The sequence below is a fragment of the Grampus griseus genome, assembly GCF_964374135.1.
Source record: "Grampus griseus genome assembly, chromosome: 21".
Classification (NCBI taxonomy): Eukaryota; Metazoa; Chordata; class Mammalia; order Artiodactyla; family Delphinidae; genus Grampus; species Grampus griseus.
In genome coordinates, this window is record NC_139015.1 from 30,584,675 (window position 1) to 30,728,853 (window position 144,179).

Sequence of the window (144,179 nt, forward strand, 5' to 3'; positions counted from 1 at the left end):
TAAACCCAAGTTTTTTTTGTTTCTTTGGTTTGATTTTTTCCAGAAACATTTGTGATAGCCACATTAAAAGGAAATGCTATAAACTGCTATTTATATATGTCTCATTTACACGGACTCTGTTTCACATGGGTCAAAGAAAGTCATGAACAAGGAAACAGAGAGAAAAAGAGCAATACAATATGTGAAGAAGGAAATAATTGCTCTTTTCTCTATTTTTATCTACAGAGGAGGAGAACTCCCAACAGTCCTCTATGCGTTTCCAACAGGTGTCCCACACACATGTTCAGAACAAACTCCTTCTTTACTCCCCTCCGCTTCATGGCTCCAAAACCAAGCTGCTTCTCAGCTGCTGTACAACACGCCGTTAGTAAAAGCTGTCATTATCCACTGTGTCAGAAATGTTTGTCTTTGTAGTTCTCTTTTATTCTAACCCAAATACATTTATCCAGTCACCACTTCAACCAAGTCTACCCCTGTTAGGTCTCTGAAAACTGTGTTGTTCTTTCCGTCTTAACGAATCCTGCCCTCATCACACTTTTCCTGTGCATTCCATTTCACTAGTCTCCAGTTCTGACTGAATCTGACTGAATTTTCTCCTAATTTATCCCTGTGAATTTTGTAAAAAGCACACCATAACTTGCTAAATCCCTCCCTTACCACGTCAAAAATACTTCAACTACGTTCCATTCATCTATGAGGAAATGTAACCTTTTAATCGTGGCATATCAGACACCGGTCCTGGCTCAAAGTTACCTAGGCAGATTTTCTCCTTCAACATCCATACATTTTAAAATAAAATTTTAAATATATTAAGAGCACAAATTTAGACACAGAGAGGTCTGGCTTTACATGGTAGCCTAGCTATCTTCCTGCTGTATAGAAATGAACAACATTTAAGTACTTCTTCTTACACTCTACAGCCAAACTCTCAATTCATTCTGTTGGTTCACCTTCAAAATTTATTCCTAAGACCATCTTTACTATCCCTGGTCTGAGGTAACATCCCTTCTCTCCTGGATTAGTCCTGACATTTTTTTTTCCATTGTATCATTCATGTGCTTGAAAAGCTCCTGCCCAGGTATATGCATGGGCTGCTCTGCCAGCTCTATGCCTGTCTAAGACAGACTGGGTTTACAGCTGGAACGGTAAAGCTCTCTCTTTACCTGTGGGAAAGCCTGAATATCTGGTTTCACTTTTTGCTGAGATAAGGGCAGTGGGATTTATGATGGGCTTTTTAAAATTTAAAATAAGGAACCTTGAGAGCTTGTGCCTGAGGCGTCTCTCCGACCCACAGTGCTTGCCTGCACCCTCTCTTGCTGTACTGTATCCTTTGCATTTAGATAGAAGCCTTCTGTGAGCTGACGGTGATGTCAGGTGACTCCTTTCAAATATCTAAACTAGGTCATTATTTGTGCCTCCTCCAATTCCTTGCTGACACATCACTTGCTCCCTAGGGCCTACTCAGTCAGCCACATTTAAAGTTGCCACCCAGTTCCTCCTTCAGTGTCAACTGCCCAGTTAGCCTCACTTCTCTCATCTTCCCCATAAAGAATCACCTTTCAGTACCAACTTATAAAATATGTTTATCGGACGAATGTGTCCAATTCTTGAGGCAAGACCTTAATATAACCATAAAGTACTGGTGGCAGGAGATGACTGTGAAAAATAGAAAAAAGTGTAAAAGAAAGCAAGATATTGCATTTACGAATTAAGACTTGGAGAAAGCCGGGGAGATGCGTGCTCACTGTACCGCTCTAGGAGAAAATGACTGAAGTTGTGTGGAGGTGAGAAGTTCAGGTGAAGACACCCAGCATGATGAAGGAACTATGACGGAGAACATGAGAAGAAGACAGCCGAGGGCCAGAATCTTCACCTAAGATGCGGGCCTTTAGTAAAGAGATCAGAGAAGAGGAAGAGGGTGGTCTAGGCAGAAATAAGACTACTTTACATTGAGGACAGGAGTCATAAATGATTTGCTTGGTGGCCGATAAGGAAACAGAGACCCACTGACTTTTTTCTCCATCAAAGTCAGATGTGGCAGGTAAGTAAAGAGATGATCTCGGGATCTCACACTTAGATGAGTTTTTGATTGTTTTCGTTTACTTCCAGGGATAAGTCTAATATGTCAAATATCACGATTTCTTTACACATGAGTTAGAAATTTGAACGACATATACAGAAGCCTCCTTTATCCCAACTGACGGTAAAGAATTGTTCTTCTGCCTTGGAGGGTGAGTGCATTTAGCGTTTGCCTGGCATCCTCTAGGTCCTCAATAAGTGTAAATTCCATTCCCCATCACCAGTCTTGTATCAGAAAATATGTGGCAAAATTGCAGAGTTCTTAAGAGCTTCAACCTTAGTGTCTGGTTGTCAAACTCAAACTCAAAAAACTCACTAAAATTCTACACATGTGCGGAATTATTTACATTCTTTATGTCTGTTTCCTTATTTCTAAAATAAGGAGAACACAATGTTCTGTGGCAGCCTGGATGGGAGGAGAGCTTGGGGGAGAATGGATACATGTACATGTATGGCTGAGTTGCTTTGTTGTGCACCTGAAACTATCACAACATTGTTCGTCAGCTATACTCCAATACAAAATAAAAAAGTTTAAAAGAAATAAAATAAGGAGAACAATAAACGGGGAGTTAGTGAGGAATAAATACAGGTGTTGGGAGAAAACTTGTGTAAACCTCTCATTTAGAACGTTAAATCTACCAATCAAATGCATGATTGCACATAAATATTTTAAGAAAATATTAAAAATCCCTTTGAAGTCATTTCTTTTTACAAAGATATTGGTTAATAAATCTGTGGCTAATGTGAGTTAACGTTAAATGTTTCTAGATAAGTATAAAATAAAATTAACATCAAATGCTTTGTTTTAGTCTTTGTTTTAGTATATGATAGCAACAAATAGAAATCAAAATGATGAAATACGGGAATAATATCTTCCTTATACTGAGGTACTGTTAAAAATATTGTTTTAAGTATTTAATGAATTATATCATTTTGTCAATAGTTTGATTCTTTTACTTCACCTTTCATTGTAAGACTGGTTGCTGTTACTGTTCCTACTGCTGTCTTCTGATAGAGACCTGTTTAAAGAAACAGAATTATTTTTAAGGTTAGGAAACACTGTAATCTTAAAGTCAAGAAAAGTAATAAAGCTAGATTTGTCCTAATTACTCAATTAATATGTACCAATATCCACTTTGCTTTCTATATGCCACTCAGGGATAATATATTGTAGTGCTTGTTTTTTTTTCTAAGGTTAGCCTAACTTTTAAATATGTTAAGCATTTTTAAAATTTCAAACTAAAAATCCATCTATTACTTTTCTCTATTTTGTCTACATGGAAGACTGGATGAAATATTAAAATATCTATGATAATGCTTCTCCAATTTAAACAGATAATTTACATGTAAATTCTTAAACTATCATAACTTCAGTTATATGATTTCTGTCAAATACCTACATGAATACTTATTATTTCACTTCTGTTAATGAGGTCCTTAATGAGGCCTCTCTATTAGCTATGCTTAGTTACACTTTGTGGTATTTATACAGCCTCCATTTGTTCTTTGGCTCCTATACACAGCTCCTGTTGAAGAGGAATGTCATGGTGTAAAGGTTCCTACTAAATGGCTACAATTCTTTGTTCACAGATGATAAAATCAGGTTTGAACACCTAACTCAGGATTATAAATCCAGACAGAACACTGGCTGAAATGAGATACACCTGCACAGTTATTTCCTTCTGTCTCTTGAGAAAATGAACTAACAGGCACTGGTTTTGGCAGATTACTGGGATTTTTACTTGAAAATGAAACTAGAAAGAGTTGAGATAGGTACTCTGGGCCATGTGTAAGCAGAGCAGTCATCTTGGAGAGAATGGACATGGACAAGAAGGGATGATGTCAACCGTAAAGGCTTTGGGTGATGGAGACAATGGCCTGGCTCATAACCATCCAGTTCCTTACCACCCTTTTGTGTTTCAGCTCTACATCATTTCTTGCCCTTGCAGCCCTGAAACCATCTACTGCTGCTCTAAAATTTAGGCTGTCACGAGCAGACTTTGTTCTTTATGATCAGTGGTACCTTACTCTAGCATCTCTTCCCAAAGTCAGGTCGAGTTCTTGCAACTATTCAGATTTGTCCAAGATGTCTTAAGTAAGAGCACAGGAAGACATGCCAGATATCATTCAATTAAGTCAGTTTATAACAGTTGAATGATTGATGAATCATGCAGAAGACTACCCTGAATTACCTGGTCGCTGCTATCTTGTTCATAAATAAGATTAACTAACTTGGGAAGTAGAGGTGTTGACTGAAATTTTATATCATTATTTTGTCTCTGGCTACACAAATGAGAAACAAAAATGATTTCCTTTAAAATGAAGAAATGAGACCCACCTCCTTACCCTTGCTTCTGCATTCTCATTTTCCTAAATATTCACTAAGAAAATTGTGGCTTGTATTGTTGTTACAGTAAAGAAAGAAGCAGTATGAAAGTGAAGTAAGTCAGACAGAGAAAGACAAAGTGTGATCCCACTTATATGAGGAATCTACAAAAAAAACCACCCTTACAGATACAGAGAACAGATTGGTGGTTGCCAGAAAAACGGGATGAGGGGGCGGTGAGCAAAATGGATAAGAGGGTCAAAAGGTACAAACTTCCAGTTGTAAAAAAAACAAGTCATGGGGATATAATGTACAGCATGGCGACTATAGTTAAAATAAGGAATTACACTCTTGAAACTTGCTAAAAGAGTAGATCTTGAAAGTCCTCATCAGGGGAAAACCAAATTTTTGTTACCTATGCATGGTGACAAATATTAACTAGACTCATTGTGGTGACCATTTTGTAATATATACAAATATCAAAGCATTATGACATAAACATGAAACCAATATGTCATATGTTAATTATACCTCATTAAAAAAAAGACCTAATCAAGCTCTGCTCTACAAAAAAAAAACAAGAAAAACAAAACAAAAAAAAAAACGGAAAAGCTGCTCAAGTGCCTTAATTCTAATTTTAGAAACACATGAGTGATATTGATTATGTGTAAAATGGGCAGTATCCTATGTGTGTTCTCTCCCTCATTCTTTGCCATCTTATATTTTCTCAGTTTCCCCGTATTCTATACTTCCCTGTCTCTATTAATCTTCACCTTCCTCATTCTATGCTGCCCTCTCTCTATTAATCTTCACATTCCTCATATTCTATGCTTCCCTGTCTCTATTAATCTTCACCTTCTTTATTCTATGCTGTTCTGTCTCTATTAATCTTCTTGGCACAAGTGAATGTCAGTGCAAGGAAACAGGGTTGCTTGGGAAGTAGACAGACCTTCTAAAGCAGTTACAGCCAACATGGCTTGCTATTCGAAAGGTACTGAGGATTTACTGAGTTACTTCAGTTGTTCCTGGGCCTATAGAAACACGAAACTTACCCACCTGCCTGAAATCTGCAAAAAATTTGGTATGTTTCTGAACATTTACCCAATCCATCCAAGAGTCCTACTTATAATATTCTGAATAATATTTGAATTTTCTCCTAAATCATTTTAAATATTAAAGATAATGAGTTTACTCACCCTTCACTTACTGTGCCCTCTCTGTCCCAAAATATCTTCGTTTTATTCCATTTAAGAGCAATGATGGGAATTAAAATGAGGAAAGGCAGGAAAACGTAGAAACTGATCACAAGGCCGTTTTTTCGAGAAGCACCACGTCGTTTTACCAACATGTCTGTACTTTTACCTGAAAACATAAGAGTACCTTTTAACTTTTTCAGAAATGGTATTCAAAGCATATTAATAATTTGAATTATAAAACTTTGGAATTCAAATAATATAATCATAGAGTTAATAAACTTAAATTTAAATGTGTTTTCCAATATTCTGTGACTATGCCCCAAAGTGCATTATATATTTCTGTCAAATATATATATATATAATTTATTTTTAACCTTTGTATGTATATTTAATATTTATTTATGTGCTACTTTCTAATGTATTTTATTCTATCATATTCCCGTCTATGAACTGCTACTTAGAACACATTAGATTGATATTTTCATCTAATAGGTTCTTCCATTTTAAATATAGAGCAAAAAAAGAAAAGAACTATTTTAAAAATTATTTATGGAAAATTATTGATATAACTGAGGCTAATTAAAAAAACAATAGTAGACTAGGTTAATTTACATAATAGATGTATAAAGTGATATTGTTTTAATTTTGACTGTACTAATTAGAAAAATAGATATTCCTCTTGGCATTATAAAGACATTACATAAAACTAGAAAACTAAATCTATGGAAACTTGGCCCAGTTAAGCAAAAGAAATAAACCAGACAATTAAAATACAAAAAACTATATCAAGCAATCAGAATTACCACCAAAGCAACTATCGGGGATATTAAGTGTAAATGAATTTAATGCCCCCTCAAAAAGACAAAAGGATCCGTGATGTTGAAACACACACACAGTCCAATTATATGTTGATTAGAAGTAATTTACCTTAAAGTGATTTAGGAAGTTTTATGTATTATAAGAAATAAATTAGCAAATATATGCAAAAATACTGAAACTAATCAAACATGCAGCAGTCTCATGCTATGGTAGAACTCAACACTTTATAGCTCTCCTTTCCTGGCCTCACCCATCAGAAAAGGTCCATTCTCCTTTAATCCATCTTTACTAAAATTATCATGTTGCAAGTGGAGCTTCCTTCTCATGTGGTTAATTACTCCAAAGACTGATTAAAGAGATCACTATTAGATTACCTGGGAGATATCCATTACTCTAAGGAAGAAAGATGGGGAGCTTCTACTTGTGGGCATGATGAAATTTTTCCATTAAATGTGTCAAATAATAAAAATATGAAACAGGATAAGACATGAAGGAAATGGTTTCTGGAAGTCAACAGGAAACACAGAACTAAAATATCTGAAGAAAAGAAAACATGATGTTGATTTTATGGAAATACAATTCTACCTATGGATAATTTGCTGATCTCAGAACAGAGAATTGGAGTCCTAAGCAAAGTACATCATTCCTATGGAGCAGAAGACAGAGCTCACAGCAGAAGAAATGGTGGGAACCTGAAGGGTGCAGCATTGAACAGAAAGTTGCTCTGAAATTAAGGATTCCAGAACTGTTAAGGGGATCCTTGCAGGTGTCCTTGGCAGAAGGATAAGGAATATATATGAGTATATATACATACATAGTATGAGACAATCTGAAGCTAATTAGACAGCAGCTTTTACTGGGGTGAGAGTGGAAAAGAGATACCAGAGTTTGAGCAGTAGTGGTAAAAAGAGCACCAAGAAGATCCCAATTTCTCCACATCCTCACTGGTACTTGTTGCCTGTGTTTTTTATTATAATAGCTATCCTAATGAGTGTGAAGTAGTATCTCGTGGTTTTGGTTTGCATTTTCCTAAGATGTTGAACATCTTTTCATGGGCTTTTTGGCCATTGGTATATCTTCTATGGAGGTGTGTTTATTTAAATCCCTTCCCTTTATTTATTTATTTATTTATTTATTTAGGCTGCATTGGGTCTTCATTGCTGCACGCGGGCTTTCTCTAGTTGCGGCGAGTGGGGGCTACTCTTCGTTGTGGTGCGTGGGCTTCTCATTGCAGTTGCTTCTCTTGTTGTGGAGCACAGGCTCTAGGCGCGCGGGCTTCAGTAGTTGTGGCTCAGGGGCTCTAGAGCGAAGGCTCAGTAGTTGTGGCGCACGGGCTTAGTTGCTCCACGGCATGTGGGATCTTCCTGGACCAGGGCTCAAACCTATGTCCCCTGCACTGGCAGGCAGATTCTTAAGCACTGCACCACCAGTGAAGTCCCTAAATCCCTTCCCATTTTTAATTGGGTTATTTGTCTTTTTATTATGGACTTGTAAGTGTTCTATATATATTCTGGATACAAGTCCCCTATGAGATATAATATTTACAAATATATTCTCCCACTCTGTAGTTTGTCCTTCACTGTCTTGGTTGTTATCATTTGCAGCCCAAAAGTTATCAATTTTGATGAAATTCAATCAGTCTATTGTTTCTTTCCTCACTTGTGCTTTGGTGTCTTCGATAACACAGCCTATGCCAAGGTCACAAAGATTTACTAATATGTGTTCTGAGTGTTTTATAACCTTAGCACTTACATTTAGATCTATGATCCAATTTCAGTTAATTTTTGTGAACCTTGTGATGCAGTAATCTAACTTCGTTTGCATGTGGATATCTACTTGTCCCAACACCATTGTTTTAGAAGACCATCCTTTGTCCTTTGAATTGTTTTGACATCTTTGTCAAAAATCCATGACTGTTAGCATGAAGCTTTATTTCTGGACTCTCTCTTCTATTGAACTAAATATCTATCCTTATTCTTGGGAGAGTACTACACTGTCTTGATTATTTAGCTTTGTAATATGCTTTGGAATTGTGTTTTCAGTTTCAAGTTTTCTTGAAAACTATGTTTTCAAGACTGTTTTTACTATTCTGTGTTGCTTGAATTTCTGTAAGACCTTAAGATCAACTTTTCAGTTTCTGCAAAAGAGACAGCTTGGGTTTGTTAAGGATTGTGTTGAATTTGTAGATCAATTTTGAGAGTATCTGGAGTAATAACAATATTGAGTCTTCCAGTACATTAACAGGAGATGTCTTTACATTTATGTAGATCATTCTTTCAATAATGTAGTTTTAGCTTTCAGTGTATATCTTACACTTCTTTCCATAAAATTATATCTAAACTTTGTATTATTTTTGGTGATGTCATAAAATGGAATTTTTGCCTGACAATTTTGCTTTACTGTGGTAAAATACTCAACACATGAAATTTATTACTTTAAATATTTTTGAGTGTACAGTCAATGGCATTAAGTACATTCACATCTTTGTGCATCTATTATTACCATCAAACTCTAGAACGTTTTCATCCTCCCAAACTGAAACTCAATCCTTTAAACATCGATTTACCAGTCCCCCTTCCTCCAGCCCCAGGCAACTACCTTTCTACTTTGTCCCTATGAATTGACTACTGTAGGTACCTCATAAAAGCACAGTCATCCAATACTTGTCCTCTTGTGACTGGCTAATTTTAGTTAGCATAAGGTTGTCAAGTTCCATCCATATTGTACCATGTGTCAGAATTTCATTCCTTTTTAAAGCTAAATAATTTTCCATTGTATGTATATACCACCATATGGGTATACTGTTGATGGACGTTTGAGTGTTTTCACCTTTCGGCTATTGTGAATAACGCTGCTAAGAACATGGATGTCCAAATATCTGTGAGTCCATGCTTTCAGTGCTTTGGGGTATATACCTAGATGTGTAAATTCAGGATAATATGGTAATTCTATGTTTAATTTTATGAGGAACCACCATACCATTTTCCACACGGGCTGCAGCACTTCTACATTTCCACCAGCAGTGCACAGGAGTTCCAATTTCTCCACATTCTCATCAGAACTTGATATCTTCTGAAATTTTTAAATAATAGCCATCCCAATAGGTTTGGATTAGTGTCTAGTTGGAGTTTCGACCTGCAATTCCCTCACAATTAGTGACGTTGAGCAACTTCGCATGTGCTTATTGTCCATCTGTGTATATTTTTGAAGAAATGTCTATTCAGGTCTTTTGCCATTTTTAATGGGATTTTATGTTTCTTTGTAGCTGAGTTGTAGGAATATTTTACATATTCTACATATTAATTTTCATCAGATATATGATTTGTGAACATTTTCTCTTATTCTGTGGGTTAGCTTTTTCCTTTATCAATAGTGTCCTTTGATGCACAACAGTTTTTAATTATAAAATTCTAATTTATCTACTTTTTTCTTCTGTTGCCTGTGCTTTCAGTGTCATATTCAATAAATCATTTCTAAATCTAATGTTATGAATATTGCCCCTTTTGTTTTCTTCTAAGGATTTTATAGTTTTAGCTCTTGACATTTAAATCCTTGATTCATTTGGAGTTAATTTTTTTTAAGGTGTAAGTAAGGGTCCAACTTCATTCTTTTGCATATTGATATCCAGTTATCCCAAAATTATTTGTTGAAAAGACCATCCTTTCTCCCCTTGAGTGGTCATGGCATCCTAACTGAAAATCATTAGACTGCATATGTGAGAGTTTATTTCTGGACTCCCTATTTTTTCCATTGGCAAATTTCAGTTTTCTAATTTTGTTGCCCAAGTAATATATCAACTTTCAGGAAGGTACAAAAGAGCCCCTCCAGGGCTCTTGTTTTTAAACTTTATAATGGTGGTGTTGATATTGATCATCCAAATGAAATCTCATACTACAAGTCATCAGAGTGGACGATGCTATCATAATTTTCCTCCAACTGAAGAATCAATGAATGAACAGAATATTTCTAGTAACAGAAAGGAAATATGATATTCTCATCCAGTTAATCATACTTCAGCATGTAATATTTTGTCACAAATACCTAGAATATTCTGTATTGTAAAGAAGATCTAGGATAGTATCTTTTCACCTTTTATTACATTTGGGCATGAACATTTACTTGATATGATTCACAAGTGGACAAATATACATGCAAAGTTGATTGAAAGGAGTTAGATGATGTAGCAGTGATAAACAGTGATTAATCATTTTAATTGGTGTTTATAAATATAAAATTAAAATATGTTCTATTATAGTACAACATTATTTACAGTAGCTCTAAAGAAAGTGAAATAACAAATATGAAATAATAAAATGTACAGTATCTGGTGAAAATTACAAAATTACGATGAAGGAAATTAAAGAAGACATATAAGTGGAAAGAAATACTGTGTTCATACACTGGAAGATTCAATAGTAAATAATAAAAATGTGAAACTTCCTAAATTGATCCATACGTTTAACACAATTTGCATCAAAATCACGGCAAAATTTTTTTGTAAACATAGACAAGCTTAATGTATATGGAAAAGAGAAACCTTAAAATAGCCAAAACCATTTTGAAAAAGAAGAATGAAATGGGAAGACTCACTGTTCCTGCTGTTCAAGATTACCCTATAACTACAATAGTCAAAACAGTGTAGTATTGGTGGAGGGAATGACACACAGATCAGTGGAACAGAATAGAGATCTGAGAAATACATCAACACAAAAATGTCCAATTAATTTTTTTTTTTTCGGTACGCGGGCGTGCAGGCTCAGCGGCCATGGTTCACGGGCCCAGCCACTCCGCAGCATGTGGGATCTTCCCAGACCGGGGCACGAACCTGTGTCCCCTGCATCGGCAGGCGGACTCTCAACCACTGTGCCAGCAGGGAAGCCCTGTCCAATTAATTTTTAACAAAGATGCAAAATCAACACAGTGGACAACAGACAGCTTTTTCAAAGAATTGTGCTAGAACAATTTGACACCCATAAATCGGAAAATTAATCTCCTCCCTTCATAAAAAGTAATCAAAATGGATCATGGACTTAAATATAAAACATAAAACTATACCTTTTACAGGTATCATAGCAAAAAATTTCAAGACTTAAGACTGACAAAGAATTCACATACTTGACACCAAAAGCATAGATCCAAAAAGGAAAAAAAGAAGAGCTTATCAAAATAAGAATTGGAAAAAAAAACCTTTTGGTCTGAGAAAAAAACACTTGGAGAGAATATGTTCAAATCACAAATCCCACAAAATAGATGTTTGTGTGAAAACTCAACATTTAATAAACAATACAATTAACAAATGGGAAAAAGATATGAACAGACTTTTCACTGAAGTGGATATGCAGGTGCCAAATAAACACATTAAAGATATTCAATTATCATTATCCATTAGGGAAGTACAAATTAAAAGCACAATGAGATATTAAAACACACCAATAGAATGGCAAAAAAAAAAATTGGTATCTTCAAATGTTGGCAAGGCTGCAAAAAACCCATTCATTTATCACTGGCGGGGATGTCAAACAGTATATAGCCACTCTGCAAAAAGCTTGGCAGTTGCTTTAAAAATTATAAATGGCTTACCATAGACACAGCAGTTTCACTCTCGGCCATGCTTCCCAGAGAATTAAACATTTATCTTCATGCAGAATCTTCCACACAAATATTCATTGCAGATCTATTCATAATAACTAAAACTTGCCATCCACACAATGTCCTTCAATGGGTGAATAATTAAACAAAATATGCTACAGACATACAAAGGAATACTAGTCATCAATACAAAGGAATGAAGTGAGAGGAAAAGACACCCTCAAAAAGATACAAACTACATGGTTCCATTTATATGACATTCATGAAATAACATAATTAGAAAGATGAAGAGCAGTTTAGTGGTTGCCAAAAGTTCGGAAAGGGGAAAGAGGGAATGAGTGTAGCTATATAAAGGAGTAACAATATCAGGGGCCATGTAGTGATGATGCAGTTCTATATCTTGATTGTGATGGTGGGTACCCAAACTTGAACATGTGGTGAAACTGCATAGAACTAAATATATGCACATGTGAATGCATACACACACGTATACACAGATAAGTGTATGTATACTGGTGAAATGTGAATAAGGTCTGTGTATTTCATCAATGTCCATTTCCTGGTTTTGCTATTCTACTGTAGTACTGAAACATGTTAACACTGACTGAAGCTGAGTAAAGTATTCGTAAGACTGCCCTCTAAATTTTTTTGCAACCCTTTATGAGTGTATAATTATTTCAACATAATAAACTAACTAAAAATAACAGTGGGATATCATTACACATCTAAAGCTGGCCAAAAAAAAAAATCAAACAAAACCAACAAAAACGACAATACCAAATGCTTGTGAAGTGTGGATCATCTGTGCAGAGTAACTGGGACTCTCACAGATGAATGGAGGGAAGGAAAATGGTAAACCCACTTTGGAAAATAGTTTGGCTGTTTCTTAAAAAATTAAAAATACACTCATTAAAAAAAATACACTGAGTAAACGATCCAGCTATCTCACTTACAGGTATTATAGTGAGAACTTATATATAGACAAAAGTGCCTAGGTATTTACTCATCAAAAAGTGAGAACTTAAATACAGACGAAAGCCTATGTGCACGTTTACAGCAGCGTCATTCAAAATTGCCAAAATCTAGAAATGACCCAAATACCCTACAATGTGTGAATGGATAAACAAACTATATAGTTCATCTTTTCAATAGGAAGCTACTTAACAGTAATAAAGAATGAACTATTAAAACATATGCCAATGAGAATGAATCTCAAATGCATGTATGCTGTTCAGAACATTCTGGAAAAGGCAAATCTATAGTGACAGAGACCAGGTCACTGGTTGCAAGGAACTGGCAGTGGGAGATGAATACAAAGGGCAGCAGCCAGAGGGAGGATCTGAGGCGATGGACCTGTTGTGCATCATGACTGTGGTGGTTGGAACGGAATACATACATTTTTCAATACTCACAGAACTATATACCACAGAGTGAAGGCTACTGTGTGAACATTTTTTAAAAAGCAAAATATTCTTAATAAAAAAAAAATATTAAAAAAGAGACAATGACTAATAATTTTTTCAAAATTTCCAGAAATACACGAACCTATATATTCAAGAATCTCGCCAAACCAAGCAAGATAAATTCAAAGAAATACACATCTTGGTAAACCACTACGGAAAATCAAAGATATAAAGTAAGTCCGCAACTCAGACAAGGAATGAAGGAAGCATTATATTATTGGGATGAATAATAAGAATGACAGCTGCATTCTCATCACAAAACGGAAGCCAGGATACAATGGGATTACATCTTTAAATTGCTGAAAGAAGCAATTCTACTTCTAGTGAAAATACCGTTCACAAATTAAGACATTATGAAAACATTTCACAGACAAAAGCTGAGACAATTGATCACTACAAGGTACACACAAAAAGAAATACAAAAGAGAGTTTTACAGGTTGAAAGGAAATGAACCCACACAGAAATTTGAGTGTGCTGGAGGAACTGAAAAGCCCTAGAAAATGGTAAATAGGTTGGGATAAATGTAAATATTTACATTAAAATTCTTTAACATTTCATTGGCTATTTTAAGGCAAATACAATGCTCTATTGTCAGGTTTACAACATATACATAAATAAAATAAATAAAAACAGAGGCACAAAACAGAAGCACAAATGATGGAAAGACCTTAATGGAATTACAGTGTTCTGAGAGTTTCACATTGTGAAGTTTAGAAAAATCAAACATGCTACAGTTGTTCACGAATGTTCACCAAATAAATTAAAAAAAGTTTTGTGCCATCTACTATCCATATACTTTGGATGTGGAAGACTTTATTATCTTTACCTTTCAGTAGTAGAGTTAAAACTTGAAAGAGGCAACTCTGCTATGAACTAGCACATCACAACAGTTAACATCCTTGGAATATACAGACTACATAATAAAACTATCACCTATTCTATCATTTAACTATACCTATCTAGAAAACTCTGTTGTACAAATAGAAAAGTTCTGGAAACCATTGTTAAAATTAAGAGAAGATCTGTTAAAGTGTTCATGTCTAGATTTGAATTTAAACCGTATACAAAATTTTGATTGACAATATGATCTAGAGCTGCACTGCCTAATTTAGTAGCTACTAATCACAAGTGACTATTTAAATTTATATTAAATAAAGTGAAATAAGATGGAAACTTTAGTTCCTTGGTTGCACTACCCACATGCTAGGTGCTCAACAGCCACACAGACCGTGGAGGTGTATACTATTCCTCTAAGTGCAGACGGCTATGTTGGAGTACCGTGATCTGGATACTAACCTGACGTAAGCCAAAACCCGTCATTGATACTTCCTCCTGGTGATGAAGGCATTGGTTCACATTGTGGAGGGGCATATCCAGCATCACAGTGACAGTTATGGAGAGTAGTGCAAACCTAAAGCCAAAACCAAATTTTAAAAGTGCGTTTGATGTATAAGATAGAAATTAAACACATTATTTGCTATTTTTAGTCAATGTAAATTATTAAAGTACTATAATTTAGTATATTATAGGTAGTTTTTTATATTAATGTGGAAAGCAATTCTTAAATTAAAAATTAATATAATATGTTCATGCAATATCTTTTCAAATGTCCCATAGATTGTCTCTTATTTATCTCTTGTACTTTTAAATAAAAGTATATGATATTCTGATACAACTGAAATGTCTTATTCTAGAAAGGCATAGGAATTATGAAGCTAGAAATTATAAAATAGTGGAAGTTTAAATATACTATGAATTGTGCTAGTTCAAAAAAATTAGCCATGATAAGAGCCAATTTTTACCAAAAAAAAAAAAAAAAAGGGGGAAAAACAAAAGGGAGAAGTATTCTTAATCAGACATAGATAGCAAAATTTATTTGGCCAGAAATAGGAAGGCTAGAAAATATCTATAAATGTGATCTGGTGGGTGAACTGAAAGAAGGGCCAGAAACATTATAGAGAATCTAGAAATAGGTTCGTGAAAAACTTAACAAGAAATTAATTAAAATTAAATAAGAGAGGAAAGAAACAGAAAAGAAACTGTAAATAATAGGACATGTAAGTGATCTGGGAGAGAAAAAATTTTTAAAAGACACACAGGTCACATTTCTCCTGGATTACTATATAAAATAGGAAGCATCAGTATGGCAGGAGACACTAGCCACACAGTTAAAGCCAAAGACATGCTTGGAAAAACTTACAAAGTTTACAAAATTTCTATAACCTGGTAGATAATTTCACAATGGATGGACAAATAGAAATACAAATGGAAAATGTGACCATATATACTTAAGGATTGTATAATTAATTACTGAAGAAATGCAAGTTAACAATGGATTTAGCATGTTTGAAGAGATTCAAAAGACAGAGAAACTAGTCTGACCAGAATATAAGGAAATATGCTTTTTTTTTTTTTTTTGCGGTACGCGGGCCTCTCACTGTTGTGGCCTCTCCCGTTGCGGAGCACAGGCTCCGGACGCGCAGGCTCAGCGGCCATGGCTCACGGGCCCAGCCTCTCCGCGGCATGTGGGATCCTCCCGGACCGGGGCACGAACCCGTGTCCCCTGCATCGGCAGGCGGACTCTCAACCACTGCGCCACCAGGGAAGCCCGGAAATATGCATTTTTATACGTGACAGGTGAGACCGAAAACTGGTATAATATTTCTTGAAGACAATATAATATTAACGAAAATTTAAACGGTACATATATTTGGCTCATCAGATTTCACTGCTAACAATTTAAGAAGTCAGATAAATGTGCAAAGGTGAAGGTACAACAGTGTCCACTGTACCATTAGTTACAATAGTTAAGTAAAAATTTAACATTATCTGAAAGTCCATCAGTGGATAACTTTTCAAATATAGTAAGGAAGAGACCTGCAGGGAAACACATTGAAGATGTTCAAGGATGAAGCAGATCATAATGAACAAGAAAGTCTGCTCCCATAAAAATATGAGATTATAAGTAATATGTATAATATATATTGTGTGAGTTTAAATATTTATCAGTACACATACACTCAATTATAAGCAATATTTTTATGTATGTATAAATGTATATGTGTAATCCTTAATGAGCTCATTTCCAAAATTTCATAATCTTAATCTAACATTATGATAATAGATTGTTTCATATTGAATTTTAGTACAACGTTCAAAGCAAATTATTTGCTCATGAAGCCTATATGCTCTGACTGAACACATAAATCACATACATACGTATGAATAATGCAGTCTGCTTTTCTTATTCGATTTCAATTTTCCAAATACATTTCTACATCCCAAATAATTTTAAGCATTATTATACTGAAAAATGTTATTGACGTGAATCAAAATAACTATACTTAGAAACAGAATAACCATTATACATACCCCATGTCCATTGCACTTTATTTTGGAGATACAAGTTGCGTCTGAGCTGATGGTGACGTCTGTGCAAGATCCTCTGTTACAAAACTAAAATGTGAAAACAACCACCAACGACAAAAAGTTTTAAATTTAAAGTCAAGAATTGAACAATTGTACTTGGTATGAAAATTAGATGCACAAGATATATATACCTCAGTTGAATCTGGAATTCAGATCTGCTCATTCTAATAAAAGAACTTGGAGTCAAATGGTGTGTTGTTACCTTGTCAAATATCGTATTTTGAGAATCAGAAACCATTTTTTCCCTTGAGGGAGCAGAACTGTGCATTTACCGATATTAATTGGCATAAGTACAAAAACAGCCAACTTGTATTGACTGTTGGTAATGAGCTAGGATCTGTCTTTGCACTTTCTATGTATTTTTATAATATATACTCATATTGACCCTGTGAAGGAGATATTTGCATCCTCATTTTATATTTGATGAGAATTAAATGTATACTTTTAAGGTCACACCACCACTGACTGACAGAGCCAATATTCAGTACAAGAACTACTTTACTCACAGAGCCCAATACCAGTGTTCCTGTCATTTTTACATTTTTTTCCCAACTTTAATGACCATATCTCTTATCTTTTGCATTAGGAAAGGTGACCTTGAGAAATTTATTTAATCTTCTTTACCTCAGTTTATCCATCTTAGAATTTGGAATAATAATTATAACTATTGCAAGGTTATGAAGGTGAAATAGCTTGTTACGGATAAAGGAACAAAAGCGGTGTTTGGCACACAGTAAATGCTCACTAAATATAGGATATTATCTTATTTATTTATTTATTTAACCTGATTTCTATGTAGACTCTATGTTAATATTTGTCTATCCAAATTTCAATTTAATTTGACTATCTTCGGGAGAATCTACTATCTGATAGATTTTCTTAAGTATCTGGTAGAATACCCCTTATCTGATGAATAGTCTAAAAATATCATTATTTTCTATCACCATTGCTAATTAAGGAAAGAACAAATATCAGCTTGTTCACTAACTGAAAGTGCTCTGATAAAGCCAGCAAGGATAACAAAATGTTGGACAAACCAGAATTACCTGTCCACAAAACTATTTTCATTCTAGTGTTCTTAACATTGTCATTGAGGTAATACCAGTCATACTTCCCTGGCTTGTTTTTAGGAGAAAAATAAGCCAGGAAAAGTTAAGAACCATGCTTCTGATATAATTTCTTTCAACTAAACAGATCGATTTCTAGCTGGCTCTTTTGTAATGACAGGAAAAGCAAAAGATACTATGAAAATACTTAGCCTTGGTCAGTGGTTGGGACAGTGTTTTGAATATTAACTAACACATAAGATTTCCCTCTTTAAAAAAGTAATAGTGTTCTAGAAGAAATCACATCACAGTTCAAAAAAAATCCTTGATATAACTAAAAAATTATTTCCTGAGGAGAAAATCTTGGGTTATGTGAGCATGTTTTCATACAGTTCTGTGCATAAGAATGGGTAAGGAAAAGACAGTTAATTTCATTTATTCAGTCATTGATTAGCTTAACTGTTTTTTGGACAATTACATGCCCCAGACATTTTCTTCAAGTTTGAAATGATTATGTTAAGAAGATATGCTTAATATCCCTCACCTACTTATATGAGCTACAATCAGTTTGATAAACTCCTGTTCTGTCTTCTAAATAAACAATTCAAAGACGTCTTCTATCACAACCAATATTGAGCAAACTTGCATTGCTGGAATAATGCCTATCTTCATGTAATATATTATTCACTTAATATATTACAGTATTAAATTTAGGAGTATAACATTTATAATTTTTATTATAATTGACAAGGAAGACATACTCTTCTTTATTTTGATAGATAAGAAATAAAATCTCTTTTTCTCTCTTTTCTTATCTATCAATTGATAGACTGATTTTTACAAAGGACCCACATTTGATGAGAATGTGGTAAAGAAGCCTTTACTATCTAACCTCTCTGAAAACAACTGAACACTGTAGAATAACAAATGAACATAAAGTATATCCTTGATGACTTTTTAAAATAACCAGAGAATGATTCCAATTCAAATTCACAGACAATAGCCTCAAATTCACAGACTTGGCACTCACAATAGCCCCCCTTTTCCCAATAAATGAGAGTAAAGGAAAATCAGAAAGAGACAATTAGAAGAGGAGAGAGTAAAGGACTTCCTGGGATTTTGAAATAAAATGAAGGTCACTGTTGGGTGACATGAAGTGAGAAAGCAACCACAGGGAACACAGTGGCGAAGGGGAGAGCCTAGCTGATCAGCCTTACACTGCTTTAGAGGAGCTGCAGCCTCAGAGTCCTAAGGAAAAACAGGAAGAAGAGCTGAAAGGGCAAGATGGGAAAGGGTGGCTAAAATGTGGAACTATCAATGGAAGTCTGCGCCCAAAACCACAGAGCTAGTTAGCTCTCAGTATCCGCTACTCACCTCCCCACTTCTCTCAGTTACAGAACACAGTCAACACAACACTTTATCCCAAGGGAGACAATTTAGAAGAGTATTTTGTTTCATAAAGCAATTGAATTAATGGTGACTACAGAATTCGGGCTTGTCCAGTGGTCTGTCCTCCAGAATTGGCACTATCCGATTAAACGACTGGAAGTACCACGGCCTAAAAGCCAGCTTCCAAAACAGAGACTGTCATATTATTAGAGCGGGGTGGGGGGTGGGGGGACAGAGGCCAAATGGCAGGACACCATACATCTTGTAAACAGCGGGAGCCCACAGTCAGACAAAAGAAAAGCAGAAACCTCCAGACAGACAGGAAACCACACATTTTGGGGGTGAGAAATGTCCTGGAAGCAGACAAAGAAAGGTGGGAAAAAGCAGGAATCTCTGGCATCTCAATGCAACCTGTTGTCATTAGGCCCTCATTACAGTAAAATTACCTTGCAGATAAGAAGTTCCCATCATGCACTGACTCCATGACACTTCCAATCAAGGCTAAATAAGGACAAAAATCCTTCCTACCCTCGGGAAGGTGGAGCTGGGATAAAAATCAGGGAATTTTGACCCTAAACCCCTCCTTCCCCAGTGAGAATTCCACCCCTTCATTTCTACGCCCCACATAACTGACTTGCCATAAAACTCAGGGCAGCTACTCACCTGAGCCTGCCCGCTCTCCCCTTGAGCGCATACTATTGCTTACATAAATCCTTGCTTTGCTTTCTTGACTTCCCTATCTTGTCTCTGAATTCTTCCTGTGATGAGACAAGAACCTACTCCCTGGTAACAATGTGACAAACTTCAATTGCATAGAGAGAGCTGCCAATTAGAATTTTTATTAAAAGTGGTGTGAGATAGGGCTTCCCTGGTGGCGCAGTGGTTAAGAGTCCGCCTGCCAATGCAGGGGACCCGGGTTCGTGCCCCGGTCCGGGAAGATCCCACATGCCGCGGAGCGGCTGGGCCCGTGAGCCATGGCCGCTGAGCCTGCGCGTCCGGAGCCTGTGCTCCGCAACGGGAGAGGCCACAGCAGTGAGAGGCCCGCGTACCGCAAAAAAAAAAAAAAAAAAAAATGCTGTGGGATCAAAAAGTCACTGCCAGTTTAAAGCTCCTCCAGACCAAGCAGGAAAAGTCAAAGTCTTTGTTTTTCCTTCCCTTCCCTTTCTTTCCCGTCCTCCGTCTTTCTCTTTCCTTTTCCTTCCATGGGGACATTGCCCAGTTGGGCATGGGCTAATGACTGGACTTTCCCAGGCAGAGAATCTTGCAGGAGAAATGGATAAACTGTAATGCTTTTAGTGGTCAAACAGGGCTGGTGTGAGAAAGCAGAGGTCTTTTAAATAAATGACTCATTTTTCAACAGGACATTTGCTGAATTTAAATGTTATGTGGGATGATAGAAGGCTAGTTACCTAGCGTAGCAATTTTCTATTAGTATTTGTATGTGTAGTGCCCATATGGTTTTATTCCAAATGTTAGTGTAATTGTGTTTATGCAGTATATAAGATGCTGCTTCACTCTCACTAATTCTAAGATTAGTTTTCTTTGTCGTTAGTTTTCAGGAATTTTATTATGCTGTATCTTACTGGATTTCACTGAGTTCATTCTATATCATGCACTTGCAGCTTCTTGCATCTGTGGTTTATGCCTTCTGAAAACCTTCCAGGCATTATTTCCTCAAATACTTTTCCATCCTTAAGTTCTTTCTCTTATTCTTCTAGGATATTAGAATGGCTATTATCATAAAGACAAGGAATAATAAGTGTTGGCTTAGAACTGGAGTAAAGAGAACACTTGTTCCTGTTTGTGGGAATGTAAATTGGTGTAGCCACTATGAAAAACAGTATAGAGGTTTGTCAAAAAGTTAAAAATGGAACTACCACCTGACCCAGCAATTCCACTTGTAGGTATTTATCTGAAGAAAATGGAAACACTAACTCAAAAATATATCTGCATCTTAATGTTCATTTAAGCATTACTTATAATAGCCAAGATGCAGAAGCAACTAAAGTGTCCACCAGTGGATGAATAAAGAAAATATAGTATATATACAAAAATATAGTATATATACACAATGGAATATTTTTCTGCCATAAAAAAATGAAATCTTGCTAGCTGTGACAGCCTGTATGGACCTTGAGGGCGTTATGCTAAATGAAGTAAGTCAGACAGAGAAATATAAATACTGTATAATCTGACTTTTATGTGGAATCCTAAGAAGAATAAAAACAATACAACCCAAGCTCACAGATACAGAGTACAGATTGGTGGTTGCCAGGGGTGGGATTTGGGAGGTTAGGCACAAACTTCAAGTTATAAAAATAAATAAGTCATGGGGATGTATGGTACAGTATGGTAATTACAGTTACTAATACTGTTCTCTGTATTTGAAACTTGGTAAGACAGTAAATCTTAAATTTCTCATCATAAGAAAAAAATTATAGCTACATATGGTGACATATTAATTAGACTTGTGGTGACCATTTTGAAATATATACAAGTATGAATCATTATGATGTACATGTGAAGCTAGTATAATGTTATATTTCAATAATATAGAAAAATATAGTAACAAATAGTAATAAATTTCAAAAATAGACAAAAAGATGTGATAATATATTTGAATTCTTACACATTTCTAAATCACTTTCCAGAAAGTATGTGCAAATTTATACTTGGTTTAGGATGATAATAAGTTGTGCTTCTCACCATCAATTATTATTTTCAATTCCTAACTGACTGGACGAACACGACTGTTGGATATTCATTTTTATTTCACCAACTTAGAAGCTCCCTGATCTCAGTGTTCCAAGTTTCTCCAGAGTTCAATCTCCAGCCACGCGACTCTCCTTAGTGGAAGTTGTGAGTAGAACTAAAATTTCCGTCCCTCTAATCAGTTGGTCTTTCTGGTAACCAGCACGATCCTGAAGCCATCTAGATGCCCCACCCTGTTACTCCATTAGCATAAATTCGGTTTGATCAGAAGGGGCTCATTATGAATAACAACAAAAAAATTCTTATCAATCAGGAAATTCCAAGGGGTTTAGGATCTTTGTGCCAGAAACCAGGGGCAAAGAAAATTATTTTTTTGGTGTTATGCCACATATAGAAGCCATTAGAGTGCTTTTTTTCTAATTAATGAATGATTAAATTAGTTAATAAATTTATTTATTTACTTTGCTATAGTTTAGTAAACATTTTGGCACTTTGTTTTTGTTTACAGTGATATTATTTTCCAAGTGTACCTTTTTTTTTAACTTGTTTTTTGATTTATTTACATGAATATATGTTGCATTACTATTAAAATCTTAAAAGACAAACATTTTGAAAATCTGAAACAAATTAAATACAATGAAAGAAGCTTATGGAGCTAAATCCATTTGTTTACAAATGACTGGTTATTGTTTAGCAATTTAGATTTTTGAACCATTTCCATTGTGAAATACGGTACTCACACGGAAAAATTGCAAGCTAAAAGTGGAAAGCTCAATGGTTTTAACAAAAATTCATTTACTCAACCCTCACTGAAAAAACAAAAGGACCTCTGCTATTACCCAAGATGGCATCCTCCCAGTTCCTCCTTAATCAGTCTTTTCCCTCCTTCTAAAAATAATTACTATCTAAATTATATGGTACTCCATTTCTTTCTTTCCTTTACATATTTAGATCTAAAACATGTATACATAGGCAGTTTTTAACTTCTTTATTGGCGTATAATTGCTTTACAATGGTGTGTTAGTTTCTGCTATATAACAAAGTGAATCAGCTATACATATACATATATCCCCATATATCCTCCCTCTTGCGTCTCCCTCCCAAGCTCCCTATCCCATGTCTCTAGGTGGTCACAAAGCACCTAGATGATCTCCCTGTGCTATGCAGCTGCTTCCTACTACCTATCTATTTCACATTTGGTAGTGTATATATGTCCACGCCACTCGCTCACTTCGTCCCAGCTTACCCTCCCCGTGTCCTCAAGTCCATTCTCTACATCTGCGTCTTTATTCCTGTCCTGCCCCTAGGGTCCTCGGAACCTTTTTTTTTTTTTTTTTTTTTAGATTCCATATATATGTGTTAGCATACAGCATTCTTTTTTCTCTTTCTGACTTACTTCACTCTGTATGACAAACTCAAGGTCCATCCACCTCACTACAAATAACTCAATTTTGTTTCTTTTTATGGCTGAGTACTATTCCATTGTGTACGTGTGCCACATCTTCTTTATCCATTCATCTTTTGATGGATGCTTAGGTTGCTTCCATGTCCTGGCTATTGTAAATAGAGCTGCAGTGAACACTGTGGTACATGACTCTTTTGGAATTATGGTTTTCTCAAGGTATATGCCCAGTAGTGGGATTGCTGGGTGGTATGGTAGTTCTATTTTTAGTTTTTTAAGGAACCTCCATACTGTTCTCCATAGTGGCTGTATCAATTTACATTCCCACCAACAGTGCAAGAAGGTTCCCTTTTCTCTACACCCTCTCCAGCATTTATTGTTTGTAGACATTTTTTTTTTTTTTTTTTTTTTTTGCGGTACACAGGCCTCTCACTGCTGTGGCCTCTCCCGTTGCGGAGCACAGGCTCCAGACACGCAGGCTCAGTGGCCATGGCTCATGGGCCCAGCCGCTCCGCGGCAATGTGGAATCCTCCCAGACCGGGGCACGAACCCGCATCCCCTGCATCGGCAGGCGGACTCTCAACCACTGTGCCACCAGGGAAGCCCTGTTTGTAGACTTTTTGATGATGGCCATTCTGACTGGTGTGAGGTGATACCTCATTGTAGCTTTGATTTGCATTTCTCTAATGATTAGTGATGTTGAGCATCCTTTCATGTGTTTGTTGACAATCTGTATATCTTCTTTGGAGAAATGTCTATTTAGGTCTTCTGCCCATTTTTGGATTGGGTTGTTTTTTTGATATTGAGCTGCATGAGCTGCTTGTATATTTTGGAGATTAATCCTTTGTCAATTGCTTCATTTGCAAATATTTTCTCCCATTCGGAGGGTTGTCTTTTCGTCTTGTTTATGGTCTCCTTTGCTGGGCAAAAGCTTTTAAGTTTCATTAGATCCCATTTGTTTATTTTTGTTTTTATTTCCATTTCTCTAGGAGGTGGGTCAAAAAGGATCTTGCTGTGATTTATGTCATAGAGTGTTCTATGTTTTCCTCTAAGAGTTCTATAGTGTCTGGCCTTACATTTAAGTCTTTAATCCATTTTGAGTTTATTTTTGTGTATGGTGTTAGGGAGTGTTCTAATTTCATTCTTCTGCATGTAGCTGTCCAGTTTTCCCAGCACCACTCATTGAAGAGGCTGTCTTTTCTCCATTGTATATTCTTGCCTCCTTTGTCAAAAATAAGGTGACCATATGCGAGTGGGTTTATCTCTGGGCTTTATATCCTGTTCCATTGATCTATATTTCTGTTTTTGTGGCACTTAATTTTAAATGGTCTTCAAAGGGATGACATATTACTTTATAATGTAGTCAGCACCAGTATGTTACTTTGTGATTACTTCATTATTTTTATGTGAGAATATCTCTTCCCATTCTGAGATAAGTTTACTATTCACTTCCATTTTTCTCTTATTTTTTCTTTTCTTAAAATATTATACCTCCATTTAAATTATTTAAATTTAAATGTGAGATAATTGTGTACTGTTTTACATTAGTCAACTAACTTTTCAATGGTACTAGTTTAAAATCATCTATTATGTTTCTTCAAATGTTTAACAAAAAGAAAAACAAACAAAGCTTAAACTCTGTTTTATTCTTGTGTCTTGAGAAAGGGCAAATTGTTAACAAGTATATTGTGCTTTTGGAAAAAGAATTAGGGAAGTAGGCTAATGAGCAAATCAATATTTTAGTTTTATTACAATCAAATTAATTCTCTTTGTTGTTCTTATTATTCAGGATTTTCTGACCTGCTTTTGGGGTGTATTATTTGATTCTTTTCTCTTCCTTGTTTTACACAAATTATTGCAGAACAGATGCTGGCCTAACAAAGAGGTTAAGTAAGATACTCAAGTGTGAGTACACAACTTTAAATATCTACAGTAAAATTCATAATGAAAAATGACAAAAAGTAAAGCAAGTGTTCCTTTGATCAATAGAAATTTTGACCTTTAAGGCTTAAGATCATGATGCAGTAACCAAAATTGGTAACAATTACAAATTAAAAATCTTAAGTGCCCTCTCTCTCTCTCTCATACACAAACACACATACACAGACACTAAGACGCTCACACACCACATATAGAATCACAAAGAATTTGTGTTTACCTTATTTGGACCACACATAGTGCCACTCTTTACATAGGTATAATCATCTCGGAAGGTTATTGGTGTCGAATTTCTTAGATGTGCACTTAGACACACAATGCCTCCAAGGAAAGTATATTGAGTATCAAAATTTTTAAATGGCACTACTTCTGTACGTGTCCAGAGACAAACTAACTTTCCACAATAGATATCCCTGTAATATAACACAGAAAAAATTACCCATATGTCACTTAGCGACACAATATATTGTTTAAATAACAGTTCAAAACATGAGGATAATTCACAATGTTATTCAGAGCATAACACCAAAGCTATTCAGAACATACACCATCTTACTGGTGTGAGGTGATACCTCACTGTAGTTTCGATCTGCATTTCTCTAATGATTAGTGATGTTGAGCATCCTTTCATGTGTTTGTTGGCAGTCTGTATATCTTCTTTGGAGAAATGTCTGTTTAGGTCTTCTGCCCATTTTTGGATTGGGTTGTTTGTTTTTTTGATATTGAGCTGCATGAGCTGCTTGTAAATTTTGGAGATTAATCCTTTGTCAGTTGCTTCATTTGCAAATATTTCCTCCCATTCAGAGGATTCTCTTTTTGTCTTGTTTTCCTTTGCTGTGGAAAAGCTTTTAAGTTTCATTAGGTCCCATTTGTTTATTTTTGTTTTATTTCCATTTCTCTAGGAGGTGGGTCAAAAAGGATCTTGCTGTGATTTATGTCACAGAGTGTTCTGCCTATAATTTCCTCTAAGAGTTTTATAGTGCCTGGCCTTACATTTAGGTCTTTAATCCATTTTGAGTTTATTTTTGTGTATGATGTTAGGGAGTGTTCTAATGTCATTCTTTTACATGTAGCTGTCCAGTTTTTCCAGCACCACTTATTGAAGAGGCTGTCTTTTCTCCATTGTATATTCTTGCCTCCTTTATCAAAAATAAGGTGACGATATCACCTCACACCAGTCAAAGTGGCCATCTGCAAAAAATCTACAAACAATAAATGCTGGAGAGGGTGTGGAGAAAAGGGAACCCTCTTGCACTGTTGGTGGGAATGTAAATTGATACAGCCACTATGGAGAACAGTATGGAGGTTCCTTAAAAAACTAAAAATAGAACTACCATACCACCCAGCAATCCCACTATGGGGCATATACCCTGAGAAAACCATAATTCCAAAAGAGTCATGTACCAAAATGTTCATTGCAGCTCTATTTACAATAGCCAGGACATGGAAGCAACCTAAGTATCCATCAACAGATGAATGGATAAAGAAGATGTGGCACATACATACAATGGAATATTACTCAGCCATACAAAGAAATGAAACTGAGTTATTTGTAGTGAGGTGGATGGACCTAGGGTCTGTCATACAGAGTGAAGTAAGTCAGAAAGAGAAAAACAAATACTGCATGCTAACACATATATATGGAATCTAAAAAAAAAAAAATGGTTCTGAAGACCCTAGGGGCAGGACAGGAATAAAGATGCAGATGTAGAGAATGGACTTGAGGACACGGAGAGGTGAAAGGGTAAGCTGTGACAAAGTGAGCGAGTGGCATGGACATATATACACTACCAAATGTAAAATAGATAGCTAGTGGGAAGCAGCTGCATAGCACAGGGAGTTCAGCTCGGTGCTTTGTCACCACCTAAAGGGGTGGGATAGGGAGGATGGGAGGGAGACGCAAGAGGGAGGATATATGGGGATATATGTATATGTATAGCTGATTCATTTTGTTTTAAAGCAGAAACTAACACACCATTGTAAAGCAATTATACTCCAATAAAGATGTTAAAAGAAATTTTAAAAAAGAACATACACCATCTTACGAAGTGCACCATATAAATTTATCTTTATATACTATATTCATCTCTCATTTGTATTAAGTGATTCTTTGCAGTACACACACATACACACCCAGTGCATTTGGAAAATGTATATTTTTCTAAATACGCACCGATAATTACAAAAACGACCATAACAGTTTCCAAAGTCATCTGTATGCATATTCACTTCTTGTGAACATAGAGCAGAAGCCCCCTTCGAAACTGAAAATATAAATAAAGTTTTTAATTACCCATCTTAAAAAAAAAATTAAAAGCATGGTAAATTTATACAAAGGCATTGAGACAACGAAGCCCAGGCAGTGTCAGCTACTATAAATATTTGGTGCCATCTACTGGCTACGTATGAAGGAGAAACACTTAACTAAAAACTACCTACTCGAGAATAAAATTGTTATGATCGTCCAGAAACGATTAAGAAGTAAAACAATCATTTGCTCACTTATCTGTAATTCTAGTAGTCTACTCCATTTCCACCAATCACCTGAAACTTGACTAATATCCTATTCTTTTTGTCTCGTACTCACTAGATCTACTTTACCTCCTGACATAGGTCAAAGATGCTTTGTTTTGCAGTTTTATCTCCAAATTTAGATTTAAGCAATAATTATTATTATGGCTATAGGGTGCATTACTGACATAAGAAACAAATATAGCTTAAATATAAACCTCAGAAGAAAATACAACCATTACATTTTCCAAACAACTCCGCACACTGTTTATCTGTATCTTGGCATACTCCTTGATAGCAAAAGGCAGTCTTATTATTGCACAGTTCTAAATCAGCAGATTTCATATCAGGTACACAAAACTCAGCTATCCCATTGCAAAATTCTGGAAAATCACACATATCTGTGCTTTTCCTACATACATGTCCTCTTTCAGCTATCTGTGAGACAAAGAAAACCAAATATTTGTTTTTAAAGTAGTAAAACAAAATATACAAATTTAAATAGGAGGATTGTATTTGTAACTATCATTTCCATTATTAATACATTTGTAAGTATTTAAAGTTAAATTATGAATTTACTTAAAAGTTCTGCTGGAATAGATCAGAAAGAAGCCAAATGTCCATCAATGGATAAACAAATTGTCCTATGGACAATGGAATACGTTCAGCCACATAAAGGAATAGAGTCCTGGTTTATGCTACAAGGTGACTGAAACTTCAGAACACTGTATTTAGTGAAGAAAACCAGACACAAAGGTCACACATTGTATGGTTCTACCTATATGAAATGTCCAGAGTAGGTAAATCCCTAGAGGCAGAATGCAGATGGCTGGTTGCCAGGGACTGAGGGGAAGGGAGAAAGGAAGGCAAGTGCGTAATGGGTCGGGGTCTCCTGTTCGGATGAGGAACCTGCTATGGACCCAGGTCGAGGTGGTTGCACAACATTGTGAACGCACTAAATGCTACTGAATTGTTCACTTGAAAACGGTTAATTCTTTATCGTGTGATTTGCACTTCAATTTAAAACAATGGCTCTGGTGAAAGTTCTCATAGTTAAAATGCTCTGGTTATCCTGAATACTTACTTCAAGATAAATAGAAAATATTTGATATAAAACTACGTGTATTTGTTTTCCAGCTTTTGATTCTTGGGGACTAGTTAGTTGCACTCCTGAGATGTTTTAACTAACTCAGATGCCAGTCTTTGCCATGTTTCTAAAATGTTTCTTAATGGAAATCTTTATCCTTTTTGCATTTCAAGTAATTTTCCTTTCAGGACTAACTCCACTTCCACCATGAGGAGTTTACAGCTGACATGAAACTGCTGCTGACGCAGGATGATAATCGGAACCCTTCTCCCTAGACACAGTGGTGGGAATTTAACTTAGAACGTAGTGGTGGGTCGGGGTTTCTGCCTCTACCAGGGGTGGAGATGGATGTTGGGAAACAGAGGACCCCTCTGCTCTTCTGAAACATCACACACTATGGACTAGAAAAGCCAGGAACTTCAATGAGCTATCTGTACTGCCTACAGGAAAAGCGTGTTTGAGAACTGCCGGCAAAAAGGCAAGGATATCCAACAGATGTAGAATAAGAATCCTGTTGCTCCTGTTCCAAACAAAGATTCACCTGAGCACAAAGCTAGACTCAGCCTTACTTAAGCTTCATAAGTGTTTGATATTCTTTGCTTGGCTGTTGATCAAGATACAACTGACCCATAATAACTGGTGTTATGCAGTACCAATCACAGTTTCTTAAATTTCATATAGGAATGTCCGGGTACTGGCTAAAAACACATTAATCACTGTTACGTGTCAAAAAACAGCTGGTTAAACTATTGGTCTTCCATGTCTTTGCACTTGGACTTGTGTCCGTCTAAAATGAAAATTTATAAGAAAAAAACTGGATCAGATCACTAAATTGCAGACAAAAGTCAGTGGAAACTAGCTTAACTGGAAGTGGACACAGAAGAAAATAGAAAGCCGTTTAAGCTTATGGCCACCTGTAAGAGAGCAGAGTGTAAGGCACATGTCAGCCTTTAAATGACAGCAAAAGCCAAATTCTATGCTATAATACATAATAAAATTAATGTGAACTAACATAGGACATTTAGCTGTTACCCTGAAGCCCTCCCTAGTAACTTATACTATGAATTTTCATTCGACCAAATGTAGCAATTACCTCTGTTGTAAAGAATTATCCTTTGAGATGTAGGCAGAGGGCAATGGACTGTTTAGAAAAGTCTGACTGCTCAGTTCCAGTGATTTGGAGACAAAGACTAAGATGAGAGCTCTGGTGAAGGAAAAGGCAGCAAGGTTTATTGCTAAGAAGTGGAAACCCTAGGCTGGCCTCTACATTCATGTGCCTTGAAACAAATGACCATTGACTTTAAAAACTAGCCCACCGGGTGAAAAAGAACGCGCATAGAGCAAAGTAAAATGATGTCAGGAGAGATTTCATGGACAAAGAAAAAACAAACTTGGCAGCAAAAGCTCTCATTACTCAGTCTTTATGTTTGTCATAGACCCCTGAAAGTGACACAAAAAAGGTGAGTCGCTAAGATGTAGCAATCCCTAGAAAAGAGATTTTACCCTGCCTCCTATCAGGTGTGGCTATGAAGGAAAGTTGAATGGAAAACTTCCCAAGGGAAGTCAAGGGTTCAGTCAGTCACTTCCAGGGTCTTGCCAAAGCTAATCTTCACTATTAGATATGCTACATATTGCTGACTATTTTATATGGATTCCTTTTCTGCTACTTTCAGAATGAGGCGTTTTTATTTTTATTGTCTGTTTATTCAAATATTGCATGTCAAGTGTGTGTTGGGTGGCTTATTCATAATTTTGTCATAAGTCGTTCAATCATGAAGAGCTACATTCAGGCACGACCAAGAGGAACTCACAGCACCCAAATTATCTGGAATTGTTATTAAATGCAATAAGAGGATGGGTCTTGAGCAGAAATTGAAACAATACAGTAAGAGGCAGCACTACGAAAGAGGTTGAAAAAGATCTAAGGACCTTCTCTCAGTTCTGAAATTAACTGTGTATGAATCGAGTACATAAAGTAATATAATTTGAAACATGAGTAAAAATAAGAGCGGAAAACAAAAGCTACAAAATGCACCCACAAGAACACAAAAATTTCATGAAAGAAAATAAGGCAATATTTTGAAAACTTACCTGACAAGTTTTTCTGTCACAGCATGGTCCTGTACCACACTCTGCATCTCCAATCAGAACATGTTACAGCATCACAGCATTTTTTATGAGAGCATTGCTAAAAAGCAAATGCAATCAATTTAAATAAAAGGAATTTTCAATCAAATAAATCATTTTATTTATTGTCATAATATACTAAAGTATGTCTCTAAGTTAATTACAATCACAGTATAATTTTTACTTCTGTATCTATTTTTAACACCACTTAATATATATATCTGAACATAATATATTTTGATATAGAAAAAAAGATGGCAATGAAATTATTCACAATTCCATGCTCAAGAATTTGAACTGTTAAAAATGTAATGCAATTTATTTCAATCGTTGTGTTCATAAATATAGGAATTGTAAATTTTGAGACTTTTTTTCACTTACTACATCATAAGTAGTTACCCATCTTATCAAGTCTCTTCAAGATATCATTCTGTGAATATACAATAATTTTTGGATGTGACAAAATAGAGGTTTCTAAATTACAACAGCATATTATGTTGTAAATGACATTTCAAATAAATTTTTTGTCATTTTTTTAGCTCTAAGATTGTATATGAAAGATTGATTCTAGAAGTTATTAGGTCAAAGAATTTAAAAATATTAAAGGCTCTTCATAATATACACTATTTCCTTCTTTCTATATAGTTATCTATTCAGTGTAAGAGTGATGTTAAACAAGACTGATAATATTTTTAAATAAGTAAAGCTGTGACAAAGTGAGAGAGTGGCATGGACATACACTACCAAACGTAAAATAGATAGCTAGTGAGAAGCAGCCACATAGCACAGGGAGATCAGCTCAGTGCTTTGTGACCACCTAGAGGGGTGGGAGGGAGGGAGACACAAGAGGGAAGAGATATGGGAACATATGTGTATGTATAACTGATTCACTTTGTTATAAAGCAGAAACTAACACACCATTGTAAAGCAATTATACTCCAATAAAGATGTAAAAAAAAAAAAGACTCTTCTTGGCCTATCGAAATAAAAATTTAAAAAAATAATAAAATAAGTAAAGTGTATAGGCACAAATTACTAAGTGTTTATATCTGTTTCAATTTTATTAGTTTTATTATTAATGTGCTGAACATTTTACATATCTGCACAATCTGATTTATACTTTTATGCATACTTTTTGTTGAAGCAATCTTCTGTTTATTTCCTTTATTTGTAAGCACTTGCATATTAATGATGTTAACTCCTAGCCACTAATATACTTTACAGTGTTTTATAATTTGTCATGACAATTTATTTCTATTTTGGCAGTTTTTTAAAAAAAAATTTTGTTATTATGATATTGTGAAATCTGACAACTGCCAACTTTCTTTGGGATTTGTTCTAAAAGTTTATGTATAAAACTTTCCTCCACCCTAACCCCAGTAAGTATGTGAAGGTACAGTGTGTGTGTAAAAGTTTTGTTATATATATACATATATGTGTGTATATGTATTTTTATTTGACATTAAATATTTTGAATAGTATATTGTAAGTAACTATAATAATGTATCTTTTCCCTCAAAATTAAATTATCAGTTGTGTTTATAGAATAATAATTTATTCCTGATATTTTATTATACCTGGATACTCATATAATGTCCTATATAAAATTAAATATAATGTCTTCAATTACATCAGTTGCATATTATTAAAGTATATCCCAAATTCTATTACTATATAACACCTTGTAATATTTACAGGAATCAGATGATATTTTTTCTTTTTTAATTTTCATGTTTCATTATTAAGAAGAATGTGTTATGCTTCACAATATAAATATTTTAATGAAAACTATCAAGAGAATTTAGTGAAGATGGAAGATTAAACACATAGTAGACATTAACATTGGGGAAAATAAAACAAAAATCAATGACGTGAAAGGGAAATCTCTAACACCTAGAATCAAAGAGAAAGCCTACTACAGTGCAAAACATATCTGGACAATACTCAATGTATAATGGAAACCTAGACTAAATACAAGGCTTAGAAATTGGCCTTTTATGACATGTAGTTTAAAAATGGAATTCCATCATGGGACTGGAAGCGAGGACTTTGTAACATAGGTAACTGTGGTTTATCATTGAGAAATTTGAGAAATCAAAGAACATTCTTTTACTCCTAGCTGTCCAAACATTTTATCAAATGTTTCTTCAATATTTAATATCTTGTAATTTTTATCTCTCTGTTACTTTAATGATATATGTTGAAAAATACTGAAACATTTCTCTATTTCTGGAATAAACACCATAAGCATACTCTTTTTCAGATATTTATTGGTTATTTGATAATTTTGACTTAGGCATTTTGCAGGTATTTTCCAAAATATAAACCAGTCATTCAAAGTAATGCTAAGCTGACTACAGGAGGAATCAACAACTTTCATTATTTAATTTTATTTCTATATACTTGCAAAATGCACTGAAAATTGAATTTTTTAAAAAAAATATGCAATTTACAATAATATTAAAAAACATGAACTACTTAGGGTTAAATTTAAGTAATTACAGACACCTAAATAAATGGAACAATATACCTTGTTCATAGTTTGAAAATCACATTATGTATACTATTCAATTCTCCATAAATTCATCTTTAGATTTTTAAAAAAATTTCAAGAGTTTTTTTTTTTAGGGGGTGGGTAGAAATGGAAAAGTTGACTTAAAATTTTACATAGAAATATAAAGACCTAAAATAGCCAAATCTATCTTGAGAAAGAAGAAACTAAACATGAAGATACATTTTACCTGATTTTGTGCATTAGGATAAGGAGACTTGGTACTGGATAGATACGTAGATTATTGGAACACAAAGTATGTCATGAATGGTTTTTCAGTAAATGTACCAAGGTAATTCAATGGGGGAAGGACAGTCTCTTCAACAATTGAATACCTTGAGAAAAATATACCTTGATCCTTAACTTGCAAAGTGCTACAAATTACTCAAAATGGATCATACACATAAAAACTAAAATTTGTAGACTTCTAGAAGAACATTTACAAGGAAGCTTCAGAAATTTAGGATAGATAGGCTACAAGTAGCATAATATATCAAAGAAGAAAATTATAAACTGGACTTCATCAAATTAAAAACTTTGACTCTTTGAAAGATGTCATTAAGAAAACACAAAGCTAAGCCACATACTGGGAGAAAACCTGGCAAAGGCTTGTGTATAGTTTATATTAAGAATTCCTGTAAGTATATAATAAAAAGACAAACAACCCCATTAAACTTTGTAAAATAGTTGAACAGACATTTTAAAAAGGAAACATATGAATGCCCAATAATCACATGAAATACTGTCCCATATAATTAGTCATCAGGAAAATACAAACTAAAACTGCAATGAGATACCAGCACAAACTGAAATGACTAAAATGAAAAAGACTGGCAGTAACAAAAGTGGTGAGGATTCAGAACAACCGCCACTGTTATACATAGATGGATGGAATGCACAATATTACAACCATTTTGGAAAGCATTTTGACACTTTGTTATAAACTTAATAGTACAATGAATGTGTTGTGACAGAAATTAGAAGTTTAGATATTTATGGGATTGGCTTGGATGAGGTAAGGGAAAACTGTCTGTGGTAATGTAAACGTTCTACGTATTTTCCACATTTAATCAGGTATAGCATCACTCAAATTCAAAAACTCAGCAAGTCAGAAAGAAAATATAAATAAGTATAATGAAGGCCACCTAGACACATCATGAGTCTCTGTGCAGACAAGAAAAGACAAGGTCACAATGCCTTTGTGGATATAAAGGCAGATAGGTCGCATGGATCATCTGGCCAGGTATGATATGCAGAAGCAGACTTGTTCAGTAAAGTCTTCAGTGACAGTGAGGGCAAATGGTTTTTGACCACTGTTGTTGAGACTCCTGAAAGGTTCCATCAGTGGGAACTGATGGTCTTGCGACACGAAACAAAGTTTATTAGGCTTGCTGTTCACCCACCTATACTTTCAAGAAAATAAAAACTATTTCCCTTCTGCTGGTGGCCATAACTATAGATAGAAAAGTCCTGGTGATCAAGACCGGTTTAGTCACTCCAAAATTTACTGAGATATGTTCTTACAATGAGTAAGAAAAGAAAGAAATTAGAGATGTGCGTAGGCAAAAGCCTGATGAAGTCATAAAGTCTCATCCAAATAGCATATTATGGATCGATGTAAGTTCTGCTGGATATGAAGGCTTCAAAGTCACACAGCCACTTTCAGAACCAACCTCATGCTCTAAGCACCACTGGTCAATGAACACACTGTCTAATGACATGGATGTGGAGAAAGAGAATGTAAAGACCTATCGGGGCTTACTGCAGTAGGTCTTGTTAAAAGATAACCTGAGGCATATTAAAACTTTTAAGAGTTTATTTGAGCAAAAACTGATTCAAAATGGGCAGCATCCAATTTAACAGTTAGAAAGAAGCTCCACGGGACTTCCCTGGTGGTCCAGTGGTTAAGACTCTGCACTTCCACTGCAGGGGGCACGGGTTTGATCCCTGGTCAGGGGACTAAGATCCTGCATGCCACACGGCATGGCCAGAAAAGAAAAAAAAAGTAAAAAAAAAAAAAAAAAAGAAAGAAACGCTTAAGAGCTGTAAAATATGGAAGACTTTTATAGGCAGAAGGGAGTGGGAACAAGGAAGTTATACTGGCAAAAAGGTGGGCTGATTATTGCAAAGTTACTTTCCTTTAGGGGATGGCAGGGGTCTATCAGGCAGATTACCTAACTAGTGCTGGCCAGATGATTCCTGATTGACTGGTTTAAGATTCCATTTCTGGAAGAGCCAAAAGTGTAGTTAAGGTAAATCTCTCAGTTTGGTGATGTGAGGTTTAGCATAAGGGACTCCATTTGGGGCCTGGTGTCTTGTTTTCGTTTTTGTTTGTTTTTAATTCATTAATTAATTTATTTATTTGTGCTGTGTTGGGTCTTCGTTTCTGTGCGAGGGCTTTCTCTAGTTGCGGCAAGTGGGGGCCACTCTTCATCGCGGTGTGCGGGCCTCTCACTGTCGCGGTCTCTCTTGTTGTGGAGCACAGGCTCCAGACGCGCAGGCTCAGTAGTTGTGGCTCACGGGCCCAGTTGCTCCGCGGCATGTGGGATCTTCCCAGACCAGGGCTCGAGCCCGTGTCCCCTGCATTGGCAGGCAGATTCTCAACCGCTGTGCCACCAGGGATGACCCTGTTTCTTTTAACAGTCTTTACAGCTATAATAAAACAGTGGCCTATCCAAGATGAATTCTCATTTTCCAATACATACCCTTGAAATCCAGTGGGGCAAGCTACCTCTTCCCTTAGGTCCACTGTGACTCCATCTTGGATTTTAAATGAAGACTTGAGAGTGCCCAGATAATGAAATAGTGACCCAAATCAAATTAATCAGTTCATCCACACAGTGCAAACAGGCTATCAGAGACAACTGAACATACTCTTGTATCGCAGGAATAATCTTTGAAAAACTATTTAGGAACTGGGCAATAAACTACCCAGAATGGACACCTTGGCAAAAGCTAAATGTAATTTCCTGCAGGCCAAGGGACAGAAAAATCAATGGTTCAAGTCTGAGTCCTATGTTCATGTAGACATGGATATTAGGCCAGAGAGAATCTAATGCGGAAATTGTTTGTCTGCCCTTCGGAGAGAGTCTCTCTCACTACTGGGCTACAGAATAGCCATGGTACCCTAAGGTTTGGGCTGTGAGCAGGAATTATTCCTGGACACCATGTATTGACTATTGGCAGACTATCCTGTCTGACGTGATACCATTTGATTGGCATTCACCCCAAATGTTTGGTACCCACTCTGTACACAGATCTTAACCTCCTTCAACAATAAACAGGATAAGAATAAAGGGTTTCATCCACATGAAATGAAAGCCATATACACTGGTCAAGATGGATTGGAGAAGTGATGGTAACCAAGTTGTCAAGCCTTTCATCTATCCTGAGCACAGGCCATTATAGTACCAGGAAGTCCCCAGGGGTGAGATTGAAAGAATATTCTTACTAGATTTGGAAATGCTCTCAAATCACATACATTTCTGGTGGGTTCTTTAGGGCTAACACATACCCAAACAGTCATAAATAACAGATTTATGCTGAATAGATGATGGGGATAGATATTCTACAAAAATGTAACAGTTCTCTTGATTTTAAGGGACGCTCTCAATGTGGAAATGCTACGATTAAGACAGTGGAAGTAGGGATGAGTATATGACTAGAAGCCACATAGCTATCCTGGCCTATCTAGATTGTTATTGTGAAGCGGCACAAGATACAGTGGTAAGGAGAGGGGGAGAAAGGAATAGGAAGGGGAAAGGGAGCTGGTCAGAAGATCACTGTCTTGATCAAGGAGACAGCATATGCAAGGATACTCAAGAAAATCTGTCATCTTTTAACAGCCCTGCCTGGCCAGTAAAAGGTGGCTTATATAAGCTAAACATGGCAGTGGCTCCAATAGCAATGGCAGTTCCAGGTATGATGCAGTTACAGACCGAAGGCACTTGGTGTGTGGTGGTGGAAATTGTAGTAAAATCTTTCTTCAGTATCTCACTAGACCCAAAAGATCAAAATCAGCTTGCAAGTTTAGATACTGAAAACAATTTATAACACATCTATGTGTTCTGAGACACTTGGAATCCACTTATAATCCAAGACTGGGCTCCAAAACAAGACCTAGTGTTTCCAGCACTTGGGACCGAGGAAGACAGGCAAATGTGTCTTTTCTACCAGTTACAGTCAAGTGAGAAAAGGAAATCCAGGGCACACAGCCCAGGGCAATGGACATGGCCAGTCCTCACAAATACAGCATGTTAGCCCCTAATCTCCTCTCGAGGGTATTGTTTGACATTGACTGCAATAGACACCTTTCCAGATATGACACAGCAATTCCTCTGCACAGCAGACATGAATCATACTAATCAAGTACTCCTAAATGGATGATATTTACACATCTAGTCAGACAATGGTGCCACCTTGAAAGCCAAGGATACTCAGTACTGTGCGATTAGCTGGGGCAGGCCATGGACGTTCTATGGTCCACATCACGCACAAGCAGCTACAAGTAACTTTAGAGCCAGTTACATTTTCTGCAAATGTGTATGTCTGAGCTTATTAAACAATGAACTACCCTGGCCATTAGTTTGTTTTACGCCTTTTATATATTTTTGTTCTTTTGTTAGTCTTTATCATTGGATAAATTTGTTCTCAGGTCTCAGACGTGATGTATGTTGGTGATAAACTAAGAACTGCCTATATTCCTAAAGCGTTTCAAGGTTGTAAAATGTTGCAAACGAGAAAAAAAAAAGTACTGTCTGGCTAGAGGAAGTCACAGGTAATTAGAGTCTTATATTAAAGTACTGAGGTTTAAACGGAAGTGGAAACCATTGTTCCAGAGTGATTAACAAATCAACAATAATTAAAATAATTTTTGCCACTACTGGCCTTTAGCATATAGCACTAGATACTGCTAGTACTTTTCACTAGCAGTAAAAACTTCCATTCTGGGAAGCTGACGAAGTTCATTTCAATTTCATTAGGCAAGACTTAGAGCACCACTTTACTCTCCTCCCCACAATAATATGTCATCTCAGGATTATACCAAATCTGAAATATTATTATACCAGTGTGAAATATTATTGAATGTATAGGTATTCTGTCAAAATCATAACACTTTTAGAATGGTCTGCAACTGAGAAAATTTGCATCCCATGCTATTTAAGCATATATGACTAAAGACAGACTCTACAATCCAAATAATCCATCTATACTGACTTACAAAACAAGCAGTTACATTTCAATGGGGGTAGGTGGAGCTCAGCCAGAAGAATCATTGAAAGCTGTCCAGGATAAAAGGGAAAAAAACCCCGGCCACTGGGCACTGCAACTGATTAGGACCCCCTGTAACCGCAGGCATCTCTGATCACTTACACAGCTGATTTCATCCAATGGCCCTAAATTTCCTGATATCCACTGGCTCCTGGAATTTGGAACTAATGAACTTTATCCCATGGTTCAGTGAAGAACTTTTCCCGGGAAAGTTCCACTATAAACAGATTGGCCTCCGACACTGGTAAAGTCCACAAACAGGAAGCTGTACACCCATAAGAAACAGAAATAGCCCACCTACTCCTTTACCTAAACTACTAGGTCACTGAAGGTCCTCTCTGTAAGACTTGTCTCATGCCGAAAAAACTTAGTTTACTGAAGAATCAGCATACATCCTAGCCTTCCAGCATATTGGTGATAAATTCCTGATAATTCATACAAGTGAATGCGAATGAAATGACAGACAAATGTGTAAAAGACATGAAAAGACCATTCAACCATAGGAAAACCCAAAGTAAGTAAGATATCCTCAAAGTTATATATACATGTATACCTCATGACACAGCACCTTCACTTGTCGGTACACATACACCCTAGTGAAATGCAGGCACATGTGCAGCAGGAAACATGTGCAAGAAAATTCATAAATAAATGAGTCTTTACAGTCATAAATTGAAATAAACTTAAGTTTTCATTTCACAAATAATGCATAAATAAACTGAAATTTTCATAAACTCAATACTAAAAGCAATGAAAACAATTGGAATATAGCTACATTCAAAAGTTGATGGATGTTCCAAGTACAATACTGGGTGAAAGACCAAGTTACAAATGACACAAATCATATGATTGCCAATTATATAATAGTAGAACACAGTTAATCAAACTATATTGTATAAAGATGGGAAAATAGGAGGTAAAACTAAAACTATGATGACAAGAAAGTACTGAAATGATACCTTTAAATTCTAAATGATGATTGGGAAAAGGAGGCATATTGAGAGTGGACACACAAAGAAATTCTTTGGCAGAGGTAAGGGTTGTTTTGACCTTAGTGCAAAGTATTCAGGTGCTTGTTAAGTATCTATGTATTACACTCTTCATCCATATTTCCTGTATATATTTCATATATATTATATATCACAGTGAAATAATGGAATGGTATAAATATTTACTGCTAAACAAAAGTGGGCAGAGTTTACTATAGAGAGAACTGTACTAAAATATATTTTAAAGAAAATTATAATTAAATGGGAGATTATTTCTGAAAGAAACTTCGACATACAAAAACACTGATAAAAAGGAATGGAGGGCTTCCCTCGTGGCGCAGTGGTTGGGAGTCCGCCTGCCGATGCAGGGGACATGGGTTCATGCCCCGGTCTGGGAGGATCCCACGTGCCGCGGAGCGGCTGGGCCCGTGAGCCATGGCCGCTGGGCCTGCGCGTCCGGAGCCTGTGCTCCGTAACGGGAGAGGCCGCAACGGTGAGAGGCCCGCGTACCGCAAAAGAAAAAGAAAAAAAAAAAAAAAAAAAAGGAATGGAAGGTAAAATAAAGCAACTATTTTCTGAATAAATTCTTCATAGTACTTTCTAATGTAAAGAAATGAAATATTTTACAAGAGTATTTTACAAGAAAGTTAATTGGGTTGTAAACACTGTGATCTGGGAAGAAGGTGGCCCAGATAGATGTTTACCATTAAACATCTATGGTAAAAATACAAAGATAATCACTAAAGGAAAATAAACAGTACATATAGACTAAATCACTAAAAGAAATACTGGAAGAAAGGAAAACAAACAGATTCAACAAAAATTCAGTTAAGAACAAATGTGGCAAATTGAATATAGAAAATATAAAAATTTTGAGACAACTAAAATTATAAAAATATGCAATCTAGAGGAGCATAAGAAAATTAAATGTAATGAGGTATCCTGGAAAAGATCCTGGGACAGAAAAATGCCATTAGGTAAAAACAAAGGAAATCTGAATAAACTATGGACTTTAGTTAATTTAAAAATATGTAAAAGTATTAATCACAATAATATTTGAGTTAATCTTATAAATCAAGGACAGACTGAATAATAAATTAAAACCTAAGGTAAATACTGAACCTAATAGTAAAGAAAACCTAAATGAGAATAGAGAAATATCAGGGAAATACTGATTTAAGGAAGCTAGTGTGTGCATAGATATAGACATAAAATATGTATACAGATATACAGATATATACCAGACCAAATAGACATTAAAACAGAAATCAACATTAGAAATAAAGAGATTCAGTATTTGAAGGTAAAGTATTAAATTTCTAGGAAGGTGCAACAATTGTAAATAAATTTACACCATATAAAAGAAATACAAAATATATAAAATATGAATTGAGTAAATGATAATGAGAATTAGGCAAATCCAACTGTATAGTTGGAGATATCAATATTATTTCTCGAGTGCTGAGAGTTCAGGCAAACAAAATTAGTAAAAATATACAGAAGATTTGAGTCATTCACTTAAAAATTATAATGCAATCAGATTATACAGATTTTAGCTCCTAACAATTAGAGCTTACATCTCAGCAAGCAAATATGAAACATTAAAATAATCATCGCACGAGTATATGAAGGCAACAACAACAAAATGCAATGATTAGCTATCTTACCAAGCACAAATGAAAAACAAGAAGACAAATAGCAAACAGCTAAATATAACAACAAACCAAGGATTGTGATTAACCCAATTCTGCGAAACGAAGTTAAAATAAATGAGGCTCTATACATGCAAGAACTGGAAGTAGGAGACAAGGAGGTAAACAACAGCATACATTTAATAACTCAGTGATCCAATTCAGGCACTTTGGAGGAATTCAGGGATGATTTAGGTGATAATTATACTACTGTTGGAACTGATGTTTATGATACAGAAAGGTGGGTAATGTTTACACAACAAGGAAAATCTACTTCTTTAACCACACTGCACTTACCCCAAACATAAATTCTTCAAATGTTTCAAATTCAGGATGAGCCAGTTATCATATGCCTTGTATCTCCCCATCTTAGCTATTTGATAAAATGGTGCAACATTAAAAAAAAAAGCTCTCCCACTTATATCACAACTATATTTATAAGACTACATGAGGAACACAGAAACAAATCTTTAGATAAGCTATTAATGTTTCTCACCAACCTCTGGCCCACCACAATCACATTGCTCTGGCGGTTCCAAAACTCCATTGCCACAAACTGAAACTCTTCCTTGTGGAACCACTTTTGAAACTGTTCGATTCTGAAGACATTCAAATTCAGGCTGTGAAGCTGTATGTTTGAATTCATCCATGCTGCAACTGCTGAAAAACTTTACACCACGGGAACGTCTGAAATTAAATTATATTCCTCAGTTAAAAGGAATAAAATCAGTATCAAAGTAATACTCCTTCAATAATGTACTATGAATTCTGTACTACTTCATTTAGAGAATAGCCAAAACGGGAGACTGCTTTATTTTTAATACAATTAGTAATGCAAGAATAAGTTCATTTCTATTATAATTCAATATAACAGACATCTAATAATTATAATAATATAAATAATAATAAAATATAATAATTATTATATTGGGTATTATTAAATTATATTATATTATTATATTATATATTATTATACAATTATTATAATTATGATGGTGTTGTCAATAATAATGAAAATAGTAAATAGTAAGACATACTTAAACAGAGCTTTTTGTGTGCCAAGCACTATTTTGTTTAATATATTCTAAATCATGTAACCTTAACATCCTCTACTTAAGAAAATGAAACATACTAGGAATAATATGGAAAAATGAAGGAATAAACAATGGTGGACTGTGTTAATTAAAAGTCAGAATTATTTGTACTTTGGTAACAAAATTAATTAATTAAAATATCTCAACACTGAGTATATAGAATGTATAAACCCTAGATTCTTTTTATTTTGATATTTTTATATTTCTAAGTGCACTGTTTAATGGGCTTTTGTTTAAATTTGTAACAATCTCTATGAGATTAGAGAAATGATACAAAAGTACGAAAACCAAATTTTGTTTCCTGAAATGGTTGAGTAAGTTGCCAACGGGAGATCCTGACTACTCTAAATATTTTAATGTATAACTCTTACACAGTAATGAATTCTCTGAAATCACACCTTCAATATCAGGAAATAATGATACGGTGCTAAAATCTAATCCTCACATCACATTCAAATTTCCCCTTCATCACAGTATTGGCACTTTATAGCAAAAGGATCCAGTTCAAAATCAACCACTGCATTTAGTTCTCATGTCTCCTTAGCTTAGTTGATTACAGTTTTTGTTGAATTTCATGACAGTGAAACGTTTTATAATTACAGGCTGATTATTTGGTAAAATGTCCCTCAATTTGGGTTTATGAAATGTTTCCCCATAGTTAGACTGAGGTTATGCATCTTGGCAACCTCATCACAGAAGTGTTGCTGACTGTCTGCTCCATTGCATCCTAACAGACAGCACATGATTTCAACTTGTTATATTTTTGGTAAAAGTCACTTTGATCAGTTGATTAAGGTGTGTCTGCCAGTCTTCACTCTAACATTTCTTTCCTTTCTTATCACTTAATAATTATTTGAAGAGAAGTTTTATGTAAAATCTCAGTTCTAATCACATTTTCAATTCATTCATGTATTTACATGAATATGGAATCATATCTTCCTATTACACTCAGTGGGTTATAATCCATTACAAACATTACAAATGACTTTCAAATTGTCCCAGATTTGCCTATGGGGAGCCCCTTTCAAACTGCTTTGTGTCCCTGTGACAAATCTCCATAATTCTTTGAACGCCTCCTTATACTCTGACACAAATGTTCCAGGCTTGTTTGCTTTTGTCTGTCGTAGCCCTGGAATCAGGTATATGATGTCTCCAACTTTGTTCTTCTTTCTCAAGATTGCTATGGCTATTCAGGGTCTTTTGCTATCAAGAACTGCCTGTTTGTTATAGCTCCAGGAAACCCAGGAGCACAAGCTCCCCTGCCACTAGGGCTACATGATCAACAGGTGTCTCCAGGCAGCAGCCACAAAAAATAGTGCACCAGGCACCTGTAGAAGCTCCTCTATGGAAGACACTGGCACTCTAGGGTACAGCAGATAGAGAGTCCAGTGATAGCACTCGCCTTCTGCGGTCTCTGGAAAGGATCACAGTCAGTTGTTGGATTTGTGTTTAACTAGAAACCTGATTCTCATGCAGCAGTTATGAAGGTAAGCTAAAAGACTTCTTTCACAGAAAGACTGCAATTCTGGTTCTAGGGTCTGTTTGCTGTGCCATGCAGGTGGCAACCAGCTGAAACACTTTCTCTGTGGGTTACCGTCCTGGGGTACCCACACGCATAAGTCCTGCTGGCCACCGAGCCAGGTGGTCTACACATGTTCCCTGGCAGCAGCAACAAAATTCAGGGCGCCAGACAAGGTTGTAAGGTCCTTTCTGAGAGACGCTGAGGAGCTGGAGCAAGGAAGGGGGAGGGTGAACAGTTATGCCCACTGGCCTCTGCTTGTTGAGAGAATCACCGTTGGCCCCAAGATGTGAGCCAAACAGTCAGCATGCCCTTCAGGCAGAAGCTCCTGGACAAGTAAATGGGCCACTTTCACAGAAAATCTGGGGTGTGTTTCAGTCTGCTACCCGTGCAGTGCCCTGGCGTGACAGCTCGCCATGAACTACCTCTCCAATCGTTACTGTTACAGTCACAGGGGACCCAGGAACGCAAGTCCCTCTGGGCACCAGAGCTGGGCCATCAGGGGGTGTCTCCTGGGCAGCAGCCACAGAAACTAAAGCAGCAGAAGCCTGTACAAACTCCCCTCCTGGAGATACTGGTTCTCTGGAACATGGCAGATGGAGGCCTTGAAGATAGTTCCCATCCTCCAAGGCCTCTGAAAAAGATTACAGTGTGACTTTAGACATGGGTTTCATTAGAAGCCTGCCCCTCAGGCCACAGCTATGAAGATAAGCTAATAGGCCTCTTTCACAGAAAGATTGGGTTCCTAGGACTGTGGCCTCTCGCTGCGACCTGGGGGTCGTAGCTGTTTAAGAAAACTTTTTCCATTGTTTACAGTTTTGTGGGACCTGTGAGCTTAAACCCAGCTGGCCACCAGAGCCCAGTGATCTAGAGGTGGCAACCTGTGGGTGGCAACCGCAAAAACTGGGGTGCCAGGGGACGGTGCAAGCTCCTTTACAGGAGAATCCAGCAAGCTGTAGCGAGGTAGAGGGAGAACACAAAGGTGGCATCCACCAGCCTCCATCCCCAGAGAGTACCTTAGCAGGCTTCTAGATGTGTGTTCAATTAGAGGCCTGACCTTCCAGCCAACACGTTAATATGAGAAAATAAGCCTCTTTGGCATAAAGACTGGGTGCCTCTCAATAGGCCACAGAGGTGGCAAGTGAGTTCAAAAGTTTTAAGATCTCTTTCTTGGTTCACTATAGCCTTATTTGGCTCACATGTGCAAGTCCAATTGTCTTTCACAGCTAGATGTTTGGGGGTTCATCTCTCAGTTGCAGGTCTTACCGGTTAGGGTGTCCAATAAGCGTTCAAATCCTTCACCCCTCAGAGAGAATCTCTAGGTTTGAGTTCCCTCCCAATTGTGGGTCACCTTGCTGGGGGTAGGAATTATGGTGAGATTTGTTCTTAGCCTTTCCTACCCTCTTCGATGTCGTTTCTTCTCGTTTGCCCTCTGTGTAGGTGTCTTTTGTGTGTGTGTGTGTGTGTGTGTGTGTGTAGGTGTCTTGAGCATGCTTTCTGGTTTTTTCTGAGGAAATTGTTCCATGCGTAGCCATAGAGTTGGCTTGTCTGAGGGTGGACAGAAGTTCAAGTTCTTCCTAACTCACCATCTTGAACCAGAACCTCTATAAATAATTCTTGACATCTCTCTTCCTCTCAGTCTTATGAAACTGCTGTAGATTATTATGAGAATCACTATTTACCAAATACTGTTGCCAAAGTGCTCCAGGTCTCTGCTCAAAACCTGCCAACATGCACATTTATCAGGAGTTAACATAAATCTTTAAGGCAAAGGGTCCAGAGATAAGAAAGGAAGCTACAAACAAACAAAACAGATGGAACCAGCTGGGACCAAGATGGCGAGGAATCTGACCTCCAACAGACCCTGAATCTCATTATACACTGATTTTACTATATTAGTTTATTAAATGACACACCTACCAGTGCCTATAAATGGCCACTAAGGAACAAAAAGGATTAATAAAAGGGGGCTCCCCACTCCCTCAAAATAGCCCTGCCTCTGCCCTTGTAGACTAATGCATATGCCTCCGCATCAGCCTCACTCTTCCAGCCTTTGTCCTTACTCTTTAAAAGTAAATCCCTCTCACCACCTGGGTGAGAAGTTGATCTGTGAACTGAGTTCCTGCTTCTCCATTCCTTGCCCACTGAGGAGAGCTCGTGCTGTGTCCATGGATCTCAGCTTCGGTTTCGTTACTCTGTTTCTTGAATAAAACAAAAAAAGAACTCTCCCCTGCCCAGGCAGAGAGCCTAGGGTCTATAGGACTTAATTCAGTAACAATATTACTATATTGCTGTTCTTTCTGATATATTTAACATTCATGTTACAAAATATATTATATTATCCATACTGCATAAATCAATTAAAATGTGTTTTTTAAAATTTATCATAAAATCCCAATTTCCACATCATGATTGCTTGCTCAGGCTCTTTCCTACATTTCCTGTTACCTCCTGGACTTCTTCCTCTGACTCATGGTTCCTTGGCCTCTTTGTATTTTACTTTCCTTTTTTGTTTTTTTAAATGTCTATGCCTTTAACATTCTTCCTTATAGTTTCAGCCATTTCTTTTGTTTCTTTGTTTTATCCCTCCCCCAAGCCCTTTTTTCCAGTCTTTTGAGCTCTTAAAATTTTTTGCTATCCAAGTATCACTTCACTTGCTTTCCCTGAAAAGTTTTCAACAAGTTCTTCACATGACTAGATTTATTTCTTCTCTTTCAGGTCCTAACATAAGTTTTGCCTCATAGAAAACGTCCTAGACCACTTTATCAGAAAGTTTCTCCTCCCCATGTATTCCCTATTTATTTCCCTCCTGGCACTTATCATAAGCTGTTTAAATCTTGTTTATTCTTATTTCAACTGTTTAAGTTTCTGCCCTGATGGACTAATATAAGGTATATAGCTTTTTTCTATCTCACTAATCATTTTTATGACAAACACAATACTTGTGACACAGTACATACTTTAAAATTTTTTTGATAGAATGAATGAATTTCACCTCAAGGTTCTAGCACTCCACACAAAGTCATCATCAATGACTCGATACTATAGCACTGAATATAGAACTATGAAGCACATTTGCTACAATATCCAATACTCATTCCCCTTAATAAGCTTTAAAATAACTTGTATGTATTTAATAAAAATATTCTTATTCAAGTTATACTGAGAGAAATTATTCATCAAGAAATGTAAGAAACACCTCCCAAAAGAAGACAAAGATTTGATAAAAATAACATCTTACATTGCTTCAGGATTCATTATGCATGTAGTTCCTGGACAGTAACAACTGTAGATGTCATTATCATATGTTAATCCCAGGTTAATTCCAAGCAACTGTGCCAAAACAACTGAAAATGCCTCTAAGGTTATCATCTTTGGATACTAAATAGAAATGAAAAACAGAATGGTTGCTTAAGTTATTTTTTCAACCCTTGGTCTTTTCATGTAATTGTGGCCATATTACCTAAATGCAAATACTAATTTAATAAACTAGTATACCAAAGATCTTAAGATTTTCTTAAGAGCATTTTACAAAGTTAAATTTTGTTATTCTTTTTGAGTAATAGTACTTTCAACCCAAATGGCATTGACAAATAACAAAATAAGATTAATCATATGTTTTCATGACACATTACTGGTTTAATTCTAATAAACTTAAAAAAATATTTCGAGAAGATTAATCATTGTTTCAGTAACTATATCACTTTTAATGTTAACACTGAAAAATACACAGATTCTTAAGGGTTTAACTGACAATCAGTTTTGATGTCAAAAATAGTTTTAGGAGAGAAAATCAAATATTTTTTTTCTAAAGGCAGAATACTTGTATTAAAAAACTAAAACTTCAGAAGTAGTGATACTTCTGATATAAGTGATACACACAAAGCCCTGGTTGGTAATCAATGATGTTTTTAACTATCTCCATAGTTTTGCCTTTTCCAGAATGTCATAGAGTTGGAATAATACTTTGTGTGGCCCTTTAAAATTGGCTTCTTTCACTAACCACTTTACTTTTAAAATTCCTCCACATCTTTTAATTGCATGATGGCTAATTTTTAAAATACTGAATAATATTCCGTTTTATGGATTAACTCCAGTTTCTCTATCCATTCACCGATTAACAGACATCTTGTGTGATTTCAATTTTTGGCAATTATAAATAAAGTCGCTATACATAATCATGTCTGAGGAGTCTGTGGATGTAAGTTTCCAACTAATTTTTGTAAATGGTATAGAGGACAGCTGCTGGATCATATGGTAAGGCAATATTGAAGTTTATAATAAATTGCCAAATTGTCTATCACAATGGCTGTACCATTTTGTATTCCCATCAACATGAATGCGACTACCTGTTGCTGCAAATCCTCACGATATTTGGTATCATTAGTTCTGCATGCAAGTACAAAGCTGAATAAGAATGGTAGGTTACATTCTTGCCTTGTTCCGAATCTTAGTAGGAAGCATTTCATTTCTAAACATTAAGTTTGATGTAAGCTGTATTGTTTTTGTAGACAGTCTTTCTGAAGTTGAGGAAGTTGCTTCTATTGCCACTTTGGTGAGTTTAATCATAAATTGTGTTGGAATTGTCAAATGTGTTTTCTGCATCTATCGATATAATCAAATATTTTCCATTTTAGCTTATTGATAGGATCAATTAAATTAATTGATTTTTACATGATTATCCAGCCCTAAATATCTGAAAAATTCCAGATATAAATATCAATAGAGAGATATAAAATATTATAAAAAGAAATTCTGTGGTAAAGTAAAATCAATAAACAAACATTTACTGGAGGTCTTCAAAAGTAGACTTGGTCAGGCAGAAGAAAAATCACAAGTGAAGACAGGTCATTTGAAATCACTTTTTCATGGGAGCAAAAACCAAAAACAAAATGTAGAAAAAGAGACGAGCTTATGGACTCTAACAAATAGAGCAATACATGCATTATGGGTGCCTCAGAAAGAGAAGAGAGAAAAGAAAGGGACAGAGGGCTTATTTGAGGAAATCACTGACACAAACTTTATAAATCTGAGGACATGCAGATTCAAGAAAATCAATGACCCCTAACTAGGAAAATCAAGAGACCTACGGAGAAACGTAATGTAGTAAAACCACTATAAGTCAAAGACAAAGGGATGAATCTTGAAATCAACAAGAGAAAATGAATTGTCAGTTATCAGGGAGGTCTCAAGGTTATTATCGGATTTCTTAGCTGAAACATTACAGCCCAGAGGTATTGGGAAAAATACATTCAAAGTGCTGAAAGAAAGAATCTGTCAATCAACAATACTGTATCCAGTAAAACTGTCCTTCAAAAAATAATGAAGACTTTTCCAGGAAAGCTGTGGGGGTTTATTACCAACTGACCTGATGTATAAGAAATGAGAAAGGGTGGTCTTCAAGGTTAAAAGGAAGGATGCTCGATAGCAACATAAGGCCAAAAGAAAACTATAAAATCCTCTAATGAAGGTCAGTACATGGATAAACATACTAGCTTATATCTTCATAATTTTGGTGCACATATGCACTTTTAACTCCTGTATAAAATTTAAATGGCAGAACTAATATCTATGCAATAACATAAAGAGAAGGATAGAACTGTAAAGGAATAGAGTATATGTATGTAATTGAAGTGAAGTTGTTATCAGTTTTTCAGTTTAAAATTATAAAATTGAGATATTCTTAGTAATTGCATAACTAACCATAACCAAAATATCTACAATATACACAAAAGGAAAAGACAAGGGAACCAATGCATTTCACAATTTAAAAAATCACTGTAACACAAAGTAAGGCAGAAAGAGAAGATGAAAGGGACAAAAAGCTACAGGATATAAAGAAAAAAATTAACAAAACGGCAAAAGCTCTTCCTATTAGTAATTAATTTAAATGTAAATGAATTAAACTCCTCAATTAAAAGACATGTATAGGCTAAATAGATTAAAAAACAGGATTCAACTATGTCACTTTAGATCTGAAGACTTACACAGGTTGAAAGGTTATGGATGAAAAAGATATTCCATGCAAATAGTAACCAAAAGAGGGCTGGGCATGGCCATACTAATATCAAACAAAATATACTTTAAATTCAAGACTGTTAAAAGAGACCAGGAAGAACATTTCATAATGATAAAAGGGTCACTTCACCAAGAAGATACATCATTTAATATTTATGCACCAAACATTACAGCACTAAATATACGAAGCACCTCTTGACCAAATTGAAAGGCTAAATGGACAGCAACATAATAAACTTTAATACTTCACTTTGAATAGTGGACAGAACAATCTGACAAAAGATATTATGTAAATAATGGACAACAGGATAGACTGACTGGTCTTAACTGACATGTGGAACATCCCATCCAACAACAGCAGAACACATGTTCTTCTCAAGTGCACACAGAAATGTCTCTAAGGTAGACCACTTGTTAGGCTACAGAACAAGTCTGTCAACTTTAAAATATTGAATTTATACAAAGCATATTTTTCTGATGCTGATGGAATGAAACTACAAATTAGTAAGAAAAGTAGAACTTGAAAATCTGCAAATTTGTGGGACTCCAACAACACACCATTAAACACCAATGATTCCAAAGAAGAAATCACAAAGCAAAGTTACAAAATATGCTGAGAAAAAAGAAAATGAAAATACAATATATCCAAACTTATGGGATCCAGTAAAAGCTCTGTTAAGAGGGAAGTTTATGGCAGTAAACAAATACATTAAAAAAGAAGAAATATCTCAAATGAAAAAACATGAGTTTACACATCAGAGAACTAGAAAAATAGGAACAAACTGAACTCAGAAAGATAGAAACTCAGACAGAAAGAAAGAAATAATAAAGTTCAAAGCAGGGATAAATAGAATTAGAGAAGAGAAAAAAAAACGTAACAAAAAGTTAATTCTTTGAAAACATCAGCATAATTGGCAAACTCTTAGCTAGATTAACTGAGAAAATAAGAGATAAGGCTCACATGACTAAAATAAAAAACAAAAAAGCATACACAAGTCAATACCCTTTTTATGATTAAAATCCTCAACAAACTAGGAATGTAAGAAAACAACCTCGGGACTTCCCTGGTGGCACAGCGGTTAAGAATCAAGCCCTGGTCTGGGAAGATTCCACATGCCACGGAACAAATAAGTCCATTTGCCACAACTACTGAGCCTGCGCTCTGGAGCCCATGAGCCACAACTACTGAGCCTGTGTGTCACAACTGCTGAAGCCCATGCACCTAGAGCCCATACTCCACAACAAAAGAAGCCACTGCAACGAGAAGCCCGCAAACCACAATGAAGTGTAACCCCTGCTCGCTGCAACTAGAGAAGCCTGCGTGCAGCAACAAAGACCCAATGCAGCCAAAAATAAATAAATAAATTAATTAATTAAAAAAAAAGAAAACAACTTCCACATAACACAGAGCATGGAGAAAAGAACATAACTAACATTACACTCAATGATGAAGTCCTGAATGTTTTTCTTCTAATATTATGAGCAAGGTAGGGTACTCACTCTTGCCACATCTGTTTAATATAGTATAGGAAGATCAAACCAGAGCAATTAAGCAATAAAATAAATGAAAGGCTTCTATCTTGAAAAGAAGAAAGTAAAATTATTTCCATTTGCAGATGATATGGTCCCATATGTAGAAATCCACAAATATTCCACATAAAAGAAACTGTGAGAACTAATAAATGAATTCAGCAAAGTTGCAGGATACAAAATCAGCACAATTGATTGTTCCTATACATTAATAATGAATAATCTGAAAAAATATAACAAAATGATTTCAGTTACAATAACATTAAAAAGAGCAAAACACTTAGGATTGAACCTATCTAATGAGATGAAATACCTGCACATAGACACTGCAAAACATGGCTGAAAGTAAGTACAGAAGACACAAATAAGTGGAAAGACATTCCATGATCATGGACTGAAAGGCTTAACATTGTTAAGATGTCATTACCACCCAAAGCAATCTGTAGATTCAATGAAATCCCTACACAATCCCAATAGCATTTGGGGGGCAAGAATAGAAACAAATAATCTCAAAATTCATATGGAATCTCAAGGGACGTGAATATACATAAATTTTTTGAAAAAGAAGAACAAAGTTGGAAGACTCAGATTTCCTGATTTTAAAACATATTACAAAGCTCTAGTAATCATAAGAGTGTGGTATTGGCATAAAGATATATAAATTGAATACAATAGAGAGCCTATAAATAAAACATCATGTATATGGTCAAATGACCTATGACAAGGGTGCCAAGACCACAAAATGGGGAAAAGGACAGTTTCTTCAACAAGAATACTCAATGGAGAAAAGACTGTCTCTTCAAGAAATGGTGATGGGAAAATTAAGTATCCACATACAAAAGAAAGAGTAGGACCCTTATATTACACCATATACAAAAATTAACTCAAAATGGTATAAAGATCTAAATGTAAGACAGCAAACTGTGAAACTCCTGGAGGAAAACATGGGGAAAAACTTCACAATATTGGGTTTGACGAAGATTTTGTGGATATGATGCAAAAATCACTGACCTCAGGGGCAGAAATAGACAAACAGGACTAAGCCAAACTTAAACCTTTGTTCTTCAAAAGGCACAATCAACAGAATGTAAAGGCAGTCTACAGAAGGGAAGAAAATATTTGCCAATCATTCATCTGATAAGGGGTTAATATTCAAAGTATAAGAACTCCTATATTATCAAAGATTAGCAAACTGAATTCAACAATGCATTAAAAAAATCATACACCATGATCAAGTAGGATTTATCCCAGGGGTGAAAGGATGGTTCAGTATCCACACATCAATCCATGTGATACACCACTTTAAAAATTTCAAAAAGAAAAATGATACAATCCTCTCAACAGAGGCAGAAAAAGCCTTTGACAAAATTCAACATCCATTTATGATAAAAACTCACCACAAAGTGGGTATACAGGGACCATACCTCAACATAATAAAGGCCATATATGACATGCCCACAGCTCAGTTGTGAAAATCTGGAAGTATTTCCTTTAAGATCAGGAATGGGATAAGGATGCCCACTCTTACTATGTTTACTCAACATAGTATTGAAAGTCCTTCCCACAGCAATCAGACAAGAAAAAGAAATTTAAAAATCCATTTTTGAAGAGAAGAAGTAAAATGGTCACACTGTTTGCAGATGACATGATACTATATAGACAGAATCCTGAAGACAGACCCCCAAAATTACTAGAGGTTACCAATGAACATGCTTAAGTTGCCAGATAAAAATTAATTTACAGAACTATGTTGCATTTCTATAAACTAACAACAAACTATCTGAAAGAGAAATTAAGAAAAACATCCCATTTACAATCACATCACAAAGATTAAAATATCTATGAATAAATCTAGCTAAGGAGAAAAAAGACCTATCCTTGGAAAACCGTGACACTGATGAAAGAAACTGAATACAGCTCAAATAGATGAAATTATATACTGTATTTAAAGATTTGAAGAATGAATATTGTTAAAATAACCATATAGCACAAGACAGTACAGATGCACTGCAATTCCTATCAAAATACCAATGGCATTTTTTACAGAACCAGAGTAAACAATTCCAAAATGATTATGGAAACACAAGAGCCTGAATAGCCAAAACAATCTTAAGAAAGAAGAAAGTTAGAGGTACCACACTGCCTGATTTTAAACTTTACTACAAAGCTAAAGTAATCAAAACAGTATGGTACTGGGACAAAAACAGACCCATAGTTCACTGGCATAGAATAGGAGAGCTCAGAAATGAACCCACAATTATATGGGCAATTAATCTCTGGTAAAGGAGGCAAGAATATATCATAGGGAAAAGACAGCATCTTCAAGAAATAATGTTGGGAAAACTGGACAGCTACATGCAAACGAATCAAACTGGACTACTCTCTTACATCCTGCACAAAAATAAATTCAAAACAGTTTAAAGACTTGAATGTAACACCTGAAAACACAAAACTTCTGGAAGAACACACAGGCAATAAGCTCTTTGACATCTTAGTAACTTTTTGTATCTGTCTCCTTTGACAAGAAAAACAAAAGGGAAAAATAAACAAATTAGACTACATCACACTTAAAAAGCTTCTGCAGAGTAAAGAAAACTATTAACCAAATTAACAGGACACCTACTGAATGGGAGGAGATCATTGCAAATGATATAGCTGATTAGGGGTTAATATTAAAATTACACAAAGAACACACACAACTCAACACTGAAAAAGCCAACCCAATTAAAATATGAGCAGAGGATCTGAATAGACATTTTTCCAGAGAAGACATACATATGGCCAACAGGCACATGAAAACATTCCTAAACATCACTAATCATCAGGGAAATGCAAATCAAAACCGGAATGAGATATCATCTCACACGTGAGAGAACTGCCATTATCAAATAAAAACAACCCACAACTATTGTTGAGGATGTGGAGAAAAGGGAATTCTTGTGCACTCCTTGTGGGAATGTCAGTTCATGCTGCCACTATGGAAAACAGTACAGAGATTCCTCAAAAAATTAAAAATAAAATTACCATATGATTCAACAATTCCACTCCTTGGTATTCACCATAAGAAAACAAAAGCACTAAAGGAAAAAAATATATGCACCCCTATGTTCATTGCAGCATTATTTATGATAGTCAAGGTATGGAAGCAACCTAAGTGTCCATCAATAAAAGAATGGATAAAGAATAAATATATGTATACACACACACACACACACACACACACACACACACACACTGGAATACTACACAGCCATAATAAAGGACATCTTGCCATTTGAGACAACATGGATGGACCTAGAGCATATAACAGTAAGTATAACATGTCAGACAGAGAAACACAAATACTGTACAATTTAACTTATATGTGGAATCTAAAAACAAATGAAAAAGCATAACAAAGCAGAAACAGGGACTTCCCTGGTGGCACAGTGGATAAGACCCTGGGCTCCCAATGCAAGGGGCCCGGTTCAATCTCTGGTCAGGGAACTAGATATCACATGCATGCTGCAACTAAGAGTTCGAATGCCACAACTAAGGAGCCTGTGTGCCGCAACTAAGGAGCTGACAAGCTGCAACTAAGGACCCCGGGGGCTACAACTAAGGAGCCTGCCTGCTGCAACCTAATAACTAAATATTTTTTAAGAAAAGAATTATTATTAAAAAAATTGCTGAAACAGAGTTACAGATACAGAGGACAAACAGGTGGCAGCCAGAGTGGAGGGGTTTGGGTAAGGAAAGAAAAAGGTGAAATAGATTAAGAGATACAACTTCCAACTGCAAAATAAATGAGTCATGGGCACAAAATGTAGTTTGGGGAATACAGTCAATAACTATGTAATATCTTTGTATGCTAACATGTCATTTCTAGAGTTATTGTGGTGATCATTTTGAAGTGTATAGAAATATCGAATTACTATGTTGTGTTAAGGAAACTAACATAGTGTTGTAGGTCAATTATAATTCAAAACAAACAAATAAACTCATACAAAAGAGACTAGATTTGTGGGTACTGGGAGCGGGGGTTGAGAGGAGGGGGAACTGGATGAAGGCAATGCAAAGTTACAAAAAAAAAAGGAACTCCTATAGCTCAACAACAAGAAAATCAAATAATCCAATTAAAAAATGGGCTAAGGTCTTGAATAAATATTTCTCCAGAGATGATATACAAAACACCAAAAAGCATATGAATAGATGCTCAGTATCACTAGTGATCATAAAAATACAGTCAAGGGGCTTCCCTGGTGGCGCAGTGATTGGGAGTCTGCTTGCCGATGCAGGGGACATGGGTTTGTGCCCTGGTGTGGGAGGATCCCACGTGCCACGGAGCGGCTGGGCCCATGAGCCATGGCCACTGAGCCTGCGCGTCCGGAGCCTGTGCTCTGCAATGGGAGAGGCCCGCATACCACAAAAAAAAAAAAAAAAAAAATACAGTCAAAACCACAATGTGATATCACCTCATACCTATTACGATAGCTAACAACAACAAAAAAAACAACTGTTAGTGAGGATGTAATGAATAAAATATATTCTGTGAAATGCTGGTGGGATTATAAAATGGTGCAACCACTATCGACATCAGTATAATGATTCCTCATAATATTAAAACAGAAATACCATATGATCCAGCAAACCCACTTCTGGGTAAATGTACAAAGTAACTGAACTCTATCTCAGAGGGATATCTGCACTCCCATCTCCCATGTAAAGTGCAGCATTATTCATAATAGCCAAGATATGGAACCAGACTAAGCGGTCACTGACATATGAATGCATAAAGAGAATGTTTCTATATATGGATAAATGTATACTATGATAGGATTTATATATATAATTCATATAAATATATGTATATAAATATGAAATATCATTCAGCAATACATAGAATGAAATCCCACCATTTCAAAAATATGGATGAACCTGGATGTATTATTTTAAGAGAAATAAGCCAGACACAGAGAGACAAATACTGTATGATCCACCTTATATGTGGGATCTAAAAATATCATACTCACAGAAGCAGGCAGTAGAATGGTGCTTGCCACAGGGTAGAGGTGTGGAATATGGGGCCTCGTTGGTCAAAGGGTACAGACTTTCATTTAAGCAAGGTGAAAGTTCTAAACATCTGTTTCACAACAATGTAAATAGACAACACTACTGCACAGTGCACTTATAATTGTTAAGATGGTCAATTTTATGGGATATGTATTTTACCACAATAAAGAAAACGTTTAAAAATGATAACACTTGAGGATTAAAGTAAAAAATAAAGCACTATAGGGCTTCCCTGGTGGCGCAGTGGTTGAGAGTCCGCCTGCCGATGCAGGGGACACTGGTTCGTGCCCCGGTCCGGGAAGATCCCACATGCTGCGGAGCGGCTGGGCCCGTGAGCCATGGCCACTGAGCCTGCGCGTCTGGAGCCTGTGCTCCGCCATGGGAGAGGCCACAACAGTGAGAGACCTGTGTACCGCAAAAAAATTAAAAATAAAAAAATAAAGCACTATAAAAAATATTAATTTAATAAAATGGTAGATATACTATATGTACTTCTGTTCCTTGAAGTGGATATTAAATTTCAAACTGTGATATAGTTACTAGAGAGATGGGAATAAAATGCATACCAGAGCAATTCCTGCAGCAAACTTTGGATCGCATGCCATTCCATGATATGTTGCTCCCACATAATTAGGATGGTCCCTATAACTAAATAATAAAATTTTTCTTGTGGATAAACGCACTTTAAATTTTTAAAAACTTAATGATCTTTTAAGAATTGGATTCCTCAATAATGCTGCTGCTTTCTTTTAGACGTGAATATTATGTATCATGTCTAATGCTTTCAATCATGTTGTATTTGGGTAATCTCCCACAGTGCCTACAAAATTAAGTTCTAAAGGCAACTTTAGCATCGTATGATACACAGCTTAAAATCCAGCAGTGCCTAATCCTTCCAGAAATTAATCACCACTGTTGTCAACACTGGATGGATATAATGCAAAGACATAAAAGTCAGGGTAGATTACTGCCATGATTTGCAGGTTGTAAAACCTTAGACTGCGTGAAAAGTGTTGGATTGGACAGAATGAGAAAGACAATATGCAGCACAGTCACTAGGAAAAAGAGAGATGGGATATATTCTGTCCTCACACATTTCAGTCCTTAGTTAATGCTGCTCCTCCACCCCCAAGCCTGACCTTAAATTCCACAGAGACACCCAGAGATTCATAAATATATTCCATATTGCTTAAGATCTTCAGAATCGTGTTTCTGTTTTTTCCATCGAAAATAATCAAACTAGTAAAATAAAAATCTATATAAAGACTCGTGACAGTTACAGTGCAAGCAGTTAAACAGCTACACTTTAGGTCAGGATAGAAATACCATTAGGTCACCACATTACCATACTTATGTTTTCCAGTGTAACCAGCTTTACATGCAATTATTGCATTCTGTTAACTAATGTATGCTTTATTTAATGTTAAAATGCTGGTTTCAATTATCTACCTCTGAGAAAATCTTTAAAATCATAGAGGCCCTATGTTTTCCCGAGGCTTTACATATTATCAGTTCTTTAAATTTCCATAGGTAAGCAGCCCACTCTGAGGATAATGGCCTACAATGCTTTCGTGTCTTACATTTTATTAGATTTTTATAGCTTGCATTTTGCCAACAGTACCCACATAATCTATTTTTGAGATGTCTTGTCATCATAAATAATAAATTTTGTATATAATTTTCATGGTTAACTTACAAGTAATTTGATAAACTTTATACCAATGAAAATAAATCACTTACATTAATAAGTATGGCATATCATGGGACCTTTGAAGTAAAAATTTTTCTCTCCATGACACAAATCTTTGTAGAACTTCATTAGCATCCCCATTAGTTGAAATCTTATTTTGATCTGACCAGAGCTCCAGAGAAGTTAATGTAACCAACACTTTAAGCTGAGAATACATCTGAAAACAGAAGATACATGATATATGGTTTTAGGTAATCATAAATGTAACACTATATCTCTCTATGTAATGTTAATATATTCAATTTACTAATTTTTAGAGATGAAATCCATCGGTGGAAGAAACTAGTTGGTAGGACTATATAGTTTATAAAAGTGCATATGCTATTTATTCAAACAATGCTACTGTATTAATATGAATGTTTCTTATTTAAATATGAAACATAAATACAGTGTTGATGAGACTAAAGATACGGACAACTTTCTCAGATGCAAGTGCCACTTCAGAGCCCATATAATCATACTGAAAGGCAAATTTTGTTTTTTAATCACTAATAAAAATGAATAAACTACCACGTTTCAATAGGTATAAAAATGTTAAAATAATGCAGTGCTCAAGTGAAAGGACAAAAGCAGAATTAAGACTTATCACATGCTTAGTAAGTTCTAGATTTAAGCCTAGGGACATTACATATTAAAATGTGATGGTGATGAGTATCTTCTTCTTTATGCATGTAGTTATTTAGGATCAAAAGTTAAGGTTCCAAGACTGCATAACTAATAAGGGTAAGAACCAGGACTCAAATCTCTAACTAAACTCCTAAGTCTTTTTTGCCTGCTCAACTGTGTTGCCATCTTTTGTCTTCATTCCCATAAGACAACATGACTGTATATCCTGGAGAAAAACATGTACTTTCTAAACACAGAGCTCTGAGCACTACATAGTGAACAATTTCAAGAACATGTCTTCATTCAAGGGAAAAAAATCACGACATTTTTCACTGAAACATTTCTAATGTTGTGTGTACACGTATTTCTAAGCTTACTTATAATTAATGGTAGAGCAACTATATATATACATATATATATATATACACACACACATATATAATTTAACAAATTTAGATATAGAAAATTACAATCATAGTGAGGGATTTTTACATAGTTCTCATAATCGTTAATAGCTCAAGCTGACAAATTTACAACAAGCAGCAAATTTACAGCAAAAATATTAAAGGTTTTAAAAACTCAAGCAAGCTTTGATATAATATGCATATATACAAGCTTATATAAAAAATGAGAGGGATATTTTTAAAGTATACCTGAAAGTTTTATATAAATTGACTCATATTAGGCCATAAAACGTCGGAATATAAAACACAGTATCACTTAGCTCACATCATCCAACCACAATGCAATCAAGTGAACTTGATTGTAAACTTGATAAAAAGTATTTCAATGATGTTATTTTTACTTAGATGGATAACTTGATTGTGGATATATATGATCTTATTCTATGTAAATGCACACTGAAAAAAAGCTACAAATGCAATTTACAACTTACTTTCACATGGAGACAGCACAAGTAACAAAGGGAAATAGTATTAATAAATCTGAGTAGAGAGAATATAGCTGTTCTTTGTATTATTCCTATTCCTGTTTCCAAATACAATATTTAAAAACAGAGATAAAATAAAGATACTTTCAGATGAACAAAAACTGAATTCAAATGAATTACTACAGGTTAAACAGAAATATCAGAAAAACCAACCTGTGAGAAGGAGAAGAAATGTAGAGTTTGGAAATAGTAAATATGAAATATGTTTTTCCTTTCCTTAATTTCTTTAAACAACAATTGGATATTTAATGTAAAATAATTTATTTTGTGGTTGATTACACAAGAAGAAATAAGACAGACTACAATAATATCACAAGGGGTTACACAGGATTTTACTGATGAAACATGTTTACATTTAAAAAAATATATTATTGAAGTGTAGTTGATGTACAATATTATATAAGGTACAGATGTACATAACAGTGACTCACGATTTTTAAAGGTTATACTTCACTTATAGTTGTTATAAAATATTGGCTATATTCCCTGTGTTGTGCAATATATCCTTGTAGCTTATTTGCTTTATACATAATGGTGGATACCTCTGAATCCCTACCTCTATTGTGCCGCTCCCTATTCCCTTTTCTCAATGGTAACCACTACTTTATTCTCTATATCTCTGAGTCTGTTACATTTTTTTTATATTCCTAGTTTCCTTTATTTTTTAGATACCACATATAAATGGTATCATACATATTTGTCTTTCTCCCGGTGACTTATTTCACTTAGCATAACAGAGCCTCCAAGTTTATCCATCCTGTTGCAAATGGCAAAATTTCATCACTTTTTATGGCTGAGTAGTATTCCATTGTGTGTGTGTGTGTGTGTGTGTGTGTGTGTGCGTGTGTGTATCACATCTTTATCCATTCATATGTTGATGGGTATTTAGGTAGCTTCCATACCTTGGTTATTGTAAATAATGCTGCTATGAACACTGGGGTGCATGTATGTTTCCAATTAGTATTTTCATTTTTTTCAAATATATACCCAGGAGTATAATTGCTGCATCATATGTTAGTTCTATTTTTAATTTTTTGAGGAACTGCCATACTGTTTTCTACAGTGGTTACATCAATTTACATTCCCTCTAACAGGTGTACAAGGGTTCCTTTTTAACCACATTTGTTACTTGTGGCCTTTTTGATGATAGCCATTCTGATAGGTGTGAGGTGACATCTCATTGTGGTTTTGATTTGCATTTCTCTGATAATCAGTGATGTTGAGTATCTTTTCATGTGCCTGTTGGCCATCTGCAGGTCTTCTTGGGGAAAAATGTCTATCCAGTTCTTTTACCCATTTTTTTTTTTAATCGGGTTGTTTTTTGATATTGAGTTGTATGAGCTATTTATATATTTTGGATGTTAACCCTTTATCAGTCATATAATTTGCAACTATTTTCTCCCATTCAGTAGGTTCACTTTACATTTGTTTATGGTTTCCTTTGGTGGGCAAAAGCTTTTAACTTTAATTAGGGACCATTTGTTTATTTTTTTCTTTTGTTTTCTTTGCCCAAGGAGACAGATGAAAAAAACCAAAACAAAACAAAACAAAAAAACATTGCTATGATTTACGACAAAGAGTTTTCTGCCTATATTTTCTTCTAGGAGTATTATGCTCTCCTGCCTTACATGAAGTCTTTAATCCATTGTGAGTTTATTTTTCTATATTGTGTGAGAAAATGTTCTAATTTCAGTCTTTTACATGTAGCTGTCCTGTTTTCCCAGCACCACTTATTGAAAAGACTGTTTTTTTTCTCCATTGTATATTCTTGCCTCTTTTGTTGTAGATTAATTGACCATAAGTGCATGAGTTTATTTCTGGGCTCTTTATTCTCTTCCAGTGATCTATGTGTCTGTTTTTGTTCCTGTATCATACTATTTTGATTACTGCAGATTTGTGGTATAGTCTACAGTCAGGAAGTGTGATGCCTCTCTCTGTTCTTCTTCCTCAGCACTGCTTTGGCTATTCGCAGTCTTTTTTGTTTCCATACAAACTTTAGAATTATTTTTTCTAGTTTTGTGAAAAATGCCATTGGTATTTTGATAGGGATTACATTGAATCTGTAGATTGCCTTGGATAGTATGGTCATTTTAACAATAGTAATTCCTCCCATCTATGGAAACAGTGTATGTTTCCATCTGTTTGTGTACAGGTCTTTCACCTCCTCAGTTAGATTTATTCCTAGGGAGTATTCTTTTACATGTAGTGGTAAAATGAGATAGTTTTCTTAATTTTTCCTTCTGATAGTTCACTGTTAGTCTATAGAAATGCAACTGATTTCTGTATATTAATTTTGCATCCAGAAACCTTATGAAATACATTGATGAGCTCTCCTAGTTTTTGGCGGTGTCTTTAGGATTTTCTATGCATAGTATCATGTCATCTGCAAACAGTGACTATTTTACTCCTTCCTATCCAAGTTGGATTGATTTGATTTCTTTTTCTTGCCTGATTGCTGCGGCAAGGACTTCTAATACTATGTGGAATAAAAGTTGTGAGCAAGGACATGTTTGTCTTGTTCCTGATCTTAGAGGAAGTGCTTTCAGCTTTTCACCATGAAGTATGATGTTAGCTGTGGGTTTGTGCTAATATGAGCTCTATTATGTTGAGGTATGTTCCCTCTATGCCCCCTTTCTGGAGAGTTTTTCTCATAAATGGAGGTTGTATTTTGTCAAAAGCTTTTTCTGCATCTATTGAGATGAACATCTGTTTTTTTATGTGGCTGTTGGCTATCTGTAGGTGTAACACACTGATTTTTTGGTGGATATTGAAAAATCCTTGCATCCCTGGGATAAATTCCACTTAATCATGGTGTATGACCCTTTTAATGCCTTGTTGGTTTGCTAATATTTTGTTGAGGACTTTTGCATCTATGTCCATCAGTGGTATTGGCCTGTAATTTTCCTTTTTTGTGATATCTTTGTCTGGTTTTCATACCAGGGTGATGCTGTTCTCGCAGAATAAGTTCAGAAGGGTTCCTTCCTCTCCAATTTTGTGGAATCATTTGAGCAGGATAGATGCTAACTCTTCTCTTAACTGTTTGGCAGAATTCACCTGTGAAGCCATCTGGTCCTGGACTTTTGTTTGCTGGGAGTTTAAAAATTACTGATTCAAATTCATTACTGGCAATTGTTCTGTTCTTATTTTCTATTTCTTCCTGGTTCAGTCTTAGGAGATTGAACATTTTTAAGAATTTGTCCATGTCTTCTAGGTTGTACATTTTATTGGCATACAGTTGTTCACTGTAGTCTCTTATGATCTTTTGTATTTCTGTGGTGTCAGTTGTAACTTCTCTTTCATTTCTGATTGTACTGATATGGGCCCTCTCTCCTTTTCCTTGATGAGTCTGCCTAAAGTTTTATCAATTTTGTTTATCTTTTCAAAGATTCAGCTCTTAGTTTCATTGGTCTTTTCTATTGTTCTTTTATACCTATTTCATTTATTTCTCTTCTGTTCTCCTTATGCTTTCTTTCCTTCTACTAATTTTGAGTTTTATTTGTTCTTCTTTTACTAATTCCCTTGGCTGTAAGGTTAGGTTGTTTGAGATTTTTCATGTTTTCTGAGACAAGCTAGTGTCTCTATAAACCTCTCTCTCAGAATTGCTTTTGCTGTGTCTCAGATTTTTGGATCACTGTGTTTTGCTTTTCATTTGTCTCCAGGAAGTTTTTATTTCCTCTTTGGTTCTACAGTGACCCATTGGTTGTTTAGTAGCATATTGTGTAGCCTCCATGTGTCTGGGGGTCTTTTGCAGTAGTTTTCTTGTAGTTCATTTCTAGTCTCATAGCATTGTGGTCAGAAAAGATGCTTGATATGAATTCAATTTTCTCAGATTTACCGAGGCTTGTTTTATAGTCTAGCATGTGGTCTATCCTGTACAATGTGCCATGTGCAGCTGAAAAGAATGTGCGTCCTGCAGCTTTTGGATGGAATGATCAATATATCCATTTGGTCAAATGTGTCACTTAAGGCCTTTTATTCCTTACGGATTTTCTGTCTGGATGATCTGTTCACTGATGCAAGTGGGGCACTAAATTGCCTACTGTTATTGTGTTACTGTCAATTTCTCCCTTTATGTCCATTGATATTTGCTTTACAGATTGAGGTGTTCCTATGCTGGGTGCATGTATATGTACAATCGATATATCTTCTTTTTGGATTGATGCCTTGATCATTATGTAGTGTCCTTCTTTGTCTCTTGTAACAGTCTCTTTTTAAAAACTATTTTGTCAGATATAAGTATGTCTAACCTGTCTTTCTTTTGATTTCCTTTTGCATGGAATACCTTTTTCCATCCCCTCCCTTTCAGTCTGTGTGTCTTTAGATCTGGAGTGACAGTCTTGCAGGCCATACGGGTCTTGTTTTTGTATCCATTCAACCACTCTATTTCTTTTTTTATTGGAGCGTTTAGTCCATTTACATTTAAAGTAATTATTGATATGTGTGTTCTGATTTCCATTTTGCTAATTGTTTTGGACTTGTTTTTAGTAAGTCTTTTTTGTTCCTTTCTTCTTCTTTTGTTCCCTTTTCATATGATTTGAAGACTATCTTTAGTGTTATGTTTGGATTCCTTTTACTTTTGTGTATGTGTATCTAGTATAGGTTTTTGGTTTGCAGTTACTGTGAGGTTTTTATAAAGATATAGATATATAGATATGAATGACGGTTTTAAGTTGCTGATCTCTTAATTTCAAACACATTTTAACAACCATGCATGAATACTCTCCTCCCCTCACAATCACTGTTTTTAATATCTTATTTTACATCTAATTGCATTATGTATCTCCTTATTCCTTATTCTGGATATAGGTGATTTTGTTAAAAGACATAAGTCTTTTAACTTTCCTTCCAGCTTTGCATGTGAGATGATATCCTAATTTTACTGTATGTTTGCTTTTACTAATGAGCTTTTTTCTTTCATAATTTTTATGTTTCCAGTTTCTGGACCTGGCTTTTTTCTTAAGCAAAATTGTTTTGACATTTCTTGTAACACTGGTTTTGTGTTGCTGAACTCTTTTAGGTTTTGCTTGTCTGTATAGATTTGGATCCCTGTATCAAATTTGAATGAGAGCCTTGCTGCATACTGTATTCTTGGTTGTAGGTTTTTCACTTTCAACACATTAAATATATTGTGCCACTCCCTTCTGGACTGCAGAATTACTGCTGTAAAGTCAGCCGATAGCCTTATGGGAATTCCTTTTTATGTTATTTGTTGTTTTCCTTTTCCTGCTTCCAATATTCTCTTTTCATCTTTAATTTTTGTCATTTTTATTACGATATGTTTTGGTATGTTCATCTTTGGGTTAATCCTATATGGACTTTCTGGGCTTCCTGGATCTGGATATCTGTTTCATTTCCCATGTGAGGGAAGTTTTCAGCTATTATGTTTTCAAATATGTTTTCAGTTCCTTTCTCTCTCTCTCTTCTCCTTCTGGGACCCCTAAAATGCAAGTATTAGTGTGCTTGACGTTGTCCCAGAGGTCTCTTAAACAGTCCTCATTTCCTTTCATTCTTTTTCCTGTTCCACATCTGTAATTTCCATTACTCTGTCTTCCAGCTCATTGATCCATTCTTCTGTATCATTTAGTCTACTATTGATTACTTCTAGTGTATTTTTCATTTCTGCTATTGTATTCTTCATCTATGTTTGGTCATTCTTTATATTTTCTAACTCTTTGCTTAAAATTTCTAACATTGCTCTTGCTCTGTGCATCCATTCTTCTGCCAAGTTCTTTGATCATCTTTACGAGCACTACCATGACCTCTTTCTCAAGTAGGTTGCCTGTCTCCACTTCACTTAGATCTTCTTGTGGGCTTTGATCTTGTTCCTTCATCTGGAACGTGTTCCTCTGTAGCCTCATTTTGCCTAAGTTAGTATTTGTATGTTTATGTACCTGATAAGTTGGTTGTGTTTCCTAATGCGAGAGTGGCCTTTTGCAGGAGACCTCCTGTGTGTTCCAGCAGCATTCTCCACTCTCTTCACCTGTGGTATAGACTCAGGTGGTTCCCCAATGTGGGCTGTGTGGGTCTTCCTGTTGTGGCAGGCTGACTATGTGGGAAGTCTGGTGGGTTTGCTTGGCCCCTGGTTCAGGTGGTTGCCAGTGCTGCCTCAGGCACAGGCTGCCAGCTGCTGGTTGTCAGGACCAGGTCATAAGGCAGCTGACTGTGAAACTCCAGGGGGCTCTGGGGATAGTACTGGCTCGCTGCTGTATGGAGTCAAGGTCCAGAAGACTCCAGGGCTGTAGCCCTCCCACTGGTGGGTGAAGCCAAGTCCTGGTGTTCCTGCCAGTCTACTGGTAGGCAGAGCTGGGTCCTGGAGTCTGGTTGCAGGGCCCAGGGGTCCCAGAGCTAGTGTCATATCATTATTTCCTGTTAATACTTTTATAAAAACTATTTAAAGATCTGAATATTTCCTTTTATGCCAAAAATCTAGAACATCATGAAACTCATTGAGAGACTTATACAAAATTACTAGTGATAACGGACAAAGCAAGTTTTTTCGTTAACTTGCTGCCTGCCCATAAGTTTTTGCTAAAACTAATTGTATAAACAAAAAGTTCCATAATCAAATATGTTCCTATGAATTATTCTTCCTATTTTTTAAAAATGGAATTTCCAACAGAGAACCCAAGCAATTACACAGCATAAAATAATCTTATAAAAGATAATATTTAATAAAAGGATCTTCAATTGAGTAATAAATGAAATAGCTTATTTTAAAATGGAAATTGATTTAAGAAAGAGTTTCACCACAATTTTGGGTGGATCCAGAAGTATATGCAACTAGTGATAATCCAATAGATTACAGTGCAATACAATCCTCCCTTATATATGAAGTTTTACATTCTTTCTATTAAAAATTGGTATTGATTCCCCCATGCCAATGGAAAGGCAATTGACAACATTTTTTATGTACTGCTATACTGAGATACAGATTTTGAACAGTGACGTATATCTGTATTGCAAATAAAGATTCTTTTACATATCCCCTTTCAATTTAAATACAAAAAAGATACAATGAAATATATCAATAATGCATACCAAGGCTTTATCCATAATGACTTGTATTTTCAGAACTCTTTTCAACAGCACACCAGAATTTTTCTGCAAAACAGAGAACATGAATTAAATAAAACATTTAATAATTTTTACATTGTTTGTAATTATCATGTACATTATATAATTATATACATACAGACACACACACACATACAGAGTTATAGATAGATATACAGACAGAAAGATAGAGAGATATAGGTAGATAGATAGTTAGGTGGTAGATACATATACAAATACATAAAGCTATAGATATTAGAGAAATAAGAGGATTGATGCCCACTGAGTAAATAAGCTGGTGAGATTCTGTATGAAAATTTTAGGAACAAATCAGAAGCTTTCACCTTATATTCTTGAGAATTAGAATCCTCAAAAAAGTTACTGAAATGAGGGAGAATCCTTGTTCCTTCCTCTGAAAACCTTCCTCTTGGTCCCTCACCCCAACCTTCAAGCTAAACAAATTCCCATCAACTTTCCCCCTAACGTTACCTCTATTTTATCATCATTTTTGTACTTGTAATTATTTATATTAACTTTATTGTGGCCTACCCTCAATAAAATGCATCTATTTTAAGAATAAAGTTACATGAACTGGTAGCAATATTTACACCCATGCAACCATTTCCATCACTAAAATAAATAATGTTTCCATCACCCTCTTCCAAGTTAATAGCCTACAAGTCTCAAGGCAACCAGTGATCTGCTTTCTCTCACCATAGGTTACAATAACTTACCCTAGAATTTCACACAAATGGAATCATATTGCATGTCTTCTTCTATATCTGGCTTCTTTCACTCAGCACACATCTGTGTTGCTGTGATTATTAGTGATCCATTTGTTTTTATTGCTATGAAGTGTGCCATTTTAGAAACACAAAACAGTTTGTTTATACATTAACTGTTGATGATCCTTTGGATTATTTAATCATCTTAGCTATTGTAAATATAGTGGCTATGAATATCCATGTACAGGTCTTTGGGCAGTTATAGTCTTTCATTCTTTCTTGGTTACTTAGAATTGGAAAACCTGATCCGCATGATACTTGTATATGTGTAAAGCAGTACAAAAGTTCCAGATTACTTTCTAAAGTAGTTTGATCATTCTGCTTTTTCTCCAAGAACTAATAAGAATGTCAATTGCTCCACATTCTTGCCTGTATTTGGTATTCTCAATCTTTTGCATTGCATGCATTCTTGTCAGTCTGTACCGAGATCTCACTGAGGTTTTAATTCGCAGTTCTTGGGTGATTAATGATGTTGAACATCTCTTCACAGGCTTATGGCTCATTAATGTGGTTTCTCCAAGTCCCCTACTAGAAATTTTATGTTTAGCCTTGACTATGCTCTAATTCATGTTTTTGGAATAAGGGTCAATTCCCATTTTATTCCACGTGGAAATCCAATCTTCTTGCATCATTTGATGAAGAGATCATTCTTTACTTTTCAAAGGCCTTAGCACCTTTGTGGATAATAATTTTGGCAAGAGCACTTGGGTCTACTTCTCATCTATTGTGCTCCACTGTCCTATACGCCTACCCTTATACCAAAACCACAATATGTTTCTCCACAGCAGGGGTCAGCAAAAGACGGCCCATGGTATGACCACCTGTCTGTAAAAAAATATTTTATTGGAACACAGCCACCCCCATTTGTTTATAGTTTGTCTATGCTGATTTCACGCTGCAAAGGGTGAGTGAAGTAGCTGCAACAGAACATATGCCCCACAAGCCTGAAATATTTACTATCTGGCCGCTTAAGAAAAAGCAATGTAAGTCCTTCACCTTGTTCTTTTTTTCAATTTTCAAAACTCCTTGACTCTTCTAGGTATTTGCATCTCCTTATGAATTTGAGAATCAATTTCTACAAAATGTCTTCTGGAATTTTGATTGGGATTACACTGAATCTACAGGTCAATTTGGGGAAAATGAATATCTTATCTTTCTTTTTCCCTGTGACTTTGCTAGACTCTCTTAATTAGTCCGGATTGCCTTAATGGAGGTTCTTTAGGACTTTCTATGTAGAGTTAGATCACTAAAGAAATAGGGTTATTTTTCCTTTCAAAAATTTATACCCTTTATTATTATTCTTTGTCCTTTTGCACTACCTAAGAACTCTAGTAATATGTTGACTGGAAGTAGTGAAGGCAAACAACCTTGCATTATCCCTATCTCAGGGGTGGTTTTCTTCCATTTGGGGCTATAATAACTATACCATAGACTAGGTGGCTTAAACCACAAACATGTATTTCTGACATTTCTAGAGGCTGGAAACTTCAAGATCAACACACAGGAGATGTGATGGCTGGTGACACCACTCTTCCTACTTTGCAGATCTCCTGTACGCTCATGTGATGGAGAGCAGAGAGAGGGATCCCGTACCTCTTCCTTTTTGTATAAGAGCATTAATCCCACCATGAGGGCCCCACCCTCATACATAATCTAACCCTAATTACTTTCCAAAGGCTTCAACTCCTAATACCGTCCTATTGAAAGTTAAGGTTTCAAAACATGAATTTTGGGGGAACACAAGCCTGCAGTCCATAACAGGAGCAAAGCATTCAGTTATTTACATTCTTTACGTTAGCTGTGGATGCTAATAGATGCTCTTTATGAGATCAAGGAAGTTTTCTATTCCTACTATTTACCATGAATGTGTACTGAATGTTGCCAAATGGTATTTCTGAAACTATTGCCATGATTCTGTGGTTTTCTACCAAAATCTGTTAAATTCATGCAATTCCTGTTTTCTTTACTGACTTATGTAATATTGTCTCAAAGTCTTTGAAAAAGCACACGTTTTTGGAGTATAATGGCAACTTGACTGGATAACAAATTGCTGGGATATTGTGTACCTCCCTGGAGAAGCCATTTTCTCTACTCCCTAGTTAGACATTCTGACTATCTTACAAGCACTACATTTTGGCAAAGCTAATTCCAGTCTGAGTTTTTCTACCTTTGTCGGTGACTTTCTTTGAGGCCAAGATGCCTATAGCATTATTCATTATTTATTGATAAAGTCCAAAATACATTGTATCTTGGTGTCACCGGTTTTCATAAGGATTTTTTGTAATTTGAAAATTTTCAAGTTCAGGACTTCTTTATTTCAACAGAGTTTTCTTCCTTCATAAGTTGGAATACTTTGGTTGTGATTTTATTCATGAATGACAATATTGATTATCCTGAGTTTCCATTAGCAATCTTTCACACTCTATTAGTCAGGGTTCCCCAGAGAAACAGAACCAATAGTATATGTGTGTATATTTACACATTTCATATACTTATTATAATTAGATGTATTACAAGTAATTGGCTCATATGGTTATGGAGGCTGGCTGGTTAGTGGGATGGAGACATGGAAAGAGTTGATGCTCCAGTTCCAGTTGGAGAGCTGTCGGCTAGAGAGTCCTGTCTTACTCAGGGGAAGTTACATCCTTTTCTTATATTCAGGACTTCAACCTATTGGATGAGGTCTACCCACATTCTGGAGGACCATCTGCTTTACACAAACTCCACTGATATAGTTCTTAATCTTATCAAAAACACCCTCACAGAAACACCCAGAAAATATGACTAACCATCTGGGCACTGTGGCCCAGGGAAGTTGATACATAAAATTAACCATTACACAGTTTTGGTTTTCTCTGCCATCATTTTTATGTCATTGCTTTCTCTATTTCTTTAACCCTGACTATAACATCACCTTGGGATTTTAGCACAGTGTCTATTCTGTTATTCACTCGTTCTATTGTCAATGTCTTTCATTTTAAAAATGGCTTTATTTTTCTCTTGCGTTTATTTCTTGAGCACCTCCAGGATCTTTAATAAACAGACTGTGTAAGGGTAGACATGTGAGTGCTGAAGAACATTATCTCTGGGGTTGTATTATTTAGGTTAGAATTTTAAAGCTGTAACTTACTGGAGGATTTCCTAGGATAATGATTTAAACTCTCTAGGTCCCTGCTTCCTATCTGAAGAGAGGGACAATGGTCCTCACTCTCAGAACTGTAGAAAGAACTGGAAAGACAGGGTATACTGTAAAGCTCTTAGAACAATAGGTGGCACCTGTGAGGCAGACCATGAATATATAACAACATCAATATGGTTTTTTAACTCACTTTGGATCCTGTATATGTCTTATATGCTATATTTATATTCATTCTTATGCCTCATGTTTATTCCTTTTGGAGTCTTCTTCTTTTAGAATATATTCATTTCTTTTGTGTCAAACTTTTGTTGAACAAATGGTGGGGATAGGTGACTTATACTATAATTCAGCAGTCCCCAACCTTTTTGGCACCAGGGACTGGTTTCATGGAAGACAAGCTTTCCATGGACTGGGGTGTGGGGATGGTTTCAGATGATTCAAGCACATTGCATTTATTGTGCACTTTATTTCTGTTATTATTCCTTTGTAATATATAATGAAATAATCATACAACTCACTAGAATGCAGAATCAGTGGGAGCCCTGAGCTTGTTTTCACTTGCCACTCACTGATCGGGTTTTGATATGAGTCTACAAGCAATTGATTTATGATGGTCTCTGTGCCGTCAAACCTCTCTGCTAGTGATAATCTGTATTTGCAGCTGCTCCCCAGCGCTAGCATCACCACCTCAGCTCCTCCTCAGATCATCAGGCATTAGATTCTCGTAAGGAGAATACAACCTAGATCCCTCCCTCGCATGTGCAGTTCACAGCAGGGTTTGCACTCCTATGAGAATCTGATGTCACCACCAATATGACAGGAGGAGGAGCTCAGGCAGAAATGTGAGCGATGGGGAGCGGCTGTAAATACAGATGGAGCTTCGCTTACTCGCTGCTCACCTCCTGCTGTGTGGCCCCATTCCTAAAAGGCCATGGACCAGTAATGGCCCGCCAGTTGCTATACTTGCTTTATAAGAAATGGCCAATTATCCAAGAATGATGTTTGCTCCTTCTCCAAGAGAGAAGTCTGTGAGAGATAGCTGTCCAGGGCCAGCAGCATCAAGGAGGAGATGATATAGACACTCTTCCCTTAACTCCTGTCTAGATTCAAAAACTAGTGGGGGACAGTTTGGGGCCCCGTGTTGAAGCTAGAAAGGGAAACAACCAGCAGTTTCATCCACCTTGGTCTTTGCCTGAGCAAAGCACATATGTGATGTTAAGCCACTGACAGTCAGGAATTGGTTGCTTCAAAATCTAGTGGTATTTGACCTAATAGTGGTTCTCAAGAAGAATACAGTTTGAGGAAGCATACATAGTTGTTCCATCTTTTGATCTGACTGAAAGTTCACTGTATTTGGCAACTACCCCTTATGAATTTGGTTGTGATTGTGGCTGGCTATTATTTTCATTCAGGATGAGATTAGAGTCTCTTTTTTTAAAAGTGTGGTTCGTTTCACACATTAGGAAGGACAATTCACAATAGGGAGGAAAGAAATGGCTTCAACCAAAAAAAATCTCAATTTTATAGCTCTGACTGGGTATAGAATTATAGGCTGGAAATCACTTTTCCTCCTTTTAAGTAACTGTTGTATTGCCTTTCAACCTCCAATATTGCTGCTAGGTAAGACCATGCCATTCTGCATCTTCTTTATATATAAAAAACCAGATTTTTTAAAATATTGGTCCAGAACCTCCATTTAAATCACTCTGAGAATTTTTCGTGGATTGTTTTGTGATTTATTCAACTCAATTTTCTATGTTTATTTGTACCAGAACTCAGATTGCATCACCCATATTGTTATTTTAATTGAATTTCTTATCTCTCAAATTTCCCTGTCATTTTTGTTTATATTTTAGTTTTCGTGTGATTTCTGGAATTTTATCTTGTGAACTTTCTTTTGAGCTTTTACATAGGTTCAGCATGCTTTTACCTTCCAAGAACTGTTATCTGCTGAGTGTTATTTTTTAAATAGCACTCTGTTCTTATTTTGGGGTGAAATATTTTCTCCTGCCTCTCTGAGGATATTGTCATTTTGTTTTCTTCACTCTCTCTATTCCTTGGGACCTCAGGCTTTAGCACTTTGAATTTTTCCATGTCTCTATCTACCATATTCAATTGTTTCATCACATGTCTAGTGCCCCTTCATATCAGGCATTGAGCATCTGACAGCTTATTCCAACATCTATGACCACATACGGAGCTTATGGCCTGCTGTCTTCACAGAGAGTAAATTGTCTGGGTTGTTTGCTGGGAACACCCTGCTGTCAACATGGTTAGTTTTGATTCTTTTGGGTGGTTTCATTCCCTCCTGGGTTCTAATGAACATCTTGGATTGTGTAAACCTGTTTCCCAATATCTAGTGTGCCAAGTTTAATTTACAACAGAAACAATCGATTAGGAGAGGAAATCAGGTTTTATACATATTTATACAGCTTATTTTCAACCACTTCTCTTCCTAGGCCCACCCTTAATATCATTTCCTAAGGTATTCGGACTTGCAGTTCCAAAAATATTTGAGTAGTTCTGTAGTGTGTATCAAGTTTCCTATAGCCTATCCCAATTGCCAGTTAAGGATTCAGCTTTTTAGTGGCTGAATCAGCTGTCTATCTGCTATTCAACTTCCAATGTTATTACTATTCTTCTGTTCTGTTTGTGTGTGTATGTTAATGCCATGTTAAAAACTCCTTTTCGCTTTAGTGGGGTTTAAGGAAGGGGCAGGGTAAATGCATGTGTCCAATATGTCTTTAACAGGTAAGCCCTTTATGTATTTTGTTTGTTCTACTTTTCACTGGTTATCATGAAGGCCTTCACCTTGATTATGAGTTTACTTGTGTTTCCTCTCATAAATGTCCAAACATGCCTAAAATATAAGATTTTATTTTATTTTTCTCTCTCTCTTTAAAATATCTGTTATATTGAAGATACTCACTTTGTCTATTTGTGCTTGTAAAACATGCTTGGAAAACATGCTTCTCTAAAGCTATAGATTTAAGCCTATCAAATTCAGGGTGAAAAGCAATCATTTAATTCACAAACATGTCAGTACCCATTCTTTCCATTCATTCCTGCAGTGATATCCCTGGCTTCCTCTAGGTTCTGAACTTTTAGTCTCTTTTATTTCATTATTGCATTTTGTTTTGTATCCAAACTTTCCATAATTAGTCCCAGTTACCTTGCTTTACTACATTAGAAACTAGAGAGAGCAAATGTTAATAGTAGTAGTAGCGATATTTATTGATCACTTATTTTTCCCATATATGCTAAGTCATTTTCAATTATAAATTTATGGAATCTTTAAAATATTTGTGTGAGTTAGGGATTATTTTTATTATTGGATTTTTACAGATGAGAACATTTAAACACATTAGGATGATGGTACTCGGCCAAATTCTTGTGGCTACAGCCTGACCGACCTGAACTTCAAGCTAAGGCAGCTGGAACTGTATGCTATCTCTGTCTCTTCCCATCCCTCTCTTATTGCTGATTCACTGGAGGGGGATGGCTTCCAGTGCAGTGCTCTTTGTCTTTCCCAAAGCATGTCAATCCCTTCAGGTTTGCCCACTGCCACAGAAGAGTATTCATGGAATCCTTTAAAGTTATCCAATTTACTTCATGTGACACTGCTCTGTTTCAGTTATGAAAATGGTCTGCAACTGTGTCCAGTGTTGTACTGCAATATGCAGATGGCATAGGGTTAGGGGTCACATCTCAGTTCCATTAAAAATGAAATTTTCATTTCTATATATGATTATATTTTATCATTTTTATGACTTTCTGAAAGGGCAATTTTACTAATCTGTATTTGTACCAACATCTTTGGCAAAATAAATAAAAGCATATTAAAGCAACAGTGAGATGGAGATCATCAAAAATTGAATTCAAGTTTCATTCATTATGATTTTGTTCTGCTTCTCTAAACAGGATATCTAATTTTCATGAGAATATGTGGACAGAGATTCATTTCCTTAACCACTGATGGCAAAATGTAAAGTTGTGCAATCACTCTTAAGGAGGAATTTAGTATGTATATATATCTAAAAAACTTTGGAAATATGCCTATTCTTAGATACAGGTATTTATAAAAGAAAGTGTGACTGCTCAAAAATTTGATACATTACTGCTGTTCATTTCTGGATTAAAGTAAAAATACAAATATGCAGAATATGCCATAATTTTGTAAAGTAGATATTTTAAGTTTATATATATATATGTATAGCATGAAAATATATATATTATATATTATATATATATATTATATATATATATGTATTTCATGAAAAAGCATGAAAGAGTACAAATTAAAATAATTGCCCTGAATTCCACACAACATTTTCTCTAGAAAACAGTATTATGGTCATTTCTTATTTTCCTTATGTATACATTTAATTTTAAATCAACATTAACTAATGTTAATTTAAAATAATAATAAATGTAACATAATTTAAAGATAAGAGAAAATGTGCATTATCCTCTTAACAGCAATTTTAAGGGGAAATTTCAAAGAAGCATATATGATTAGATAATTTTTTGTTAAATAAATCTTCTTTTATAAATCAACCTTTATAACTAGATACAGTGAAAGAATTAGAACAAATACTCCAAAGTTCTAAGAGCACTACATCTAGACAATGACATTTCAGATGATTTCTTGCCTCTTTTCTACTTTTACCTTTTCTATCAAAATAACACTTTCTTACAAAGAAAAAAATGCACTGGAAAAACTGATGACAGAGTCAGAATCAGCAAATTTGAGTATCATTGTATTATTAGGTTGCAAATTCAGTAACAGTGCAACTGTGCATATATGCATAAGAATACTTGCAATTAAGTATATGGGAGAATATTGATTTTTGGATTATATGTTTATATCTATTACATTTTTAAATATTATATGACTAAACAGAAAATACTTTAAATAAATACCTTACAAGAGAAGGTTTATTTATCATCAACATCAGTTTAAATTTGTTTTCCAAATGTAACAAATTTCAACGTGAATATGTTTATCAAAAGTTGGACAAATGAAGATCCCATAAAAGGGGTTACTTACTTCTGATTTCACAAGAATTTTGTAGGACTGATCTGCCAATTGGGTTGTAGAATTATTTTCTGCTATGGGGGGAAAATCAATTTCATTATCCTTTATCTGATAAAGCATATGTTCATATGTAGCTGAAGATTCCAATGGTTGAATTCCGTAACTGATATTCTCCAACTGCAATAATCCCCTGAATATTTAAATACATAAAAAGAAATTTAAAACATAGATTTCTCAATGATAAACATAAATCAATATTAAGTGAAAACATTATATAGAAATTTGATAGTGGCCTTTGTTGTCTAATATCTAAGAATCATCCCATCTTCCTTGGATTAACATTTAAACCCAATTTTCTACCTTCTTCTATCTATTACAGCATTTAGGAGTCATTGCAATTGTAGTGTGCCTCAGTAATGTGGATATTTCTTATACTAGTGGCAGCTTTTTCTGAATAAATTTTATAACTGCAAGCCTGGGAGAGAGACAAAGCAAATAGGGAAAATGATAAGACAAGCAGGCCAAGATAGCAGATGAGAAGACACATAATGAAAGTGTCTATTTTCCGTGTCTTCCATCTACCCTTCGAGAAGATTCTAAAAGTAAAAGGGTACACAAGATTTCAGTTATGTACATCTCTGGAATATGCCATTACCTGAGTCCAGAGCAGGTGCTAAGTGTCACAACTGAATCTGCAATCTCTGTGGCATATCCTTGATAAAAGCAATGGCCCTAAACAGGAGTAATATAAAGATACATTTGTAATGATTAGAACATAAAGTGTTTGGTCTTATCCTTACTTCCTGGACATCTTCAAACATTCACAATTAGGCATTCCATAGTGTTATTCACCAGATATTCCACTTCCTTCTTATCTACCTACAATCTTTTCCACTTGACCCTCTTCTGCCTATAAATAATCACAACTCCTATCCTCTCCCATATGATTTTTGCTATAATTCTAAATTTTTGATAAACAACTTTCTGATCTGCATCTTGTCTTTCTCAGCCCCATTTCTTGAATATATAGTCTATGAATGCTACCTCAATGTAATTAACAGCATTACTTTGACTTCCACTGTGAACATTTCGTTTGTTTTTTCTAAGCTAGCCCAAAATATCTTAACTGACATTTCCTCACTATTTTCTCTCTAATATCTCACCATGTTGATCATCCTTAGTTCAAACTCTCCTCTCAATGGACTTTCACAACATTAGTCTTCCCAGCTTCTCCCCGGATGTTTTCTTTCAGTGAATATTCCCTTCTCTTCCCTAAGAAATCTGTTGATATCTAGAATCAGTCCCGTTCCTCTGCTAATCCTGGGCTATGAAAACATTAGTATCATCACATTCTCTTGTATGAAAGTGTTTATACGTCATTAGTGCCCAGACTTACATCTCCATCAGTAACCATTCACTCGTCTCAATACTAGGATTACCTCCTATCTCCCACCCATGGACAGTGGCAGAGCATACCCTGCTCCACACCAGGCAGCAGCAGTAGCCATTTCTGCCTTCACTGGTGCCAGCAAACTATGCCACAAGCCTTCACGAAGATGTAGAATGCAAACCAGGTCCCAACCCTTTAACCTGCAGAAGAGAGCATCTCAGTTTCTGCAGCTCCTGGCCTTGTACTGATAAGAGAAAATGATCCCCACGAGATAATTCTCAAACCCCCCAACTCTAAGCAGCAAAAAGTGACTGAGATAAAAAATTTCCCCACTCAGGGGCACTAGCAGAGGCAGAGTGAGAAGCATACCAATATCCAGTGGCTGGGAAACTGCCAGAGGACATACTCTCTCTTCTATGGGTCCTTCATCACCCAGCATCACCTAGCAATACAAGGTGGCCCAGGAAAGAACCTTGTCCTGCTATGGGTTGCACTGGCAGAAAGCCAGTGAGCTCCAGCAGAGCCAGAAGAATGAAACAAAACAGAATAATATTGAAAGCCCCAAGAAAGCTAAATGGTCACTGGAACAACAGACCACACTAAATCTGAACTTAAACTGGCTGACAGACTTCAACAATAGAAGATTTCAATGTCAAAGATACAATAGAAAACTACACACTATACCAAGAACCAAGAATATCACAACATAGTGGGAGAAAACAACCCAGTGATGCCAATATTGAGATGAGTCACACGTATCTGGAACTATCGGATGGATTTTAAAGCAGCTGTGATAATACTCGTTCAATGCACAATCAAAAATTACCCTGAAACAACTGAAAGAACAGAAATATCAGAAAAGAAATAGAAACCATTAAAAAGAACAAATAAAAATATTAGAAGTGAAAAATATAATAAACAAACAAACAAAACAATGCATACTGGATAGGCTCAAAAGTAGAGTGGAGATGACAAGGGATAGAATCAATGAACTTGAGAAAGATCAGTAGAATTCACTCAATATATAAAACCCAGAAAAATGAGTTAAGAAAGTGAATAGAGCCTCAAGGACATGTGGAACATTCCCCAAAATTTTAAAATACATGTCAGGATCCAATAAGGAGAGCAGAAAGAATGTAGGGCAGAAAAAAATCCAAAGAAATAAAGGCTGAATGCTGGTTGGAAAGAAGTTGGTTTAGAAAACCTTGGACCTTCCATCTCCCAACAAATACACCAAGTGAGTAGCAATTCATGGACCAATTTCCTTTGTGAGAAATCAGGAGTTAATTGACAGGCTCATGCACACCTTTAGAGGATGCAAAATCAGATGCACCAAAGCCAGGAGGGAGATTTGGGGTGCCCTTTCACCAGAGACTCTACCCCAGAGTACTGCCATAAGATCACGAAGAGACCCTATAGCTCCCAGATTCACCCAGGAGAAGAGAGGGTGTTGTTCAAGCATCCAGTGCCCCGGCGTTTTCGAGGGGAACGAACACCCAAGGAACAGTTTTACCAGACCCGGGGCTCTGATTGGTTCAGGGCAGTCTAGCCACCCAAACCACAGTGGAGGTGGTGGCTTGATTCCCTCCCCAGCTTGCCCAAACTCAACACAGAGTGAGGGGATGAAAAATCCCACCTCTCTGCTTCCCCTGGGGAGGTAATAGTGGATCGACTGAAGGCAGTGTTCCCACTTCGCCGGTTCTGCCCCAAGAGCCAGCACTTGTCTCACCAATCCTGGAGCACTGATGGCTCGCCCACAGTCTAGCTGTCGGAGGGAGAACAGGGGCGGCAGCCTGGGATGACAGACAACAATGATCGTCCCTACTGCCCAGCAGAAACAGAGCAGAAAAAACCACAGCGGCTTGCTTCTACCTGGAGAGAGAAACTGCTGGTAGAGGACCCCCAAGTCATTGCAAATCACTGGCCGGGCTGATCTGTGGGCGTTTCCTTCTGCACATGGCCAGTCATGAAGACTGGGTGATGTGACTGCTTTGTCTAATGAGCAGACACCAAAACAGAGTGTCGAGTGAAATGAGTCATAAGGAAAAGACATTTTGAATAAAGGAACAAGACATAGACCGAAACTGACACTAGTGAAATGACATTAAATAACCTGCCTAATGAAAAATTTAAAATAACTCCCATAAAGATGCTCAATGAAGTTGGGAGAACAATGCATGAACCAAGTGAGAAATTCAGAAAAGAGATACAAAGTATTAAAAGTACCAAACAGAAATCGTGGAACTGTCAAATAATAACTGAACTGAAAAAATTCACCAGAAGGGTTCAACAGCAGATTAGATCAAGCAGGAGAAAGACTTAACTCAAAGACGGTTCAAAGGAGCAAAAAGAAGACAGTGAAAAAGTGATAAAATCTTACAGGACCTATGGAACACAAACAAAAGGAACAATACACAAAGTAGGGGGGGTCCCAGAAGGAAAAGAGGGAGCAAGAAAGAATGATTACGTGAAGCAGTAGCGATGTTAGCTAACACGATGACAGTAATCATATTGTAATATGTAAATGGATCAAATCAACACATTGTACACCTTAAACCTATACACTGTTATATGTCGATTGTATTTCAGTTAAAAAAACAGGAAGCACTTTCAATACATATTGGCTGAAAACTTTCCAAACTTACAGAAGGAAATTGATATCCATGCCAAGAAGATAAAAAATCACCAAATAAAATGTCCCCAAAGAAATCCACACTGAGATATACTGCAGTCGAAATGTCAAAAGTCAAAAGTAGAGAGGGAATTTTGAAAGCAACAGAAGAAAAGTGACTTATGTGTAATGAAACACCCTTAAGACTTTCAGTGGATTTTTTAGCAGAAGCCTTGCAAGCCAGAAGAGACTGAGATGATATATTCAAAGTGTTGAGAGAGGGAAAAAAAAGTTGACTAAATATCTTATACACTGCAAAACTACAGAAATGAAAAAGAGACTTCTGGTTTCTGGTTCTCCATGTCAGAAGGTTGGACGTTGCCATTCCATCCTGACAACAAGAGACAGCGGAACAGACTTAAAACTCAACAGCTCTTCCTGGATGTGTAAAAGAAGGGAGGACACAGTGCAAAGCGTGGCCCTCAGGATGGGAGAGGGCACATGGGGAGGCACAGCTCACTGGAGCAGAGAATCAGTAGTGCAAAGTGCTGCTGGAACCAGTGCCAGGGCAGGAAAACCTGACTGTGATTGATGAAAGGCTTCAAGATCAGTGCGGACAATTCTGAGAAATAAAAACTCCAGAGAACCCATGAATGGACCCCCAAAATACTGTGAGATTTACCTTCAAGAGTTTCACCAAGATGTCACAGCTAATATCAGAGAAAAAGTCCTTGTGCCTCCGGCAAGGGGAGCGGGAAAGGACTCAATCTGAAATACATCAGTGCACTCTGTTCTTCTTCACAGGGCCTGCCTTCAGGGGAAACTACCTAGATAGAGATGAACTGGCTGGGGTATTATCAGAGCCTAACTGACCTCAGGAAAGGAAATACCCAAATCCAGCCCACTCTAGCCATTCTGTCGCACTTGCGGAAAAAACAAAAACAAACCACCAAGAAACACTTTTGTTCATAGCCCTGATGCATAGGCTCACTAAAAAACTGAGACTTAATCACAGGACTATAAAACACTTTCTCTCACCCCACACCTCACTCACCACCACATTACTAAAGGCATATTTACAGCAGTTACGATACCCTAGATATAGAAACAATCTAAGTGTCCAAGAGTAAATGAGTGGATAAAGAAAATGTAAGATATGTATCCTATATGTGAGACAACCAATGACATATGATATACATCACACATATGAATGAATATTATTCACCCATGTGTGAGAAGGATTAGTCTGGAGAACATTATACTAAGTGAAAATAGCCAGACAGAGAAATAGAAACACTTCATGATCTCACTTACTTGTGGAATCTTACAACAAAAAGGTAAATTCCTTGAAACAGAGGAGAATGATGGTTACCAGGGGCTGGATAGGGGAGACAAGGAGATGCCCTCAAAGGGTACAAGCCTTCAAGATGAAAAAGCTCTGGCAATCTAATATACAGCATGGCGACTATAGTTAACATAGTTACATACTGTGTTATACACTTGAATATTCCCTTAACAACCTTAAGTGTTCTTACCACAATAAAGGTCACCATATGAGGTGATGTATGTATTAATAACCTGATTGCAGTGACCATTTTACAGAGAATAAAAATGTGAATTAATCATGTTGTATTTTAGATATATAAAAACTTATCTGTAAATGTCACCTAATAAAGCTGAAAAATAAAAAAGAAATATTAAAAATTTTAAGAATGGAAGCATCAATGAGATAGGTTTGGTCAAAATCTAGAGCACTGGCAACAGATGCTGGCATGTTTGTGGAGAAACAGAACACTCATTCATTACTGGTGGGAATGCGAAATGGTAGAGATAGCCAGTCGAGACAACCTGGGGATATTTCACAAAACTAAACATACTCTTACAATCCAATCCAGCCAGCAATCACACTCCTTGGTATCTACCCAAAGGAGCTGAAAACTGAAACCCACACAAAAACCCTGCAAATGTACATTTTATAGCAACTTTTTCAACACTGTCAAAAATTGGAATCAACCAAGATGTCTTTAAGTAGGTGAAAGGATTCATAAACTGTAGTGCATCCAAACCGTGGATTATTATTCAGTGGGAAAAAGAAATTAGCTATTAAGCCACGCCAATACTTGGAGGAACATTGAATGCATATTACTAAGTGAAAGAAACCAACCTGAACGGCTGCATATTGTATGATTCCAACGACATAACAATTTGGAAAAGGCAAAACTATGGAGAAAGTTAAACGTTGCCCAGGGTTACAGTGGCAATGAACGATGAATAGGCTGAACACAGAGGATTTTTAGGGCACTTAAAATACTCTCTATGATACTACAGCGATGGATACATGTCATTATATGTTCGTGCCGTCCCACAGAATATACAAAACCAAAAGTGAACTGAAATGTGAACCATGCACTTTGGGTGATTATAGTGTGCCCACATAGGTTCCTCAATTGTAACAAATCTACCACTGTGCTTGGGGGAGTTTATTAAACACAGGAGCTATGCGTAGGTGGCCCCAGAGGATATTTGGAAAACTCTATACCATTGTCTTAATTTTGCTGGCAACCTAAAACTGCTCCCCCCCCCAAAAAAAAAATCTTAAGAAATGGAGAGATAAAGACTTTTCCAGACAAAAGCTGAAGTACTTCTCACCACTATATCTGCATTACAAGAAATACAAATGAGAATTCATCACTTTGAAATGAAAGGGTGCTAAAGAGCAACATGAGAGCAAAAGAAAGAATGAAAGTCATTGGGAAAGGTAAATGTATAGGAAATTTCAAATACTATATTACTGTATCGGTAGTGATCAAATCACTTTTAATTCTAAAATAAAAGTTAAGAGACAATAGTATATAAAAATAACTGTAACTAAAATCATGTTAAAAGTTACACAATATGCAATAATGTAAACTGTGATACCGATAACATAAAATGTAATGAGGGGGATTAGTAAAATTGACTTTTTATATGCTATTGAGGTTTTTACCAGCTTAAAGTACACTGTTATAGCTGTATGATATTTCATGTAAGCCCCATGGTAACCAAAATGAAAATATCAGTAAAGGTTACATAACAGAAAAAGACAAAGAAATCAATACACATGGAACCAAAAAAAAAAAAAAAATCAATGAAACACAAGAAAAGACAGCAAGAGGAAAAGACAGACAAAAGAACTACAATCAATCAATCAATCAAACAAGTAACAAAAAGGCATTAGTAAATAACTTCCCTATCAATAATCACTTCAAATGTAAATGTTTAGACTCCACAAACAAAAGATGTCAAGTGGCTGAAAGGGGGCGGGCAGGTTTCAACTCTATACTGTCTGCAGGAACTTCACTTTAAATTGAAGGAAATATAGCGGCTGAAGTTCAAGGGATGGAAAATATTCCAAACAAATGGCAACAGAAAGAGAGCAGGTGTTTTAATTGGGAAGAACACGTCTGACTCCATATTAGATCTGTTCTTTTTACTTTAACCTTTGTGTTCTTTTGCCTGGGCTTAGTCATGCTGGCTCTGCACCTTTTGTAAAAGAATGTTGCCTATGGCTTGAAATGTACAGGACAGCCTGACTGTGACCTGACCTGAACAGAGAATAACATTTGTCTTGTTGGAGGTTTACAGGAACATCATGACCTGACATACATGGACGCTGCAAGAACATTGAATCCAACACCAGGAAGTCTGCAGCAACTAACTACACCCCTCCCTCAGCTTGCCTTTAAAAGTGCTTTGCTGACAGCCTTTGGGAAATTCAGGCTTTTTAAGGCAGGAGCCACCCGTCTCCTTACACGGCCCTGCAATAAACCTTTCTCTGCTCTAAACTCCGACGTTTCGGTATAGTTTGGCCTACTGTGTGTCGGGCACAGGTCTAGCTATATTTACATCAGACAGAATAGACATAAAGTCAAGACAGTCACAGGAGTCAAAGATGGACATTTTATAATGATTAAAGGGCTAGTCCACCAGGGGAAGATAACCATTATAAATATATACACCCTCAGCATTAGAGAATCTAAATATACCCACAGCAAACACTGACAGAATCTGAGGAGAGATACAGACAGCAATACAATAAGAGAAGGGGACTTCAATACCACACTTTCAGTAATGGGTAGAGGAAGCAGACAGGAGATGAGTAAGAAATAAAAAAGAGGACTTAAATAACATTATAGCCAAAATCTACCCAGCAGCTACATACAGAACATTCCCCTCAAAAGCAGCAGAATATACATTCTTCTCAAGTGGACACAAGCTTTCCCCGCAACAGATTATATGTTTGGTCACAAAGAAACTCTTAACAAATTTAAGAAGATTTAAATCATACAAGGTGTCCTTTCTGAACACGTTTTCGAATGAAACTAGAAAGGAATAGCAGAAGGATAAGTAAAAAATCCACAGCTATGTGGAAATTAACAACATACTTTTGATCAACAAAAGTTGAATCAAAGAAAAGAATCAAAAAGGAAAAGAAAAGAAAAGAATCAAAAAGGAAATTTAAAATAGCTTGAGACAAATGAAACAGAAAACACAACATACCAAAATTTATCGCATCCAGTGAAAGCGGAGGAAAGAGGGAAATGTATAGCTACAAACAAAATACATCAAAAAGACCTCAAATTAATAAACTAACTTCACATCTCAAAGAACTAGAAGAAGAACAAAGAAAGCTCAAAGTAGCAAAAAGAACATAACAAAGAATAGATCAGGAATAAAATGATAATAAGTGGAAAAACAATAGAAAATATCAAAAAACTAAGAGTTGGTCTTTTGAAATGATAAATAAAATTGACAAACCTCTATCTAGATTAAGAAAAAAAGAGAAGTTTCAAAAATAAAATCGGAAAAATGAAAGCTCATGCCACAAAAATAAGAAGGTTCAAAAGAAAATAATATGAACATTATATGCCAACAACCAGATACCATAGAGGATGGACAAATTCTTAGCGACATGAAACCTAAGAACAGTGACTCGTGAAAAAATAGAAAATCCGAACCGACGTATAACTAGTATGGAGACTGAATCGGTAATCACAAACCTCCTAATAGGGAGAAGCCCGATACCAAATGGCTTCCCTGGGGAATTCTATAGAACATTTAAGTAAGAACTAACACAAGCCTTCTCAACTGCTTCCAAAAAGTAAAAGAGGGGGGAACACTTTCAAAGTCATTTTATGCAGCCAGCATTACTCTGATACAAAAGCCACATGGAAAGAACAGTACGAGCCAACATCCCTCATGAATATAGATGGAAACGTGCTCAACAAACTAGTTGTAAACCATACCTAGTGTAATCTAGCACCTTAAAATGGTCATACACCATGACCAAGCTAAATTATTCTTGCAATGCAAGAATGGTTCAACATTCAAAAATCAATGTTATAAAACACATTAAAAGGACAAAGAGTCAAAATCACACGATCATCTCAATATATGCAGAGAAAAAATTTGTCAAATTTCAGCATCTATCAAAAGAAAAACTCTCAGCAAACCAGGAATAGAATGAAATCAGCACAACCTAATAAAGGCCATATATGAGAAGCCCACACCTAACAACATATTCAACAGTGAAACCTGAAAACTTTTCCTCTAAGATCAGGAAGAAGGCAAGGACGCCCACCTCACCAATTCAATTCAATCTAGGATGGGAAGTTATACCTAGAGCAAGTCGACAAGGAGAGAGAAAAAAATAAAACGGCATCCAAATTCGAAAGAAAGAAGTAAAAATGTCTTTGTTTGCAGATGACATGATCTCATAGATAGCAAAACCTAAAGACTCCACAAAAACCCTCAAAGTTTTAGATCTAACAACAAGCTCTATAATATTACAGAATATATAATCAACATTCAGTAATGAGTCGCATTTCTCTACTTACAGAGAACTATTTGTAAGGAAAGGGAAATTAAGAAAACAAATCCATTTACAAGATCACACACACACAAAATACCTACGAACAAATTTAACCAAGGAGGTGGGAACCTTGTACTCTGAAAACTACAACGTATTGATGAAAGAAATTAGATAAGACACAAACAAAGAAGACATCCAAGTGGCCAACAGGGAGATCACTAGTTACCAGAAAAATGCAAAGTAACACCAAAATGTTATTTTTGTGAGATATCACCTCACGACTGTTAGGATGGCTATTATCGTGTGAACAAAGGACAAAGAGTGCTGTTGAGGGTGTGGGAAGCTGGAACTGTTGTACTCTGTCACTGGGTAGAGCATATGAAACGGTTGCTATAGAATATAGTAAAAACGAAAAACAGAACTCCCTGTGATCCAGCAATGTCACTTCTGGGCAGTTACGCCAAAGAACTGACACAGGAGCTGCAGGAGATATTGGCACTGCTATGCTTACTGCAGCACTATCCACAATAGCCAAGATGTGAATAAACCCTAAGTGGCCACATCCACAGAAGAGTGGATAAGAAAGTGTGGTGTATATGTATTCTATGGAATACTAGATAGCCTTAAAAAAGAAGTAAGTTATGCAATACGTGACAACATGATTCACCTTGTGGACATTATGGTAAGTGAAACAGACCCATCACAGAAAGACAAATACCACATGACTCCATTTCTATGAAGTATTTAAACGTCAAATGCATACCACCCAAAAGTGGAATGGTGTTTGCCAGGGGCTTGGCCAGGGGGAAATGAGGAGGTACTATTTAATGGGCATAAAGTTTCAGTTAAGCAAGATGAATAATAAGCTCCAGGACCTTCTGTAAAACATACTGATGTCAACAGTGATGTAATTTATGCTTAAAATTTGTTAAGAGAGTAGAACTCATATTAAATATTTTTACCACCTTAAATTTAAAAAATTATATATATATATATACATAAATTCAGAAAACAGTCAACAGAAATCCTCACAAAATTGATGAAGGACATAAACATTTAGATTCTGGAAACTGATCAAACCGAAAACAGAATGGGTCCAAAGTCACTTGCAACAAGAAAGATCATGACTAAACTGAAAACAATAAAAATATCTTCAAAGAAACCAGACAATAATGTCATATAACCTGTAGAAGAACACCAGTTTGAATGACAGTACATTTCTCGTCTGAAAGTCATGAAGTCTCAAAGGAAATACAAGAGCAATCTCACATGTTGACAAGAACATTACTGTCAAACATGAATTCTATATCTGGCAAATTTATCCTTTAAGGATGAAGGAAAAAGAGACTTTCTCCGACAGAGGAAAACTAACAGATTCAGTCTACAGCACACATACCCTAAGGTAATGGCAAAAAGAAACTCCAGGAAACAAAGGTAATACATCACAAAAAGGCTTGGGTAGTGTTAAGGGACTGGGACAAATAGAATGGTTTAAAATACGGGTGAATATAATGAACTATCCTTTCCTTCATGAGTTTCTGAAATCATATTTGGTAGTTGAAACAACAATCACACAGTATCATGTTATGCTTAATGTATGGAGAGGAATATTTGAGCAATTATATTTATAAAGTACAGAGGATAAAGGATCCTAAATGGAAGTAGGGTTTCAGGGTTTCACTTGAAGAAGTAAAAAGTCCACAACAGTAGGCTAGGTTCTATATGTTTATTGTAATACCTCAAGCAAACCTAAGAAAAGTATAACAGGGAAAAATCTATTGACACTATAAATAAATCATGATGTAATCTTTAAAATGTTCAAGTAATCCAGAAGAAGAAAACAAGAAAAAAGAAATGAGTAGCACAGAAAAAAAAAAATAAAGGAAAAAAACTATAGCAGACAAAAGCCCTAACATATCAATCACTACTTTAAATGTAAATAGTCTAAAAACACCAAATAAAATACTGAGTCCCAAGGCAGATGGAGGAAACAAAAAAATCAAACAAACAAAAGCACACCTTATGACCCAACTAAATAGTCTCTACAAGAAACTCACTTCAAACATAAATTTTTTCCACTTCCAATGATTTTATTTTTTTACTTAATTTTTATTTTATATTGGGGTATAGCTGATTTACAAGGTGGTGTCAGTTTCAGGTGTACAGCAAAGTGGTTCAGTTACAGGCATAAATTTTTAGGCAGATTGAAATAAAAAGAATGGAAAATATGTCATGCAAATATTGATAAAAATCATATCGGAGAAAGTGAACTTAATTGCAAAGAAATCTACAAGGGAGAAAGAGAGTCACTACGTGATCATAAAAGTATCCACTTATCAAGAAGCAGAGCAATCCTAAATGTATAGGCATCAAACAACAGAACTTCAAAATATGTGAAGCAAACCCTGGTACAGCTGAAAGAGAAAGACAAAACCCACAACAGTAAAGGAGGAATTCAACACGCTCCAATCGGTTATTGCTAGTACTAGACCAAAAATCAGCAAAATATAGAACTGAACCGCAGCATCAATCAACCTGATCTCCATGACATTTATGGACCAGTCCGCCCAAGAACAACAGAATACACATTTTTTTTTCAAGTATCCAAGGACATTCACCTACAAGCATAATATACTGGCTCATGACGCAAACATTCACAAATTAAAAACAAATTGAAATTGTACAAGGTATACGCTCTGACCAAAGCAAAATCAAACTAAAATTCAACAGACAACAGAAAAAATAAACAAACCAAAACCTCCAAACACTTGTAAAGTAACTAACAGACTTTAAAAAAACAAACAGGAAGCCTTAAAGGAAAATTTAAAAATACATATATCTGTAATGAACATGAAAATTCACCATATTGTTGTGAGATACAACTAAGCAGTGTCGAGAGAGAAATTTTAGTACTAAAATGCTTACAGTAGAAAAAGGAATGGTCACGTATTGATAATATAAGTTTTTTCCTCAACAAATTAGAAAAAGAAGAGCAAAATAAACCCAAAGCAAGGTATAAGGGAGAAAAGAATAAGAGCAAAACACTACAAAGTTGAAAATAAGAAAACAGTAAAGAAAATCAAAGCAAGAAAAAGCTGGTTCTTTGATATGTGCAATAAACTGAAAAATCTCTAGCAAGACTGACAAAGAAGGGACGACATACCTCATCAGTGTCGGAAGTGAACCAGCATATCACTACAGCTGCTGTAGCCATTAAAAGGGTATGGGGACTGCAAGAAAATACATGCCAAAATGCCACTGAGATGAAATAGACCAATTACTTAAACACACACCACCAAAGCCATACATAGGAAACAGATAAAATATTTCTATAACCATTAAATAATTGAATTGGCAATTTAAAACCTCCCACATACACACTCAAACACACACACAAAATCCCCAGGTCCAGTGATTTCACTGGAGAATTTTACCACACATCTTAAGCATTAACAAGTATTTTATACAATATCTTCCAGAAAAACAAAAGAAGAGGTAATCTTTCTCAGTGTATTTAATGAGGCCAGTATTACTACTCCAAAAATTAGACAAAGTCAGTACAAAAATAGAAAAATCATAGATCAATATTTCTCAGGAACTTTGACCAAAAAAATCCTCAAGAAATTATTAGCGCATCAAAGCCAGGCATGAATAAAAGAATCATACACCAGGACAAAGCTGTGGGGTTTTTAGGTTTGATAGGTATTTTCTAGGTATTGTTTCAATATTTGAAAATCAGTCAGTGAAATCCACTATATCAACAGACTAAAAAAGAAAAATCATATGATCATATCAGCGGATGTAGAAAAGGCAACTGATACAATTAAATACACACCTCCCCTCATGGGGCAGAAAAACAAACAAATTCTTAGCAATCTAAAAATAGTGAATTTCCACAACTTTATAAAGAGTATATAAAAAAACCCCTTACAACTAATGTTATCCTTATGGTGAATAACTGAATACTTTATCCTTACAATTGAGAAAATTGTGAGGATGTCTGCCATCAGTTTGGTTATCTGACAGAGTACCGGTAGTTGTAACAAGCACAGTAAGGTAAAGCAAAGAGATAAAAAGTATACAGATGGAAAAAGGAGAAAACAGAAGGCCATATTTGTAAAAGACCTGACTATGGAAAAATTCTCAAGGAATCTATCAGAAAAAAAAATAACAAACCCTCATAGAATTAATATGTGACTTCATCGAGGTTGTAAGGATATAGGATTGACACAAACGAGAGTTGTATTTCTAGATAACAACAAACATATGTAAACGGAAACTAAAATAGAGTACCATTTACAATTGCTCCAAAGACAATGAAATACTTTGGTATAAACCTAAAAACATATCTACAGGATCTGAATGCTAAAATTACAAAATGCTAATGAACGACATTTAAAAAAAGACCAAACAAATGGAGATTCTTACTGTATTCACGGTTGGAAGAATCAACAGAATAAAGATGCCTATTCTCCCCAAATTCATCTGTAGGTTTAACAGTGTCTATCACGATGCTAGCAAGGTTGTTTGCACACAGAGGATAGTTTAGTCTAAAATTTATATGAAAAAGAAAAATATCTAGAATAGTGTAAAAATCTTGAACAAGAATAAAGCGGGAGGAATCACTCTAGTCAACATAAATGCTGAATATGCAGGCAAACTGAAGACAGCAGGATACTGTCAGAAGGAGAGTCACATGGAAGATCTGCACAGAATAAAGAACCCAGGAATATATCCGCATCAATATGACCCTGCCCCCGACTTTTTGACAAAGGTGCAAAAGCAACTCAATGCAGAACAACCCTTTCTAGAAATAGTGTTGGAACAATTCCACATCCCTGGTCAAGTGAGTGAACCTTGATCCAAATCTCACACTTCATACAAAATCACCTCAGGTGAACACACCATTAAATGTAAATAAAACTATAACACTTTTAGAAAATAAAAACACACAGAATCTTCAGGAACTCTAGGGCAACATAGATTTCTTAGGTTTGAGAGCCAAATTACCATTCATAAAGGAAAAGTTGATAAATTAGCTCTCATCAAAATGGAGAAATTCTGCTCGGTCAGAGACCTTATGATGAGGATGAAAAGACAAATTACAGACTGGGAGCAAACATCTGCAAACCGCATATCTGGTAAAGGACCTATAATTAGAATATATAAACTCCTCAAAGGTCAGTAGTGAAAAACCAACCAACGAGAAAAGTCCAACGAGAAAATGGGCAAAAGACATTAACAGATATTTCACAAAAAGTGACAAACAAGCTCATGAAACTATAATCAACTTCACTAGTCATCAGAGAAATGCCAGTCAAAATTACATGAGATAAAGTACACATCTATCACAATGGCTAAAATAAAATTGTAAAATTTAAATAGCAAACAAAATGGCAAGAATGCAGATACTCTTTTCTCTCTCATTCACTGTCAGCAGAAAGTTAAAATGGTACAGCCACTCTGGAGAAAAGATTGGTAATTTCTGTCAAAAGTGAATATACACTCACCATATGATCTGGCAATGATATTCCTAGGTATGTATCCCAAAGAAATAAAACTGCACACCTACACAATTGTACATGAACGTTCACAGAAGCATTCTTTTCAATCGCTTAAAATCAGAAGAGCCAAACTCTCAGTTGGTGAAGTATGAGAATAACTAAACCTGGTGTTTCTTTGTGGAAAGTAGCTGTTGAGGAATTCAACTTTTAAAAATAGATTTGAAGGGATTGAGATTTTCTATTACTTTTCTCAATCTTGATAAGTTGTACTTTTCAAGGAAGCTGTCCATTTCATCTAAATCATCAAATTTATTGGCATAAAGCTGTCATAATTCTCCAAGATATCATTTTATCTTCTGTATGACTAGCAATATCTCCTTTCACCCCTAATATTGGTGGAATTTGTTTCTGACCTAGATAAGTCATACTGGGGGTTATTAATTTTATTAGTCCTTTGAAACAACTAAATTCAGAGCTTTAATGATTCCATTCTTTCTCCTTTTTCTCTCTCATTGATTTCTGAACTTATCGCGTTCTTTCCTTCCTCGGCTATGGCTTAACCCTTTACAGAGCATCACTGTTTGTGTCAGAAGTCAATTAATTTAATGGTAACCATCCACAATCGTCTCCGCGCTGTGTTTTAGGCTTTGAGGTGGGGAATGGGGGTGACCAAGAGTGTCTCTTACTCTAGAGCTTGATCCTTCCTTCAGACACTCAGCCTTTCTGTCTCAGCTGAACGTCTGGGGTTTTAGCAAGGTCACTTTACACTGCCTGCGCTGAAAATCCAACATCTCCCAACACTGTTCCGTCGGTTAGTATTATCTCCATTTCACTCTCGAGCCTTCAGTAGAGTCTTACCCACCACACATGCTGTCTAGTCCTCCGTCAGGGAACAAAGGACAACTCCCCTTCTCTGAAAAAATGTACATCAACACAGAGTCCCTTTTTTCTCTGGTCCTGGGTCCTGCAAGTTCCAGCTGCTTCAGCAGCCCGAACTCTTAAAATCCAAATTCTTAAAGAGTCCTGTTTGCTTCCACCCTTGTGCTATAGTTAAGACGTTATTTCCAGTCAGAGGGCCAAGTTCAGTGTGAGATTCGCCTTCCATGTTTTCCTTCTGTCAGAGAGAGATTTCCTGATTTTTTTTTTTTTAATTGTCAAATGTCTGAAAACAAGTGTCTCATGGATTTTGTCCTGCTTTCTACTTGTAGATGGTGAGAAAGACAAATGTTGTATGAGTTACCATATTTTAAATTTCATTCTCTCTCAACTGCAACACAGCAACAGAATCTGACCAATCACTAGCATTTGCCTCTTCCCCATCATCTATTCTGGCAAAATACGTATCTTAGACTAAAGCCAACTTTCTCACATACGTTTAAGCATTTCTTGACTCTTACCTGTATTTTGGGAAAGAATTCAAATTCCTGTGTTTTTCATGTAAACCTATTCAGATTCTGTACCCAAACTGCTTTTGCAACTTCACTTTCTTGTGCTCTTTCTGTAAAGTGGTTTCCACTGTTCCCTACACTGCTCAGGTCCTATGGTACCTCCATCAAAACTTCTCCCTGTGTTCAGTGGCTTCTTAGTTCCTTTCCCCACTTTTTTCCCCCTCTCAAACTCCTACTCCTACTTCCAGAGAGTGTAAATGACCTTTTCAGGTAAGTGATTCCTGAGTTCCAAATTTTAAAGGTAGTCATTCTATTCTATATGCTTTCAGAGCAACTACCACATTACGTTTGGGTTTGTGATCAATCTGTTTGCCCAGTAATTCAGCCGAGTATAAAGCATTCTTCTTCTTCCCACCAATGGCACATTTACCACATAACAATAAAAATCTACACAACATAAAGTAAAACTTACCTTTACAAATGAAGAATCTGGATACAATATCCCTGACTTGTTGTATGAATATACCAGGAAATGAGAGTCTAAAAATGACCTAATTCAACCAAAATAATAATACTTCGTTGTAATAATAGCATTAGTAAAAGTAACTTCCAGAGTCATGAAATTAAACAAACTTACATTTCATTTTATAAGCTCAAATACGCAAAAATTAAATGGGCTCATCTCTCCGTTATCTAGCTTTCTTTCTGATAGCACATTATGTATATAAGAGAAAGCAAGAACCAGGATGACCGGATACCAGTGTGGGCACTGGAATGACACAGATTGCTGTCTAGTAAAATCCAGGACTTCCAGATTCCCTCAACAAAGTTTTCTTTTATAGATTCAACCATCAATACATCTCATGGCATAAATCTCTTAGTTAAAATTTGCTAATAAGTAGCCATGGATTGATAAAAAAACAAACAAAAAAATACATGCTTATTTCATTAGCTTGTTTCTGTGAAGTTATGCTGTGCTACAAAGCACCCTCCAAATTCCCAGGTACTTAAAATTACAATGAATGTTCTTCACAAGGTTACTGCAGGTTCAACTCCACATTGCCTTCATTCTGGAACCTAGGAAACGGCATAGTCCCTCCACGGAACATGCTTTTCTTGTAACAGAAGGAGAAAAATTGTAGAAGCACATGATAGATCTTAAAGCCTTTGTTTAGAAGCGGGATTCTAGTCTTTTGCTCAAATTTCACGTTATTACTATAGAAAAACGTGACATAAACAGGGTATGGAACTAAAATCTTCTTACAAGGAGGATGGTGATTATCATGGAACAATCTAACATCGTTATTTACTGTAAGGATGAGACAGGCTGGGACCCGGGACCCTTTACTGGAGCGCTTGGCCTGGACACACGTCTCCTCGAACAACAGAAGACAGAGGGACTCCAAGGGACTAAAACTAACTGCCTGCATGTGCAGTCTGGGTAATTATGAACAATAAGACACACAAAGGCCACAAACCGACTGCCACTCCGGAGGTGCCAGGAGCAAAAGCAGGGTACTTACTGCGCATGATCCCTGCACACAGCACCACCAGGCGAGTGGGCAGACCACCAATCGGCCCCTGCCTCACCCCATTTGAGGACCCAGCCCACCTTCCTCGGAGAGTGAGCCAGGGAACTGTCACTTGTTTTCGCTCCCTCCTGCTGCAGCACGAGCCTCAACAAAGCCTTGCCTGAATTCCTTCTCTGGCCAGTTATCAATTTCTATCGATTAAGGAGTCCAAGGACCCTAGTCCATAACAGTGACACTGGGATTTCTCATGGATTCCAAACATCAAGAAGGTTTGAAGGCCAGAATGGAAGAGAAACTAGAGCATTAACAGAGTACTTTTTTCACCACTACTTTTTTTTCACCACTACTTTTCTTATCTCCTTCATGTCCTCTCATTCTTTTTTAAAAATTTTTAGTGAAGTATAGTTGATTTGCAATGTTGTGTTAGTTTCAGGTGTACAGCAAAGTGATTCAGTCATATATATATACATATATATATATATATATATGCACACACACATACATCTATATATATTCTTTTTCAGATTCTTTTGTCATACTAAGAAAAGTAAGTTGGACAAATATCCTATGATATCACTTATATGTAAAATCTAAAAAAAATGATACAAATGATCTCCTTTATAAAACAGAAATAGACTCACAGACATAGAAAACAAACTTATGGTTACCAAAGGGGAAAGGAGGGGAGGGATAAATTAGGAGTTTGGACTAAACAGATACACAATACTGTATGCAAAACAGATAAACAACAAGGACCTGCTGTATAGCACAGGGAACTATATTCAATATCCTGTAACAATCTATTTCCTCTCCTTCTTGAAAACTTTTCGTTTTCTTCAATTCAAATAACAAAACCAGAGAGGTTCCCAGAGAAAAACTGGTATCTGTCAGTTTATATTCCACATATATTCAAGGAAAAACTGCATGGGCTGGGTTGGTTTAGGTGCAAGCATCTAGAACGTGAATTCTGAAACAAGGGCAGAGCCACCTTTTAATAACTGTAAGCATTTAAATGGAGGTGGTGGAAGTGGGAATCCAGAAGTACTTCCCAGGAAAAAGAAATTAGAGATTGAAAACGTTAACAGATATTTGACAAGCATTATTAAAAGGATAAAAATTTTGTTTGTGAGGTTATTCATTCTGGGCCCTTTTTCAAAGGCACACTTTTGGCTTCTGTATGAAACAACAAAATAGTCTGCCTTAATCAGTGACATAACAAAAATACAAATGAGCACTGAAAGAAAAACAATGTCCAATGAAAGGAAAATGAACAATAAAAAGCATGCAAAGCTTAAAAGTTAGTTCCAAATGAAGTAGCATTGATGAACAAAATAATCTTAATTTCAAGAGAAATGAATAAGCATTCCAAGGAGATCATTCCAAGAGAAAAAAGTATACTCTGAAACTAAAATACATGACAGTTAATATTAAATAACTCAATAAATGTATCGAAGAGAATTTGCTTACTGTGAACAGAATTATAGGTCTAGCCAACAGAAAACAAATGCTGGTAAAATGCATGTCAAAAATAAAGATTTGATCATAGTTGTAGAAAAAACTATGATATGGAACACAGACAAGTAAGACCCAGGATGAAAGCAATGATTTCCCATAGAAGAAAAAGAATGCGTAGGGACTGAAAATTAAAATGAAAAATTTAGGGACTTGGGCTATATTAGGGAGTATTAATGTAATACACACACACACACTCACACACACACACACACACTCACACTCACCCACACACAGAAACTGCTGGAAAACTCACTTCACACAGACTATATCAAATTGCAAAAATTTATAGAAAAGAAATATGACTCACAAATTCAACACATTGCCAAATGTCATTCAGTTATGAGAACAAGAAAGACATCTGCAGACATGCACCGATTCGGGAAGCATGCCACCTGCAGATTCCATCTGAAGAAAATAATCTGAAGTTATTCTAACTAAACGATACCTGAGTCAGCATAAAGCTGCAATTAAAAAAAAAGTAAAAAGAAGCTTTGAAGAAAGTTGGAAAATGCAATACTGTTGTTAAAGAAACTGAAAGCTGTGAATTTACATCTTAAGTGGAAAAAGAATTTTAAGAAATACTATACGAATGTGATGCTACCACTTCTAACAGACACAAGAGAGGAATCTGAGAACCTAGGATAGAAAATATGAATATAATGATTATATGAAAATTTCATTTTTATAGCAATAAATCCCAAAAACAAAGGAAGAAGACAATCAATAGTGTAGGTGGCATAATTGCAACATATAGAGGAGATGAAGTGTTAATATCTACAGAAAACAAAACTTCCCACGATAGATCATGGAACAAAAACCAGAAAAACAGAAAGATAAAGCCACAGATTGAAAATAAATAACTCAAAACGAATGAATAAAAAATAACGACTGCCCCGCTCCCGGCAAAAAAAACAAAAACAAAAAAACACCAAAATCTCAGGAAAAGCAAGTCAATGAGAACGGTCAGTAAACACTGGAAAAGACACTAAGTGTTATTAATAACCAGTGAAGTGCATATTAAAACAACAATAAAACAACATTTGTCATCCACTAATTAACAAAAATAAGTGTGTGAAGATATTCATTTTGTCGAGAATGTGGAGAACAGAAACACTTTTAAGCTATTAGCATGAGTAAAAATTGGTTATAAGGCTTTTGAAGAAAAAAACTGGCTTTATATAGCACTTGAGAAATTTCTTATTTATAATCCATCAATTTCACTGGGGCCCAGGAAGTCATGGTCAAGGATGTCCATGATAGAGCTGTTCTTGCTGTAAATATGTGAGGATAAATAATTAATGGGATATATTCATTTTATGGCTACATATGCATTTTAAAAAACAAACCCGTTTTGCACACATCATTATGAATGAATCTCAACAAATAATATTATGCAAAATGTTGCACAACGAACACTAATAAGTGTAAGGCCAACTGGCCCGAGGCAGGGGATCACAATCAGATTCACAGGTTGCATCAGACCGAAATTCTCCGGACCACCCAGTTCCAGGAACTGACCTGGGGACTTTGAACCCAGCCCAGGCTTCCCGCCTTTTGAGGGGCGGGACTAACGGTCCCCCAGGATACCCGAAAAGACCACCAAATAAGGAATACCCTGCGCCCTCCCAGATTCACCACACCCCTTTCCCTTCTTCCCCTATAAAATCTTGCCCAACCCTCGCCCGGGTGCGACTTCTCTGGCCCCTTTCTCTCGGACCAGTGAACCTCGCCCGGGAGTGCTCCCTAATAAAGCTCACTTGAAGCTTTCCTCTGTTTCACGGTGCCCTTTGTTAAGATCCGACCTTACATTTGGTGCCGAAACCCGGGAGGGGTACCAAGCCCCGCGGGTTACGGCGCGGGCTGCTCCTCCCCTCCCCCAGGAGACAACCAGGGAACCTCTACTCATCCACCCGATCCGGCAGAAAACGGGGTAAGCCCCCCTCCCTAGTTCCCTCCGACCCTCAGAATCCCTGCCCACCGGACTCCCTGTCCTTAATCGTGGCCGCGTCAGGGATTCCTCCATCCTCTCTCCGGGCCTTGGGCAACTGTGGAGACGTCCCAATCACCTGACCGCCCTCCGACCTGCCGTGAATTGGAGACTGAGACCAGGGAAGCCTCTCTCCCTCTCCATTCACTCAGGGACAGACTGGGGGTCATGGGAACCTCGCAATCGAAACCAGATCCTAAGACGCCCCTGGGGTGTCTCCTAGCCAATTTTACAGCCCTCGGCTTCTCCCAAGATCTCCGTTGCCAACGGCTTATTTTCTATTCCACTGTGGCCTGGCCACAATATCCTCTAGACAATCAATCCAAATGGCCTCCTGAAGGGACTTTCGATTTTCACATCCTCCGTGATCTAGATAATTACTGCCGCAGGACGGGCAAATGGTCCGAGGTCCCCTATGTTCAGGTCTTCTGGTATTTGCGCTCCCGCCCCTCCCTTTGCGTCAATTGTTCTACCTCTCAAATCCTCCTTGCCAAACAAACATCTCCTCCATCCAAAACCTCAGTCCCCTTGGATTCCTCCCCACTAACCGACCCTCCCGAATCTCTTACCATTCCCCCCTTCAGAACTCCTCTCCAACCTCCACCCTACCCTGAAGCGGTCCCTCCTCCTCCCGAACCCGCTCCGGCCCCTCCAACCGCTCCCCCGCCTCCCTCAACGGTTTCTCCTCCCACGCCCCTTGCTTACACGCTCTCAAGACTCCCAAAATCCAAATCTCCTCTGCCCTCTGAGGTAGGTAGCAGGAGCGGAAGGACTGGTCAGAGTCCATGTCCCTTTTTCTCTCCAAGATCTCTCTCAAATAGAAAAGTGATTAGGCTCCTTTTCTGCCGACTCTTCCTGCTACATCAAAGAATTTCGCTATTTATCTCAAGCTTACGATCTAACCTGGCACGATATCTTCGTGGTTCTATCCTCTACCTTAACCCCTGACGAAAGGGAAAGAATTCAAACTGCTGCCCGAAACCATGCAGATCAGGTTCACCTTACCGACAACTCCATGCCTGTCGGAGCGACTGCCGTACCTGGCACCGATCCAGGCTGGACTTATCAGGATGGCCAAGATGGCCGCCGTACAAGCGACCTCACGATCCAATGCCTCCTGGCTGGCATGCAGGCTGCCGCTCATAAGGTAGTCCATTTTGAAAAACTAAAAGAGATATAACCCAAGAACCTAACGAAAATCCAGCTATCTTTCTCAATCGCCTCTACACCCGGCTGGATCCCGACACCCCGGCAGGCGCAGCGGTCCTAACCACCCATTTTATCACCCAATCAGCCCCGGACATCCGAAAGAAATTAAAACGGGCAGAAGACGGCCCTCAAACCCCTATTTGAGATCTGGTAAGAATGGCCTTTAAAGTCTATAATGGCCGTGAGGATTTGGCAGAATCCAGCCGACAGGCTCGGATGCACCAGAAGGTGGCCCTCCAAACCCAAGCTCTTGTAGCCGCCCTAAGGCCGGCCATCTCCCATGGATCACAGCATCCACGGGGTCCGCAAAAGGCAACCCCGCAGAGGGCCTGCTTTGAATGCGGAAAAGAAGGCCACTGGGCTCGCCAATGTCCCAATCCCCAACCTCCTTCTAAGCCCTGTCCCAGCTGTGGGCCAACTGGCCACTGGAAGAGTGACTGCCCTACGACTGGCCCTCTCTCAGCGTCTCCACGCGGGGGGGGGGGTGGGGGGGGGAGGCCGACCCAACGGCATTACCACTCGAACTGCTGGGATTGGCTGACGACTGACGGCGCCCGGACTCGAAGACCCCCATCACCCTCGCCGAGCCCAGGGTAACGCTACAGGTAGCAGGTAAGTCCATCTCATTTCTGGTGGACACGGGGGCTACCTATTCGGTCCTGCCTACTTATTCCGGGCCAGTTTCTCCTTCCCAGATCTCGGTCATGGGTATTGATGGCAAACCATCCTTCCCACTCCAGACCGGTCCACTCCCATGTCATATCGAAGGACTCCCTTTTACTCATTCCTTCTTAGTCATACCATCCTGCCCAGTTCCCTTGCTAGGCCGAGATGTCCTTTTCCACTTAGGGGCCTCCCTCCAGCTGGTTAGACTTGACCCTAAGGTCCCCTCCTCCCAACTCCTGCTTCCTCTTCTCGGCCTGTCTCTAGAACCCTCCCCCTCCTATCCCCCTCTTCCAATCACACCGAACCCAATCAGTCCCCAAGTCTGGGAAACTTCTAAGCCCATAATAGCAACACACCATTTCCCCGCCCTCATCCGCCTAAAGGACCCCTCCAGATTTCCATCAAGGCCCCAATTGCCCATCTCTGAGACTCACCTTAGGGGCCTACAACCTATTATCACCAGACTCCTAAACCAGGGACTCCTTATCCCCACTGACTCTCCCTGCAACACCCCCATCCTGCCTGTCCGCAAGGCCTCTGGGGATTATCGCCTGGTCCAGGACCTCCGAATAATCAATGAGGCCATAATTCCTCTCCACCCAGTAGTACCAAACCCATACACCTTGCTCTCCCATATCCCCCCATCCACAACCCACTTTACGGTTCTGGATCTCAAAGATGCCTTTTTCACTATCCCCCTACATCCCGACTCCTATTTCCTCTTCGCCTTTACCTGGACGGGTCCGGATACTCACACTTCCAGTCAGCTCACCTGGACAGTTCTTCCCCAGGGCTTCCGCGACAGTCCTCACCTCTTTGGTCAGGCGCTGGCACGGGACCTCACTTCCTGCTCCCTTACCCCCAGCACACTCCTTCAATATGTAGATGACCTCCTCCTTTGTAGCCCATCTCTCAGCCTCTCAAGACAACATACCGCAGATCTCCTCAATTACCTTGGCCCTCGCGGTTATCGGGTCTCCCCAGCCAAGGCTCAGTTATCTGTATCTTCTGTAACCTACCTGGGGCTCCACCTTACCCCTACCACAAAAGGTCTAACAGCCGATCGCACCCGGATTATCCGTGAATTCCAGCCTCTGGAAACAGCAGAACAAATTCTCTCCTTTTTGGGCATTATAGGATTTTTCCGACACTGGATCCCTAACTTTGCTCTCCTCACTAAACCCTTATATCTAGCCGCTAAAGAAACCCCTCAAGGACCCCTCTCCTCTTCTTCCGCCGTTCAGCAGGCCTTTCTCACCCTCCGTAACGCTCTGATATCTTCTCCCCTTTCTCTGCCCAACCCAAACCGACCTTTTCACATTTTTGTGGATGAACGGGCCGGAATAGCCACTGGACTCCTTGCCCAGCCTGTAGGGCCTTCCTACCGCCCCGTGGCTTACCTCTCCAAACAGCTAGACCCAACCACGTGGGGATGGCAACCATGCCTTCGGGCTCTAGCAGGGCAGCCGAACTGACCAAACAAACACTCAAACTGACTCTGGCCCACCCACTAAGTGTGCTTTCCTCCCACCGGCTGGTCGACCTCCTAGGCCACAAGTCTCTCTCCCTCCTGGGCCCCTCCCGCATCCAGGAGTTCCACCTACTATTCGTTGAAAACCCAGCTATTTCTCTTGATCTCACCCCTCGCCTGAACCCGGCTTCCCTCCTGCCTATCTCTGGCACCGGGGGTTTTCCATCCCATTCCTGCCCTCATGTCATAGAACCCTTCAAACCACCAAGAGAGGGACTCTTTGACACCCCTCTTTCAAATCCGGACCGCACTCTCTTTGTGGACGGTAGCTCAATACTCGGTCCTGATGGACGCCGACAGGCAGCCTATGCGGTGGTAACTATCTCAACTATTATCAAGGCTAACAGCCTCCCAGAAGGGACAGCCTCTCAAAGGGCTTAACTGATAGCACTCCCGGGAGTCCTCGACCTCTCTAAGGGCCAAAGGGCCATCTTTCTCCCTATCGTCGCAGGCATTTCCCTAGCCTCCTCTCTCGTTGCTGCGGGCATCGGGGGAGGAGCCCTAACACACAGTGTCTCAACATCCCGTGACCTAGAACAGAAACTCCAGCTAGCCATCGAGGCTTCTGCCGCCTCCATCACCTCCCTCCAGCGCCAGATCACCTCAGTAGCCCGAGTTGCCCTCCAAAATCGACGAGCCCTGGATCTCCTGACGGCCGACAAAGGAGGTACCTGCCTCTTCCTACAGGAGGAATGCTGCTATTACATCAATGAAACAGGATTCGAAGACAACGTAAGACAACGTAAAAGCCCTCCATCGCTTAAGAGAAGAACTCCAACGCAAACACCAACAGTCCGCCTCCCCAATTCCCGATTGGTGGCGATCCACCCTCTATACCTGGCTAACACCAATCTTAGGCCCCTTAATTCTCATCTGTATCTTGTTCATGCTTGCTCCCTGTTTTCTTAGGTTCCTTCGCAGGCGCATGGAGGAAGTCTCTCGGGTGGCCACAAACCAAATGCTACTCGGTCCTTACACCTTGCTTCCTACAGAACCCCTCACTGGTCTCCCCTAAGCCTCGGACCTCTGGTCGCCCGACACCCCTTTCGACGTCCCCACTCAGCATGAAGTAGCCAGAGATCAGAACGCCGCCCCATTACACCAAAGATGTCGGGATGCCCGAGGCAGGGGAACACAATCAGATTCACAGGTTGCATCAGACCGAAATTCTCCGGACCACCCAGTTCCAGAAACTGCCCTGGAGACATTCCGGACCACCCAGTTCCAGGAACTGACCTGGGGACTTTGAACCCGGCCCAGCCTTGCCGCCTTTCGAGGGGCGGGACTAACGGTCCCCCAGGATACCCGAAAAGACCACCAAATAAGGAATACCCTGTGCCCTCCCAGATTCACCACACCCCTTTCCCTTCTTCCCCTATAAAATCTTGCCCAACCCTCGCCCGGGTGCGACTTCTCTGGCCCCTTTCTCTCGGACCAGTGAACCTCGCCCGGGAGCGCTCCCTAATAAAGCTCACTTGAAGCTTTCCTCTGTTTCACGGTGCCCTTTGTTAAGATCCGACCTTACAATAAGTACCTATTGCTCACACTTGTGGGTCATGTGTGGGTAGCCATGGCAGCTCTGCTAATTGTGGCCAGGCTTGCTCAGTGGTACAGGATTCAGCTGAATGTTGGCTGCTGTAGGGATAAATAGAGCACCCTGGCTGTGATCCACATGTCTTTAATCGTCCAGCAAGCTAAGCCCGAGCATATTCTCATGGGGATGACAGACAAACAAGATGGAAAGCAGAAAAGCGTGACAGCTTTTTAAGTCTGTGTTGGAATCAAGGCAGCCAACATCTCTCTGGCCAAAGTAAGTGACATAGCCCCAAACTGGTCTAGTAATTTGCCAGGCCCCCAAAGTAAAATGAAAATGCGGGACCTCTCATTCAAAAGTTCTAAGAATCTCAGGATAGCATCAGAAGAGCATGAATCCAAGCACAGAGCCCTTCTAACCTTGGGCTCTTCACACCCATGAAGAATGAGTGTGAGGTAGTTGTTGAGTTGTATACACTCCACCTCTTGATGAGAGAACCTCAAAGTTATATGGCAAAGAGTGAAAATACAGGGAAAGGTAAAGAATTGGGGTCACTTTTGTGATTCACCATGTTAAGGTCCACCCTTACCTACCCGTCTGATCCACCATAACAAATTGTATAATGGAATATACACTCTTGTGCCATTCATGTCTATTTGAAGGACGCATCAAAACATGATTTTTATTGCTCTTTAGACATATGGATGAAAGACCCTAAAAATATGGCAGAAGAATATGTGTCAATATCATGATGGTAATCGGCACTGGGGGGTGAGACGATTGAAGAGGTCTGGGTATGGGAATAATAGATTTCATTATCATGGCCATGTACCCTTTTTTTTAATATGTAGGAAAAATGCTTATATGTGCATCATTCATGGTAAGAACTTAATTGTTTATACTAATCTCAGAATTTTCCTTTTTTATTTTTATTCATTCATAGAAAAAACAATATAAAAAATAGCATGCTAATATAAACTATGGACTTTGGGTGATAATGAATGATGTGTCAATGCAGGGTCATCAGTTACAGCAAATACATCACTCTGGTGGGGAATGTTGATAATGGAGGAAGCTATGCACGTGTGGGGTGTAAGGATATACGGGAAATCTCTGCGCCTTCCACTCACTTTTGTTGGGAACCTAAAACTGCTCTAAAAAATAAAGTATATTAAAATGAGAAGAAATAATAATGAGAAAACTACGTGAATAGGCAAACCCCATACAGGAAAATGAACTAGCCAATAACTATTTAGAGAAATCATTTAGGGAAATACAACCTGACATTAAGATGAGATACAACATTTTAGTACATCACGCATGCTTTTGGAAATCTAAACTGCTACGGTTTTTAGAAAGTAACTCGCAATATCTCTCAAAATCTTTACATGCTATAAAATGTGAGTAATAAAGAAGGCCTACCTTAGAGGTGGTTGTGAAAATTAATCAGTTACTACCTGCAAATTGCTTAGAAATACGCCTGGAATATGGTACGTGCTCAATAAATGTCAGTTGCTTTCATTATTATTATTTATTATTATTACTATTACTACTATTATCAGCACTCATCCTGCTTGATCCAGAAGCCCACTTATTAATATCAAGACTATGAAACAAAATCTCCCTGGAAATAACTTCATTACGCATCAATATTACATACTATGGGATCTCATCCATTAAAAATGAGTAAAAATTTATACATAGAGCAAGAAAGTAAGTGCCATTATTAGATAAGACTTGACACTCGCAGAACACTATTTCCATTTGTGCAAGAAAACAAAACAAAACAAAAAAAACCCTTTTCTGGTAGGTTTCTATATGTTTTATTTCAGGTAAAGATGAAATTTAAAATAGAAAATCATGGAATGATACACACAGGATATTGATACTGGTTTCCTCACAGAGTGGAAGTAGAAAACTGAAGAGATTAAAAATATATCCTATAGCAAAATGAGACAAAACTAGAGTGTAATATCAAATAAAATGCTTAAAAATCATATAATTATGTAAAATGACATGAAACAAATAAAATTAATCATGGACAGATAAACTTATTCCCTTGATAGCTGCAATTGTAATTATACTTTAAGGAGTTACATAAAATGATTTTCATGTGTCTGATATACTTTAATACTTATATCATTAAATTACAGTTGGGTTTGAATATTAGATTTAAAAATCTAAAGATAAAGACTCGAAATTCTAGTCTGACATGAATCACCAAGAAGACTTAACATATTAAATAAATATAACATTTATGCTCTTGCATATTTAGGCTCTAAATTTAGGCTCAATTTAAGGTAGTCACTGTAAAAATGTAAGAAACTAAAAACAACTGTATGAAAAGAAGCATGGCCACTTACTGTTTTTCAAGGTGGAGAGTGTATGTTTTCCTGTCAATTTTGATGGCATAGGTGACCTACAGCAAAGTAGTCAGAGAGAATGTAATTATTAGATATTTCAAATCCTTAAAAGTCAGAAGCCCTAATTTTTAAAAATATATGTACTCTTTCATATAAGCATGTATTGTATCATGAGTGTATCAAAATTATATATATATATAATTATAGTTACAGTTATCTTTCTTCAATCTTGGAATGTGTGACAGAATTAATCATAATCAAACTTACATAAAATCTAGGAGTCTAAATCTATTTCAAAAGTAAGAGCATAAGTCATTAGCATTTAACTATCATAATCAAATTTTTAACTTCAAATGATTACATTTAGAAATGCTGAGTAACCTTTGAAGGAACTTGAATTTTATTATCTTTTCCTACTTTGCAATTTCTAGAGCAAATAAATGGAAAATTAAACAATACAAAGCAAGTCCCCTTTTAAGAGGAAACTAAAATTAAACTAAAATCTGATGTTCACCTAAAGACACAATTAAGAAAGTTAAAAGGCAATTCCTAAAGAATGATATTAGCAATTCACATCCAATTGGCCAATCCACATTTGTGTATGTCTTATTTCTAACAGTACATCTTTTCCTTCTCCTTTTCGTTTTCCTTAGTCTATCTCACCAAAAGTTCTGTTTTATATTCTTCTCAGAAATCAACTTTTGACATTGTGAATCCAGGCTACTTCAGCTTACTTTTGTCTTTCATTAATTCTACTTCTTAATTTAAGCAGCATCTTTAAGAATTTTAAGGTTATAATTATTTTTCTAATTTTAAATTGCTGACCATTTTTTGTCGCTTTTTTAATTATTTGTGGTTATAAATTATGCTCCTATACCATCTTCAGAGCGGAATTCAAATTTTTCTTTGTAATTTCTTCATTCTTGTTCATTGTTTATTATTTAATATCCATTGTGATTTATGATTTCTCCTTCAACCCGTGAATCACGTAGAAGTATACTTTTAAATGTCCAAATACATTTTTCGGTCATTCTGTTAAGTTTTAACCTAATTGTATTGTTGCCAGATGATGAGTTCTGTACTATCCATATTTGCGTTTATTTATTTATTTTCCTTGCTGTGGTCAATTCTGTTGAATGACACTATATGTTCTTGAAAAGTATGAGAACTAGTCTTGAGAAGCATTATTTACAACGGAGATAGAGCATTAAGTGCAGCTTGATTAGAAAAGCTCTTATCTATTTCTGGGGATACCGACAAGTCTGGGTGTTTCTGACTCTCGCCTGAAGAGGGCAGTAAGATTTATAATGCACTGTGTAGGGTTCAAAACTCCCCTGGCCAAGGTTAGCTTCCGTTGTGTTTCCCTAACTAGTTTACCTAACTACTTAAAAAGTCACTGAAAGCTTTGCAAGGAGCTCTCCCAAAGCCAAACTTCCTCCCATAAATCTTGTGATTTCAAGCCAGAGACTCAGCGTGTTCCGGGAGCACAGAGGTTGGGTTCGCGGAGAGCTAGCTCATTGCGGATGCTTCCTGGATTCCTGACATTTGCCTGAATTCTCTTTGTCTTGCTGCACCAGAGGTTTTATCATTTACTAAAAGCCTCACGTGTGATATCCCTAGACTCTAGCAAGTCTTAACATAGAACAGAAAGGGGAAAACAATACACAAACTTCATTGGGTTCACTTTATCCATCAATAAAATGTTTCTTTTTGTTGTTCAAATATTCTTTCTCTTTATGAAGAATTTTATGGTCAATCATAAAATTGAGAAAAACATTTTAAGATCTCTCTATGGAAATGGATTTGAAAATGTTTCCCTGTCGTGCTATCAGTTTTCATTTTATATATGCTGAGGACATTTTATTAAATTCATACAAATTTAGAATTTTTATATGTTACCTAGGAACTGAATATTTTATTATTATTATGTAACGATGCTTATCTCATAATGGTGTGTGTGTGTGTATGCATGCGCACACGTGTGTGTACCAAATACTGTCTTTTTCCTGCTATCATCATGGATCCTCATGTTTTCTTTTGGTAGCATCTTCCCAGTGTACGTTATACTCTCCTAAACATTTCAGCGTCTCCAGATATTCATTTTGGGGGTGTGATAGCTTTTATAAATACATAATCGCTGGTGTTTCTTGGTACCACAGAGTGAGCCAGTCAGAAGTAGACCACTCTATAAAACCTGCCCCAGTGTCTAGTACAGTTCTTCAGCTGGCATTTGAGGACATTCCTCTCCGATCTTGCCACTGAGGTTCTAATCAATGGATTCCTCTCCCATCCCTGTGTGTGTTTACATCAACACTTCTTCCTTCTTGAAAACAAACTGTCCTATCCAAAGCTACTAATTCTTATTAAAAAAGAAGTCAAAACCAGAAAGAAACTGACAACTAACAAAATGATTCAAATAGTCAATATACAGAAAGACATCTTTTGTTAAGGTTTAACCAAAAAATACCTGTTAAAAGTGAAGCATTCACTAGGATGTACACAAGAGCAAAGATGAGAAGACTGAAGAGACCTGGAGAGGCCTCAGGAAGATAGGCGTCACTATTTCTGTTAATGGGAGTCAAATATAATGCAACTTTTCCGGTAGACATTTTTCAATGCTTATCAAAATTTTTTATAGTGGTTTGCCTGTTGATCCTATTGACTATTCAGGAAGGTTTATGAAACTACCTGCATGTATAAAATTTGAAATACTATATGATGTTACACATGAGTTACCATGAAGTTAGGAAAAATAATGACAGGGCTGGATTTATTATCATAAAAATAAATCCTAACTCTACACATAAATGAAAAACCCAATTACAAATCTCATAAATGATCATTAAAAGTATATGTGCATGTGTGTATGTATGTCTCTAAAACTTCATTCCCTTCAAACTTACTGCCTTTAGAAAGTGAGGCAGCCATTCACTTTCTTAACGTCTCTGTACTGTCTAGATTTAATTTTACAATGTACACGCTTTACTATTCTAAGCAGATCAGAAATAACATTACTTTTACTTTTTACAGAGCTTTATATATGCCTATGTATGTAAAAACAGGCATGAAGATACGCTTTACATACTGCCATTTTAAAACCATGCTACAAGCTAAAGATTAGTATGGCCTCACTTACATAGAAGGTATTTTAAATGTAGAAATTATTTTTACTTATTTATTTATTTTTTAGAAAGTATTTTTAAACGTACATCTTTTCTAGAAAACAGTCTACAGTGGACTGTAGACGCCATTTTGTGGGATAGGAATTCGGGGCATTTCTTTTCTCTGAGTCTGTGTTTTAAAATTGTTTCGTAACGTTCATATATTACTTGGGAAATGAAAACAAAACACTTGCTCTCCCTCAGACAAAACCAAAACGTCTCTTGAACACTGTCATTAGGACACAAAGTTTCATGAAGGGGTATGCATGAATTGATTTGGGTCTTGCAGTCCAGTAAAAATAAAATACTCATATCTTTTAAGTGATTTCTTAATTACATGCGTTTCTGAAACACCGCCGTCATTGGTGTTTGTCCCAGTCTTCTGTGGCACTGTAATTTGTAGAAGTGATGTTTCAGTGTCTGCACTAAGGAAAACAGGTGTGAGCGTTCCCCAGCGCACAGCAGCATCCTTATCCTTCTCTTACTTGTCCTCTCCTATAACATCACTCGTGGATCTTCCAAGCCCGAGCGCACGCACGCGCACACACACACAATCATACTGCGCAGGGTTCCAGGAAGAGGTTCCTCTAGAAGCGGGAGTGTTACTACCCCACCACCATCCAGAGACCCTCGGGGCTGGTTGACCTCAGCCCTGGGTAGGTGAAGAAGGGCTGCTCCCAGGACCCCATCCAGGTTCCCTCTTCCCCCCACCTCCCTGGAAGACAGGCGCCCCCTCCTGCGGCGCAGGGTCCCGGAGTGAGGGACAACTATCTCAGTCCTGCTCAGAGCCCTCCGACCAGCGGGCCCGCCAGGGGCCTGAAACTGGGCGGGCTCGGACCCGACCCCGGACTCTCCCCAGCCTGGCCTGGGCTTCTGCAGCAAGGAGGGCGACGTCCCCCGCGCCAAGGGACCCTGCGACGACGGGCCACCCTCCTACCCAGCAGGGTCCTCACTTACGATGGCCCGTGGAGGTCAGCAGGCCCAGCCCTGAGAGGAGCAGCAAGAGAGACAGCATTGCGTGGCCGGCCGGCCTCGCCACAGCGATGGCGGTTGACTGGAAACTGCAGCTAGCGCGCGACGCCCTGCGCTCTAGGCCCCGTCGGGGAGGGGCGGGAGCGGAGGGGCGGGGAGGGAAGGCAGAGAGGGCGGAGCTGAGGGGCGGGGCGGGGCGGGGCGGGCGGGACTGGAAGCCTGGAGCAGAGGGGCTGGGCGGGAGCTGAGGGGCTAGGCTGGAGACTAAATCCCGAGGTGCCAGGGATACAGAGAGTTATTTTCCATAATGCTTATGATTGCAACAGATGACTACAAAGTACTTAAGAAAAACATCCCTGGAATGTAAAGCTGGCAAGAGTCGCACTTAATTTTCAAAAAGATTTACACCTTCAAGAGACAGAGAAAGGATTAACAATTACATGTTTTTAAAGGAAGTTGTCTAAGAAAAGGGAGTGTCTGTGCCTGTGTGTGTGTGTGTGTGTGTGTGTGTGTGAAAGAGAGAGAGAGAGACAGAGAGACAGAGAAAGAAGAGTCCTTTTTCATTTTCATTTCTGGTACCAGAGAAAATTAATGTTTTATTTTATAGATTTGTGTTTACCCTTATAATAGATATAGAAAAGACAGGTTTGTTGACTACTTTATATGAAGGTTTCTGAAATTGTTAATGACTAGGCAACTGAAATTATAGTGGCAACACATTTACAAGAAGCAGATTTGTACAGGAGTTGGGACAAAATAAGTTTGGTTGAAGATATGTTGAATTTCAGGCATTTGTGGACTATCAGGTATTCAACAGGTTGTTGGAAATGAAAGTCTGGATCACTAGAATTTGAACTGAATGCATAACTTTGCAAATGACATCATACTATACGTAGAATAGTACGTAGCCTTCCAGCCCGGTCAGACAACTCCAATCCTTCCCCGCCCCAGTCTCTCCCCACCCCTCCCCGCCCCTCCGCTCCCGCCCCGCCCCGCCCCTCTGCTTTGCCCTCCCTCCCAGCCCCTCCCCTCCGCCCTCTCTGCCCTCCCTCCCCGCCCCTCCGCTCCCGCCTCTCCCCGACGGGACCTAGAGCGCAGGGCCCCGCGCGCTCGCTGCACGGATTCCAGTCAACCGCCATCGCTGTGGCGAGGCCGGCCGGTCACGCGATGCTGTCTCTCTTGCTGCTCCTCTCAGAACTGTGCCGGCTGACCTCCGCGGGCCATCGTAAGTGAGGACCCTGCTGGATAGGAGGGTGGCCAGTCGTCACAGAGTCCCTTGGCGCGGGGGACGTCGCCCTCCTTGCTGCAGAAGCCCAGGCCAGGCTGGGGAGAGTCCGGGGTCGGGTCCGAGCCCGCCCAGTTTCAGGCCGCTGGCGGGCCCGCTGGTCGGAGGGCTCTGAGCAGGACTGAGATAGTTGTCCCTCACTCCGGGACCCTGCGCCGCAGGAGGGGGCGCCTGTCTTCCAGGGAGGTGGGGGGAAGAGGGAGCCTGGATGGGGTCCTGGGAGCAGCCCTTCTTCACCTACCCAGGGCTGAGGTCAGCCAACCCCGAGGGTCTCTGGACGGTGGTGGGGTAGTAACACTCCCACTTCTAGAGGAGCCTCTTCCTGGAACCCTGCGCAGTGTGATTGTGTGTGTGTATGTCTTTGTGCGTGTGTGTGTGTGCGCGTGCGTGCGCTCGGGCTTGGAAGATCCACGAGTGATGTGATAGGAGAGGACAAATAAGAGAAGGATAAGGATGCTGCTGTGCGCTGGGGAACACTCACACCTGTTTTCCTTACTGCAGACACTGAAACATCACTTCTACAAATTACAGTGCCACAGAAAACTAGGACAAACACCAATGACGGCGGTGTTTCAGAAACGCATGTAATTAAGAAACCACTTAAAACTTTTGAGTATTTTATTTTTACTGGACTGCGTGAGGGAAGGGATAGTTCATTATATTTACGCGTATTTTAAACCCTTCTGTTTGTCCCAGTCGCTTAAGACTACCTAAGCCTTTTTGTGATGTATTACCTTTGTTTCTTGGAGTTTCTTTTTGCCATTACCTTAGGGTATGTGTGCTGTAGACTAAATCTGTTAGTTTTCCTCTGTCGGAGAAAGTTTCTCTTTTTCCTTCATCCTTAAAGGATAAATTTGCCAGATGTAGAATTCATGTTTGACAGTAATGTTCTTGTCAACATGTGAGATTGCTCTTGTATTTCCTTTGAGACTTCATGACTGTCAGACGAGAAATGTACTGTCATTCAAACTGGTGTTCTTCTACAGGTTATATGACATTACTGTCTGGTTTCTTTGAAGATATTTTTATTGTTTTCAGTTTAGTCATGATCTTTCTTGTTGCAAGTGACTTTGGACCCATTCTGTTTTCGGTTTGATCAGTTTCCAGAATCTAAATGTTTATGTCCTTCATCAATTTTGTGAGGATTTCTGTTGACTGTTTTCTGAATTTATGTATATATATATATATAATTTTTTAAATTTAAGGTGGTAAAAATATTTAATATGAGTTCTACTCTCTTAACAAATTTTAAGCATAAATTACATCACTGTTGACATCAGTATGTTTTACAGAAGGTCCTGGAGCTTATTATTCATCTTGCTTAACTGAAACTTTATGCCCATTAAATAGTACCTCCTCATTTCCCCCTGGCCAAGCCCCTGGCAAACACCATTCCACTTTTGGGTGGTATGCATTTGACGTTTAAATACTTCATAGAAATGGAGTCATGTGGTATTTGTCTTTCTGTGATGGGTCTGTTTCACTTACCATAATGTCCACAAGGTGAATCATGTTGTCACGTATTGCATAACTTACTTCTTTTTTAAGGCTATCTAGCATTCCATAGAATACATATACACCACATGTTCTTATCCACTCTTCTGTGGATGTGGCCACTTAGGGTTTATTCACATCTTGGCTATTGTGGATAGTGCTGCAGTAAGCATAGCAGTGCCAATATCTCCTGCAGCTCCTGTGTCAGTTCTTTGGCGTAACTGCCCAGAAGTGACATTGCTGGATCACAGGGAGTTCTGTTTTTCGTTTTTACTATATTCTATAGCAGCCGTTTCATATGCTCTACCCAGTGACAGAGTACAACAGTTCCAGCTTCCCACACCCTCAACAGCACTCTTTGTCCTTTGTTCACACGATAATAGCCATCCTAACAGTCGTGAGGTGATATCTCACAAAAATAACATTTTGGTGTTACTTTGCATTTTTCTGGTAACTAGTGATCTCCCTGTTGGCCACTTGGATGTCTTCTTTGTTTGTGTCTTATCTAATTTCTTTCATCAATACGTTGTAGTTTTCAGAGTACAAGGTTCCCACCTCCTTGGTTAAATTTGTTCGTAGGTATTTTGTGTGTGTGTGATCTTGTAAATGGATTTGTTTTCTTAATTTCCCTTTCCTTACAAATAGTTCTCTGTAAGTAGAGAAATGCGACTCATTACTGAATGTTGATTATATATTCTGTAATATTATGGAGCTTGTCGTTAGATCTAAAACTTCGAGGGTTTTTGTGGAGTCTTTAGGTTTTGCTATCTATGAGATCATGTCATCTGCAAACAAAGATATTTTTACTTCTTTCTTTCCAATTTGGATGCCTTTTTATTTTTTTCTCTTTCCTTGACTACTTGCTCTAGGTATAACTTCCCATCCTAGATTGAACAGAATTGGTGAGGTGGGCGTCCTTGCCTTGTTCCTGATCTTAGAGGAAAAGTTTTCAGGGTTCACTGTTGAATATGTTGTTAGCTGTGGGCTTCTCATATATGGCCTTTATTAGGTTGTGCTGATTTCATTCTATTCCTGGTTTGCTGAGAGTTTTTCTTTTGATAGATGCTGAAATTTGTCAAATTCTTTCTCTGCATATATTGAGATGATCGTGTGATTTTGACTCTTTGTCCTTTTAATGTGTTTTATCACATTAATTTTTGAATGTTGAACCATTCTTGCATTGCAAGAATAATTTAGCTTGGTCATGGTGTATGACCATTTTAAGGTGCTAGATTACACTAGATATGGTTTACAACTAGTTTGTTGAGCACTTTTCCATCTGTATTCATGAGGGATGTTAGCTTGTACTGTTCTTTCCATGTGGCTTTTGTATCAGAGTAATGCTGGCTGCATAAAATGACTTTGAAAGTGTTCCCCCCTCTTTTACTTTTTGGAAGCATTTGAGAAGGCTTGTGTTAGTTCTTACTTAAATGTTCTATAGAATTCCCCAGGGAAGCCATCTGGTATCGGGCTTCTCCCTATTAGGAGGTTTGTGATTACCGATTCAGTCTCCATACTAGTTATATGTCGGTTCGGATTTTCTATTTTTTCATGAGTCACTCTTCTTAGGTTTCATGTCGCTAAGCATTTATCCATCCTCTATGGTATCTGGTTGTTGGCATATAATGTTCATATTATTTTCTTTTGAACCTTCTTATTTTTGTGGCATGAGCTTTCATTTTTCTGATTTTATTTTTGAAACTTCTCTTTTTTTCTTAATCTAGATAGAGGTTTGTCAATTTTATTTATCATTTCAAAAGACCAACTCTTAGTTTTATGATATCTTCTATTGTTTTTCCACTTATTATCATTTTATTCCTGGTCTATTCTTTGTTATGTTCTTTTTGCTACTTTGAGTTTTCTTTGTTCTTCTTCTAGTTCTTTGAGATGTGAAGTTAGTTTATTAATTTGAGGTCTTTTTGATGTATTTTGTTTGTAGCTATACATTTACCTCTTTCCTCCGCTTTCACTGGATGCGATAAATTTTGGTATATTGTGTTTTCTGTTTCATTTGTCTCAAGCTATTTTAAATTTCCTTTTTGATTCTTTTCTTTGATTCAATTGTTGATCAAAAGTATGTTGTTAATTTCCACATAGCTGTGGATTTTTTACTTATCCTTCTGCTATTCCTTTCTAGTTTCATTCGAAAACGTGTTCAGAAAGGACACCTTGTATGATTTAAATCTTCTTAAATTTGTTAAGAGTTTCTTTGTGACCAAACATATAATCTGTTGCGGGGAAAGCTTGTGTCCACTTGAGAAGAATGTATATTCTGCTGCTTTTGAGGGGAATGTTCTGTATGTAGCTGCTGGGTAGATTTTGGCTATAATGTTATTTAAGTCCTCTTTTTTATTTCTTACTCATCTCCTGTCTGCTTCCTCTACCCATTACTGAAAGTGTGGTATTGAAGTCCCCTTCTCTTATTGTATTGCTGTCTGTATCTCTCCTCAGATTCTGTCAGTGTTTGCTGTGGGTATATTTAGATTCTCTAATGCTGAGTGTGTATATATTTATAATGGTTATCTTCCCCTGGTGGACTAGCCCTTTAATCATTATAAAATGTCCATCTTTGACTCCTGTGACTGTCTTGACTTTATGTCTATTCTGTCTGATGTAAATATAGCTAGACCTGTGCCCGACACACAGTAGGCCAAACTATACCGAAACGTCGGAGTTTAGAGCAGAGAAAGGTTTATTGCAGGGCCATGTAAGGAGACAGGTGGCTCCTGCCCTAAAAAGCCTGAATTTCCCAAATTCTATATATTTCTATATATAGAATATATTTGTATATATATACCAAATATTTAGAAACATACCAAATTTTTTGCAGATTTCAGGCAGGTGGGTATGTTTCATGTTTATATAGGCCCAGGAACAACTGAAGTTACTCAATAATTCCTCAGTACCTTTCGAATAGAAAGCCACGTTGGCTGTAACTAATTTAGAAGGTCTGTCTACTTCCCAAGCAACCCCGTTTCCTTGCACTGACATTCACTTGTGCCAAGAAGATTAATAGAGACAGAGCAGCATAGAATATGGGGAAGGTGAAGATTAATGGAGACAGGGCAGCATAGAATATGAGGAAGGTGTAGATTAATGGAGACAGGGCAACATAGAATATGAGGAATTTGAGAAAATATAGGATGGGAAAAAATGAGAGGGAGAGGACACACATAGGATACTGCCCATTTTACACATAATTAATATCGCTCATGTGTTTCTAAAATTAGAATTAAGGCACTTGCACAGCTTTTCCTTTTTTTTTTTTTGTAGAGCAGAGCTTGATTAGATCTTTTTTTTAATGAGGTATAGTTAACATATAACATATTAGTTTCATGTTTACAGCATAATGCTTTGATATTTGTATATATTGCAAAATGGTCACCACAATGAGTCTAGTTAATATTTGTCACCATGCATAGTTAACAAAAATTTGGTTTTCCCCTGATGAGGACTTTCAAGATCTACTCTTTTAGCAAGTTTCAAGAGTGTAATTCCTTATTTTAACTATAGTCGCCATGCTGTACATTATATCCCCATGACTTGTTTTTTTTACAACTGGAAGTTTGTACCTTTTGACCCTCTTATCCATTTTGCTCACCGCCCCCTCATCCCATTTTTCTGGCAACCACCAATCTGCTCTCTGTATCTATGAGGGTGTTTTTTTTGTAGATTCCTCATATAAGTGGGATCACACTTTGTCTTTCTCTGTCTGACTTACTTCACTTTCATACTGCTTTTTTCTTTACTGTAACAACAATACAAGCCACAATTTGCTTAGTGAATATTTAGGAAAATGAGAATGCAGAAGCAAGGGTAAAGAGGTGGGTCTCGTTTCTTCATTGTAAAGGAAGTCATTTTTGTTTCTCATTTGTGTAGCCAGAGACAAAATAATGATATAAAATTTCAATCAACACCTCTACTTCCCAAGTTAGTTAATCTTATTTATGAACAAGTTAGCAGAGACCAGGTAATTCAGGGTAGTCTTCTGCATGACTCATCAATTATTCAATTGTTATAAATTGACTTAATTGAATGATATCTGGCATATCTTCCTGTGCTCTTACTTAAGACATCTTGGACAAATCTGAATAGTTGCAAGAACTCGACCTGACTTTGGGAAGAGATGCTAGAGTAAGGTACCACTGATCATAAAGAACAAAGTCTGCTCGTGACAGCCTAAATTTTAGAGCAGCAGTAGATGGTTTCAGGGCTGCAAGGGCAAGAAATGATGTAGAGCTGAAACACAAAAGGGTGGTAAGGAACTGTATGGTTATGAGCCAGGCCATTGTCTCCATCACCCAAAGCCTTTACGGTTGACATCGTCTCTTCTTGTCCATGTCCATTCTCTCCAAGATGACTGCTCTGCTTACACATGGCCCAGAGTACCTATCTCAACTCTTTCTAGTTTCATTTTCAAGTAAAAATCCCAGTAATCTGCCAAAACCAGTGCCTGTTAGTTCATTTTCTCAAGAGACAGAAGGAAATAACTCTGCAAGTGTATCTCATTTCAGCCAGTGTTCTGTCTGGATTTATAATCCTGAGTTAGGTGTTCAAGCCTGATTTTATCATCTGTGGCCAAAGAATTGCAGCCATTTTGTAGGAACCTTTACACCGTGACATTCCTCTTCAACAGGAGCTGTGTATAGGAGCCAAAGAACAAATGGAGGCTGTATAAATACCACAAAGTGTAACTAAGCATAGCTAATAGAGAGGCCTCATTAAGGACCTCATTAACAGAAGTGAAATAACTATTCACGTAGGTATTTGACAGAAATCATATAACTGAAGTTATGATAGTTTAAGAATTTACATGTAAATTATCTGTTTAAATTGGAGAAGCATTATCATAGATATTTAATATTTCATCTGGTTTTCCATGTAGACAAGATAGAGAAAAGTAATAGATGGAGTTTTAGTTTGAAATTTTAAGAATGCTTAACATATTTAAAATTTAGCCTAACCTTCGGAAAAAAACAAACACTAGAATATATTATCCCTGAGTGGCATATAGAAAGCAAAGTGGATATTGGTACATATTAATTGAGTAATTAGGACAAATCTAGCTTCATTACTTTTCTTGACTTTAAGATTACAGTGTTTCCTAACCTTAAAAATAGTTGTTTCTTTTAAACAAATCTCTATCAGAAGACAGCAGTAGGAAGAGTAACAGCAACCAGTCTTAGAGTTAAAGGTGAAGTAAAGGAATCAAACTATTGACAAAATGATATAATTCATTAAATACTTAAAACAATATTTTTAACAATACCTCAGTATAAGGAAGATATTATTCCCATATTTCATCATTTTGATTTCTATTTGTTGCTATCATATACTAAAACAAAGACTAAAACAAAGCATTTGATGTTAATTTTATTTTATACTTATCTAGAAACATTTAATGTTAACTCACATTAGCCACAGATTTATTAACCAACATCTTTGTAAAAAGAAATGACTTTAAAGGGATTTTTTTAATATTTTCTTAAAATATTTATGTGCAATCATGCATTTGATTGGTAGATTTAACGTTCTAAATGAGAGGTTTACACAAGTTTTCTCCCAACACCTGTATTTATTCCTCACTAACTCCCCGGTTATTGTTCTCCTTATTTTATTTCTTTTAAACTTTTTTATTTTGTATTGGAGTATAGCTGACGAACAATGTTGTGATAGTTTCAGGTGCACAACAAAGCAACTCAGCCATACATATACATGTATCCATTCTCCCCCAAACTCCGCTCGCATCCAGGCTGCCACAGAACATTGCGTTCTCCTTATTTTAGAAATAAGGAAACAGACATAAAGAATGTAAATAATTCCCCACATGTATAGAATTTTAGTGAGTTTTGAGTTTGAATTTGACAACCAGACGCCAGGGTTGAAGTCTTAGGAGCTCCACAATTTTGCCACGTATTTTCTGATACAAGACTGGTGATGGGGAATGGAATTTACACTTATTGAGGACCTAGAGGATGCCAGGCAAATGCTAAATGCACTCACCCTCCAAGGCAGAACAATTCTTTACCGTCAGTTAGGATAAAGGAGGCTTCTGTATATGTCGTTCAAATTTCTAACTCATGTGTAAAGAAATCGTGATATTTGACATATTAGACTTATCCCTGGAAGTAAAGGAAAATAATCAAAAACTCATCTAAGTGTGAGATCCCGAGATCATCTCTTTACTTACCTGCCACATCTGACTTTGATGGAGAAAAAAGTCAGTGGGTCTCTGTTTCCTTATCGGCCACCAAGCAAATCATTTATGACTCCTGTCCTCAATGTAAAGTAGTCTTATTTCTGCCTAGACCACCCTCTCCCTCTTCTCTGATCTCTTTACTAAAGGCCCGCATCTTAGGTGAAGATTCTGGCCCTCGGCTGTCTTCTTCTCATGTTCTCCGTCATAGTTCCTTCATCATGCTGAGTGTCTTCACCTGAACTTCTCACCTCCACACAACTTCAGTCATTTTCTCCTAGAGCAGTACACTGAGCACGCATCTCCCCAGCTTTCTCCAAGTCTTAAGTCGTAAATTCAATATCTTGCTTTCTTTTACACTTTTTTCTATTTTTCACAGTCATCTCCTGCCACCAGTACTTTATGGTTATATTAAGGTCTTGCCTCAAGAATTGGACACATTCGTCCGATAAACATATTTTATAAGTTGGTACTGAAAGGTGATTCTTTATGGGGAAGATGAGAGAAGTGGGGTTAACTGGGCAGTTGACACTGAAGGAGGAACTGGGTGGCAACTTTAAATGTGGCTGACTGAGTAGGCCCTAGGGAGCAAGTGACATGTCAGCAAGGAGTTGGAGGAGGTGCAAATAATGACCTAGTTTAGATATTTGAAAGGAGTCACCTGACATCACCATCAGCTCACAGAAGGCTTCTATCTAAATGCAAAGGATACAGTACAGCAAGAGAGGGTGCAGGCAAGCACTGTGGGTCGGAGAGACGCCTCAGGCACAAGCTCTCAAGATTCCTTATTTTAAATTTTAAAAAGCCCATCATAAATCCCACTGCCCTTATCTCAGCAAAAAGTGAAACCAGATATTCAGGCTTTCCCACAGCTAAAGAGAGAGCTTTACCATTCCAGCTGTAAACCAAGTCTGTCTTAGGCATAGAGCTGGCAGAGCAGCCCATGCATATACCTGGGCAGGAGTTTTTCAAGCACATGAATGATACAATGAAAAAAAAAATGTCAGGACTAATCCAGGAGAGAAGGGATGTTACCTCAGACCAGGGATAGTAAAGATGGTCTTAGGAATAAATTTTGAAGGTGAACCAACAGAATGAATTGAGAGTTTGGCTGTAGAGTGTAAGAAGAAGTACTTAAATGATGTTCATTGCTATACAGCAGGAAGATAGCTAGGCTACCATGTAAAGCCAGACCTCTCTGTGTCTAAATTTGTGCTCTTAATATATTTAAAAATTTATTTTAAAATGTATGGATGTTGAAAGAGAAAATCTGTATAGGTAACCATGAGCCAGGACCAGTGTCTTCTGATATGCCACGATTAAAAGGTTACATTTCCTCATAGATGAATGGAACATAGTTGAAGTATTTTTGACGTGGTAAGGGAGGGATTTAGCAAGATATGGTGTGCTTTTTACAAAATTCACAGGGATAAATTAGGAGAAAATTCAGTCAGATTCAGTCAGAACTGGAGACTAGTGAAATGGAATGCACAAGAAAAGTGTGATGAGGGCAGGATTCGTTAAGACGGAAAGAACAACACAGTTTTCAAAGACCTAACAGGGGTAGACTTGGTTGAAGTGGTGACTGGATAGATGTATTTGGGTTAGAATAAAAGAGAACTACAAAGACAAACATTTCTGACACAATGGATAATGACAGCTTTTACTAACGGCATGTTGTACAGCAGCTGAGAAGCAGCTTGGTTTTGGAGCCATGAAGCGGAGGGGAGTAAAGGAGTTTGTTCTGAACATGTGTGTGGGACACCTGTTGGAAATGCACAGAGGACTGTTGGGAGTTCTCCTCCTCTGTAGATAAAAATAGAGAAAAGAGCAATTATTTCCTTCTTCACATATTGTATTGCTCTTTTTCTCTCTGTTTCCTTGTTCATGACTTTCTTTGACCCATGTGAAACATAGAGTCTGTGTAAATGAGACATATATAAATAGCAGTTTATAGCATTTCCTTTTAATGTGGCTATCACAAATGTTTCTGGAAAAAATCAAACCAAAGAAACAAAAAGAACTTGCGTTTACAGATTCTGTAGAGCACAGGTATAGGTTGTGACAGTATCAACTGTCTTATATTAATTAATTGATATACCTGTAGTTCTATATTAAAATTAGACAGCTTTTATTAACCATTAAAAATGTAGCATTTCTTTTTTCTGTAGTTCTTTTAGAATGGTAACTAAACAATACCGTCAAAAGCCATAATTTGGAGAAAAGATATTGCCAAGAAACACACCATTAACTAGACTGGTTCAAGAATAAAAAAATCTGCTTTTCTCTCCTTTTATGATGGCTTAAAGCTTTCAATTTCAAAAACAAAAGTAAATCCTGTGAGTGAAAGTATGTCGCGTTGTGTCGATTCATTCTGTTCTCGAGCCCAAGTTTGTGTGCCCGATGCACACTGAGGCCAAACAAAGGGAAACGTCAGTGTTTGGAGCAGATTAAGGTTTATTGCAAGGACCAGCCAAGGAGAACGGACAGCTCATGCTCAAAAATGCCAACTCCCTGATGGCTCTTGGGGAAGAGTGTTTACAGGCAAAATTTGGGGCAAGGGCTGCAGGGTATGGAACCTTCCCCTGATTGGTTGGTGGTGAGGTAACAGGGCGCTGTTCCAGGAATCTCAGTCATCAGCCTTTCCTGCCAGTGTGGGTCCACACGCTTGTGCTCAGCCTCAAGTGACTTCCTGCATCTGGCTTGAGGGGGCCCTAGTTCCTGTTGAAGAGCTCAGACATACGCGTCAGACGGTTCTGCACATGCCCGAGGAGGAATGGCACCAGGCCCCATGCTGCACTGTTGTTTCTTCCTGCCTTCCCTCACTTCCCTGATTAGTAACTGTTTGAATACGCCCTTTGGAGCTCAGGGAAAGTCTAGGAAGCTGAAAGCCTTTTTTCCGACAAACTGGAAGCTGGGGACCCGGAAAGGCTTTTGTGCCCAGGAGGACCCACAGGGAGCCTTCTACCGCCATGATCCTCTAGTAGGAAATAGGCATGTTGGCCTCTTTTGAACCTGCGAGGCTGTTGCATCCCAACGGAAAACTTTCCATTGTGCATTCCTGCCACCGACTGCCCTCAGATACCCATGGCCCTGCTAATCGCTCCCATCTCAAGAGGGGACACCTAGAATCTGCACCTCTGCGATAGTTCATGATTCTCATCCCCTACCCATTCCAAGCTTCGGGATATTGAGAGGAAGGGTTGCTACACAAGGTCAGCCCCAGAGCCCTCAGAGTCACTAGCATCCATTCTATCTTCAAGGAGTTGCTCACACTGAGTTCCTGGTCATAGATAACTGTTCTGTCTCCAGGTGATACTTCCCTGCCCTCATGGAAATTGAGCTCTAGAATATATCTTTCTTTGTCCTTTGAAGGAACCCAGACTTGCTGCTCTTTCCTGACTGAAGCTGAGCTTTTCTGGGTGACAGTTTCTTGCTTCAGTGCCCCCTCTCTTCATCTCCCTCTTCCTGAGATGGGTGCACTTCTGCACACCTCAAAGCATTATTTGTGGGTTAGAGATCCATCAGCCTATCTGGAGTCTAATTAGGACCCACAGAATTTCCATCCATATAAATGAAGGTGCTCCTGGGTCAGGGGTGGGAGCATCTCATCACAAAGACCAAGAGTTTCTTTCTCCAAATGAGCAAATGATGAATGGATACACGAGATGTGGTCCATCCATACAATGGGATAGTATTCAGCCACAAAAAGGAAGCACTGATATTGCTACAACGTGGATGAACCTTGAAACCGTTATGCTAAGTGACTAAAGCCAGTCACAAAAACCATGTATTATGCCTTTGCGTGAAACATCCAGAACAGGGACATCTAGAGAGACTAAGATTAGTGGTTGTTTACTTGTGAGAGTTGGGGAGGTAGGGGTGGGGATTGAATAGCTGGGGTGATGGTAATAACTAAAGGGTAGAGGACTTGTTTTTGAGATGAGGGAACTGAAATTGACTGTGGTAATGGTTGCACATATCTGTGAATACACTAAAAACCCTACAATCATTCACCTGTGTGCTTTAAGTGGGTGAACTCTGTGGTAAAAATAATACACATCGGGATGATTCTACCATAACTTTCCCTCACCCCCTTTGCCACTAACTTATTTGGGGCCATTATGATCACTGTCCTGCCTTATTTAATCATAATTTCTCAGGATCAGTTTCCCAGGAGTACTACCACCTAGCAGGTCCAAGTTTTAGACCTGAGCAGAGTTTATTTTTGCAACTATTGGTATAACACATCCTTGCTGTGGAGTGTACTGGGATAAAGGAAGGTGTGGGTGAGTGGCAGGCAGAAGTTGAGCTAGGTTTTGAGCGTGAGTAGCTTAAGATATTTGTCAGAAAATTCAAAGACAATTACATGTTCTGTCTTCTGCAGTGGTGTCACTTTTCCCCTCTGAGTTTGTCTTGCTGGCCTCCCCATTTCTAAAGCTTCCTTTTTACGGTTCTAACAGTAACTGTTAACAAGACACACTTAGGGTACATTTCAAAGTTTTCTTTCCCTTTCCTCAACAGATTATAATCTAACGTTGTAAGAATAGGCACACAGTTGAAGAATTGTGCTTTTTATTTCCTTATCCAGGATCGAGTTCAATATTCTTTATTTTTGTTTGCAAAGATTTTATTAAGTCAGCAGTAACACAATTTAAGTAGAAGATTTCTTGTAAAAAATAGTAAATATACCTATTTTCCTCTTTCTCTTCCACCACAGTAAATAAACGTTGTCAGAAAACTGTAACATGGAGAAAGGAAATTACCAGAAACTTCCCCAGAAAAGCAAATAATGCTTATTTGCCCCTTTACCCCTACTGAAGCATTTAAAATATGGGATCATATGTATAACTGATTCACTTTGTTATAAAGCAGAAACTAACACACCACTGTAAAGCAATTATACTCCAATAAAGATGTTAAAAAAAAAAAAAAAAGACGTACACTTAGTCACCACAAACCAGCTGTGCGCAGACCCTTAGGCTTTTGTCTGCTGTTTCTTCTCCCAGCCTCGAGTGCCCAGTCACCCAGGATGCCCAAGGATGAGCCAGCACAGCTGAAAGCGACTGCGAGGCCCTGGTCCTCACCCCCAGGGCCCGGGGGCCTAGCGCGCTGAACCCCTGACTGCTGCTGCCCGCGAGCCTCACGGCTGCCCAACGGTCTCTGACCTTGGCCGTGCTTCCAGCGCTCCGCCCAGCGATGTTCCTCCTCGTTGCCCTGCTTGCTGAGCTTGGAGGGCTACACGCCCTCCAGGGTAAGACCGTGGAGCCTCGACTTCCTTCTCCCTCCTTTGGCTTCTGAGCAGGGCTGGGCTCTTCCTGGGGAGCAATTCCTGTAGCTCTGGGACCCCTACCGCCCCTTTCCCGGATTCCCTGCCGGTGCTTTCCTCCCACATCCCACCCCTACGCCACCCACCCCTGACCAGGGCAGGGGAAGGAAGATGTTAGCCAAGGAGTCCACTCTCTGCATCAAGGGTCCAGTGTCTCAGCAGCTGAGGGTCCTTCTGGGTTACCCACTCTGTGGCCAGAGGATATACGAGGTTCGGCACTGCCCTGGATGTATTCCTCAGAGACCCGAGAGAAACAGGTCCCAATGCGGTTATGGAAACGAACAGGATGGTCCTATAGAACTGCAATGGCTAATTTCTGTTCACTTGTTTGTATCTTAGCCATTTTCAGTGTGCCAGTGAAAATCTATTGAAATCTGTGGACCAAGAAGGAGGGTAAACACATGTAGATAAATTGACTTACAATTGTGGACCCCACCATGGACTCAAACTTAAGAACCCAAGCTTGACTGAGAGCACTGTTGCAAAAAATCCCATTTTCTTACTACAGATTCTGAGGGAATATTCCTGTATGTCACAGTTCCACAGAAGATGAGGTCGAATGAGAGTGAAGATTCAGAGAAGCAGGTGAATGATCAAGGATATTAGTTTTATAATTTAAAAGTTTAAGACGATTTTTCTTTACCTTTGTATTGAATCAGATCCTACTGATTTGTATTCACTTGCAAAGCAACATATTTTCATTGCTAACTCTTGTGCCCTTCTCTTCATCTCTCAGGCTCTTCTGACCTATTTGTTCACAATTTTCAAGAAATAGGGCTTCCCTGGTGGTGCAGTGGTTGAGAGTCTGCCTGCCAATGCAGGGGACACGGGTTCGTGCCCCGGTCCGGGAGGATCCCACGTGCCGCGGAGCGGCTGGGCCCCGTGAGCTATGGCAACGGGAGAGGCCACAGCAGTGAGAGGCCCGTGTACCACAAAAAAAAAAAAAAAAAAAAAGAAATAGTAAACACTTTTCAGGAATCATACTCGTAGAAAAAAATCAATATTAAATAAGCATGACAATGAAATTTATGAAAAAAATTATTAATGGCCACTGTTAAAGTGACAGAGAAAATGGTCTTGAGCAAGGTGTAGACCTGCAAGTTTTGACCCAGAAGCATCAGACTTATTAGAAGTAATGCCAAAGAAAAAAAAGAAAAGGAAAAATAAAAATGTCACATTTGCCTGATTATGATGAAAACATTGTCAGTAAATAAATATTAACTGGAAAAAAAGTTGAAAAATGCGTACCTGCTATTAAAAACTGATTAAATTGAAGACACTCCATCTTGAATATTTTCTTGATTAATATACTTCAAATTGGCATAATTATAATGTTTTAGATTAAAAACTAGAAGTCACAATACAGGGGTTTAGATTTTCATGTGGTTAAAGTGGTGTGGTCAATATATAGAAACCCTGGGAAAATTTTTCAGTTTGAAGGAACAATTTTTGAAATAAGAGTAAGTAAAAAAATTAAGACTCCATTAACTCTATTTTGACATACAGTATTGGAACCTATCATGATTCTCTTCTACTGCTGAATCACTGTAATAAAAATTAAATGTGAAATTGTACTTGAAAATCATGATAAAATAATTTCCTTTAGAGAAGTATTTTCATATACTAGTCTCATTTAATTCTCACATTAACCTTTTGAAATATTACATATATTTTCTTATATATATGAGAAAGAGGATTACAAATGTTCAGTTGAGGGAGTCAAAGTTATAAGTTTAGGACATGGAATCCAAATTTTAATTTATGACTCTGATTCCATTATAAATAAACTACTTTCTGTTGAAAACTTTGCATAAAAGTTTCTTTTCTTTTTTTTCTGATTTACTTCTGTTTGTATGTATATTGTCATTGCATGATCACTTTAAGCTTCAAGTTGTTTACTTCAGTTATCACAATGATGCAGGACATGAAGTGTTTTGAAATCTCTGTAGAGCTCACTACTGGTAAATGGTCTGTTCATATTTTCTATTTCTTCCTGGTTCAGTCTTGGGAGATTGTACCTTTCAAAGAATTTGTCCATTTCTTCTAGGTTGTCCATTTTGTTGGCTTATAGTTGTTTGTAATACTCTCATGGTCCTTTGTATTTCTGTAGTGTCAGTTACAACTCCTTTTTCATTTCTGATTTTATTGATTTGGGCCCTCTCCCCTTTTTTCTTGATGAGTCTGTCTAAATGTTTATCAGTTTTGCTTATCTTTTCAAAGAACAAGTCTTAGTTTCATTGATCTTTCTATTGTTTTTTTTTGTCTCTGTTTCATTTACTTCTGCTCTGATCTTTATGATTTATCTCCTTCTACTGATTTTGGGTTTCTGTTCTTCTTTTTCTAGTTGCTTTAGGTATAAAGTTATGTTGTTATGGTGCATTCATCTACGTGTCTGTTTTTATGCTGGTAAGATACTGTTTGATTACTACAGCCTTGTAATATTGTTTGAAATCACAAGGTGTGATGTCTCTGGCTTTGCTCTTCTTTTTCAAGATTGTTTAAGCTATTAAGGCTCTTTTGTGGTTCCATATACATTTTAGGATTGTTTTCTCTATTTCTGTGGAAAATGACATTGGCATTTTGATAGGGATTGCACTGAATCTGCAGATCACTTTGGGTAGTATGGAAAATTTTACAATATTAATCCTTTCAATCCATAAACACGGAATATATATTTATCTGTGTCTTCTCTAATTTTATTCATGATTGTTTTTTAGTTTTTACTGGATACGTTTTTCACCTTCTTGGCTAAATTTGTTCTTAAATGTTTTGTCTTTTGATGTTATTGTAAATGGTATTGTTTTCTTAATTTTCTTTCTGGTAGTTCATTGTCAGTATATAGAAACACAACTGATTTTTGTATTTTGATCTTGTGTCTTAAAACTTTACTGAATTCATTTATTAATTCTGATAGCTTTTTGACGTAGTCTTTAGGGTTTTCTATACATGAGATCATGTCATCTGCAGAGATAATGTTACTTCTTTCACCTCTTTTGTTCTCTCTGCTCCAGGAGAGCTCCCATTACTAGGTGACTTCGTAGCCAGTTCCTCTAGTGGCAGCTGTGTAAGGTGGGGCACTAGATGTGTGGACAAATTTCATTGAGGGAGAAGCTGGAGAATTAGCTTTATAGTTGGGATGAGTCAGAGAGAGAAAGCACAGGGAATTTCCTCACATCTGTTCAAGTCCCCAGAGGACTACTATTTATGTACCCTGTCAGCTCCCTGGTGCAAGCTATTTAGAAGCTCAACCCTCAAGCAGCAGCTGAGGAAGTATGCACTCAAGCCCTTTGCACAGAGAAGTTGGGACCCTTGTGTTTTTTCCTGTTCCCTCTGACCTAAGCCCAGGGAGATGGTCCTTGGAAGTGCTTGCCCTTCCGTATAAAAATCTTCTCTTAAGATGAATCTGGGGAGTCTGAATGCTGAGCCCCGTCAGATCTCAGAGCTAGGTGGTATGGGATCCAAACCTTCAGGTGGCAGCGTTAAAAGTTGAGGTTCTATAGCCAATATGTTATAATAAGTAGAAATGGAGTACAGCCTTTAAAAATTATGAATCACTGTATTGTACCTGTAACATATAATATTGTACATCAGTATACTTCAATTTTAAAAAAAGGTTGAAATTCTAGATGTGTAGACAAGGTCCTATCAGGAAGAAACTGGAGACTTGGTTTTATTGTTGGATTGAGCCTGGGGGAGTCGTCAAGGGAAATGCCCATCGGCCCTTTCAGGCTCCTGGGAGGATCCCTATCCCCACCCACATGGAGTCTGATAGAAGCTGGACCCTCGAGCTGCAGCTGGAAAAGTGTGCAGTCAAACTCCTTCCAGGGAGAAAATAGGAGCTGGGTGCTTTTTGTCTGCTCCCTCTATGATGCACCCCGGGGTGGGGGGGGGGAACTATGGGAAGTGCTCATGCACACATTTAAAAACTGCCTCTTTGTTTAATGGGAGTCTGAGGAATTAGGGATGTCAAGTCCCAGTGGCTCTCTGAACTAAGTTATTTGGAAGCCAGTCCCTTGGGTGGCAGCCTTAAAAGTTGTGCTGCTGGATGCCTGGTCCAAACCTTTTGGTTCTGAGGGGCATACTGAGAGCTCGGGGTTCCCTCCTGATTGTAAGCACTTTGCCAGGGGTGGGTTTGGTGGTGCGTGTGTGTATCAGCCTTTCCTACCCGCTTTCTCAGCCACCCAGTGTTGAGGGGTCACTGTGCTACTTTCTGGATTTCTCTCACAGGGCATCAATCCACGTGAGGCGTATGTTTGGTGTATCTGTGGGAGGATAAGGCAGGAAGCTCGTATCCTGCCATCAGACTGATTTCATATCCCTGTGTATAATTGTTTTTGATTGGATCAACCTTGCTAATTTTATTTGGTTGATTGCTTGATTTTGTGGGTTTCCTTTGAAATGTGCTATACTTTGTTTTGGCAGGCAATTAAGTTACTTATGAATCAGATAGACAATTTCATGCTGCCTTGTCATATCTTTAGGATGAATGTTTAGAGTGGCCCTTACTCTAAGATTAGTTTCTCCTTAACACTAAAATTTGACCCTTCTGTGATCTCTAGTGGATGGCATGAGTGTTCAGTGACATTCTTCTCCTCTGGTTGATCAGACCTTGAATATCTCCCAGCACCATGTGAGCTGTGGGTTTTATTCCTCAGCTCCCCAGTTGTTCTTTGCCCATGGTGTTGGACAGACCCTAATTTACCCAAGTGATTCTTACCATCTGGTGTTCATGGTTGAATAAGCTCCACCTATTGTTACCGACCAGGGCTCTTGGCCTTCCCCAATCAATAGAAATTGATCAGAGGCCAGACAAGAAATTCAGGCAAGGCTTTACTGGGGCCCCTGCTGCAGCAGAGGAGGGAGAACAAACAGGTCCCCTTTCTTGCTCACTCCAGGAGGTAGGGCAGGCTTGTTCCTTATATGGGGCGAGGGTAGGGGTGTGTCCATGGGTCAGGCCAGAGGGGGGGCTTAGGTGTTTTGCCCACCCCTTAGGTGGTGGTGTGTGCAGGGTGCATGCTCAGTACCGCCCTTTTGCTCCCAACACCCTGTTTTTGCTCCAGGCTCTTCAAAAGTGGCAGCTGGAATTTGCCCCAACTAAGGCATACACGCAGTTTTTTTTTTTTAACATCTTCATTGGAGTATAATTGCTTTACAGTGGTGTGTTAGTTTCTGCTGTATAATAAAGTGAATCAGCTATACGTATACATATATCTCCATATCCCCTCCCTCTTGCGTCTCCCTCCCACCCTCCCTATCCCACCCCTCTAGGTGGTCACAGAGCACCGAGCTGATCTCCCTGTGCTATGCGGCTGCTTCCCACTAGCTTTCTGTTTGACATTTGGTAGTGTATATATGTCCATGCCACTCTCTCACTTCGTCCCAACTTACCCTTCCCCCTCCCCATGTCCTCAAGTCCATTCTCTGCGTCTGGCATGCAGTTATTTTTAGTCCCATACAGTTTCTTTGTATTTTGTTGCTCCAGGAGAGGTGTATCCAGGATACAGGATATCCAGGTGTATCCTTTGCACTGCAGCAAAGGGTCCCAGGTCCCAGCCTGTCTCACTATGAGTGGGGGAAAGACCTGTGACTTCCTTCCAACCAATAGGATATGGCCAAGTGGATGGACGTACCTCTGCTGATCACATTGTGTTAAATGGCAAAGGGTGGATTTCAAGCCTATGTTGTTCTACTATATAAAATTCAATTTAGCTAGACACTTTCTCACCCTCCTGATGATCTTATAAAATCAACCTGCTTTACTGTGTACCGTGTACACTTCCTGTTCCTGGATGCCATCATGTCAAGGTAATGAGGACCATTGTAATTTAGTTCCTGTAGTATCAGAGCTCGTAGTCCTGGAGCTGCAGCGTTCCTCGCTAGCTTCATTCTCTCAGGTCTGTTTTCCTCCCAGTTTATATGTGAAGCATTGCAAAGTGGCTCTAGTGTTTGTTAGTATGTATATATGTATTTATAAACTTGCTATTGTTTCATTATATTCGGTGTAGAATGTAAGCCTACAGCCATTCCTCATTCATTTTGGCTAAGGGTAAATATGTTTTTTCTAAATATAAACAATTAAAATCTAGTATTAATAAATGGTAAAATTATATTTTTTTCAAAATATAGTTTTCATTTATTCTTTTCAAAAGCCATCCCTACAGTAAATTTATCACCCTCATCCTGAATTTATTAGAAAAATTTAAAATTTTTACTATTTAGAACAATAAATTCTGAAGAATATATTCTTTTTTAAAATGGATTGGGTGAGTCTTTTTCGACTTGAGTGAAAAATACTTTTATTTTATGTATTTATGATTTACTAAATCGTCTTTATTTGCTTTATTTTAGGTAACTTATATCATTACAATTGATAAAAAACCATACACTCTGCATCTCAGGAAACAGTAAGATATGATTTTCCCTTAAAGCTGAGAATTTACTTTTTAAAAAATATTTTTGTACACTATTTAAATTCAAGAATGCAGTGAAATGTAGGCTGTTTAATTGGTCAGTTTTTCAGTTTAGGATTCATTACGTCTTGAATATGAAGTCTATGAGAACTTTGCATTTGTATATTCCAGCTTGTTATTTTCAAATTAAGAAATAAGTTACGTATAAATAAGAGTATAAAGCCATTGAACCCAAGAACTGCAAGCTGTGTATCAAGTATATCCGATGTGAAATCAAACATGTGTACATATCATGTGGTTATTGGTGGAAAATTTAACTAGCGGCATACTTTGTATGGAGGTATTAATTGTATATGTATTTATTTTTAACAACTTTATTTGGTAAATTATATATATATATATAAAATCATAAAACTCTGAAATGTATAATTCAGTGATTTTAATATAGTATTACAATTATCAACCATAAATCAGTTTTAGAACATTTAATTCCCCACCTAAGACCCATTGTGCCATTTCATATTTAATCCCTGTCATCAGCCACTACTCCAGGCAACAAGCAATCTATTTCCTGTCTCTTAATTTGTGTTTTCTCAACATTTTATATAAATGGACTCAAACAGCCTCTTCTCTGCCTTCATCTTTGAAAATATATATTTATCACAACTGCATTTTGTCTGCCTGCATCTTTGTAGTTGAACAAGCCTGGAGAAAATTGTTCTCACTTACTCATGACTATTCTCTTGTAATTCATGATCGTTAAACTCATGTTGGTCTTTAATGTCGCTACCATTCCATTAAAAGTGTTTTTTGATAAGATCATCCAAGATCCTCATGTTTCTAAATGCCAGTTATTTTTTACTCTTCATTTTTCTTGACCAATCGGCCGCATTGTGTATAGCTGAGCAGTGTCTCCTCCATATAATAGTTTCTTCATTTGGCTTCCAGGGTACCGCAGACTCCCGTGTTTAACTCTTACACTGTGCTGACTCTTTCTCAGATTTTGTTTTGTTTGTTTGTTTTCTAGATTCCTCCTCATCTCTTCAGTCTTAGAGTTCTCCATGGTGCTATTCTTAAATCTTGTTTGTTTGTTTTTTCCCCTAGCTATACTCAATCACCCAGTTATTTCATCTACTCCTATGGATTTAATACCATTTATGTATTGATTACTCCCAAACTTGTATCTCTACTTTTTTCCTCTCCATATTCATTTATTTGACTACTTATTTGATAACCAAGAGGTTATGAGAATTCTCATATTTAATGTGTCTAAAATGTACTTCTGATCCTTTTCCAAAATTTGTCTTTCCCACAATTATCTCAGTAAGTTGCACCTCTACTCTTCCAGTTTCTCAGAACAAAAATGTTAGGGTCATTCCTGACATCTTTTTTTTCTTTTGTTTTCCCCCCACATCCAATGGATTATTAAATCCCATGCGATCTGCCTTCAAAATGCATCCAGAATGGGACCTCCACCGCTGCTGCAATCCTAGCTCAAGCCACCGTCATGTCTTGCCTGGATGACTGTAATAACCTAGCTGATCACTCTGTTTCTGCTTATTTGTCCTACAGATGGTTCTCAACACAGCATTCAGTCTGATCCTATTAAAATGCTGGTCTGACCCGTCCTCAATCTGCTCAGACTCTTCCAATGGCTTCTCATCTCGGTGACACCGTCTCTTACTGTGGGCTCTTGTCTTCACTCCACGCTTCACCACAGGCACTGCCCCCAGATGTTCTTTGTAAACACAAAACATATCTCTGCCTCAGGGTCTTTGCATTTTCTCCTTGCTTTGTCCAGAATAACATTTCTGTGCAAATCCAAGTGGCTTGTTTTCAGGTCTTTACTTATCAGTTCAGTGAGCCTTTCCATGCCATCCTGTCTACATTTGCAACCAACCTCCTGCCACCCTGGGCCTTATTTAGCATCACCTAATGTACTAACGTATGTGTCTCTCACTGCCGTGAAGACCCGTGGTTTTCTCTTTTGTTTACTGCTGTATCCCAGTGCCTGGAAGAGGATCTGTCAGATCATTGACACTCAGTAAATCTTGTTGAATGGAGACACAGGCAGGCACACACACGAATATCTGATATGGAGGATTCAAAGTCTATTCCAGTGTTAAGAAATCCTAAACTCTCTGAGTCAATAGTTCTATGAATTTACACTGTTATGGCATGCTAAAATTACTCTAGTTAAGGAATATTATTATATGAATCATATATTTCACTTTTTTTTAATTATTTTAATGTTTATGTTCATAATAAATTCATGATTCAACCAGTTTTTTATTTTTGTTTTTTCTAGCTCATTTGTATCCCAGAACTTTTTGGTTTATACATATAATGAAACTGGATCTTTGCATTCTGAGTCTTCATATTTTAAGGTAAGACCCAGGTGTCTTAGACATTTATTATCACACGTTTCCTTATTGAAGTGGACATATTATTACCACTGGGATATGTTTGTTCCATGTTGGCAGTTTCATACAATTTTATTCCACATTCCATGTATGATAGAGATGAAATCCAGACCTAGAGAACAGCCATGGGCACCTAGGTGGTACAAAGTAAAGAGAGTTGTCAAATACTTATTTTCCTTGAAAATCAATTTTAGTAAATCTGTATGATACACAATCTTATTATTTTCAACTGTTTTAATGTTTTGAATATTTATAATGTTTGCCAATACACTTTTATGCATAAATAATTTATTTATTTGCCACTCTGTACTGTTTTTCAGATGCATTGCCATTACCAAGGATACGTTGCAGATTTTCCAAATTCAGTCGTGACACTCAGCATCTGTTCTGGACTCAGGTAATAGCATTTTAGAGGCTATTTATACATGAAAACTTAGGATATACTTTAAAATGAAACTTAGTGGCCGCAAAACACAAATCTGGGATATTTAAGGAGAATTCAAATCTGAATGTTTTCTTCATGATGGCCTTACTTTTATTAATAATATTAACATTAATAAATGGACCTTAATCATGCCAATTGAAATGAAATCATTCAAGGGAATCCTGACTGGAGATATTTTCAAGATATTGAGCAGAAAGAGATAGATGCAGTAAAACAAAACAAACAGCCCCCCACCCAAATCCTTTAGAACATCTCCCTAGATGTTACTGTTGTATTATCTATCAGTTATCTGGAACAGTTATGGAAAATGACATTAATTAGTTGCTTAACTAAGCACATATTGTATGCTCTCAGTGTAGGTGTACTTGGTATCAGACGTAAAATGACTAATTGAGAAGATACCTCAGAGGTAAAAGGGCAGGGATAAGTGATTTTTGTCATTGATAGTGGCAGGAAGAAGGTGGTGAGTTTATCAGATGAAGACAGGTCCAGAGCAGAGCAAAAATCTCTTCCTAACTTCCTTTTGCTTTTGGTTGCCTGATTTCCAGAATTTATTCATATCAACTCAGAAAACTGACATTCTCTGAATGTGGTTTTCCTGCATATTAATCTTTTTAGATCTCCACTCTATATATCCATTTTCTCTTATTCTAACCCCTGTAAGAATAGGAACTTTTTATTCGTGGAATTCTCAACAAATGTCTTGGTTCCCAGCAAATACTTGGCCTTAATTAATACATCTTGAATGAATGTGACTACTATACAGAAAATACAAAATACTTTTCAGTATATTTAGTTTTTTAATACGTGAGAAAAACTGACGCAGATGTGGTTACTCAGTTACTAATGGTAGCTGAAAAAAGGCAGGGAAAGAGAGTGGGTTTAATGCATGTACCTCATTATGGTTTCTCATTTCTTACAACACTTTGGATTATAGGTCTGATGGGATCATAGGCAGGATTTTTATATCACTGCTTTCTAAATATTCAGGGGATTTCTTCAGTTTGAAAATATCAGCTATGGAATTGAGCCATTGGAATCTTCAGCAAGGTTCGAGCACATAATTTATCAAGTGAAAAATGACAATCCAGATATGCCAATGTTAGCAGAAAATTACAGCAATATTTGGCAGAAAGACCAGCCCTATAAAGTCCATTTAAACTCACAGGTAACTGAGACAATTTGGATGTTATGACACACTATAAAATTACTTATGTAGAATTGTGTTAATCATGAAAAGGGGGCTTCCCTGGTGGTGCAGTGGTTGAGAGTCTGCCTGCTGATGCAGGGGACACGGGTTCGTGCCCTGGTCCGGGAAGATCCCACATGCCGCGGAGCGGCTGGGACCGTGAGCCATGGCCGCTGAGCCTGTGCATCTGGAGCCTGTGCTCTGCAACGGGAGAGACCACAACAGTGAGAGGCCCGTGTACCGCCAAAAAAAAAAAAAAAAAAAAAAAATCATGAAAAGGAACTACTTAGCTGTTGAGTAGTAATATAAAATTTGGTATCTTTTTTCTACAGCAGTAAATGAAACATCCATATTCCATCTAAAATACATGGAAATATGCAATAATGTGTGTCAAGCTTATTGTTGTATGATGTATAATGTAATATTTCTTGTTTTCCATTTTTATTCCAACAAAAATGCATATTATTGAATAAAATTTAGGAATATAGGAAGAATAGTTACCACTACCCTGGTAAAATTACTTTTAATATTTTGACATATAGCTTTACGTACTACTGGGACATATCTTTCTAGAATACTTACTCATTTGTATATTATTAAACTCTCTTAATTTACTTGTAGGCTGAATATAGAATTCTTTCTTTCATCACTTTGAATATTTCAGTTCCCCGTCTTTTGGACTCCATGGTCTCTGATGAAGAATCAAATATTATTCATCTTATTGAGGATTCCTTGTACATGATGAGTCCCTTCTTTGTTGATTCTTTCAAGAGCCTCTGTCTTTGCCTTATGACAGTTTTCTTATGATGTACCTTTGAGGGGATCCCTTTGAGTTTATCCTACTTGGAGTTCATTAAGCTTCTTGGATGTTTAAATTAATGTTTTTTTCATCAAATTTGGGAACTTTTTGGCCATTAGTTCTTTGAAGATCCTTTCTGCCCTTTTATCTATCCCCTCACTTTCTGTTACTCCCATTATATGCATGTTGGTGTGCTTGAAAGTGCCCTACAGGAACAGAAGAGGTTCTGTTCATTTTTATCCATTCTTTTTTCTTTCTCTTCCTCTGACTGTATAATCTCATCTGACTTTAAACAGGTGCAACAAGGGAAATCTTTGTGGTGATAAAATAGTTTTGTATCTTGATTGCAGTGCTGGTTATGTAAACATACACATGACAATATGATGTAGAGATATACACATACACACTGTACCAGGTCAATATCCTGGTTTTGAAAACATACTATAGTTTTGTAACATGTAACCACTGGGGGAAACTGAGTGAATGATACATGAGATATAGTGAGCTATTTTGGCAATATTCTATGATTCAATACTTATTTCTTTTTTAAATGAACACAAAGTTTTACAAAAGGAAATAAAGATAACCTATTAAAAACAAATGAATTTTGAAGTTCATTTTATTGAAAGTGACACCTGACATTATGGTGAATAGTATTATAAGTTTGTTTTAAAACATAGGTATCAAAGTTACATTTTTTACTTATTATTTTGAAAATAAGAATATAAATTTGGAAAGGCAAATAGGATAAAAACAATGCTGTTATTAAAATATGAAACCTACTGTGCAGAAACATGCTCGAAATTGGTTATGGTGCACACGTAATTTATAATTATACTCAATCAAGCTGCAATGCAGAAGACATGGTTGTCAACATTGACTTATATTTTTATACAGGCACAGTAAGGGTAACCAAAATACAGAATACCTTTAAAGTTAACGTTGAACACAAAGGAAAAAAGTCAGCATCTCAGTATATACATATATAAGATGCAGGCGTAATTTGCTTCCCTATGGAAATATAAACCTAGGCTCTACTGTCAAGTCCAGTTTGTTTGTTTGCCTGTTTATTTATAGTAAGCTAAGATATTTTATTTTATGACAGACCCAATCTTTGTATCCTCCTTACTCTTCGATTTAGTTACCAATGCACTTGGGTCAAGGAAGAAATTTTGGTTTCTTTAAAATATCTGTGTGTGAAATGGTATCTCAATGTGTTAGAAATATAGCTCATGTAGAAATTACCATTAGAGTACTAAATGACGATGTAGTAAATTGTTGATTCGTAGCTGACTGACTTGGCACAATCAAGGATTATTACCTCATATCAAGTGGGGCACGCAGCCTATGCTCTGGAACTACAGAGCTGTTCACTTTCTCTCACGCAGTATTAATAGTGAGTACCTAGACTCCCACCTTACGCTATCAGGCTCCCTGGGATTCCCTTAAACCTGGAATCTGTTTTCAAGTAAATTTTCTGATTTACAATTAATTTATATTGTTAAGTCCTCTTGAGGGTTTTATATACATCCTTTTTGCTTCCTTTACATGTCACTCTCTGTGCTTAACAAATTCAAAACATGTTAACATTTGATAAATTCTCCTTTCAGGAAAAAACTCTTTCAGAACTATTACCCCAGTATCTAGAAATGCACATTATAGTGGATAAAGCTTTGGTAAGTCAAACTCTCCCCTCCTTCCCTCACTCTCTCTTTTCTTTCTTTCTTTCTTTCTTAAAGCTTAATGTTTTATTACTATCACCTAGAGAACATCAGCTGAAATGTTAAAACTTTTCTGAGTATTAACTTTATGAAACCAATTTATGGAAATGTTTAATATTGTTAGCTGTCTTACAGGTTTCTAAATTAATATTTCTAATGATCATGGAAAGGTAGCTACACTTTTTGCTAAATGTTGATAGAAAAATTAAAACACGGAATTGCCGATTTGGGGTAATTTACCTTTGAGACTCCAGACATTTTTATTTATTTATTTATTTAATTTATTTATTTAATTTTTTTAAAAAAAGAGATTTCCTTTTTTATTTTTTAAAATTAATTAATTAATTAATTTATTTATTTATGGCTGTGTTGGGTTTTCGTTGCTGTGCGTGGGCTTCTCATTGCAGTGGCTTCTTTTGTTGCGGAGCACGGACTCTAGGCACGCGGGCTTCAGTAACTGTGGCTCAGAGGCTCTAGAGCTCAGGTTCAGTAGTTGTGGCGCACGGGCTTAGTTGCTCCACGGCATATGGGATCTTCCCGGACCAGGGCTCGAACCCGTGTCCCTTGCATTGGCAGGCGGATTCTTAACCACTGCGCCACCAGGGAAGCTCTATTTTATTTATTTAGTTATTTATTTTTTATTGAAGTATGGTTGATTTACAATGTTGGGCCAGTCTCTGCTGTACAGCAAAGCCACTCAGTTATACACATATAGACATTCTTTTTTTCTTATTGTTTTCCATTCTGGTTTATTACGGGATATTGAATATAGTTCCCTGTGTTATATAGGATGTCTATCTCTCTTCTTTCTTTAAACATAATTAAAAATGTCCTTAACTTCAAAGACGTAATGGAATTTTCTAATTATTTTCAAATATAAATATTTAATTCTAAGTGTGACTTAGATACGATTAGAACCCCAGACTAGCCTAGGATGCCCAGTGTTGTCTGCCTGCATCCTCATCCCCAGATTAGGCCAGGGTCTCTTTGGCCACACCTCCTAACTGCCTTGCCCTCTCTTTAACCAGCTGTAGCCTCTCTGGTCACAGTGTTTTCTTTGAACGTATCAGATATTTGCCATCTGACCAATTCAGTTAATATTTTTCCATCTTTTTTGAGGCATAATTGATAAATATGATTGTATATAATTAAATTGTACAATGTGAAGATTTGATGTACATGTACATTGTGGATTGATTACCAAGATCAAGATAATTAACACATTCATCACCTCACATAGTTAACTTTTTTCCGTGTGTGTGTGTGTGTGTGTGTGTGTGTGTGTGTATGTGGTGAGAAGACTAAAGATCTCCTTTCAACTTTCAAGTATACAATACCATATTTTTAACTCCAGGCACTGTGCTGCACATTAGACCCTCAGAACTTATTCTTATAACTGAAAGGTTGTACCCTTTGACCTACATTTCTCCATTTCCACCTCTGGAAACCAAAATTCTCTTCTCTGTTTCTATGAAATTGGACTTTTTTTTTTAGATTCTACATATAAGTGATACCATACAGTTTTTGTCTTTCTCTGGCTGGCTTATTTCACTTAGCATAATGCCTTCCAGGTTTCTCATGCGGTAGCAAATGGGAGAATGTCCTTCTTTTTAATGACTGAGTAATATTCCATTGCACATATATACCACTTTTTCTTTGTTCATTCATCTGTTGATGGGCACTTAGGTTGTTTTCGTATCTAGGCTATTGTGAATAATGTTTCAGTAAACATGGGAATGCAGATATCTCTATGAGATACTGATTTCATTTCCTTAGGATGTATACTGAGGATTGGGATTGTCAGGTCATATGGTAGTTCCTTTTTTAATTTTTTAAGGAACCGTTATACTGTTTTCCATAGTGGCTGTACCAATTTACATTCCCACCAACAGTGCACAAGCGTTCCCTTTCTCGACACCCTCACCAGCATTTGTTAGCTCTTGTTTTTTTTGATGATAGCCATTCTGACAGGTGTGAGGTGATAGCTCACTGTGAATTCGATTTGCATTTCCCTGAGGATTAGTAATGTTGAATACCTTTTTGTGTACCTGTTGGCCACTTGTGTGTCTTCCTTGGAAGAATGTCCATTTGGTAGACATAATATCTTTTGAGTATCTACCCAAGAGTGAAATTGTTATATCATCGGGTTAGTGTATATTACTTTTAGAGGATATTGATAGTTTTCAAAAGCGATTATAACAATTTGTTCTTCCATATTCTCACAAGTAATTGGTATTGTTAGTCTTTTTTAAATTGCTGCCATTCTGGTGTATGAATACTGAGATCATATTGTGGTTTTCATTAGCATTTACTTGATGACTGAAATGCAGCACAGTGAATAGGGGCAGTGTTTTATAACTTTGAATGGGATATAATCTATGAAAATATTGAAGCACTATACTGTACACCTGAAACTAATATAAGATTGTAAATCGACTATACTTCAGTTTTAAAAAATGTATTTATGAGTTTCAGAGGAAAAATTCTTTCTTTTTTCCTTTACCCTGTTTCATCTTGTTCTTTATCAAACCTTTTTGAATCATTCATTCCACATAATCTTCACTTTACATCATTACAATTTCTGTCTTTTTTCCTAAAGATTTATTTGAGCATTTTGATTTTTTTTAATGCTTTTGTATTTGCTTCTTCTTTAATTACTAAGCATACAATGGGAAATACTGTGGTTGATTCCCTCTGTGTTATAGAAAATGTCTACCTCAAGAAATCCCTTTATAATACAGAGGAATCTGTGAAGTTATTTTAGTACTTCTTGAGGATTTCAATTGTTTCTGCTGGACAATGTCTTTAAAATATATAACAAGTGAGAATCTATGTTGAATGCCCAAGTATAATTTTTTTCTTTTTGTTGTTTGTTTTCATTTATTGTAAATATTATCATCTTTATGTTAGTATGCTTTAAACTGTCTGACAGATCCTATGGTTTTCTTGCCTGGTATCACCAAGATATATTTGCCATATAAAAAAAATTGCTGTCACTCACATTTTTTAAAGAATCATAAAAATTTCTTTTTCAGCATGATTATATGGGATCAGAAACGATGGCTGTAATGCAGAAAATTATTCAGCTTATTGGCCTTGTCAACGCAGTAAGTTTTAACTTCTTTACATTTACAATTTTATAAAAAGTCATTGAAAACCTTTCCATTATATCATGACAAATTAATGACTTAAAGCCCTTTATTTGGTTTAATATCCAAAGTAATCAAGTAAACTTTTTCTTTATTTTTTGTACTGTTTTGATGTAATGATTTATGTTATTTGAATAAATATACTGTAAATCTTATTTTTAGATGTTTAGTCAGTTCAAATTGACTGTGATACTATCCTCCTTGGAATTGTGGTCAGATAAAAACCAAATTTCTACTAATGGGGATGCTGATGATTTATTACAAAGATTTTTGACATGGAAACAGGACTATCTTATCCTACGGCCCCATGACGTAACATTCTTACTTATGTAAGCACAATGTTCTACATTAATAAAGAGATATACATAAATAATTCCATTAATTTTATAATTTAATGCCTTTATTGTGTTCTTCAGCTTTCTGTAGGCCCCTTGGAAAATATTAAAGAAAACATAGCTGTTGCCATTGAGGTGATAGTGTGGTTGGAAATATAATAAAAATAAAATAACCTGAATCACTTATATGACAAAATATTTTGGAGTATAATCTATGCAAAAAAGTCTGTCTTTCATGAACTTTTATGATATCAACTATACTATAGAATACATACAAGCCTCAGCTTACTAATGATGTAAAATTGACACTATTCAGTTAACATTACCTTGTTATGTGAATACATTTCATGTCTACTGTTTGATAAAGAAAGATTTGAGTGTTTTGGTTACATTTAATTTTTAAAAATGCTTATCTTTAGAACAGGCCAGATTTCTTTTCTACAGATTAAAAATCCCTTTCGTTTTAACTTTTAGTGACCAAAACAGTGAATGCTGAATAAGGGAACCTGAGGAGAATTTGAGATAAATAAAATTGTATCAAGTCAAAGAGTTAGTTTAGGAAAGAAAACTGGCATTAAAGTGAATTACAGTTTTCAATGATTTGAGCACCTTGTATAATATATTAGATATTATTCAGATAAAAAATTATATGTTTGACTATTTTAAATTCTATGGGAGATTTAATTTAATAAGTAAGCTAGTAAATTGTTCTGAGTAACCATGCTAATATAAAAGCCATACTATAATGATGTAGTTACAGGAAACAGCCTAAATATGTGGGAGCAATATTTCCTGGCACAATATGCAATAAAAGCTGTGATGCAGGTATTGCTATGGTATGTAACTTGTATCCTTCTTTACTGTTTTTTTTTTAACTTTATATTGTATTTTAAAAGTATTATTTTACATAGTTAAGTAAACTTGTTTTTTTTTCTCTATATCTCTATCATTATTTTGTTGGGACAACATTATTTTAATCTCAGAAAGTTGTTTTAATCATAAATTTCAAACATAGGGAAATAATATGAACAAACGTTAATATACCCCTTCACCAGCTAGGTATAATGGCTACTAACTTTGCATCAGATTTTCTAAGGACATAAAACCTTAGAGAAAAGTTAAAGCTTCCTGTTATTTCAAATTCAAGAAATAACAAAAGTCATGATTTCATACTTGCCATTTTTTGCATACTTCATACTATTGTTACAAATATATGTATCCATTAACTATATATTATTGTTCAGCATTTTTCTTTATGTATCATTTCAGAACTATTTTGAATAGCTTGTTAAAAGATATATACATGTTGAAGCATATAACTCTACTACTATTATTTTTTCTTTCAAAATTTTTATCAAGTAACACACATATTATGAATAAAAATCGTTTTACAAGACATACTGAAAACAACTAAATCAGTCCTTTGCATAATCTATACTCCTTGAATCCTCTTTCCCCTTTTTTTGTCAACCTCTCCCTCCTGGCATACAACTTAATGTCTGTTTCCTTTCAAATAAAAGTTTTATTGAAGTACATCATATATAGAGAACATTGCACAAGTCATAAGTGTATAGCACAATTAATTTTGGCCAAGTCAATACATAGGTATAAACATCCCAGAGATCAAGAAATAAAATCTTATCAACACTTCAGAAGAATCATGCTTCCTCTCACTTTCTACGCATACCGAAGAAAACCACTATCCTGACACTTAATCACTGGTTAATTTGATCTTTCTTTGAGCTTTCTGTAAATGATATAATAGAGTGTGTGTTCTTGTGTGTGTCTGCCATATATTTCCTCAAAATTACGTCTGTGATAGTTATTCATGTTTGTATGTGTAGGAATAGTTTGTTCATTCTTTTACTCTATATTTCTAAATAATATGCCCATTAAATTTCTTGAGTATTCAAATTTAGGCATTATCTATTGACTTCCTATGTTGAAGTCAGAATTTAACATCCTAATAGCTCATCATTTCTACATTCTGCCTCTTCTATTCTTCCTCTCTATAATTATACAGATTATTAGAATTGTGTTTAATTCTCTGATGAGGCAAATAATGAACTGAGATTGTCGCCTTTATTGCATAACTTTTGGTTCTTCCCAAATTAGTAGTTACATCATTACTGTTTTTGTCCAAATTCTTTAATTAAGTTGTAAATTGCCTCCACTTTCCTACATGATTCAGAAATTCCTTTTTTTTTTTTTAACTCTATAGATGTATTTTTTTTTTAAACCAATCTACGTTGGACTTTTTGCATAGCTGTTTAAGAATCTTCTGTCTTGTCTCCTTTGGAATATGTGTTCTTTCCTGGCTTGCTTACTCATTTTGGTTAGAATACACACTCCTATAATTTACTGAAAAAGTAGGTGGGTAGTAACTTGTTTGGGAGTTGCGTCATTGAAAATGTAGCTATTTTAGGGCTTCCCTGGTGGCGCAGCGGTTGAGAGTCTGCCTGCCGATGCAGGGGACGCGGGTTCGTGCCCCGGTCTGGGAAGATCCCACATGCCGCGGAGCGGCTGGGCCCGTGAGCCATGGCCGCTGGGCCTGCGCGTCCGGAGCCTGTGCTCCGCGGCGGGAGAGGCCACAGCAGTGAGAGGCCCGCATATAGCAAAAAAAAAAAAGAAAGAAAGAAAGAAAATGTAGCTATTTTAAAAGATTGGTTAATTTTGGTTTTGAAATAATTGCACCTTGGAATTTTAAAAGTCCTCTCCTTTTACTTTCTCTTTAGAAATTTAACACCATTCTTAGTCTCACTCATTTGTATGTGGTCTGCTTGTTTTCTCTGCAGAAACATTTAAGATCTTTTTATCATTGCGAGGTATCTTTTATCATCCAATATGCTTGTTATATTGATGCCCTTTCAATCTGGATACTAATTTACGTCTGACCTGAGAAATTTTATTATATCAATATTATTTATTTGCTAATCTTTTTCTTTCCCTTTCCTCTCTGGAACTTGGTTAATTATATATGAGAGCATTTTGACTCATCATCTATTTTTTTTCTCTTATTTAAATTTTTTCTTTTATTTCTACATCCTCTAATATTTCTTAATATTTATATTGTGGATCAGTCTCTCACTAGGTGCTCTCAGATCCATTTTCTGCTTATTACCTGCTCTGATTACATCATAAGAACAATATATTCCCTGGGCTTCTTTGGCTTCTGGCTTTTGGGTATGTTCAGCAAATGTGGATGATTGGAGAGAGGAAGGGAAGTGTCATAGTGTCTTTACATTCTGGCCCTGCCTGGAGCAGTGCCTCAGAACCATTGCTTCCTGGTCGTGTGAAACATCCCCTCCCTCTGTGCTTTTTCCTCCTGCTTATCAGCACTTGTTTATGAATTCTAATGACAGTTCCTCATTCATACACCCAACCAGTCTTGGCATTGGTAGCAACATTCTGCTTTTCTAGTCTCAGAGTCGCCTCATCATCCTCTGTTGCTTCAACAATAATTTGTTTGTTACCTGTTACTCATTTGCTTTTATTAAATTCTTCTTGGATCCTGTGGTGGCTTTAAAATAATCTCTTTTTTCTTGTAATTACTAGGCAAATATAGCTGAGAATCACACCCCAAATTAATTGTTCATGTTGCAGAATTAAAAATGCAAGGTGGCACCAGATCTGTTATTTTATAATTAGGGTATTAATTGGAAAGGAGTGAGACTTTAGATTTGGGATGGTAACATTGGATGAACCAAGCAAGACGAATCTGATAATTCTAAAACCCCAAATCTGTCTAAGGATTTTTTTGTAGTAGCTGATCCTCATCTGCCTGGTGAGGTGAGCCTTCTAGCTTCTCTTGCTTAGAGATCCTCTAATGACATTATTTGAGTTGGATGCCTTATAATGATACATTCACTTCAAGTTCTATCTTAAGGATTAGCAAACTGTAAGTAAAGGGCCAGATAGTAAATGTTTTCAGCTTTGCAGGCCATGTGATCTGTGCAAGAGTCAGTGTAGACAGGTACAGATTAATGAGCAAGACCATGTTTCATTAAAGCTTAATGTATCACTACTAAAACTTGAGTCTCA

General features: G+C 37.1%; 2 protein-coding genes across 2 annotated transcripts in view; one reads left to right on the forward strand and one right to left on the reverse strand.

Annotated features, from left to right (window-relative positions):
- Window positions 1-5,597: 5,597 nt before the first annotated feature.
- LOC309838961 (A disintegrin and metallopeptidase domain 3-like) lies at window positions 5,598-108,859 on the reverse strand (the record flags this gene model as incomplete). Its single annotated transcript, XM_082680413.1, is given in 20 exon segments — window positions 5,598-5,767; window positions 14,770-14,884; window positions 25,610-25,802; window positions 27,563-27,653; window positions 28,143-28,338; window positions 31,079-31,136; window positions 31,138-31,175; window positions 42,117-42,303; window positions 47,471-47,610; window positions 57,396-57,477; window positions 58,570-58,736; window positions 58,968-59,039; window positions 67,173-67,235; window positions 76,162-76,339; window positions 76,805-76,881; window positions 93,366-93,444; window positions 105,231-105,286; window positions 106,485-106,513; window positions 107,698-107,795; window positions 108,729-108,859. Coding segments are annotated over 20 exon segments (2,220 nt in total).
- Window positions 108,860-110,466: 1,607 nt separating this feature from the next.
- The window catches only part of LOC309838897 (disintegrin and metalloproteinase domain-containing protein 18-like), a 90,480-nt gene continuing 56,767 nt past the window's right edge, over window positions 110,467-144,179 (forward strand). The window contains exons 1-11 of the mRNA XM_082680313.1: window positions 110,467-110,588; window positions 123,348-123,592; window positions 124,176-124,252; window positions 130,016-130,071; window positions 132,386-132,464; window positions 132,821-132,897; window positions 133,936-134,113; window positions 136,544-136,609; window positions 139,690-139,761; window positions 139,966-140,132; window positions 140,893-140,974. Of these exons, the coding sequence (XP_082536439.1) occupies window positions 123,538-123,592; window positions 124,176-124,252; window positions 130,016-130,071; window positions 132,386-132,464; window positions 132,821-132,897; window positions 133,936-134,113; window positions 136,544-136,609; window positions 139,690-139,761; window positions 139,966-140,132; window positions 140,893-140,974 (909 nt within the window). The 5' untranslated portion in view covers window positions 110,467-110,588; window positions 123,348-123,537. The remainder of the gene's footprint in view (window positions 110,589-123,347; window positions 123,593-124,175; window positions 124,253-130,015; window positions 130,072-132,385; window positions 132,465-132,820; window positions 132,898-133,935; window positions 134,114-136,543; window positions 136,610-139,689; window positions 139,762-139,965; window positions 140,133-140,892; window positions 140,975-144,179) is intronic.